Source organism: Mesoplodon mirus (genome assembly GCF_964341445.2).
Source record: "Mesoplodon mirus genome assembly, chromosome: 3".
NCBI classification, from domain to species: Eukaryota; Metazoa; Chordata; class Mammalia; order Artiodactyla; family Ziphiidae; genus Mesoplodon; species Mesoplodon mirus.
In genome coordinates this window covers 14,637,181-14,776,649 of record NC_138978.1, presented here as the reverse complement: position 1 = coordinate 14,776,649, position 139,469 = coordinate 14,637,181, and the positions used below count along the sequence as shown (strand labels likewise).

At 46.1% G+C, this 139,469-nt stretch overlaps 1 protein-coding gene across 1 annotated transcript; it reads right to left on the bottom strand.

Annotated features, from left to right (window-relative positions):
• Window positions 1-17,936: 17,936 nt before the first annotated feature.
• On the bottom strand, window positions 17,937-95,397 carry LOC309799072 (forkhead-associated domain-containing protein 1-like; the record flags this gene model as incomplete). Its single annotated transcript, XM_082612100.1, has 13 exons — window positions 17,937-18,135; window positions 18,673-18,893; window positions 19,317-19,412; window positions 22,322-22,446; window positions 23,130-23,253; window positions 30,110-30,190; window positions 32,432-32,562; window positions 36,226-36,349; window positions 48,477-48,713; window positions 51,815-51,924; window positions 60,785-61,055; window positions 75,855-76,061; window positions 95,305-95,397. 13 exons carry the CDS (start codon window positions 95,395-95,397, stop codon window positions 17,937-17,939), a joined length of 2,019 nt encoding a protein of 672 aa, XP_082468226.1.
• Between the last annotated feature and the right edge of the window lie 44,072 nt (window positions 95,398-139,469).

Below are 139,469 nucleotides of genomic sequence, written 5' to 3'. Positions count from 1 at the left end.
TAGTTGCTCTGCGGCACGTGGGATCTTCCCAGACAAGGGCTCGAACCCATGTCCCCTGTATTAGCAAGTAGATTCTCAACCACTGCGCCACCAGGGAAGCCCTATACATGTTTTTTATTCTTTTAATTTTTATTTATATTTATTTATTTATTTATTTATTTATTATTATTTTTTTTTTTTGCGGTACGCGGGCCTCTCACTGCTGTGGCCTCTCCCGTTGTGGAGCACAGGCTCCGGACGCACAGGCTCAGAGGCCATGGCTCACGGGCCCAGCCGCTCCGCGGCATGTGGGATCCTCCCAGACCGGGGCACGAACCCGTTTCCCCTGCATCGGCAGGCGGACTCTGAACCACTGTGCCACCAGGGAAGCCCATATATACATGTGTTTTCAAACATAAAAATTTCAGTGACTTCAGCTGGTTCCAAGATGTTGATGATAATTCACATGATATTTGAATTCTGATCCATCTCAGTGCCATGTCAAAGATAGTCTCTTTTCTTTTTCTTCCTTTTTTTTTTTTGGCTGTGTTGTGTCTTCGTTGCCGCATGTGGGCTTTCTCTAGTTGCGGCGAGCGGAGGCTACTCTTCCGCAGAGTGCGCAGGCTTCTCACTGCGGTGGCTTCTCCTGTTGCGGAGCATGGGTTCTAGATGTGCAGGCTTCAGTAGTTGGAGCACGTGGGCTCAGTAGTTGCGGCACACGGGCCCTAGTTGTGGCTCGCGGGCACTAGAGTGCAGGCTCAGTAGTTGTGGTGCACTGGCTTAGTTGCTCCGAGGCATGTGGGATCTTCCTGGACCAGGGCTCGAACCCGTGTCCCCTGCATTGGCAGGCAGATTCTTAACCGCTGAGCCACCAGGAAAGTCCCCAAAGTCTCCTTTCAACTGAAAGGTCACTGAAGTGTGAAGTTGTTAGACTGTGGATAAAAACAAAAATCATCTAGTTCTGACCGTAGAGGGTCTCCGGTCTGGCTCTGCTTTCCATCAACATCTCCATCATCATTCCATCACTGAATCCCTACTAAGTGCCAGGCACTGGGCTATCCTTTAACACACATGGCCTCTTTTCATCCTCAGAACCACCCTGCGAGGCAGGTGTCAGTATTGTCCCGCTTTACAAATGAGGAAACTGAGACTCAGAGAAGTTAAGGTCACACAATAGTAAGTGTGTGACAACTCTGGGCCTTTGCATGTAACCAGTGTACAAACCTCCATTGCTGCTGGTGGGGCAGAGTAGGGGTGGGGGAATTGCACTGTCTGCTGACACTTGGGACATGTAATAAAAGAAAGTCCTTGAAACCAGCATTCTATCCTCTGAAAGGAAGACTAGACCCTACCTGGGGGTAAGAGAAATAAAAATAAGCAGGATAATTTATATTTGTAAACTTTGAGGCCTGTGGATGTCCCACAAATATTGATGCTTTCAGATAATGAGAAATACATTTGATTAAGTTTGCTGTCATGTATACAGGGGAAAAGACATTTCCTCTTCCCAAAGAACCATGCTCTGCTGCCTTCAGTTATTAATCTTCAATTGCAGAGGACCATGTTAGCACGCAACACATTCAAGTCTAATTAAGCTAAAATGGAAACTTCCAAGAAATGTCTCTTCTGCAGGAAAACCACAGGAAACGCCACTAATCGAAAACTTAAACTTGGATCATGCGCATATTTGTTTTTTAGCTCTCACCCCAGATGTCCCCAAGGCTGGGGTCTTCTCTCTGCTCAGACGTCCCCCCTCGGGGAAACCACCTGACCCCTCTGGCTAAAGGCACCCTCAGTCATGTTATTCCCCTGCTAGTTTTCCCCTGCTGTGTTTCCTTCCTTGTACTTATCATTCTCTGACATGTTCTTGTGCCTTTCTTTAGTTATGCTTGCTGTTGGTTTCTCTTTCACTAACATATATGTTCCTGGAAAACCAGAACTGTGTTCATTTTGTTCAGAAGCGATTCTTCATGGGTATGTTGTGTTTGTACCCATCTTCAGAGCAAAGGCATTGAAAGATTTTGTCCTGCACTCACTTTCCGAGGATGCTTGTATTGCAAACAGCTTGGGAGGATAGAGGTAATGTTTCTAATAAAGATAACTGCTCCTTCTGGGGCAAAAGTTGGGCAGGTTTGCTAGCAGCCCCTTTCAAAGATTGCAGTTTCCTGAGTTTGGAGTTCCTTACCTGGGACACAGACCCACTGTGCGCACAGCATCCACACTGGCTGCTCTGCACCACCCCGAGGGACTTTCAGGGCAACAGGAACCAATGTGCATATGCAGCTCTGGCTGCCTGTTATGTCAGCTGTGCTGTGAGTAATCAAGTTCTTTGTTTCTGGCCCAGGAGTCTCTTGTCTTCTGCCAGGAACTATAAGCTGGGCAGGCTAACTTACTAACTTTCAAACAGGGTCAAATGTCAGACCCTTTGCAGTTCCTGCCAGTTCTGTGCATTACCCCTTCTCCAGGGTAGGGGGCGGCGGGGGGGCAGAACCTGACACATAGTAGGTGCTTGGGAAACACTTGCTGAGTGAATGAAAATACAAAGGACACCTCAAAGCAAGTCAGTAAAGCCAGCTGGCTAGGAAGCTTTGATACTAACTGCCTTTCATTTTTCCCGTCAGTATCTAGCTTAGATGACTCCTTGGAAAACCTAAATTCTATCTCTTTAGCTTTTGGATTGGACAATATTTCTCCACCTTCATTTTGCCCTGTGCATCCCTTCCTTGCGTGAAAACACTGTCAAAGTAATTTGAATGTGTGGAGCTCTGTGAATTCGTTCTTACTCAGTGCCATGGAGCACCAGCCACAGGAAAGAGCAAAAGGGCTTCAGTCATCTGCGTTCCCCCGACCACTTTGGATGGCTCAGAATTGGGCTATAGGAGCAAACGTTCTTTTGAGGTTTACAGTGGCCTCAAAGTTCCTTAAAGAAGGGGAGTTCAGGTAAGGGGCGGGTGTGTGTGTGGGTGTCTCTGACCATTGGGTGGGTGTTGTCCATAAATCAGGGGAAACAGGGGTTCCTCTCTTAATCCCAGCTATACCCACAGGACATCCAAGAGCTGGTGCCCAGGAGAGGCTTAAAGCTCCCGTGCCGCCTCCCTTGGGGGGCGAGGTAGGGGCTGCACTTAGGAAGGAACGGCTGCTGTTGGGGCACCTTTTCTGGGGTGCTCCTGGCGACCCGAGCCTGGATCAGAGAGTTCGGACTCGGGTGCCGCCGGTTCCCCTGCCTACCCCAACGCCCTTGACCTCGCAGGGCTGGCCTCCTCCGGCCCAGGTTTCCGCCCGCCGCCTCCTCGCGCGCCGCTCTCACCTGGCCAGAGGAAGAAGCCCACGCCTCGTCCTCCGCCGAGAGCCCTGACCTCCGCCCTGCCGCCCTCCCGCGGAGTCTCCAGGCCACAGCCCGCAGGCCGCGCGCCCGCCCGGCCTTTGTGCAAACGTCGCCACGGCAACGCCATTCTGACGGCCGAGCTGGGGAGGGGCGTGGCGTGCGCGGCGCCCGAGGGTGAGAGGGAGGTGGCTGGGAGCACCCGGCCAATTACAGCCCGCTGCAGCGCTGCGAGCCCTCCCCGACCTGCCCGCTAGAGGTCCCCAGCCCCGTTTCCAGGATGGGGAAAGAGGCTCCGTGTTCACAGAAGTAGCTCCAAGTCTTACAGCGGGGAAGGAGCAGCCTCAAGGATCCTTCCTACTGACCTTAGCTCTAGGCTCGGTGCGTTGAGGAGGGGGTGGTCAGGCGTGGGAGGGTAATGGAGCTGAACCACGAGAAGCCTGGAGGTTAGTACCCCCCGTCCCACCCGAATCTCTAGTTCTCTCTGTTGTGGAGGAGAAAACAGAGTAAGCTGGGGGGACCATCACTTCTGGGGGTGGGGGTGGAGAAGGGAGATGGGTGGGGTGGAAGGAACACTTCTGAAAGAATGGAAGGTTCTCCCACGTGCTAGGAAAAGGGTATTTACAAGCCCCCAACCTTCCTGTTCCTGTCCTTCCCTGTCAAAACTCGCATTTATTCATTCATGTGTTCTTTACTTCTACAAACATCACCTGAGTCCCTATAAGGTCAGACGGTGGCCCCAGTGTTGACCTGGATCAGATCCTTAAGAAACGCCCCCGCACTCCCCATGGGCACGGGGCTGGGGGGATGGAGCGTGTGGAGAAGACATGCAAATGCCAACTATCTCCCCTCACCCCATGTCACCTTTTTCAGATCAGCCCCTTCTGTCTGGGAGCAGAACAGCCCTGCTGACTACCTACAGAATGCCTCATTTCCCTGGCAGGATATGACGGACAAGGTGCCCCAAGACAAACTCAAAATATTCATCTGAGAAAGATGAAAGATGGCAGACTCCACTCTAGTCAATTAGAAGAAGATATAAGAGAGAAAAATCATGGAAATCGATATGGGATGGAATATATGGTAAAGATGCTCCCACATGCCTAGAGGCTCTTAGAAATGCACATTCCCCGGCACAGACCTCAGAGATTCTGATTAGGCAGCTCTGGAGCATGGTCCAGGAATGAATGTGTTGCATTCTTGCAAATTCCTTGTGCATTTGTTAAAAGCTTGGCAAAACCTCAGGACTTATTCAACCCTGCAGTTGAATCACAGAGCCCTCCCAGAACTTGTGCCTAGAAATCTCTTCCAGGCCCTCAGTCAGCCTTGAAGGTTCTGCCTGGGTTAGTTCCCTTCGACCAGAAAGACCTTAGGAATGTATGAGGAGTGACCACAGAGGCCGGGGCCCTGAGTGGTAACTTCAGAGGAACAGAGAGGGTCAGGCTCAACTCTCCAGGCACATTTCTGCCTCAGGGCCTTTGCAGTTACTGTTTCTTCTCCCTACCAGGCACTTCCACCAGGGATCTCCTTCAGCTCTTTTAGATTTTTACTCAAATATCACCCTATTTAAAATGGTCTTGGAATTCCCTGGTGGTCCAGTGTTTAGGACTCGGTGCTTTCACTGCCCGGTTCGATCCCTGGTCGATCCTGCAATCCCCATGATGCCACCAAACCAAACCAAACAAAACAAAAAACACCCCCCAAAAAACATGAATAACAAAACAAACACCTCACTCTATTACTCTTCCCTTCATCTTACCACTCCTCTAACATGCTATTTATTTAGTTTCCTTCTCTTATTTGTTGTCAGTCTCCCCACTCCCAACTCCCCCCTGCCCCCCAACTTAAGCTCCATGAGGGCAGGGATTTTTTTTCTCTGTTGTTCACTGCTGTATGACCAGTACCTAAAACAGTGCCTGAATGAACTAATGAGTGAGTGAACAGGGGCAGCCCTTGCCACCTGCCCACAGCCTTGCCTCCTACTCTTGAGCTGCTGAGCTGAACTGTCCTTACCCCAGGACCTAGGCTTCTGTAGCCTTGGCCCTCCCCAGCCCCACGCCCATCTCCATGCTTGTCTTCAGTGTCATCAACATGAGCACAGAACGCAACCCTGCTCACTGCCACCCAGACCCTACGGAGCCCATCCAGGCCAGCCTGGAGACAGAGCAGCCCTTGGCCCCCTAATAGGCTTGGGAGAGCATATGTTACCACTAGTCCATCTCTCGATGAGGAAATACTAAACGGAGAACAAAGCTGACATTCAGGCTCACTGGAGCAGAAATTGCCAAATCTTGATTGGATCCTGCCGCTCCCCACAGGATGCCACAGTCATCTCAAAGGGTGTGTGAAAGTCTTAAAAGCCAGTTCCATGTCATCCACTTAAATTTCAAAAACAGAAACTAAAATACCCCAATAACTCATGGCTTTATCATAGCATGTCCTGGGCTGAGTGAGAGTTGTACTTTGCGATGATGGGGTGTTCAAAATACTGCACCTGGGGAATTCCCTGGCGGTCCACTGGTTAGGACTTGGTGCTTTCACTGCCGTGGCCCGGGTTCAATCCCTCGTGGGGAAATTAAGATCCCGCAAGCCACACGGCATGGCCAAAAAAAAAAAAAAAAGAGGTCTCTAGATTATATGGGCTCCTTGGTGATGCCTGTAATCAATCAATCTTATTGAGCTCTGGGTGGCTACCAAGGCTGTACTCTTATCTCCATCAACATCAGGATGCTGGTGTCTGAAATGCCTGGGTCCAGGTCCCAGCTTTGTCATTCCCAGCTGTCCTCATAATACTGGAGCATGTGATGTTAACTCCGGGCTTTCCACACACAGGGCACTGTCCCAGTCCTTCCTGTGGATCATCTCATTTAATCCTCACCATAACCTGGGGCAGTAGGTGTGTGTGAAACACCTGGAACAGGGAGCTCTGCAGAGAAACGCTCAAAAATGTCGTGATGGGTATGATTTCTATCACATCACTGCCACTTGAACAGGAAAATAGGGCTCAAGAGACATGGAGGTATGTGCCCATGGTGACACAGCCAGAAAAGGATTTGAATCTAGATGACTGTGATGGGAAGGTATTTTCCCCAGGGACCACAGGTGACAGGTGTCACAGCCACGAGACACCCATGCTCACCACCTGCTTTCCCTCAGCCCTGAACAATCTGGGCTTCCAGGTGTCCTGAAATTTTGGCAGTGCCTGCAGCAAGAGGGGGAGGGAGCTGAGGCCAGGAGGCGGTAGCTGGGGCTTGCCAGGGACCTCTCCTGCCACCCACTGGGCTTCTTTCCTGCAGGACCTCTGCCCCATAAAATCTCATTGGGCCACAGTTACCTTCCCTGGGCTGTCCTTGACTGGGAGAGCCCATCCACTGTGCCCCCTCTCCAGATCTGCTTGTTGTCACCTGCATTCCAGCAAGAAATGAATGCTGGCCTCCCGCCTGGAAGAGGTAGGGAGCTTGCCCAGCCTTTAAGGGGTAAGAGAGATCCAGGGAAAGAGCTGGAACAGGAGAAAGAGAGAGTAAAAGAGAGAGAGAGCGCTCGAGGATCAGGAAGTAGCTAAGCTCTTGAGTAGGTGACAGATGGGAGAGCAAAGGGCCACTGGAGGCTCCACAGTCCATTAATAACCTGGTGCGATGGGCAAGGACATGCAGGTATTTATACACACACACACACACACACACACACACACACACAGATTCACAAAAATAAATTCAAACCACAAAATCACAGCTGGTCACTGAGGCCTTCTGCGGCCGTGCTCACCCCCTGCCCTGTCAGAAAATGAGAAGTCACCCAGGTTTTTTCTCAGATAGAGACAAGGCTGGTTGGGACATTCATCTCTTGCAAATCAGAGCTTTGCCAGGGGGCTTCCCTGGTGGCGCAGTGGTTGAGAACCTGCCTGCCAATGCAGGGGATGTGGGTTCGAGCCTTTGTCTGGGAGGATCCCACATGCCGCGGAGCAACTAGGCCCGTGAGCCACAAGTACTGAGCCTGCGCGTCTGGAGCTTGTGCTCTGCAACAAGAGAGGCCACGATAGTGAGAGGCCTGTGCACCGCGATGAAGAGTGAACCCCACTTGCCGCAACTGGAGAAAGGCCTCGCACAGAAACGAAGACCAAACACAGCCAAAAATTAATTAATTAATTAAAAAAAATTAAAACAAAAACAAAAAACCACTGTCTCTAAAAAAAGAAAAAAAAAAAAAAACAGAAAAAAAGCTTTGCCAGGGAGGTCAGTCTGTATGTTCCGTTTGAAAACTGCAGATGAAGGGTGCTGATCCCACCTCTGATCGGCCTGGTTTCGTTTGTTTGTTTGTTTTATTCTGTCTGTACCTCACTTCTCTCACCTGTAAAATGGAGGTAATAACAGCATTGACTGTAAAGACCAAATGGGTTAATATGTGCGAAGTAGTAAACTGTGCCCGATACCACAGACTCCTTCTGTGAATGTCCGCGTTGCTGTCTGTCTGTTTGCTTGTTTTTGTTGCTTTCTTGATGATGTGGGAGGACAGCACCATCTCAACGCGATCACAGCCATCCTGGGGAGAGCTTTGATTTGCATCGTCTCAGTCCCAACCCAGAGCAAACTTGACCTCAGAACACTTGCATATCATCTTGCTTGTTGCCCAGGGACCTTTCTGGGTGTGGGGGTCAGAGGCAGGCTGAGCTCCCCTGATCGCTGCTAGAGGGATTCTGAGAATCCAGCTGGTCTCTGTTGGGTGGCACCTGCAGGACAACTCCATAAATTCGACTTGCAGGCATCCAGGCAAATCAACTTTCACTACTTCTTTTTTTTGAGATTAACAATGAACCATTATGAATGAGGTGAACCAAACTAGCTAATATTTACTGAGGCTTGTTAGGTACCAGCCACTATGCCATGCACTGTTTTATTTAATTCTTAGCCCAACCCATTTTACAGAAGCGGGCTCAGAAAAGTCAAGTAACTTGCCCAGTTACAAATCTTGTAAGTGATAGGTCCAAGATTCGAACCCTGGCTGTTTGACTCCAGCATATTGTCTTTTTTGTAAACTTTTGTTTTCAAAACATAATCTACATCTCGAAAAGAGCACAACTAATAAGTGTATGCTTGAAGAATTTACACAAAGTGTATGCACCCACCCTAACCAGAACCCAGAACAAGAAGCAGAACATCACCACCCGCCCCCGCCCCTCCGAGAAGACTCCCTGTGCTCACTTCTGGTTACCCCCTCCCGCTTGTCTGACTTCCAATCATAGATTAGTTCTGCTTGGTTTTGAACTTCATGGAAATGGAATCTTACAAATTCCATTTGCTGCCTGGTTTCTTTCACTCAAGTATGTGTGGTTCGACCACGTTGTCTGATGTAGCTGTGGTTCATTCATTCTCACTGCTGCATTGCATTACACTCTGTTATCTATTCCTGCAGAACAAATTATGGCAAACTTAACGGATCCAAAAAACACACACTTATGTCACAGTTTCTGTGGGTCAGGAATCCGGGCACTGCTTAGCTGGGTTCTCTGCTCAGGGTCTCTCCAAGGCTGCAATGAGGGAGGTGGCCAGGGCTGGGGTCTCATCTGAGGCTCAGCTGGGGAAGGATCCTCTTTCCAGTTCATGTGGTGGTTGGCAGGATACAGTTTCCTGAGGGTTGTTAGTTAGTCTGAGGGCATCACCTCCTTGCTGGCTATTAGCCAGAGATCCTGCACTGTTTCTTGCCATGTGGGCCTCTCCATAAGGTGGCTTGCTTCATCAAAGCCAGTGAGAGTCCATAGAGAGAGTCTCCAGGCAAGATGGAAGTTACGATCTTCTGTAACATAATCACAGAAATGACATGCCCATCACCTTTGCAGCATCTACTGATTAGAAATAAGGTACAGTCCTGCCTACTCTCAAGAGGAGGGGACACAGAGGTGTGAACACCAGGGATAATTGGGGGCCGTTGTGTATACCTTTTGGTATGCACATGTGCACATATCTCTTGGGTATATATCTAGGAGTAGAATTTCTGGGTCACACATACGTCCGGCTTTATGAGATTCTGCCCAACATTTTTCCAAAGTGCAGATACCGTCTACACTCCCTCAGCAGGCTATGAGCTTCCCAGTTAGAGCACATGCTTTCAATACACTCCTCCCCTCTCTCCTTACAGAAGGGGTGTTTGAGCTGGGGCTCTTTGGGAGGACAGGTCCTAATTCTGGCCCCATGTCAGAATCACTGAATTCCCGGGCCGCTTCGCCAGACATTCTGATCATTTGAGGGCTCAGATACAAACTGGAAGGTCCACTCCATGAGGCGAGGATCCCTGTATCCTTGGTGCCCGGAGCAGTACCTGTCACCAGTACCTGGCAGGTACCGGGTAGCTGGCACTCAATAAATGTTTTTTTGATTAAGTGAATGAGTTTAGGAAATATTGTTCAAGAGATGGGCCCCAGGGCGGGTATAAGCTGCTTAAACGGGAAGGAAACTTTGTTGTGTCTGAGGCTGTGTGCATTTTTCTGGGAAGAGGGCTCAGAGCCTCAACCAGGTATGTCCCCAAGAAAGGTTAAAGGCCGCTGTGATTGGCTACTGTCCGGCTTAGGTATTTTATCACATGAAGAAAGACCTGGTCCCAGGGTAGGAGGCATGGGAACTGTGGACATGGTCCCATGGTCCTTAGAAGTAAAAAGCGAGACAGTGTTTGCCTGAGGTGGCTCATAAACTGAGACCTTGCTTGTTTTGACCTTTGACCCATGGTAGTTCTTTTGGTACATCTAACAACTGTCTGGCCTCCTGGGACCCTCCCTGTGTCTGTCTGTTGAACAGAAAATTCCAGAAGGCCTCGGTGCCCTGAGTTTCCATCAGGGGCAAGCCAACATGAGCCCTAGCTTTTGAAAAACCCCTTTCAATCCATAGAAAGCCTCCCAGTTTATCTGGTTTGAGATGACCTCATCCTTTGTCACCTTCTCTCTTGTTTTCTGGAGGTTGCTCAGCGTCTTGCTGCTGTCTGCATTCTTTTCCCACGTGAACAGTGCACCTATTTTGGGCATTTTGTCATTGTTGTTTTGGGTCATTCCCGTCACACCTTTTTTATATTCCTTTCCAGTCAGATCAACCTCATGCCTCTCTAGACATTTCTTCTCAGGTTTCCTCTGAATCATTTCGTTTGGTCTAAATATGTCCACTGTTTCCTCCTTCCTCACTGCACTCCACATAGACCCTCTCTTTTCCCTGGAACAACTCTTCTTTTCTTTCGAATCCCTGACCCAAATCCTCATCTTTCACCATGTTTTCTGACTTCTCCTAATAACTGATTGTTTTTTGAAACTTAAGCCTCAAATATCATCCCTTCTAATCTGGGTCTGAATTTGGATCACGGTCAAGAAGCAGGCGAGACAGGAACGTGGCTGGGTAATTAGGCTCCTCAGCAGAAGGGCTGAGTGTTCATCGGGGCGGTCAGAGGGGCCTGGGGATGGAGGGAGAGGTATCTTCTTCTGCCTTGGGTAGGGCGTAGGGTGGGGTTGTCAGGAAAGCGCTAAGAAAAAAGGACCCATTTGACTTGAGTTTTGAAGGATGAGTAGGATTTCCGGAGGCAGAGCAGGGAGAGAAGAGGATGGTCCAGGGCAGGAGCAGTGGGAATGGAGGCTAGAAGATGAGTCATCAGAGAAGCTAGGGACGGGAGTACAGAAGCAGAGGGGTGGCCAGGTTCTGAGACCGCAGACTGAAGGTCCATGGTCAGCCCTCAGATATGTTTGTCTGGCTTTCCCAGTGTGTTAAGACTTTTAATTAGTTGATGAAGGAATAGGCCTCTTTCTGTGGAGTGACAGAGAAACCTATTCAAATTGTCTTTAGCATGAATGCAAATTCACTGGTTACCAAAAATGAAAAGTCTAGAGGGAAACTCTGGGTTCAGGCTCAGATGATTTCATGAGGCCTTGGCCTCTCTCCAGCTCTCAGGGATTCTTTGAACCATGTGGATCCAACCTTAGACAGAATCTCTGTATAATGGTCACAAAAAGGCGGCCGAAGCTCCAGCCCTTACATCTTCTCAGCTTTGAATTCCATAGAGAAGGATAGGAGTCTTTTTCCTAAGCTTCCCCCAATGGCCTCACTGCTTCTCATTTTCTCTGGGTGGGTCACAAGCCCATTGCTGAGCCAATTATTGTGGCCCAGGAGACTGCTCTGATTGGCTGAGCTTGACCCACATGCCCATCCCTGCAGCCAGAGGTGGAATCAACAGCGTCTCTGAGAAACTGGACTGAGACTAGGAGAAAGGTGTTGTTCCCAATGGGGGATCATAACGCCATAATAATTTAGAAGAGAGGTGAATTGTTATTAGGTGACAAAAACCAGATGTCTACCACAGTAGCCAACATGTATAGATCATTAACATCTGGATTTATGCCTTTTTTTGGGAAAATGGGAATATCTGGCAATACCTGGACTCTCTTCTTGTCTATAGATCAACAATCTGCTGGGGCTGAGTAGAGGCTCCCTCTTTAGATACAGCCTATGTTCTGCCTGCCCAATGCACTGCTCATATTTCCTCTCTGGCTCCTGGAAGCACTTGAATTTTTATTGCCAGCATAATTTGATTCTGTAAAGAAATCTGTTTTTCCCACCAGAATGGAAGAGCCAAATGTACAGGGGTCAAATAGCTCTCCTGGGCTCCCACAAACTCCTGAGGACAAATGCCTGGCCATTTTTGATAGTCTCATTCCTTGCTCATTTTAAAAGCCTTCTTTAAAAAAAATATTGAATACACAGTGATTTTAGAATCTGTTATCTGATAATTCCAACACCTGAAGTCTTTGGGTGGGAGTGGCAGAGGGGTGGTGTCTCAATGTCTTGTTTGTTGTGTGTGCTTACTCTGGCTCATACTGACTTATTGCTTGGATGTTTAGTAATTTGACTGTCATCTCATTCTTGATTGAACTTAATCTGTGGGAATCCTGAGGGGTCTGATTCCTACCTCCTTTTCTCTCGGAAGTCTTTTTTGTTTGTTTCAGCTGGATGCCGGGGATGCTAATAACCTCTGAACACTGACATTTATTTCCTCAACTTGGAGTTTTCCCACTGAATACATGGAGTGTAAACTTGAGCCCCAGACCCACATGGTTACAAACCTTCAGGGTGATCATCATCATCATCAGTATTGTGGCCATTATTAGTTTTCCCCTCCAGAGCCACATTGAAAACTACAGGTTTTCATAGGCTCCCCTTTATGAAAGTCCAGAAAAAAAATTTTTTTAAGCCCTCCTCTTGCCAGGGTGTGGAGCATCTTTGAGGGTGCCAGCTTAATACAGGCATCTTAGACTTGGTTAGCTCATTTTTCAAGGCCTAAGGCTTAATCTCCCGTTTCCTGCACTTACTAAAGGCAAATGGCTTCCTCATTTGCTTATGCTTTGGTTGTAGCTCACTCTGTTTGTCTGTGTGTCTGTATGTTCCTTTGAGATTGCCTACATAAAAATTGTTTTTTATTATGGGATTTTGGAAACACACACAAAACTAGAGAAGCCTGCGATTAACTCCATGTATTCATCATCCAGCTTCAACATTTTCCCAGTGTTCTCTCATTCTTTTTTCTTCCTTTTTGAGTGTTTTTCTAGGTTAATTTAAAGCAAGTTGTGTCATTTCACGCATAAAGACATCCTAACTGAAAGGACTTTTTTTTTTTTTTACATTATCCCCGCCTTGACATGATCACAGCTAAAAATACTTATAATCATTCCTGAATATCATCTAATATTCAGTCCATGCTCACATTTCCTTGATTCTCTCAGAGATATCTTTTTTACTGTTGGTTGTTTAGACTCAGGATCAAGACAAGGTCCACACATTACACTTGGTTGTTATGTCTCCGAAATGTCTTTAATTCTGTAACAGCAACTCCCGGCCCTGACCTTTTTTATCCCCCAGCCACTGATTTGTTGGAGAAACTGGGTCTTTTGTCCTGGAGAACATTCAGAATCCTGGATTTGGCTGATCACTTCTTCTTGGTTTCAGTTAACTTGTTCCTCTTTTCCCCATGTTTCCTGTAAACAAATAGTTAGATCTAGAGGTCTGAGGAGATCAAAGTCTTTTGTTGTCCAGATGCCTTCATAGGCGGTACTGTGTGATCCATCCTGCATCACACAGTGAGCACATAACGTCTGGTCATCCTGTTTTTAACGATATTGAGATTGAATGGTAGGTCCAGTGCTAACAGACTGAGCCATCCATTACAAAGTCCCCAACGGCTTTTTTTTCCCCCAATAATTAACATTTTTAATTTTTCATTATGGTAAAATATACATAACATAACATTTACCATCTTAACCATTTAAAAATATACAGTTCGGGCTTCCCTGGTGGCACAGTGGTTGAGAGTCCGCCTGCCGATGCAGGGGACACGGGTTCGTGCCTCGGTCCGGGAAGATGCCACATGCCACGGAGAGGCTGGGCCCGTGAGCCATGGCCGCTGAGCCTGTGCGTCCAGAGCCTGTGCTCCGCAACGGGAGAGGCCACAACAGTGAGACGCCAGTGTACCGCAAAAACAAACAAACAAACAAACAAACAAAACACACAAGTGGCACGGAGGAAGCCAGAATCTTGAGAATACCTGGGCCCAAGGAAATCTTGGAAGATAGTGAGTTAAAGAGAATAGTGAGGATAATGACGATGGTAGGAGAGGGTGAATGCTTTGTGGTCCTATGTGCTAAGGCTTTTGTATACAAGCTCCCATTGGGAAGGCTACGAGCTAGGTGCCATTTTTATTCTCATCTTAAAGAAGAGGGATCTGAGCTAATTAAGCAGAGGGAAGGTTAGGGGCTTTTCCTGGCTGAGACCACAGGGCAAAGCGGTGGTCACGCCCCCTAGCCAGGACTTGATTGGCTGGAGATTTGATTGGCAGGAGAGCTGAGCGGCTTCTCCTGCCAGAAGCAGCAGGTGCCCTTCAGCCTTTCTTCCACTTCAAGCCCTGAGAAAGGGCTTGCGTGCTTCCCAAGTGGCAACTTCTGTGCATTTAAAAATTTCCTCTTGAATATCCCAGCCTTAACCCATTCACAAAAGGTATCTGGGTCCTTTCTTGGCCGTGGCGCTAGTCGTATTCACCAAAGAGAAGAGCGCGTCCCATAAGAGCTGGCGGCTTTGGGAGGACCGGGGAAGGCGTCAGCTGGCAGGAAGCTCCCTGAAAGAAACAGAGGAATCCCCACCCATCCATGAGCTGCCTAGTCTTCCCCCTTAGAAACGGGGCTTGCGATGTGCCAGGCACTGCAGGCATTTTGCCATTTAACCGTCCCGCTGCCCCACGGAGTAGGCCTCTTGCTAACAGTTTTGGTTGCTTTTGTTGAGGAACCTGGTATACAGAGGTCAAGCCACTTACTCAGGGTCATTCGGGGCAGCGGTGGGGCTTGACTCCTATTTGCTTGACTCCAAATCTGGCCTCTGAACTCTGAGAGACACTGCCGGCTTCTCGAGGGATGTGGGATGTGGATTCGAGTGAGCACGGCCTGGGCCGCGGTTCCTGTCCCTCTGCCACATGGACAGAGCCACTGGCCCAGTTCGCTGTGAAGGCCCAGCATCTTATACCAAGTCTCATTTTCACAGCCAGAGATATTAGTGTGGAAATAGGACTTTTGATTCTTGAAAGGTCTGCTTGGTGAAGAGATAGATGGTCAAACATTAAAACTACAAACTCCGTTTTTTTTTCGGGGGGCAATTCTGAGGCTTAAGATGTGTCATTTCATCTCAGTGCTTCAACCTTGCCACCGCTGTGAATGGATGAAGAGTTTCAAAGTTTTATACAGGAGGCTAAAAAACTAAGGCTCCTTGTGAAAATACCAAGTGTAATACTTAGAAAAGAGAAATTCTACTTTCTGTTCATTTCTGCTTAAAGACAACGAAGATATACTCCCTGGAAGGAACGGATGCCAAGACAAATGTATACAAGTGCCCTTTAGGATCCAGCAAAACTTTCAAATGTATTATTGTTTTCTTCCCGACAAACAGGGATTTCTGATGACATATTAACAACAAGCCTGAAATGCAAACCTGAGTCCTGGAGTGAAACCCCCAGGAGCAATGGTGCGATGTATCCAAGGGGGCCACCCTGGTAAGGGAAACACAGAAGGAGGGGGTGTGGAAAAGTGAACATGGGTGGGGGAGGGCAGCAGGTGGGGAGGGAATCCTGTTTCTGCCACTTAGTAGCCAGGGAACGGTACCCTCTGTCAACTCAGCTTTCCCCTCTCTCTAAGGGGCTGACACTTGCCAGCATCCCTTGCAGGTTGATGGGAGAGATGAAGCATGTGCGGTGTGGAGCAGGTGCCTGTCCCTTGGTAAGTCTTTCCCCCAGTTGTGACTTCCACGAAATTGAAACCTACTAGCTGTAGCTCTTCTGGGGACCCTGACACAGGTTCAACTTGGCCATTTCAGACCCTTCTCGGCTGAGGGATGTCCAGCGCCAAACAGGCTGGCATGTCCCTTGCATTGTGTGTGAATGAGGCAGCCCAGGAATAATGCATGAGAAACCTCATTATGTAAATCCTCAGGTTTTCAGTACATGACAATGGCTTTTTTGGGGGCCCTTCTCTGTCCCATTCTGTGGTCTGGTGTCTCTGCTTTGGGACCTAGTCTGCCAAGCCCTGGGGGTGGGGGTGGGCACTTCGGGGAGGGGTGAGCTCTCCAGAGGGCACATCAAAGGGAAAGTCACAACTGTCACTGGCCCAGCTCTCCCTGGCATTGCTTGGTGTGAAAGGAAACTGTCCTCTGCCTGACGCAGCCCCATGTCACACACAGACTAAGGCCTGTGATGTTTAATTCACAGCAGTGAGCACTGGAAACACCGCATCCAGGCTCCCTCAGAGCAGGACAGCCACTTTTCATTTCTGGGGCTCTAAGCCAGAGAGCCTGCTGTCTGGAAACCTATTGCCTGGAAGGTTCGCAGGATGGAGGGCAGGCTTCTGCAAGGAACTATCTGACCATCACCTCCTGGTTGAGGAGAAGGGCACCCTTCTATGACCTTGGCCTCCTTAGAGCTCATGCAGGCAACAAACACACACATACAAATACACACACATGCCAACACACAGCACATACTCACATGTACACAGATACACGCAAGCATGCGTGTACAAATACACAGCCCCAAGTCAGAAAGACTGGAGTACTATTCTGGCTACTCAGAAGAGCAAACCCAAATCTTTATTCTCAGAGAGCTTATTCCTCGGTGTATCCCTGGCACCTGGTAGAGCAATGAAAATCAGAATCGCCGCCTTTAAAAACACTCGGGCTGTTCACTCAACTGATTGTGGTCATCATTGCAGGAGGCAGGGAAGTCAGGTCATGATGCTGGACACCCTTAAGCTCAGTACAGTGCTGTGGGTCACTTATGTCTCAATAAAACTGGTAGAAAAAATAGTTATCTGGATAGAAAGAACAAGATAAAATACACGAATTATCAAAAGTTAAAAAAATACAGACGAGCTAGACTATGAGTCTCAGAAAGCACTGTTCACAACAGCCAGGACATGGAAGCAGCCTAAATGTCGATGGAGGAGTGGATAAAGAAGATGTGGTACAAATATACAGTGGAATACTACTCAGCCGTAAAAAAGAATGAAGTAATGCCATTTGCAGCAACATGGATGGACCTAGAGACTATCATACTATGGGAAGTAAGTCAGACAAAGACAAGTATCATATGATATCACTTATATGTGGAATCTAAAAAAAATGATACAAATGTGCTTATTTACAAAACAGAAACAGACTCACAGACTTTGAAAACAAACTTATGGTTACCAAAGTGGAAATGTGGTGGGGAGGGATAAATTAGGAGTTTGGGATTAACATATACACACTATTATATATAAAATATGTAATCAACAAGGACCTACTGTAGAGCACAGGGAACTCTACTCAATATTCTGTAATAACTTATATGGGAAAAGAATCTGAAAGAGAATAGATATATGTATATGTATAACTGAATCACTTTGCTGTACACCTGAAACTAACACAACTCTGTAAATCAACTATACTCCAATATAAAATAAAAATTAAATTAAAAAAAAAGAAAGTTTAAAAAAATAGAGGCAAGCTAGACTATGAGTCTCAGAGAGGTTAAGCTGACACATATATATGGAATCTAAAAAAAAAAAAAAAAAAAAAAAAGGTTCTGATGAACCTAGGGGCAGGCCAGGAATAAAGACACAGACATAGAGAATGGACTTGAGGACATGGGGAGGGGGAAGGGTAAGCTGGGACGAAGTGAGAGAGTGGCATGGACATATATACACTACCAAATGTAAAACAGATAGCTAGTGGGAAGCAGCCGCATGGCACAGGGAGATCAGCTCAGTGCTTTGCGACCATCTAGAGGGGTGGGAATAGGAGGGTGGGAGGGAGACACAAGAGGGAGGGATGTGAGGATATACGTATGCATATAGCTGATTCACTTTGTTACACAGCAGAAACGAACACAACACTGTAAAGCAATTATACTCCAATAAAGATGTTAAAAAAAAAAAGCTGCCTGAAGTCACACAGTAAATGGCAGAACAAGAGTCTAAACCTAAGTCTGCCTAATGCTAAAGCTATTCTGCCACCTTCCTTTGCAATGAGCGAATGCATTCTGTGCTGCCTGGATCCCATTGGGACCTCAGTTGGCTGTTTCTAAAGGGAGCTGAGGGGCAGCCTCAGAGGCTCTGCTCCGAGCAGGGACCTCTCACCTTCTGCTGCCTGATCGCCCTGGTGACCCTCTTCTCCTGGTGCAGCCGCTCTTCCATGTGCGCCAGGGCCTCCTTCAGCAGCGCCTTTTCTTCGGCCTCTTTGGAGATGTCGTCCTTCAGCTTTGCCACCTGTGACTGGTACATCTGAACCGACACTTTGCTCTGCCTGAACACACAGGAGAGACAAAGTCTCTTTTCTCCACAGCTTTCTCACTCACCACCAATGCTCCCGACCTGGGAGATCCTCAGAACACTTCCATATATGCCTGGCTTCGCGGTTTCCTTACAAGTGGGGGGAAGGCTGAAGATGTGGGGACTAGAGGGCAGAATAAATAGCCCATTGGCTGTGGACGTGCAGCATGAAGGGGGCAACGGTTATGCTACCAGCCCCTCCCAATTTTCCAGAGAGGGTTGGGGAACGGATACCACTGAAAATAGGATGGAATTATGAAAAGCACACACATGGTGAAACATCAGACACATTTATAAAAGGTGCACCTTATTCCTTAACAGTAGGGTACTTTAACTGCTGCTTTCTTGCCCAGAGACTTGGGTCCATCAGGCCCTGAGTCACCACCCCGCCTGCCCCCCTCCACACCCAGGCCTCTGTCCTCTTGTCCTGGTCCCTACGGGTCTGCAGCTGCCCCGAGGTTTAGCCTGGAGAATGGAGGCCTGGGCCTTTTGCCGGGAACACGGGCCATACTTGAGCTGTTCAATGTCCTTCTCGTATCGTCTCAAAAGCTCTTCTTTTCTCTGCAGCTGGTTCTTGAGTAGGGTGATCTTATCAAACACCAGGTAGAGGTCTCTTTGTCGAAGCTGCTTGACTCTCTCCCTCTCTTTTGGGGAGAGGTGTTTCATGGACACGTGACCTGACATATCTTTGATGTTCATCATAGTCCCGAGGGTTTTGCTCATATCCAAGTACTACAAGAAAGCGTTTCACAGGTAAGAGGCCTGGCCCAAGACCACTGGTGGCCACTTTGAGGAGGCAAATGTCTAATTCTGTTTCACTCATTTTCTGCAGTTGCAGAGAAGAAACACATGCTTTGCAAATGAGTGCATTTGGGGCTTTTAGTATGACTTTCATTTTCCCCCGCATCCATTTACACTATGCCTTTTGGAGAATTGGGGGGAGGGGGGGAGGGGGAATGACAACAGACATAAACATTCATTCTTACTACCCAGTCTTGCAAGGAATTGGGCTCTGCAATTTCCAGCCCATGCTGGGATAGGAGATGGGTCTCGTGGAGCTACTGTAACAACTAAACATGTATGTGGCGTTGGTTTTAAACTATCTGCAGGGCACACAGGTTTGGACAGGAGGGGACTGATGCTGGGTATACCTACCAGCTTTTCACTAAGATCTAAAGCCTCAGCCACATCCGTTTTCCATAACTTCTCGGTGGCCATGATGGACCCTGGGCTGGAAAGGCCATTTTGAGGCTGAAATAAAACAAAAGAAAAAAACTCACTTGGCATTCCATTATGATTTTCTACATCCAGAAGAATAACCCAAAGAATAATGGAAGAATTGGAAAGAATAATTTGAGAGAGTTGATTTTTTTAACATCTTTATTGGAGTATAATTTCTATACAATGGTATGTTAGTTTCTGCTATATCAAAAAGTGAATCAGCTATACGTATCCATATATCCCCATGTCCCCTGCCTCTTGCGTCTCCCTCCCACCCTCCCTATCCCACCCCTCTAGGTAGACACACAGCACCGACCTGCTCTCCCTGTGCGATGCAGCTGCTTCCCACTAGCTATCTATTTTACCTTTGGTAGCGTGTGTGTGTATATATGTCCACGCCAAGAGAGTTGGTTTTAAATCCAGTCTGACTCTGTGAACTGCTTTCTTTATGACTGTGTTCCTACCCCTTCAGAGCACGACTGCCTTTGAAATGATGCATCACTTGTGCCGTTCTTTGGCCACCGTCTCGTCTGTCTTCCCTTTAGGCCAGTGGTTCTCAACCGGGGGTGACTCTGGCCACCCTACCCCCTCCAGGACATTTAGCAATGCCTGGACACATTTGTGGTTGTCATAATTGCTGCTGGCGTCTAGTGGGTAGAGGACAAGGATGCTGCTAAACACCCCACGATGCATAGGGCAGTCTCCCAAACAAAGAGTTACCTGGCTCAAAAAATCAGTACCGCTGATGTTGAGAAGACAAGCTCCAGAAAAATGGGGACCATGCGGCTTTTGCTCACTATCTCCCTCCTTGTGCCCAGCATGGCACCTGGCACCGAGTGGTGCATAGTGGGCATGTTTGTTGAATGAACGAATGAAGGTTAAGTGGAAAATAGCCTCCCTCCTTTTTATTAAAGGAATCTCATTTCTGTGCAGCAGAAACCATACCCTCACAAAATTTGGCCCAACCTTCTCCTGGCTCGGGAACCTGGTGGGTGGGCATCACTTCAGACCCTTTCCAGAGACAATGCAGATAGTGTTTGCAGCTGCATCTCCCTAAGACCCCAACCAGCCAGCTGGCTGCTGGAAGCCCAACTGACTGCATGGAAAGGCCACCAGACTGAATAGGGGACCTGATCTGAACGACTACAAATAACCATAATAAGCCTCCTTAAAAAATAAATTGGCTTTTAATGCTTGCCATGAGCATCTCTTAGCCCTAGCATTTGTTGGCACTACCCTGAAAACCTCTGAGATTTTAAAAAAAAACAACTACAAAAATATAAAGGCCCCCAAAGTGACTGTGATAGATAAGAGTGGACATATTTGTCTATGCATCTATGGAGATGAGAATAAAAGAGGGTATCTGAAGATGACAATAAACCGGGCAGATCTGCTGCAAAAAGAACCTGAGATACTGCTCAGTGTCTTCAGCTACCCTGAGCTGCATCGTCTGTACCTCTCCAGACGCCCCCTCTTTTCCTGAGGGGAGGGTCACTAAGGAAGAGCCTGGGCTACAGGATCCAAGCACACAGTCCCCACCCGGTCTCTGCAGGCTAGCAGACAGACCACCAGGGACACACCCCTGGTGTGTCTTCAATCATTATTCTGTGACCTTGGGTGAGGTACTTGACCTCCTGAAGCCTTAATTTTTCTTATCTGTTAAATGGGGACAATAATAGTAACTGACACAAGGCTGCTACGATGGTTAAATGACATAAGGCATGGAGCCGGCTGAGCTCAACGCCTGGCACACAGTAAGCAGTTCACAGATGTCAGCTATTCTTCCTCCTGCACTTTCGTTTAATTACTGCCAACCTTGGAGGATTGAGAGTTGGGAGGTTTCCTGCTCTGTGGTGTCAGTGGTGGGATGAGGGCTTGTTGCCAAGGGGAATGTCAATCTTGGAAGCAGGACCATCAGGATGTGAGATCCAGCTGAGCTCCCCACCTGGAGACGGTCCCTCTGCTCCCAACCTCAGAGAAGGAAGGTTCGATTTTATCAGGAAGACCAACACGTTTCTGAAGACTCACATCTCTAGACGTGTGAGCAAATGTCTAGAAAAATTGTAGGAGAAAATGCTGGTACGGATAGGATGGCTTTATTATGTTTTCCAAAAGCTGCTTTAGACCAGCTGCCGCAGCAAGCCACACTGGCCTGAGCTGTCCATTGTCATGTGTCAGTCAAACACCTTATCATACATCCATTTAGGATACAGGGCACCTTCAACCTAACAATCAAATTACTTCTGAAAATCCTGGCAAATACAAACTATGCTCCCTATGGAAGGAAGGTTTTCTTGGATAATACTCTTTAAATACTGTTTAATAATAATAACTATCATCTATTAAAGTGCTCGCTATGAGCTAGGCACTGGGATAAGCACTTTACATAATGATCTCCTTTAATTTTTCCATCATCATTTTACAGCTGGGAAATGAAGTCCCAGAAAGGTTAGGAGGCTGCCCAAGGTCACAGAGCTTGCAGAGCTGGGATTAGGACACAGGTCTCTGATTCTAGAACTTGTGTCTTCTTAATCATCATGGCTCCCTTCTGCTGCCCTTTATGTGTTCATGTTTTTCAGTTTATAGCAAAAAGCAAATGTTAGGCAAGCTCATGACATACTGTTGTACATTAGCTTGTTGGATATTTTCTGCAGAATATAACGTGTGATGTGAAAAGGAGGGCCCAGAGATTGACCTGGCCAGCATCAGTGCAATGCTATATCATGCTGTACATGATGGGAAGCCGCGTTCCTATTCAAACATTGGATCGCTGGTACAGCTAGGCACCGACCAGTCCATACAGGTGCCAGCCCATCAGGGAGGACCTGGCCTCGAACCAATGATGTATACAGTGGTGCCAGGGCACACGGCTAGTGTCTGTCCTCATGCCCACCCTCCCCACGTGTCAGTCAATGCAGAGACAAAGTTTCTTTGGTTACCGTTCGGATCTCTACTCTTGAAAAAGTTGGCAAGTCAGGTTTTGCATCCAATATTTTCCGAACATTTTTTTCTATCCCGAAGGTCTTTAAGTCTAGAAATGATCCATCCATGTGGTCCTTGTGATCTATAAAAGAAAAAGTTTACACTCAAAGGCTCAGGAAGAAGTTACTGCATGTAAAAGTCACAGCTGCTATTTACTGGACACTTAGCACAGGCTTGTACTAATGAGCTCACCATCCTCCCTTGGCAGGTGAGGCATCGAGGCCCAGAGAGGTGAAATGACTTGTCCAAGGCCACACAGCTCATATGACGCTGCAGCCTCCCAGGGCTGGGGCACTGAGGGGGAACCTTCGGCCACAGGTGTGAGGATGGACTTGCACCCAGGCTTCTGTGTCCTAGCCCAGGGCTCCACCCAGCAGCAAGCTTGGTTTCTTGAAAGCCCTATTCCCTCTAAACAGGGTATTTATCCTGGGAAGTTCCCCAAGGTTGGTCCTTGCACAGCATCCGTCTATGAAAAAGTTTCCACTGGGCCACAGTGAAATAAGAAAAAGAAGGACAAGGTTGTGAGTTTTTCATGAAATCCTGTTTATTTAATATCAAGGCCTGCTCTTGACTCTGAGCTCATGCCTACCCATCTATTTTTTTTTTCCTGCCCATCTTTTTTTATAACTCTGTTTTTTTGGTTATGAAATGATGGGGATAGAAGATGGTGGTCCTGGCAAATTGGTTAGTCCCTAAAGTGAACCCTCAAGTCTGGGGTCCACGGTTCTCAGCACAGAGGGGGTGACTAGGCAGGAGGAAACTTACTTGACAAGCTGGCCTTCTCAAGTTCTTTAATTCGTGCACGAAGCTCAGATAAAGCCTCTTTCTGACGCTGAATGACTTCCTCATGTCGGGACCCTTTGCACTTGGCTCCTAGATCACTGAAGGACTGCTCCTGTGACCAGAATGGTGAGGACAGCAGCTTTATCAGTGATCACAACCTCCCTCTCTTGTATTTGAAGAAACATGAACAAATCATGGATTAGCAGAAACCCTGTCACTTACTTAGTACCTTGGAAAATATCATTACAGGGCTTCAGCAGAGAAGGAATTTAAAAATTGCATTTCGAATACAGAGTCACATCTAGGAAGATTTCCAACTTTCCTACCTACTTAGCATCACTATAAATAAGAGATCCCCCCTATGTTCCCTCCCCATGTTTTATTTCTTTTTTATTTCTAATATTCTTCTAAGCTTGGGTTTCCACTTGTTGTCATTCTGGTCTCATCTCTGAACAATCACATCAAATTTGCTCCTGGAGGGGCTTTTTTTTTTTGCTGGCACCATGCGGCATGCGGGATATTAGTTCCCTGACCAGGGATCGAAACCGTGCCCCCTGCAGCGGAAGCACAGAGTCTTAACAACTGGACCGCCAGGGAAGTCCCTGGAGCGGCCTTTGTTTTTTTTTTTTTTTTTGCGTTACTCGGGCCTCTCACTCTTGTGTCCTCTCCCGTTGCGGAGCACAGGCTCCGGACACGCAGGCTCAGTGGCCATGGCTCACAGGCCCAGCCGCTCCGCGGCATGTGGGATCCTCCCGGACCGAGGCATGAACCGGTGTCCCCTGCATCGGCAGGCGGACTCTCAACCACTGCGCCACCAGGGAAGCCCCAGGTGGTTCTTATCGGCCAACTTGGGGAAAAGCTTCTTCTAAGACTTTGTGGCTGAAAATGTAGTCTGCAGAGCTGTGCTATCGGTACCAGCTGGGAGCTGTTCAGAAATGCAGAATCCCAGGCTCCCCCCACCCGAGACCTGCTGAGTCAGAATCTGCATTTCAACAACATCCCCATATGATCCGTGGACACCTTTGAGTTGAGAGGTGCCACTGTTAACTATCCTCTAATTGGCTGGTTTCTGGAAAAGTAAGTAGCCGTTTTGGCCATGTGTTTCCCCTGATATGCATGAAGAGAAAGCAAAAGACTGAAATACAATTGGTTGGTCTTGCACACACTTAGACACAAACCAGGACCCGCAGTAACGACTGGGATTTGTATCAATAAAATCAGCTGCGGTATATAAACAAAGTACCATTTCTAGACATTTCAATAACCTTGCCTCTTCAAGTTGATCTTCAAGTTGATCTCTGTGTTTTAGGATTCAAGCTTCATGTTAATTCCTCCTACATCATTCACCCTCTGTAATTAATGTAGCTCCCAACAAGGAGTTGCTGAGATTCCTCCATCTGAGTACGTGTCCCCTGTTTCTCATAGGAAAGCCCATTTCATCAGTTTCCAGTAGTAAAGAGAAGGACGGGGACCACCTTACCGATTTCTCTGCCATTAGCCGCTTGACTCTGGCTTTCAGCTTCTCCTCTTGCTGTAGCCTTTCCTCGGTCAGCTTCTCCTTCTCTGCCAGATGCTGCCGTAACTCTTCTTGCAGCAAATAGTGCTGAGTTTCCTGAGAACTGTTGATCTTCATCTGAAATGAGGGGAAGGGAAACTGCAGCTGATGGGGGACAGGACTAACGCAGGAGTCATTTCCACTACCTTTGGGGGCGGGACAAAGGTTCACGAAACTTTCTTCAAAACACAGAAAAACGATGCTTAGCTTAGTAACTAATAGCAAAGTAGTAGAGCATCGTGGTTAAGAGCTCAGACTGTAGATCTAGATAGAATCTCAGCTCTAGTTCTTTCTAGACACTTCTTCATATAGAAAATAAGCGGGTGAACTAAGGCAGGCCGTCTTCCTCCTCATTCATCCCTGCCGGCCGCTTGGGTGCGGGATTCCGTGGAGAGCACGGGCCCGTGAAGGGGCTCTGCAGCACGCCTACCTGACCTACTGCCCTTTTCAAATTGGCTTTAATGAGGTTTTCGCTGTTCCTCATTTCTTTCAGCTGAAGCAATTTCCTTCTGGAATCCTCCCGAAGCTTCTCTTCTACCTGAAAGGATGATGAAACCGAGGGCTTGCTGCTAATGTGATCATCATGCCCTCTGGGGAAACTCTTCTGGGGGGGCTAATGGCAGTGGGGGAGTCCCTGAGGGGTAGGGACAGCTGCAGACCAGCAGCAGGGGTCACAGGCATGCACAGGGTGGAGGCAAACTCACAGGGAGTTGTCCCCTATGGGAAAGGGATGAGCTCTGCACCCGGGGCTCAACTATGTTCCACCGCACACTCCCATCCCAGCTCGGTCCCTAACAAGCCGTACGACACTCGGAAAGTTATTTCACTGCTCCGGGACTCAGTGTCCTCATCTGTCCAATGGGGATGATTATACTAGTATCACTGCGTAGAGTTCTTGTGGGGATTCAATGTTCGGAATAGTGCTTAAGGGCTCTGTGAGTGTGTTAAGTACTGTTGTGACCTATGAAAGGGGGACGGGAATGTCCGCCGTACAGTCTCGTTCTACTAACTCGTGATGGGTACTTGGAAATGTTATGATTGGGTTCATTATCATAACTGTTTGTCATTACCACTTTGAGCACACTCACTGGTGGTAACCTCTATGGAGGCTTGCTAAAGCAATGTCTATTAAGAATTGCAGCCTGCAAAGGAAGGCATTTAAAGTGGAGAAGCTTGCTTACTTTTCCCCCCTTGCTTGGGTAACAGTCAACGCACGATAAGCTTGGGAGTGCCCCACGCTTCCCTTGGCTGGCCAGTGTAGGCCTCGCAGCTGCTCAATTCTTGGATGCACCTGCTGAGTCCTGGGCCCTGGCACTAACAGGAAATGAGGCAAACTCTCGTAAATAAATGGAAAGTTTTAGTGCTGAAACAAATTCACAGGCTGTTTTTTTAGGGATCTGAAGAGGGGGATCACAGGGATCTAATAAAAGACCCAGAAAAGCCATTAAGAGCTTTCTTCTGAGTAGTGTGGTCCAGTGGAAGAGCCTCTACCCAGCTCCGTTACCTTGGAAAAGTCATCTAAACTCTCTGGGCCTTAGTTTTCTCCCACGTCTAAACATGCTCGGACTTCTAGGTCAGCAGCCTGTTTCATGTGCTGCAAAAGCCAAGTCCAGCCTTGGACTCTGCCCCTGTCTGTGTTCTGCATGAACAGCCCCCGTTCCCAGCCCCAAGCCTCAGAGTCACCTTCAGCGGCCGCCCTGCTCCCTCTCTCACACTCGGTCGTCTCACGCCTGTCCTCCAGTCCCTCTCACATGCAAGCTGGACTGTGACAACTGGCCTCCTCGCCTCGAGTTTAGTTTCTTCCAGTGCAATCTTAACGGTACTGTGAGAGTTACCCAGCTGTAAGGCAGCTCTGTCCAACAGAACTTTCTGCAATGGTACAGGTACTCTGAGCGAGGCTGTGTTGTCTAATACGGCAGCCACCAGCCACATCTGGGGATCGAGCACTCGAAATGGGGCTGGTGTGACGGAGGAACTGAATAAATAATTTTATTTAATTTTCATTAATTTCAGTGTAAACAGTAGCATGTGGCTGTTTGCTACGCCAGGGTCACTGAAGTCAGACGAACCTGGAGTCAGACAAAACCAACTGTGCCATTGGGCTAGTTATTTTACTAGTAACTGGTAGCCTTGACTTTCTCATCTGTAAAATGGAGAGGATGATTTCTAGATCACAGCGCTGTTGTGAAGATGAAGAGATGAAATGTTCAAGGAAACTCCTAGTACGTGAGAAATTGTAACTATCATTTTCACCCTAATTACTGTCCACGAATGTCATTGCATCAGTCACTTGTTCAGAAGCCTTAGTAGCTCCCCACTGCCTGTGTGGTACAGAGCCCAAGCGCCTGAACTAAGGCAAAACACCAAGCCAGGGATTCAATAAGCCCCTATGAACTCTGAACGAGGTAAATAAAACTGAATCCACACCTAGATAAACCATAATAAAACTGCTGGAAATCAAGGCAAAAGACAATCTTAAAAGCAACCGGAGAAAAAGACAGATTATGCAAAGGTACAACAGTTAGGCTTACAGATGACTTCTAAATAGGAATAATAGGAGCCACAAGACAATAGTGAAATATCTAATGTGCTGAAAGAAAAGAATTGCCATTGTAGAATTCAATACGCAGTCAAATGCGTTTTAAGAGTGAAGGTTAAATATACATCTCCAGGCAGACACACAGGCACATGTGAGAATTTGTCATCAGCAGAGCCACAATGAGGGAAAACATTAAAGGGTATTCTTCAGACACAAGAAAAATGAACCCAGGTGGGTGATCAGAGATGCAGAAAAGACAAGCAACAGTAAGGGTAATGTGTGGATATGATACTGACTATAGAAAAACACTAATAATGTCTTGTGGGATTTTAAGTATCAAGAGGAGTTTAGAAAATGACAGCAATGGCTTATAAATCTGGAGGGGCTAAGTGAAGTTAAGGTGTTTGAAACTCATTGCACTGTCAAGGAGAAGGGCATAATTATCAACTACTATTGCCTCTTGGTAAGTTAAGAATGCAGGGCTTCCCTGGTGGCGCAGTGGTTGAGAGTCCACCTGCCGATGCAGGGGACATGGGTTCATGTTCCGGTCCGGGAGGATCCCACATGCCGCGGAGCGGCTTGGCCCGTGAGCCATGGCCGCTGAACCTGTGCGTCCGGAGCCTGTGCTCTGCAACGGGAGAGGCCACAACAGTGAGAGGCCCGCGTACCGCAAAAAAAAAAAAAAAAAAGAATGCATATTGTAGTCTTCAGGATGACTACTAAGAGAATAGTAGAAGAGTGAAAAACTTAATTAATGTGTGAGTTTGGTGAGTCAAGGATGAATGCTATTGTCTTACTATTACTAAAAGAATAGTAAAAAAGTGAAATATTTCCAAGCTAATTGAGGGGGAAAGTGGAATAAGAGAAAACCATCCACTCAGAAGGAGGCAAGAAAGGAGAGAAAGGAACATACCACAGATGGTACATCTGGTATTGAGCAAGAAGGTAGATTTAAACCCCAGTACATGAGTAATTACATAATATAAATGGACTAAAAGTCAAAGATTGTCAAACTGGATTTTGTAAAAATGATACGCTATTTGATGGCATATGTCTAAACCTTAAGACAAAAATTGACAGAGAACATATGAAAAAGATATGGTATGAAAACTGTAACCAACAGAAAGCCAGTGATGAAGCTAAATGACAAAGGAGACGTTAAGGGAGAAACACTAATAGAGATGAAAAGGGACATTTCATGATGATCTAAAGTTTTGCTCTACAGGAAGTATTAGGATTCTAAATTTATATGCACCTAGTAACACAGCCTCAAAATATATAAAGCAAACATCGTTCATATTAAAAGAAGAAACACACAAATTACAAACATGTTGAGATTTTTAAAAACATTCTCAATGATGGAACAAAAAGACAAAAAAAATTCAATATGAGAATTTAAGTTGGAACAACCTCATTGGCAAACTTGATTTAATGGATCAATTCTTTCTTAGATAATTTCACAATTAAGATCTGAAGGCAGTCTAGGGTAGTGGTTACACACATGAGCTTTGGAGTCAGGCAGACCTGGATTCAAGTTCTGCCACAACTACTTTATGCAAGTGAACTTGGATAACTTCCTTCACCTCTGTGAGCCTCAGTTTTCCCGACTGTAAAGTGGGGTTAATACCAGTATAGACCGCATGGGGTCATTGTGAGGATGAACAGAGATGATGCAGGTGGAGTACTTGCCCCAGAGTGGTTCCCAGGCCGACCTGTCCCTGCCATACCTTGCTCTTTTCCTGCAGCATCATAGAGATCAGGCTCTGCTCGGTACTGCTCCTTTTCAGCTCCACCCTGAGCTTCCTCATTTCTTTTTCCATGTCCTGGATTTGCTGAAAGAGTTCCAACAACAGGAAAGTCAACTTCAGAACTCATTTCATCCGGTTCATTAAGGCAGAAACCTAGTCTGGGATTCGCTTCATTCCTTCCCTTGGGGGACAATTCCACATCCTTGAGGCAAAGTAGACTTTCTTTCAACGGATGCAATGAAACGGCTGGGTGAGGGAAAATTTGAGTTTCTTTTGAAGATCAGCATGGATCCTGGATTAAACAGTACAAGATACCTATCCACTCATTAGAATCTCTTTCCTTGGGGTATATTTTTGAGTTCAATCTAAATAAGGGCTGTTTGGAAGACACAATGGGCACAGTTTGGAAGCAAAGAACAATGACATTTTTCTGTTTTCTCATTTGAGGCAGAGAAGTGTGCTCCTGACAGAGAGAAGAACACACATCTCCTCCCCCCGTCCCAGGCACCGTCCTTCCCAACGGATGGAAAACGTATGCCTAGTGATGTGCACGAGGGTTCGGGCCAGTACAGGGGGTGAACATTTACATTTAGTTGTCATCTTTTTATTTTATAAATTTTTATGTTCACCTTCCATACAAGGCCAGTGATACATTTGCTTTTTATTTTGTTTTTATGAATTGTTGTAAAATTGAATGTATTTAAGCAAAAACACTTCAAGAAGAGTTGTGTTAATAACAGTGCTCAGGGCTGTGCTAAAACTTGTGACAGTGGATCATGAAAGTCTGGGCATCACAAGTCCAGGGGTAGGGACCACGGTCAATTTCTAGCAGCATATGGTGGCCACCTCCCGTCCCTGTCCCCAGGGGAAACCTGATGAGGGGCCTTGAGCCAACTGCCCAGAAAATCTGGGGAGAGTGTGTTTTCCATGGTCTTTTCACCCATCTCTTTGAGGCTAGCAAATCAAAGAATTAGGAGACTACATTAACAGACAAACACCCAGAAAGCCCCAGAGCTTGTGCTAGCTAATGGGCCAAGGAACCCCTCCAAAACCCTCAAGGCCACAATCTAGGCTTTCAGTGGACACCTAGGGGTCAGGAGGTTCAACGCACGGTTTTGCAGAGTTTTAACTCTTTCTCTTGGGCTTCCCACTTCTCCTTCTGGGCATCTTCCTTCTGTAACTCTTCTTTCAGCACTGAGCACTGTGGAGAAAAAGGACAAGGCCACGGGGGCTTGGCTGGGGGTCCCAAGTACCTGTGTTCACGCCCAGGAGTGTTTCCTGCTGTATAACCCAATCACACCTCTGAATTCTGAGAGGCGAGACCATTTGTGTGATGGGAGCACGGGATCCTGCAGTCGTTCCCAGTTCACCCCTCTCATGAGTTCTGAGGAATAGAGCGTCTAAATTCCTCTTCAAAAGCCAGCAAACTTCACTGCAGGGGAAATCCAGCTTTGTAGAGTCTGGGTACTTAGGGTGCAGGGATTGGGATGTTTTCACGCTGTGACCAGTGAGGGTGCAGGGGGCCGAGCCAGAGAGCTGGGGTCCATCTTAGGGCTTTTGTGCAGGTTGCATCTCAAAGACACAACTGCCCTGACTGGTGTGGAGGGGTAAACGGAGCTGTCTTGCCCGAGGGCGTCTCGGCAACAGGCATTAAGTGCATAAGGATGGATGTGCCTTCTTTTGACCCAGCAATTCCCACTTTAGGAATGTACCTTAAGGACAGTGACTGGAGAAATAAGTAAATCTGTAGTTTCAAGGATGCTCTTCACAGAAATGTCAGTAACCGTGGAATAAAAAAAAAAAATGAGGAAACAACCCAAGTGTTGTTTAGAACAGCAGACCACTTTATAACACTGGGTACATCCAGGAGAAAGTATGTAGCTTTTAAGACGAATGATAAGAGCATTGATTTATTAGCACGGGAAAATAGTAAGTATTTAAAAATTTTAAAAATGTGCATAGAATAAATTCACTATAAAATGATTGATTGATTGATTTCTAGGCAATATATAGAAATAAGACTGGAAGAACATACATGAAAATATTAACACTGATTTCTCAAGGTAGCATTTCCTCTCCTCTCTTTTTATTTTTTCTTCTCAATGTCATCTACTTATTTTTCTAAAATTAACACACATGATGTATGTCATTAAAAAAAAAAGGCATCTCAAATGTTCACAAGAGCAGTACCCTTGGTGGTGACGAGTCCTTGTGCTACTGGCCAGCACAGTCTAGAGGAGAAGGGACCTCATTCCGAGGTCAACAAGGAAGGGGAAACGGGGACATAAATCATCCAAATGCACTTCAGGAGGTAGAAGAGCCAAGCAGGTGCTGTCTTTGCAGATTCCTTCTACTTAGCACCAGCTCTGCATCCCCTTTCCGTCCCCAACAGACACACACACACACACACACACCACATTAAACAGCTATAGCACATGCCTGGGAAGACACTCTGCTTGGGAGAAACGAATGCAGAGGGCTTGGCCAGGCAGCCGACCCGGGGCAGAGGCAGAAGAGCACAACTAAAACCAGCCTCCCACTTCTCGGAAAACGATTTTGTCATCCCCATTTCACAAATGGGGAAATGGAGGCCAAATAATTTACAATGAAAGAAAGCTCTGGGATTGGACCCTGGTCTGTCTGATCCCAAAGCTCGTGCAGTGCCTTTCACCAGCTCCAAACTGGGTATGGTACTATGTACTAGGTATTACTTATTGTGCCTTTTCCTTGGAACCTCAAGATCTGTTCTCACCCCACCCCCATGCAGACCTAGCTATCGGGTAGCCTCTGGGAATCTCTGAGGTGCCACCTGAGATGAAAGCTTTGAGGTTTTACCTTGACTCACAGAAACAGGCACATCATGCAAATACTGAGAAATCTTATCCTATAGAGGCAGGATTCTAAAGTTAGCATTGAAGGCAAGATTTGCAAATAGTCAGTTACATGGAAAAAGCTCTTTGCTTGCCTACCACGTTCATCTTCCATAGAGACATTCTGCACACTAAAGTCTAAGGAAGAAATGAGAGTCTGCGTGTTTGCATCTGGATCTTCAAACGTTCTGCTTTGAAGACAATTATGAGAACCAGAGGTGCTGGGACCACGATGCAGCCGTGTGGTCATCCGTGCTCACAGAGAGATCGTATTCTGTTTAATGTTAAACTTTGCAATGGCAGTATATGCTCATAGGGGTGTTTGTTGCTGGGATTAAACAAACTCATTTATAATAGGGGTTAGAAAATGTTTGCTGGATTTGAAAATCTATTATGCTTATTCTGAGCCACATACAAGCTGTCCTTTGAAAGGCTTCAGAGAAGTTGGCCACCTGCCCAGCAGCTACCCTCCCTGTGTCCTTGGGCACTGGCCTCATCTCACCACCGTGTGTCATGTGACTCCACTGTGTCTGCTTTTCGCAGCTACAATTTGCTGATGACCTGACACTCACTCTGGAGCTGAGGGCTTCCAGCTGGTGATCCTTTTCTTTGTTCTCACTTTTCAGTTGATTCACCTCCTGTTGTAGTTGTTGAACTTGACCATCCTTTACTAACACGTCTCTTTGCAAAGATGACACCATCTCTGTAAAAGAACCAAACCAAACCAAAACAAAAGACTCATGGAGGTCAACGAGGCAGGAAGGATTATTGGCAACACCGTGGCTGTCAGCCAAAGTTTGCAAAAGACCTTCCAAGTCCAGGCCACCACCGCTGCCTTCCTACAATTGGGGAGGCTTTTTCCAAGGGTCCCAGAGCAGGAATGGGAATGAGAGCGAAGTCCACAGAACAGGGTTTGAGGCTTCAGTGAGAATGAGGGGCAGTCAGCACCAGCGAGAGGAGAAGCCTTTGAGGGCCCCTTGTGGGCACAGGCCAGGCAAAGCTGGGAGGAGAGGCCACACCATTGGCCTGGGGAACAAAGGCCCAGCACAGGGAAGGTCCAGGAATTCTTCTCCAGAGGCCAGGAGACGGGCGTGTGGCAGAGGGCACTGCTGGACACTATTGATGGGGGGGTTGGTTTCACAGTCCTCTGAGTTTGGACCCCTCTCTACCACTTATTAGCTTGGTGGTCTTGGACAAGCTATTTCACCTCCCACTGTCTGTCCCACACAGAGTTATTGTAAGGGTCAAATGATGCAGTATGTCCCAAGAACACAAAGTGGCTAAATTATGTTTGTTCCATGGCGCCTATTATTTTTCTCGGCAGCCAGCTTCCAAAATGGCCCCAATGATCCCTACCACCTAGAATTCATGCCCTGTGTAGCCCCTCCCACCCTGAATAGGGCTGCCATGGGTAACCAATATGATACTGTGGAAATGACGGACTGTTTCCTCCCAGGCTGTGTCATAAAAGACACTGTGGGCTCCTCTTTGCTCTCTCTTGAATCACTCACTCCGGGGGAATCCAACTGCTGTGTCGTGAGGACACTCAAGCAGCCCTAGAGAGAAGCATGTGTGCTGAGGGACTAAGGCCTCCAGCCAATAGCCACATGAGCAGCCATTCTGAAGGGGGATCCTCCGGCTCCCCCCGAGGCTTTAGATGACATGACTGATGCCCCAGCCAACATCTTGACTGCAACTCGTGAGAACTAAGTCACCCCCCGCTCAAATTCCTGAACTACAGATACTAGGTGAGATAATAAATATTGGTTGGGGTTTTATCCATTACATTTTGGGGTAACTTGTTATGCAGCAATAGATAACTACTCCATTACTGTAGGATCATTTTTTTAAACATCTTTATTGGAGTATAATTGCTTTACAATGGTGTGTTAGTTTCTGCTTTATAACCAAGTGCATCAGTTATGCATATACATATCTCCCCATATCTCTTCCCTCTTGCATTGTAGTATCATTTTGAATAAAAGTGGGAAGAAGGGTGCATAAATGCAGTGGTATTGGGTTATCTCCTACGGTTCTTTTCTTGAAAGAACATCAGGCCCAGTTTTAGTGGTAGGTATCAATCAAGAATGTCTATGAAATAAAGCACAAAATGCTCCAGAATTTCATTTTAAAAATGAGCTTTGCCTCCAGGACACAGTTCAGTTACTTGGAAATCCCTCTGGGGCTTGCCACACTTTGAGTGGGTCCAGCCCATCTCAAGCGTTATCCCAACCCAGGTCTGTCCGACTCCCTGATCGGAGAAGGTGGGATCTGAGACAGGCTCGATGCTTGCATGAGGTTTCACTGGCCGACATACGGGAGGAAGGTGAGGACCAGCGAGTTCATCCTTCCATTCCTGGTGCCCAGAACAGCACCTAGCCTGGGGGAGGTGCTCAGAAAATATCTGAGGACATCCCAAGTGAGGGAGGAGCATAAGCAGAGACCTGGGGGCAGCAGGGGGTGGGTGTGGGTGTGATTAAGTTGCAGAGTGAGGCAGAAGGAAAGCACAGATTCATACAGAGATGGTGATTCACGTGCGACTCAATGCCTTGCCTGGCTTCTACAGCTGTGGGCATGTTTCCTGCTACGCGCTGGCTGCTTTCAGAGTGATGTGCCCCTCCGAGGCTCACTGCCTCCGCCCTGTCACCTGCTTCTCCCCCTCCCCTCGTCTGTGAGCGGTCCCATCCTCTTCAGGTCTCTAGACATGTCAGTTTCTGCTTAAAAAACTCCACTGGATTCCCAACACCCTTGGAATAAAAACCCAGGCCCCCCGACCCTGCCCAGCCCCACAATCCCCTGTTCACTCCATGCAGCCTCTCTTGCCCTTGGCTTGTCGTTGCGCACCTGAAACAGGTCCTCTCTAAAAGAAGGACATAGCGGTGGAGGATACAACATGAACTGATTAGAATCGGCTAGGTCCAAGGGGGCGTAAGATTCGACTTCCAGGGGAACTGGAGCCTCATTACAGGCTCATTGTAATACATGAGCGAAATGACACACGCACCAGCACCAGGACAGTTCCGAGGCTGAGCATAAAGGTCAAAAAGTGGGTGGTGGGGCTTCCCTGGTGGCGCGGTGGTTGAGAGTCCGCCTGCCGATGCTGGGGACACGGGTTCGTGCCCCGGTCTGGGAAGATCCCACATGCCGCGGAGCGGATGGGCCCGTGAGCCATGGCCACTGAGCCTGCACGTCCAGAGCCTGTGCTCCACAACGGGAGAGGCCACAACAGCGAGAGGCCCGCGTACAGAAAAAAAAAAAAAAAAAAATTGGGTGTTGGCCCAATTCGTGGAAATCCCCGCCCCTTCCCCAAAATATTAGAGTTGTCGCAATCCTCCCTCTCATTAGCCTATAAAATTACCCAGCCCATAAAAACTAACCGCCCCATATTTGGGGGTCTCTAGCCTTCTGAGATGGCCCACACTCTGTCTGTGGAGTGTGTTTCTCTCTAAAGAAATCCACTTCTTACTTTGTCTCTCACTGGATTCTATCTGCGATGAGACATAAAGAACCTGAGCTTTATTAAGTCCCGAGGCCAGATGAGTGATCTCGATTAAAAGATAGTGGGTCCTGACTGGGTTCGAGTCCCAGCCCACGGGTTCAAGTCACACCTGAGTTCCATGGTTGCACACCCACTAAACTGGTCCCCCTTGGCCTACCCCCTTGAAGCGCTGGCCACCACGACACACAGTTTATTTTCTCCACAGCAGCACTGCTCTCTGAAGTGGGCTTGTTTATTCATCCGTTTACTTTTATTGTCTGTCACCCCCTCCCAAATCTGTGAGTACAGGAATCTGACTGTCTTGCTTGGCTCTCCCTCCCCAGAGCCTGGAACGGGGCCTGACACCTAGTAGGAGCTCAAGAAACATGTGGAAGCAATGAAGGAATCCAGGGAATCAAAGCTCAGCCACAGCTGTGCGTTGGCTGCCCCTCTCCCAACCCAAGCCCTTTATCAGGGAACCACCTCGGATCAAATTAGAAAATGGTTTCCCTTGGGCCCAAGTGCACTCGGCTGAAATGGGTGAGACCATGGGTGCCTTAAAGGAGTGAGCCCATTTTGTCCACGCTCTAGTTTGCACTCACGCTGCTCTGTGGAACCACCCAAGCCACAAGGCGACCTGTGTTCTCCCTGGTGGGGCCAGTGCTCAGGAGACCTTGTAGCCAAGAGATAACATTCTCTCAAATATTTACCAGGCCCTGCCCTCGGAACTGGGCGGCAAGAAACCTCCACTGAGGGAGAACTCTAATGCATCGACACGGGTGATCCCTGAGGCTGCACCCAGGTCACGGGCACAGGTGTGCTGGTTGACTGGTGATGTCTGCAGGGGGAGGGCAGAAGCTCTGGGGCCTGAATGCAGAAGGGCCTCACCTGACGTGATGGCGGCGTCCCTCCTTAAGTTCTCGGCCTCGTGCTTCAGGGAGGTGATTTCTAATTTTCTCTCAGACAGGGTCTGGCACAGCACCTGGTTGTAGCCTTGCTGTAGGGCACTGATCTGTGGAAGGAGGCAACACACAGTCACAGGGGGCCAGCCAGGCCTGCAGGACATGCCGGTACTTCTCCAACGTTGGGCAAAGAGTCGGGTTGATCTTGGATCGGGGTGTTGGGGAAACCAAGGTTTTCAGTTGTAACTAGTGGAAGGGGCAGGAGGGGCCTGTTCCTTCAGTGACCACCATGTCATCAGTCCTCGAGACACGGACCTTATCTTTGTGGCCACCCAGGGGCTCCGGTGCTGCTGTCTTCCTATGACCTGTGGGTTTTCAGCCATAAATAGACCAGCTGTTGGTTCCAGATCATCCAGCACTGACTGGATGCACAGCAAAGTTCAAGAGCCAGGAGCAGGTTATGAAATGAATTCCCTCTAATGAGAATAGAGGGTAGTTTATACCTCACAGAACACTCCAGAGTTTACAAAGCCCGTTCACACATGCTACAATGATACTCGTCACAGCGTTGCTGAAGGCTGACGTTCCCATGAATGTGCCCATTTTGCAAGGGAGCCAGGTTGAGACTCAGAGAGGCGAGGCCCCCTGCTCGGGATCACGCGGCTGGTCAGACGTGGAGTCTGATTCAAACCCAGGCTTTAGTTGCCTGGTTGCTCCTTCCCAGGTGGCTCTAGGAATGAGCGTGAGAAGTTGGAGGCTGTAAAGCGTGGCATGGACTCGGGAGCCGGACTGTGGCCTTCAAGTCCTGTCTCTGCCAGTTAACGGGCTTTGTGAACACAAGGAGGACACCATATTCTGTTTCCTTTTGTTCAGTCTGTACGCAGGGTGATGGTAGTCCCAACCTGATAGGATTGTTAGAAGTATTTTAATAAGTTAGCATGTGTACAAGTGATCAGATCATGCCTGGCACACGGCACAGGGTGATGAGCTGTGACGGTCCTCTCCTCTGACTACCCACGCGGTGTTTTTTTTCTTTTGTTTTGGGTTTATTTTGGTTTTTTTTGCGGTACGCGGGCCTCTCACTGTTGTGGCCTCTCCCATTGCGGAGCACAGGCTCCTGTCGCGCAGGCTCAGCGGCCATGGCTCACGGGCAGAACCGCTCCGCGGCATGTGGGATCTACCCGGACCGGGGCACGAACCCGTGTCCCCTGCATCGGCAGGTGGACTCTCAACCACTGCGCCACCAGGGAAGCCCTCACAGGGTGTTTTAGCTTCAGCTTCCCTCGTCCGTCTCTGGGGAAGGTAGTTGGTAATCTTTATGTGTGCATTTGTAAGCCTTGCCAGGCTCACTTAAACGCCGGTGTGGTTGTTATTAAGCGCAAATACAGGGGCTTCCCTGGTGACGCAGTGGGTGAGAGTCCGCCTGCCGATGCAGGGGACGCGGGTTCGTTCCCCGGTCCAGGAAGATCCAACATGCCGCGGTGTGGCTGGGTCTGTGGGCCGTGGCCGCCGAGCCTGCGCGTCCGGAGCCTGTGCTCTGCAATGGGAGAGGCCACAACAGTGAGAGGCATGTGTTCCACAAAAAAAAAAAAAACAAAAAAAAACAAACAAACAGGAAATACAGGAATCGTGGGTGGGAGCACCACAGGCCGGCTCTATCTATGGCTGCTGTGAGCACCCTCTAAGTCCATGGCTCAGAGCCCCCTCAAGGGCGGTCCCCCCTCCAGGGGTCTAGGTCTACACGTGGGGTGCGGAAGGCTCTCCATCAAATGCAACGTTGGTAAGGGCCCGAAAGTAGCTGCCAGGCCTCGGCCTGCACAGAGCAGGTACCTGAGAGGCTGGGAAAGAGAGCTGGGCCGGGAACACCCTCCCTCTCGGTTTGATGTGGCCAGACTGCTTGTTCTGAGTGGCCCGGACTTTCCCACCTCAAGGTGCACTGTGGGCCTTTGCCCTGTGATTTTTCAGATGTCAGGCCTCAGTACTCCACAGGGACACGTTTATTGGGGCATAAATGCCACGCAATCCGTAGACAAGACAAGAGCTACCTTGTTTTTTTTTTTTTTTTTTTTTTTTTGCTGTACGCGGGCTTCTCACTGTTGTGGCCTCTACTGTTGCGGAGCACAGGCTCCGGACGTGCAGGCTCAGTGGCCATGGTCCACGGGCCCAGCCGCTCCGCAGCATGTGGGATCTTCCCGGACCGGGGCACGAACCTGCGTCCCCTGCATCGGCAGGCGGACTGTGAACCACTGCACCACCAGGGAAGCCCCACTAGCTTATTTTGATAGATCAAAACGGAAGTGACAAGGAGAAGGATGTAATTTCTTTTCTTTTTTTAAAAATAAATTTTATTTATTTATTTTTGGCTGCGTTGGGTCTTTGTTGCGGTGCATAGGCTTATTGCAGCGCCTTCTCTTGTTGCAGAGCATGGGCTCTAGGCACACGGGCTTCAGTAGTTGTGGCACGAGGACTCAGTAGTTGTGGCACACGGGCTTAGATGTTCCACGGCATGTGGGATCTTCCTGGACCAGGGCTCGGGCCCGTGTCCCCTGCACTGGCAGGCGGATTCCTAACCACTGTGCCACCAGGGAAGTTCTGGGTGCAATTTCTTTGTTCTCCTAAGGTAAGTTTGCCAGATTTAGGGGAGGAAAAAAGGATGTTCACTTAAAATAGGATTTCAGATAATGAATCATATTTCAGTGCAAATGTGTCCCATGCAATATTTGGGACACACACTAAAACGAAATTCTAAAATTCAAATTTAACTGGGTGTCCTTACTTTATCTGGCAACCCCACCCTAAGAGAGTTCCCAAACTTCAGTCATTCATATACCACTTTCACCGTTTTTCCCATGTCTCTTGGCTAGCCCCACTATAATTTCTTAGCATTTTTCGTAGAAGCAGCTCCCTTTTTAAACTTAAAAACGGGCATTAAATTAAAAATAAATAAATAAATAAATAAGTAAATAGAGACTCAGTATCTTAAATAAAAATGATCCCTCCAAAAGAAGAAATACAGGAATTTCCCTGTTTATCATCAGACCAGGTTGCAGGCAGCACACTAAAAAAAAAAAAAAAAAGATTGGGGGGAGGTGGTGGGCATGCCCAGGTAATGGAGTTCGGGTGTGCTGATATGGCCACCAGATGGCGCTCACAGCCTTTGGTCTTGGTTTGTGTCCTTGGAAATCTTGTCATTATTACTCTGGTAGAATTAACAGAAGCGTCAAGGTCTCACACGTTTTCTGACTCGTTTCATGCACCATCATGGTTCAGAGTCTAGGACTTTTGGGGCAGTTACACTTACTTTTTCCCTGGGGCACCTGAGACATTTTTGTGGGGGGTCGATGCTAGAAGTTGCGGGGACACAGGCCACTCTGACCCCCACTCTCCCCAAGGCTATACTTTTGCATGTTTGTGCTTTGGAAACTTTGAGTAAAAAAATTCTTTCACATTTTACTTTTCTCTGTTGGGGAGAAATACAACTTTTCCATAAAAGGTCCTTGGAACACTGAAAGTGTTTGTAAGCTCTTCTCAGCTTAATGCTTTTATTTGCAAGATACCAGAGATAGAACACACAGAGACAAACTTCCGGGAGGGAAAACATACGTTCCCCTCTAAGATTCCAGTGGTTTTGACAGATTGAAAATATTTCAATCTGAGTGTCAGAGTTTTAGGATTTCAGATTGCTGGAAAACTCCAAAGAGTCTTCAAACGTCTTTGATACTTTTACTATCAAAATAAATATCCATATTGTTTGTAATGGCATAAATTCCAAGATGTTTAATGTCTGTTAAGCTGTGTAATAAAATGGGCACTGAATCATAAGAAAGTTAAGAGTGCTAGGAGGAGTGATTGTTTCAGGATGATAATTTGGCTTCTAATTAGCACAGGCGTATAAGAGCACATGGAGGTAAGAATTTTCTAGTGATACTGTAGCAGGTCGAAGATCTCTGAGAGCAAATCATTATGCACACACCTTCGGGGACCAGGGAAAACACATAAAGTAATCAGAACCATAAATCAACCTGCCATGTGGCTTACACTTCTGGTGGAATGCCCTGCAGGCAGTAGAATAGTTAAGAAACTAAAATGTCAGTGGATGAAACTCGATTTGAGTTCAAACCGATGGAGCCTCTGGTTCATATATGCCTTGCTATAAAATATTCTTCTTCAGTTATAAGTGAATCTCCAGTGGTAGGGGAGGCATCAGTGTAATTATTTCTAGATAATTTCTTTGTACAAAAACATTTTTTCCCCCAGATATCGGCAGCCACTTTAAATAAAACTCAAATTGGGACCGGCTGATATTCAAAGATATGTGGAAATTATATAATATTCTATGTCAAATATATTTCAATTATTTAAAAAAAGGTATGTGGGGAATTCCCTGGCAGTCCAGTGGTTAGGACTCTGTGCTTCCACTGCTGGAGGCCTGGGTTTCATCCCTGGTCAGGGAACTAAGATCCTGCAAGCCGCATGGTATGGCCAAAAAAAAAAAAAGGTATGTGGGAATAATTCAGCCTCATCCATGTACCTGAAAAAGACACGTCATTTTCTCAGGAAAGCTCTGAAATGGGAGAATAACTGAAAGGAATATTTCAGCAAAATTGGGTTCAGTTCAAGAAAAAGATGCTCATTAATGTGTCAGCTACATGTCAAGGTAGCTGTTTGCACTAATAATTCCTATAGGACCTGTTACTTTCATTGTTTTTTCAAAACCAGGTTTGAAGGAGAGTCATTAGTTCATTTAAATATTAGAGCATGTATTTGTTGACTTGTTTATTCTGACTCCCTCACTAGAGCATAACAGGGGGAAGGATCATGTCTGTCTTGTTCTCTGCTGAATTCTCAGAGCCTGGAAGAGGGCATGGCACAGGATAGGCCCCCCAAAATATTTATTTGGATTAATGGACGGATGGATGGATGGATGAATAAAGAACAAACAAACAGACACGGTCCTAACAGAGTTCTGGAAGGTTACTGGGCCCAACCTTTGCCTTCATGGAGCTTACAGTTTCCTGCTAGAATCTCCTAGGTTCACCATACACAATTTGTGTCCTTTCTAGAGCACCATTTCTAGGATTGAAACTGTGTACCTAGAATTGATTACAGAAGGGAAAGACAGTAAACAGAGAACAAGAGAACAAAGGCCCCAAAGCACTGACTACGGTTTTTTTATTTCTATTTCTTTTTTTAAAATGTTTATTTATTTATTTGTATTTTTCTTATTAGTCACCCATTTTATACACATCAGTGTATACATGTAAATCCCAATCTCTCAATTCATCATACCACCCCCCCCACCCCCTGCCGCTTTCCCCCCTTGGTGTCCATACGTTTGTTCTCTACATGTGTGTCTCCATTTCTGCTCTGCAAACTGGTTCATCTTTACCATTTTTCTAGGTTCCACATATATGCGTTAATATATGATATTTGTTCTTCTCTTTCTGACTTACTTCACTCTGTATGGCAGTCTCTAGATGCATCCACGTCTCTACAAATGACCCAATTTTGTTCCTTTTCATGGCTGAGTAATATTCCATTGTATATATGTACCACTTCCTCTTTAACCATTCGTCTGTCGATGGGCATTTAGGTTGCTTCCATGATCTGGCTATTGTAAATAGTACTGCAATGAACATTGGGGTGCATGTGGCGTTTTGAATTATGGTTTTCTCTGGGTATATGCCCAGTAGTGGGATTGCTGGGTCCTATGGTAATTCTACTTTTAGTTTTGTAAGGAACCTCCATACTGTTCTCCATAGAGGCTGTTATCAAGTTACATTCCCACCAATAGTGCAAGAGGGTCCCCTTTTCTCCACACCGTCCCCAGCATTTGTTGTTTGTAGATTTTCTGATGATGCCCATTCTAACTGGTGTGAGGTGATACCTCATTGCAGTTTTGATTTGCATTTCTCTAATAATTAATGATGTTGAGCAGCTTTTCATGTGCTTCTTGGCCAGCGGTATATCTTCTTTGGAGAAACGTCTATTTAGGTATTCTGCACATTTTTGGATTGGGTTGTTTGTTTTTTAATATTGAGCTGCATGAGCTCTTTATATATTTTGGAAATTAATCATTTGTCAGTTGCTTCCTTTGCAAATATTTTCCCCCAGTCTGAGGGTTGTCTTTTCATCTTGTTTATGGTTTCCTTTGCTGTGCAAAAGCTTTGAAGTTTCATTAGGTCCCATTTGTTTATTTTTGTATTTATTTCCATTACTCTAGGAAGTGGATCAAAAAATATCTTGGTGTGATTTATGTCAAAGAGTGTTCTTCCTATGTTTTCCTCTAAGAATTTTAGAGTGTCTGGTCTTACATTTAGGTCTCTAATCCATTTTGAGTTTATTTTTGTGTATGGTGTTAGGGAGTGTTCTAATTTCATTCTTTTACATGTAGCTGTCCAGTTTTCCCAGCACCACTTATTGAAGAGACTGTCTTTTCTCCATGGTATATCCTTGCCTCCTTTGTCATAGATTAGTTGACCATAGGTGCATGGGTTTATCTCTGGGTTTTCTATCCTGTTCCATTGACCTATATTTCTGTTTTTGTGCCAGTACCATATTGTTTTTATTACTGTGGCTTTGAAGTATAGGCTGAAGATAGGGAGTCTGATTCCTCCAGCTCCGTTTTTTTGCCTCAAGACTGCTTTGGCTATTCGGGGTCTTTTGTGTCTCCACACAAATTTTAAGCTTTTTTGTTCTAGTTCTCTAAAAAATGCCATTGGTAATTTGATGGGGATTGCATTGAATCTGTAGATTGCTTTGTGTAGTAGAGTCATTTTCACAATATTGATTCTTCCAATCCAAGAACATGGTATATCTCTTCATCTGTTGCTATCATCTTTAATTTCTTTCATCAGTGTCTTACAGTGTTCTGCATACAGGTCTTTGTCTCCCTACGTAGGTTTATTCCTAGGTATTTTATTATTTTGTTGCAGTGGTACATGGGAGTGTTTCCTTAATGTTTCTTTCAGATTTTCCATCCTTAGTGTATAGGAATGCAAAAGATTTCTGTGCATTCATTTTGTGTCCTGCAACTTTACCAAGTTCATTGATTAGCTCTAGTAGTTTTCTGGTGGCATCTTTAGGATTCTCTCTGTAGAGTATTCTGTCATCTGCAAGCAGTGACAGTTTTACTTCTTCTTTTTCAATTTGTATTCCTTTTATTGCTTTGTCTTCACTGATTGCTGTGGCTAGGACTTCCAAAACTATGTTGAAGAATAGTACTGAGAGTGGACATCCTTGTCTTGTTCCTGATCTTAGAGGAAATGCTTTCAGTTTTTCACCATTGAGAATGATGTTTGCTGTGGCTTTGTCATATATGGCCTTTACTATGTTGAAGTAGGTTCCCTCTATGCCCACTTTCTGGAGAGTTTTTATCATAAATCAGAGTTGAATTTTGTCAAAAGCTTTTTCTGCATCCATTGAGATGATCATATGGTTTTTCTTTTTCAATTTGTTAATATGGTGTATCACATTGATTGATTTGCATATATTGAAGAATCCTTGCCTCTCTGGGATAAATCCCACTTGATCATGGTGTATGATCCTTTTCATGTGTTGCTGGATTCTGTTTGCTAGTATTTTGTTGAGGATTTTTGCATCTATATTCATCAGTGATATTGGTCTGTAATTTTCTTTTTTTGTAGTGTCTTTGTCTGGTTTTGGTATCAGGCTGATGGTGGCCTCAGAGAATGAGTTTGGGAGTGTTCCTTCCTCTGCAATTTTTTGGAAGAGTTTGAGAAGGATGGGTGTTAGCTCGTCTCTAAATGTTTGATAGAATTCACCTGTGAAGCCTTCTGGTCCTGGACTGCTGTTTGTTGGAAGATTTTTAATCACACTTTCAATTTCATTACTTGTGATTGATCTGTTCATATTTTCTATTTCTTCCTGGTTCAGTCTTGAAAGGTTATAACTTTCTAAGAATTTGTTCATGTCTTCCAGGTTGTCCATTTTATTGGCATAGAGTTGTTTGTAGTTGTCTCTTAGGATGCTTTGTATTTCTGCGGTGTCTGTTGTAACTTCTTTTTCCTTTCTAATTTTATTGAGTCCTCTCCCTCTTTTCTTGATGAGTCTGGCTAATGATTTATCAGTTTTGTTTAACTTCTCAAAGAACCAGCTTTTAGTTTTATTGATCTTTGCTATTGTTTTCTTTGTTTCTATTTCATTTATTTCTACTCTGGTCTTTATGATTTCTTTCCTTCTGCTAACTTTGGGTTTTGTTTGTTCTTCTTTCTCTAGTTCCTTTAGGTGTAACGTTAGATTGTTTATTTGAGATTTGTCTTGTTTCTTGAGGTGGGCTTGTATAGCTATAAACTTCCCTCTTAGAACTATGGGATGCTTTTGCTGCATCCCATAGGTTTTGGATCGTCGTGATTTCATTGTCATTTGTCTCTAGGTATTTTTTGATTTCCTCTTTGATTTCTTCAGTGATCTCTTGGTTATTTAGTAACATGCTGTTTAGCCTCCATGTTTTTGTGTTTTTTACAGGTTTTTCCCTGTAATTCATTTCTAATCTCATAGCATTGTGGTCAGAAAAGATGATTGATATGATTTTAATTTTCTTAAATTTACTGAGGCTTGATTTGTGACATAGATGTGATCTATCCTGGAAAATGTTCCATGCGCACTTGAGAAGAAAGTGTAATCTGCTGTTTTTGGACGGAATGTCCTACAAATATCAATTAAATCTATCTGGTCTATTGTGTCATTTAAAGCTTGTGTTTCCTTATTTATTTTCTGTTTGGATGATCTGTCCATTGGTGTAAATGAGGTGTTCAAGTCCCCCACTATTATTGTGTTACTGTTGATTTCCTCTTTTAGAGCTGTTAGCAGTTGCCTTATGCATTGACGTGTTCCTATGTTGGGTGCATATATATTTATAATTGTTATATCTTCTTCTTGGATTGATCCCTTGATCATTATGTAGTGTCCTTCCTTGTCTCTTGTAACATTCTTTATTTTAAAGTGTATTTTACCTGATATGAGTATTGCTACTCCAGCTTTCCTTTGATTTCCATTTGCATGGAATATCTTTTTCCATCCCCTCACTTTCAGTCTGTATGTTTCCCTAGGTCTGAAGTGGGTCTCCTGTAGACAGCATATAGATGGGTCTTGTTTTTGTATCCATTCAGCAACCCTGTCTCTTTTGGTTGGAGCATTTAATCCATTCATGTTTAAGGTAATTATCGATATGTGTGTTCCTACGACCATTTTCTTAATTGTTTTGGGTTTGTTTTTGTAGGTCCTTTTCTTCTCTTGTGTTTCCCACTTAGAGAAGTTCCTGTAACATTTGTTGTAGAGCTGGTTTGGTGGTGCTGAATTCTCTTAGCTTTTGCTTGTCTGTCAAGCTTTTGATTTCTCCATGGAATCTCAATGAGATCCTTGCTGGGTAGAGTAATCTTGGTTGTAGGTTCTTCCCTTTCATCACTTTAAGTATATCATGCCACTCCCTTCTGGCTTGTAGACTTTCTGCTGAGAAATCAGCTGTTAACCTTCTGGGAGTTCCCTTGTATGTTATTTGTCATTTTTCCCTTGCTGCTGTCAATAATTTTTCTTTAATTTTTGCCAAGTTGATTACTATGTGTCTCGGTGTGTTTCTCCTTGGGTTTCTCCTGTATGGGACTCTCTGTGCTTCGTGGACTTGGGTGGCTATTTCCTTTCCCATGTTAGAGAAGTTTTTGACTATAATCTCTTCAATATCTTCTCGGGTCCTTTCTCTCTCTCTTCTCCTTCTGGGACCCGTATAATGTGAACATTGTTGTGTTTAATGTTGTCCCAGAGGTCTCTTAAGCTGTCTTCATTTCTTTTCATTCTTTTTTCTTATCTGTTCCTCAGCAGTGAATTCCACCATTCTGTCTTCCAGGTCACTTATCCGTTCTTTTGCCTCAGTTATTCTATTGATTCCTTCTAGTGTATTTTTTTTTCAGTTATTGTATTGTTCATCTCTGTTTGTTTGTTCTTGAATTCTTCTAGATCTCTGTTAAACATTTCTTGCATCTTCTCGATCTTTGCCTCCATTCTTTTTCTGATGTCCAGGATCATCTTCACTATCATTATTCTGAATTCTTTTTCTGGAAGGTTGCCTATCTCCATTACATTTAGTTGTTTTTCTGGGGTTTTATCTTGTTCCTTCATCTGTTACATAGCCCTCTGCCTTTTCATCTTGTCTGTCTTTCTGTGAATACGGTTTTTGTTCCACAGGCTGCAGGATTGTAGTTCTTCTTGCTGCTGCTGTCTGCCCTCTGGTGGATGAGGCTACCTAAGAGGCTTGTGGAAGTTTCCTGATGGGAGGGACTGGTGGTGGGTAGAGCTGGCTATTGCACTGGTGGGCAGAGCTCAGTAAAACTTTAATCTGCTTGTCTGCTGATGGGTGGGTCTGGGTTCCCTCCCTGTTAGTTGTTTGGCCTGAGGTGACCCAACACTGGAGACTACCCAGGCTCTTTGGTGGAGCTAATGGCAGACTCTGGGAGGGCTCATGCCAAGGAATACTTCCCAGAACTTCTGCTGCCAGTGTCCTTGTCCCTTGCTGAGCCACAGCTGCCCCCTGCCTCTGCAGGAGAACCTCCAACACTAGCAGGTACGTCTGGTTCAGTCTCCTATGGGGGTCACTGCTCCTTCCCCTGGGTCCCAATGCACACACTACTTTGTGTGTGCCCTCCAAGAGTGGAATCTCTCTTTCCCCCAGTCCTGCCAAAGGCCTGCAATCAAATCCCACTAGCCTTCAAAGTCTGAGTCTCTAGGAATTCCTCCTCCCATTGCCGGACCCCCAGGTTGGGTAGCCCGACGTGGGGCTCAGAACCTTCACTCCAGTGGGTGGACTTCTGTGGTCTAAGTGTTCTCCAGTTTGTGAGTCACCCACCCAGCAGTGATGGGATTTGATTTTATGGGGATTGCGCCCCTCCTATTGTCTCAGTGCGCCTTCTCCTTTGTCTTTGCATGTGGGGTATCTTTTTTGGTGAGTTCCAGTGTCTTCCTGTCGATGACTGTTCAGCAGTTAGTTGTGATTCCAGTGTTCTCGAAAGAGGGAGTGACAGCATGTCCTTCTACTCCGCCATGTTGAACCAAATCTGACGATGGTTTTAAGCAGAATTATGCACTGAGGCCAAAATTCATCAATGACCAATTGCTTTTTTATCAACTTTGTTGCGATATAATTTAGGAACAATATCAGTTGCCAATTTTAAAGTAGTTCTTTAAGACTTAAAAAAAAAATTTTTTTTTTGGATTTATTTTCAGGAGGAAGGAAGTTGACTGGTAAATCCAGACATTCTGGGTGGAGAATTTTTGGTGAAATTCCCTATAAATGAACCAGCAGCTGCCTTCAGGGTTTGATAAAGGCCTCAGTGTTTGGAACACTGTGGGGTTCCTTCTCCCCATCTCCAGCTCTTTCTGGCTGGGTCCGGGTGGGTGTGAGAAGTGGTCACTGAAGCGACAGGAGTTGGGTGGAAATGCAAAGTGGGTGTGAAAGCATGAGGTGTACAAGGTGGCAGAACTGAGCCCAACTCACATCACTGCCTCTCACTTGCTGTGCAAGCTGTACCAAGCTCCTGGGCATCTCTGAGCGTGCCTCAGTCTCCTCATCTGTAGAATGGCATCTGTCAGAAGACTGAGGTTTAAATAGCTAATGAGGGGACTTCCCTCATGGTGCAGTGGTTAAGAATCCGCCTGCCAATGCAGGGGACACGAGTTCGAGCCCTTGTCCAGGAAGATCCCGCATGCTGTGGAGAAACTATGCCCGTGGGCCACAACTACTGGGCCTGCACTCTAGAGTCCGCGAGCCACAGCTACTGAAGCCCTCATGCTGCAACTACGGAAGCCCACGCGCCTAGAGCCCGTGCTCTGCAGCAAGAGAAGCCACTGCAATGAGAAGCCCACGCACCGCAGTGAAGAGTAGCCCCTGCTCACTGTAACTAGAGAAAGCCCGTGCACAGCAACGAAGACCCAATGCAGCCATAAAGAAATAAATAAAATAAATAAATAAATAAATAAATCAATAAGCTAATGCACTCAAAGCACCTGCACCGGGGCCTGAACATGGTAGGCACTTAATCAAATCTAATGTTGTTCTTACAAGGCTAGAAACTTGCCAACCCTGCACTCCCTGGATCTGCACTCTTCACCATGTTGTGCTCACTGCCCATTTCTAACTACCCGGGTGGCTCCCCCCAGGCTCTACCTGAGAGCTGTCACCCTGTGTTGTGACCCCAAGGCCCCGACCCACTTGTCTCTGAGCCCTACCTGGTTTTTCAAGCTCTGGATCTCTCTCTGTTGGGCATCGTCCTCTTCATGCAGAACCTGAAACTTGGGCGGGTTCACCCTCTCCTTCTGCCTGGAGGCGGCTGTTTCCAACAGCTTCTGCCTCAGGTTGGACACTTGGTTCTGCAGGCTTGCTATCACGGTGTCTTTGTATTTAGATTCAAGTTCAAAATCGGAGAGACGGCTGACTTCTTGTCCCAGCAGCCAAATTATTTCATCCTGGGTGGAGGCCAGATGGGAAATTTACTAGGTGTGGGTCTGGGTGTAAGGCTGAGCCCATTTAAAGAAACACAGGAAAAATATGGTATCATTCTTTGGGAAGGTGAGGGCAGGCAGGGAGGGAAAAAGCAGACTTTCAAGGCTATCTCTGTCACTTGGAAAATCTCACAGAGACAAGAATTGGGTTAAAATGATGTACTTGTATATAGACTCCTGTAATGGATGTCTGTACCTCACAGGTATGGAAACTTTCCTTTCCCCAAGAATTAGACTTTCATATTAAGAACAACCATCCCACTTGGGAACTTTTGTTGCTAGAAAGTTTACTTAGAATGTTTTCATTTATAATATTCAGCCTAGCACACTGGGGACCTAGGAAAGGTAGTTAGGAAAACAACATTCTGTTTGACCACATTCTCCCTATAATGAGGGTTATTTGTTTTAACTTAAAACATTCTGAAATATTTGTTTTCCCTTTCCTCTCTTCTAATATTTCCTGCCTCTTTTGGCTATTCATGTATGAATTTTTTCCAGGTAACTCAATCTGGAAAGTAAATGAGACAGGAATAGTGATTTATTTGCATGGGCTCATGTAAACTTTTGGCTGGAAAAACAAAATTGCTGGTAGACTGTACCCACAGGTATAATTAACCCTGTCCTCCATCTCTCCAGTGATAAAGCTCTGCAGCCAAAGAATTGGTTAGGTTTTCCAAAAAAGGAAAAAAAAATTCCCCCAAACTTCTCACCAGACGTTATCAATAAAATGTCAGAAAAACTGAAGAAGAAGAAGAAGAAGAAGAAATTCCCCAGAGGCCTTTTCCAAAGCAGTCACGGGAGGAGGTAAACGGGCAATTTCTGGGCCAGCTCATTCCCAGGAGAGCCGTCCAGTCAGCCTCACGACCTGCTATCTCCGTGACCTGGGGAAGGACAGGGTCTCGCTCATGAGAAAGCCTGTCTGACATTGCCAGCTGCTGCCAGGGGCCTTCCTTTGGGTCCTTGTGAAAGTTGGTGGCAAAACTTCAAGAGAGAGTGGCAGACGTATTCCCTACTCCTGGGCAGTTTCCCCTGTTTCACCCTGTTATGATCAGCCAGGTGCTTATTCATTTTTCATGCAACAAATGTTCATCGGGCAGCAACTAAGTGCCAGGCCCCATGCCAGTGCTGGAATATAAGAAGTTTTCAGAGGGCAGTGGACAGCTGTGGGTTCTGCTTTCCTGCTGAGGGTCCCCTTGCCCTTCTTGGAGGGAGCGTTCCTCCTTCCATGGGGTCTGGGTAGGACTGTCAGTCATGTGCCCTGCTCCTTCCTGTCCCACCTCCCCATGTGCATGTGGCCCAAGCTGGTCAATCAGAGATTTCACACATCGATTACAGAGGGAGAGGATCTTGCCTTCTTTTGGATCATAAACTTTAAATATATAGGCTTGTTTGCCTGAGTTTGTCTTTTCTGACACACAAAGCCAGCCTTATGTAGAAAGCCAGACTCTGAGGGAAACAGAGGGGAGAGTTTGGTAATGGGGAGGTGTTCTGATGACATTATTCAAGCTCCTGGATCTAGCCATACCTGAAGCTAGTGGCCCTTTAAATTTTCCAATAAGATGAGCTAATCAATGCTCCCCCTCAAGCTAATTTGTTTATTGTCACTTGAAGGAGTCCTGGCAAGTCAGGGTATAAACAGCATATAAATAGAAATAATTATTTCTGTTATAAATAGAAAAAATTATAAATGGCTTATAAAAATTTTCTATAAATAGAAAAAAATTATAGTGGTTGCACTATCTTTCCAAGTTAAAATTGAGGCAGGTTGAAAAATGGCTACCAATACTTTGCAGTTTTGCCATCCAGTCTATTTCCCCAACCTTTAGTCTGGGCTGGCCCCGTGACTTGCTTTAACCAATGGAATGGAGTGGAAGTGATGCTGCATGTTCTCCAGGCAAGTTCTTACAGGCTGTGCAGCTTCTGCTCTGGCCCCCTGGGAACCCTGAGACCACCGTGCTGTGATGAAAAACCACATGCACAAAGGGGCCCACCAGTCCAGGCGTCCTGGCTGAGGCCCTAGATGTGGGAAGGAGGCCAATGGAGACCGACCACCAGACAGGCCAAGCCAGCAGCTGACTGAGGCCGCATGAGTGAGGCCAGGGGACGCGAGCAAAGGAACCTTCCAGGTCAACCCATAGATTCTGGGGAATAATGAATTGCTGTTTGAAGCCGCTAAGTTTTGGGGTGGCTTGTTACACAGCGATAAATACAGAATCTGAGCGTGGCTTCTCGCCTTTCTGCAACATTTTGCAGAGTCTGGTCCCAGGATGCCTGGGTTGGAACCCCCTGCCTCCTGAACGTTTGGATTTCCGTGTCTGACAAGAACCCCAGGTAGGTCTGCTCCTCACAAACTCTGAGAATTGCTGCAGGAGCAGGCCCTGGCCCTGAAGGAAAGCGAGATATTATAGACTGCTTCTTTTACAGTAACTTTCAAGTCGTGTCTAAGTGGGGAGAAATTGACCTGGGCCCTTCCCAGGATGGCTTGAATCCACCTGTTCTGCTCGCATCCCTGCTTTAAACCTCTCTGGTTCTTTAACGAGTCTCTTGGCCCAGGCCTCCCTGACTTCAGGGCTCACTTCCTCCTGCTAGGAATGTGTTTTTGCATCACTGTTCCATCACTGAAGGTTGACCAAGTGATTACTGTGTGGGAGTTAGAAGTACCCGCTGAGAAGCTAACCAGACCTCGCTTTGAATCCTAACACTGCTCCTTGCATTGGGCAGCCTTGAACACATCACTGAACCTCTCTGAGCTTCAGTTTCCTCATCTGCAAAGTGAGGCTGATAAAATCTATTTTGAAGATGGTGAAGATTAACGAGCTAATAAATGTCAAGTGCACAGGACATGGCCCAGCACACAGTAGGTGCTCAGTACCTTGTAGTTGTAGATGTTATTTGGGATAAAATGAGCAGTGGCCAAACCTGGCTGAATGTCTTGGGAGGAAGAGGTGGTTTCTTGGAAGTAGGAAAAAGGGACAGTCCTTGAGACACAGAGAACAAGAGGCAGTGGCAATCTCTCCAAGGTCCCTCTTGCTGCTGTAGCTCTGTGCTTCCCCGAGACCCCTCACCTTATCGTGCTGGGACAGGTCCTGGTCCACAAAAATTTCTCTGTAAGACTCTGCCACAGGAATTTCCTCGGCCACTGATTGTTCCGACAGTTCCGCCGCGTTGGTCAACACTAACACACAAGATCAACAGAGAATGCAGAGGAGACTGTGAGTTTCCCCAAAGTCTTAAAGAATATTTTCAGATTAACCTTCACATTCATGAGACTTATGCACTGAAAGCATTGCAGGAGGACTGGAAAGGGTAAGAGCCGCCTCATTTCTCTTCCCCAGCATTAACTGCACTGATGCCCTGTGCTGTGTCTCTTTCCAGACATTTTTCTATGCCGCATAAGAGCTGATGACCTTGGGCAAGTCATTTGCTCTCTCTAAGCCTTCGTTTCCACATACATAATTTAGGATCACTGATAGTCTCTGCTATAAAGGGCTATCTGGAGATTAAATAGAATAATGATATAGAGCAGGGGTTGGCAAACTATGGCCCTGCGGCCAAATCTGGCCTTCTGCCTATTTTTGTAAATAAAGTTTTATTGCAACACAGCCACAGTGATTCATTTACATATTATTTATGGCTGCTTCCCAGCTACAAAGGCAGAGCTGAGTAGTTGCAGCAGAGACCATGTGACCCACAAATCCTAAAGTATTTACTATCTGGCTCTTTACAGGAAAAGTTTGCTGATCCCTCATGTAGAGCATTTAGCACTAAACCTTAGCTATATATTTTTTATTGCAGTCATATCTTTTCAAAAAACAAAAATGCATTTACATGACAGAGATTCTTATCCAGCTTACTTTTCAGCTAACAATATCAAAAACATCTTCCCATGTCAGTATTTGAGGCTGTACTGGGTTCTTTTCAAGGGTAGCATTGTGGTCCATTGTCCAAGTGTGCCAAACGTGTTTAACTAGGATCCACTTGAGAGACATTTAAGCTTTCCTAATTGTTTTCTTATTTACCCCAATATTACAAGGCCTGTTTATATGACTTTTGGGGAGTATGGCATTGTGTTTGGGGGCCCCACTCTGGATCACATCAGACATCTCGCAATTCACTCACATCAACACTGAATACATTTTTTTTTATTGGTGTAGAAAGGTTTGTAAAGATTTCTATAATTCTACTTGTGAGATCACTTGGGCCCAAGCAGCGTATTTTAAATTTCCAAGTGACTATGGTTTCTGGACAGCCACTGCACACTCTTATCTTCTTGTGAAGTGAGAAACTGAACAAATTGTTTTCAGTGGTGATGAAACTTTAATGAGTATTAACATTAATGATGAATGAAGCACGCACTGTCATGTTTGTGGACATTCATCATTTATTCATTTTGCTTCTGCATTTTTTATTTATGCATTTTAGAGTCAAAGATTCCTGCCCCCCAGCCAGGTCTCAAACCTGTTTGTGGACCCCAGAACCTCTAGTGGACATAGCTGATGGCCCGTGGTGCCCGGAGAATGCACAGCCTTGCGTGTTGAATGAGCAGCCCTGGCCACAGTGTTTCCTGGGGCGCGAGGAACACAAGGGCCTGGAACTTCAGCAGCTGCCCATTTTCTCTCCCTCCGCCTCCCCAACTAGGTCCATGATTAGAAAACTTCTATTTGAAGCTCACTGCCCCCATCTGACTCTCTTGGATCCTGAGCAGCTAAGTCCTAACTGGCTACAGCAGCAACGCCTGATAGAGAAATAACGGGAGCTACAGAATGCAATTTTCAATGTTCTCGTCGTCACGTTAAAAAGGTGAAAAGAAGAGAGGAATTTTTAATGATCAATTTGATTTAACCCAATACATTAAAAAAACATCATTTCAACACGTGATCGACAAAAAATATGGAGATATTTTATATTCTTTTTCTTCGAGGCATGAAGCCTTTGAAATCTGGGGTTTATTTGACACTGATTGCGCATCTGAATTTGGAAACTGAATTTTCAGGAGCAAGACTTGATCTGTTTTCAGATTCCTCAAGAAATCGGCTCCCACTGGAGGAAGGTACTGCCTGGCCCGTGTCCCCAGGGAGGGCCTCGGGGTCTGACCCTAACTGGGCCCCTGTCCAGTCTCAGCTTAGAGCTCTGGCGTCTGATGCCATCTCTAGCGGTGACTCTGGCTGCCTCTGCGACCCTGTCGTGGCTGTCTTGAGGGACACTTCCCTGCAAGATGATGGTCGGAGGGGGGACTTCATCAAACTTACAGAACAGGCTGATCGATGGGGTCCCTTTACTGGGGAAGGTGTGTTTATTCAAAGTCTTTGTGGAGCTAGAATTTGCTCTGAGACTCGCTTTCCTTACACCCAGGAAGGGAGGTGCTGGAGCAGTTACCCCTCACCCACCCCAAACTTCTTTACTGGCTACTCTTATTTATCAGAAAGAACCTAAGGGCCACGTATGAAGAAACTGGCTTAACTCTAGCTGCTGGATCCTTCGGAGGTCCCAGTGGGGAGAAGCCCCAGGGAGGGTCGGGAGGGCTGGGGAGGTGGGACGGCGGATATGGGGATGCAGGCACTTTAAGAATTTTCGTGCATGAGCTGTTGGCCCAATGGCAGGGGAGTTACTTTAATATTTTAACAACCCCCGGCTGTCCTGGTGCACTCCAGTAATCACCAGTCTGCAGCAGGGGCAGTATGTGTGCACCTTCACTGTGTCTTTCAGACACTGTAAGTTGTAAATAAAAGTTAAATAACAATCGTGGTTAGGTAATAACTTAATTTTTAAATTTTAATATTTAAAATTTTAATATTAAAATTTTAAATTATTAAAATTTAAATTTTAAATATTAAAATTTTAAATAATTTAATATTTACTGAATGTTCGCTATGCACCAGGCGCTGTGCTCAGCACTTACACGCAGGATACGATTTCGTCTTCATAACAACCCAGTGAGAAAGGCATTATAATTCCCATCTCCATTTTATACGTGACAGATATGAGGCACAGAGACGTCAAGTCACCTGCTCAAGGACACACAGCTGGTAAGTGGTAGAGTCAAGGGATGAACCTAAGTTTGTTGGATTCAGAGCCTATGCTTTTAACCACTATGCAGTCAATGTATTGAAGTGGGAAGATGTTTATGACATATTATTGAATTTTAACAATCAGGTAGGGAATTCCTTGGCAGTTCAGTGGTTAGGATTCTGTGCTTCCACTGCAGGGGGCACAGGTTCCATCCCTGGCTGGGGAACAAAGATCCTGCAAGCTGAGTGGCACAGCCAAAAAAGGAAAAAAAAAGAAGGTTACCTATGTTAGGTTCATATGATCCCATTATTGGGAAAATATATATATATATATATATATATATATATATATATATATATGAATCAAGATGCTATTTTAATAAATCACTCCACATATTTTCTTTTCTCAGTAATTCTTCCCCACCTCCCATGAGCTCTTGCCATTAAGATTTGGCCTTGGAGCTGACGTTTTATTGCCTTGTGGTAAAGGAAGGATGAGTATTAACTAGAACCGGGTGATTTTTCCCCCAGGCACAATGACGTTTCCATTTTTGACAATGTCTGGAGACAGTTTTTCAGCACCACAGTTAGGGCGGGGGGTGGTGGTGTTGCTACTGGTATCTCTGGGGGGTAGGAGTCAGGGATGATGCTAAACATTCTACAGTGGACAGGACAGATCCTACAACAAGGAGTTATGCGACCCACATGTCACTGTGCCAAGATTGAGAAACCCTGACCTGATCTGCAGTAAATAAATCCTTGGCTTTGGGTTTTCAAATAGAATTTTTCAAGTCTAAAGCAAGGTGACAGTCTAACAGTAAACCAATTTAATTGGAAGAGCCCAGCTTTGCTAAGAGAGGAAAGAGCTTTCTCGGAACCCTTAAAAAGAGGTGTTTTCTGTCAAGAGACAGCATGGAGGACTGGAGCACAGAGTTTTCTCTAAAGCGTGGAGTAGAGAGGCCCAGACACAAAGGAACTCCCCATGACACGGGAAGATGAAAGTCCTTTTCTGAGGATGGGGAGAGAGTCAGGGGAATGAGGGCAAACATTTGGAAACATGAGACCTGGCTGAGAAGCTGAGGAGATAGAGCCCAGGTAGATGTGAGGGACTATAAGCCATACGACTCATCCTTCATTTCTCCAGGGGGGATGCAAGTCCTTTAGAGAAGCCCCAAGTTCAACATGGCACTGGAGAAACCGGTGATTACAGTGGAAAAATTTAAATGGCGGAGTGAAAAAAAGAAAAGAAACAGCCCATGTGCCATGTGTCCAAAGGACGCATTAAAAAAAACCCCCAAAAACCCTGTATATATGTTCATAAGACAGAACATGATGCATACAACAAAATGAATGAATCTCAGAAATACTATGCTGAGTGAAAAAAGCCTTCCACAAAGGAACATGTACTACATGGTTCTGTGTACTTGAGATTCTAGAACAGGAATATCTAATCCATGGCGGGAAAAGAATTCAGAAGAGTGGGTGCCTCTGGGGCCTGGGGCTGGGAATTGACTGGGGAGGGACATGAGGGAACTTTCTGGGGTGATGGTAATGTTCTATATCTTGATAGGAATTCGGGTTACATAGGTGCGCACGACTGGCAAAACTCAGTGAGCACATTCAAGATCTACACCTTTCAGGGTGTGGTAGCCAGTCTCCAAGATGGCCCCACTGATTCTTGTCTCCTGGTATTCAGACCCTTGCATCATCCTCTCCAATACTGGATGGACTTTATATTAGTTAGCTGGGGCTGCCATAACAAAACACCACAGGAGGTCTTAACAAAAGAAATTCATTTTCTCACAGTTCTGGAGGCTGGAAGTCCAAGATCAAGGTGTGGGCAGGGTTAGGCCTCTCTCCTTGGCTTGCAGACGGCCACCTTCCTGCTGTGTCCTCACATGCCCTTTTCTCTGTGCACGTGCATCCCTGGCGTCTCTCTCTCTCTTCTTACAAGGACACCAGCCCTTGGATTAGGGCCCACCCAATCATCTCATTTTAACTTACTCATCTATTTCAATACACTATCTCCAAATATGGTCACATTCTGCGATATTGGGATTGAGGCCTCAGCATATGCATTTTGGGGGAATGCAATTCAGTCCGTAACAAAGCTTCTCTATGTAACCAAGGATATTGCAGAAATGACACAGTTTGATTCCTGAGGTTAGATCATAAAAGACATTGCAGCTTCTGCCTCACTCTCTAGGACCACTTGTCTGGAGGAGCTGGCAGCTTGAGGATACTCAAGCAATGTATGGAGAGGTGCACTTAATGAAGAACTGAGGCCTCTTACCAAAAGCCATGGGAGTGACCCATCCTAGAGGTGGGTCCTCCAGCCCCAGACAAGCCTCCAGAGGACCACGTCCCAGCCACCACCATTACTGCAACCTGATGAACAATCCTGAGCAAGAATCCCCCAGCGAAGCCATTCCCAACTTCCTGACTCAGAGAAACTAGTAGAGAATAAATGTTTACTGTTGTTTTAGGCCATTACATCCTGCAGTAATTTGTTATGCAACAATAAGTAGCAAATACAGGTTTGGGCACCAGGAGTGGTGCAAAATTGAACAAAAACCCTACAATGTGGAGTGGTTTGGGATGGAACAGTGGCCAGAAGCTGGAGGACTTTGGCCAAGAGTCTTTGAGAAAGCCTGAATAGTCTTAGTAGAAGCCCGATGGCCTTTGAGGAGGCAGTGAGGGAAGGGTTCCAGGAAAGTGAGGAAAATGTTACTGGGGTTAAGGGATCCTTGTCAGGTGGTGGCAGAAGGTTTCTTAACACGTTGCCTGTGGTCATGAGGAAGGTAGAAAATGTTTGTGATGAGGCTGAATGGTCTAGCTAGAGAGAGTCCCAGACAGAGTCTTGGAAGGTGCTGCTGCCTGGTTACTTCTTGCTACTTATAGTGAAATGTGAGCGGGAGAGACAGTTAAAGGAAGGGCTGTTAAATCAGGGCAATGTTCTGGGATTGAAAATTCCCTGCCTCTCCAGGTGGCAAATGAAATGTAAGAAACAGGTTCTGGGCAAAGATCAAATCAAAGGCACTCTCAAGAAAACACAGTCCAGAGAAGAAGCTGAGGGTGTGGTTGTAAAATGCTTTGTTAAGAGTACAGATCCAGGGCAGTGTCCAAGAGAGCCCTTCGGTCAAAGAACTGGGCTTCTAAGAAGCTTCTGTCCTTCGTCAGTCTTTGCAGAAGCCCATGGTGGAAGGGCTTGTGTCCAAAAATATCTGTGGGCGTGGGTTTTGCCTAATAGGATGAACCCCAATAAGAAGCACTGCCAACTCAGACTGTCAGAGACCCACAAAAGTAAAAGAAGCGTCTGGACCCACAAGCTTCTACAGGCAGGAAGCAGGCTATAAAACTATGCAGCCACATCCATGGGACACCTTTCATAGGAAAGGGAGGACGACTCCGAAGGCGGAACTCAGGGACAGGCGGGCAGAGCCAAGAGCCCTGGAAAGTCATTTCTGGGCAAGAGTTGGACTGAAGCCCAGTCAAGGAACTGCCGATATTTTCCCAGCTGGACTTCAGAACTGCTTTGGGCCAGGGACTCCTGTGTGTTTCCTGTTTTTCTTCTTTTGGAACAAGAGGAGTGTATGTAGCAGTCATGCTATGTCTGTCCCACCAATATGTGCTGGGTGTGTGAGGGACAGACCCTTTGTTCAGAGGTCTTCAGATTTCTGGAAGTAGTACTTGATGAGCTGAACGTAAGGTACTACACCCATGAGCCCCATCTGTACCTGGACTTGATTTAGACGAGATTCTGGAATTTGAGCCGATGCTGTTACTGGGGTGAGATTCTGGGGGGCCTTGGGAGAGAGGAGGAGGAGTGTGAATCATTGAGGACCCGAGGGCAGGCTGTGGTAGCCGGCCTCCAAGATGACTGCTGATAATCCCCGCCTCCTGGTCTTCAGGCCCGGGTGTAGTCTTCTCCCACACTGGAGGGTGACGCCCTGGGTAACCATCAGGATATTGCAACAATGACAGAGCATGACTTCTGAGGCTTAGTCAAAAGAGATGTTGCCACTTCCATCTTGTCCTCCAGGATCACTTGCTCAGGAGGAGCAGCTGCCGTGTCCTGAGAACGCTCGAGCCACTCTCTGGGGAGGCCCATGTGGTGAGGAGCCGGGGCCTCCTGCTGACAGCCAGGTGAGCAGCCGTCTTGGAAGTGCATCCTGTGACCCAGGTCAAGCCTTCAGATGACTGCAGCCTTACGAGGGACCCTGAGCCACAGCCGTCCTGCTAAGCTGCTGCCAAATTCCTGACCCACAGAAACCGTATAGATGATAACACATGTTTGATTTTTGCTTTAGGCTGCTACGTTTGGGGAGAATTCGTTATGCAATCATGATAACTAATACACATTGTGTGTTCATTTTACATGAAGGAGACAAAACATGTTGAATTCTAGTTAATGGTATATGTGCTAAAACATTTAGGGGGAGGACTACAGATGTGTGCTATTTATTTTGAAATGCATCCAAAAAATAAGATGGATTAATGCAGGCCAAGAAGGATGGGTAGACAGAAATGTAATAAAGAGTACAGCAAAGTGTTAGCGGTAGAATTAGGAGGAGAGGTGTCTCTGTAAAATTCTTTGTGCTTTGCTGTATGTTTGAAAGTTTTCACGTTAAAATGCTGGGGGGAAATGGCTGGGTAACTTCTTAACTTGGGTGGTAGGTACATGAGCGTTCCTTAGATGATGATGATGATGATGTAAACTGCAGAGATACCTTTCATTTGCTCCTTAGTCTGTATATTTCAGAATAATAACTATTATTTGAATGGCTGAGGGAAGTGACTAGGTGAGTGGTCCTGAGTGAGACCAGGGAAGGGTGTGGAGGCATCAAGAGACCTGGGGACTCACAGAGGTCTGGGGCTGGGACGCAGAAAACAGAGAATGGGACCTTCACACCAGTGGCCACAGAAGAAACCTGGGAATCATGCCAGGGACTAAGTCGGGCCAGCTACTCTGCCAGTAAGGCTGGCAAGGCTGAGAGGATGGTGACAGACAGGAAGTCTCCTCCCCAAATGCCATGAGGCCTTCTCGGGGGGAGGGTGGGAGAAGGAAACCCTGATGGCTGTGTGTCCCCAAAGTGACCAGTCTGTGAGTGACAGTCACTGAGATAACCAGCCTTAAATTTGACTGAAAAGCGTTAGATTAGATTAGATTGAATATATCACCTCCGGAGAAGTAATTTTCTCCTTAAGCCTCAGTCTCCTCTTACCTGTAAATGGTAATAAAATATTTAAAAACCTCTTAAGGCAAGAGGGATTTCAGTTACCAATATGTCTGTACATCTGAGTCGAAGTATATAAGTTTAGATTCTGATACACATTCATATATATTCATATATACGTACAAACACACACACACACACACACTCACCACAGAGGTACTGATGTGTGCAGATGGGCAGAGCACAGTCTTGGAGGAGTTTGTACCAAAAAGTCAACAGGGAGAATTCTGGTGATAAGGGTGACAGCTTATCTTTTACTGTTTTCTAACTTTCTGCTTATCCCATTTTTTTCACATTTGATTATGTTCTACTTCAGAACTAGAGAACATAAGCAAAAGCCAGAGAAAGACAAATATCATACCATATTGCTTATATGTGGAATCTAAAAAAAGGTACAAATGAACTTATCTACGAAACAGAGATAGAGTTACAGATGTAGAAAATAAACTTATGGTTACCGGGAATAAGAAGGGGGAGGGATAAATTGGAAGAGAGGGATTGACATACACAATACTATACATAAAAGACATAACTAAGAAGGACCTACTGGATAGCACAGGGAACTCTCCTCAATACTCTGTAATGGTCTATATGGGAAAAGAATCTAAAAAAGAGTGGATACATGTATATGTTGAACAGATTCAGTGTGCTGCATACCTGAAACTAACACAACACTGTAAATCAACTGCACCTCAATAAAAATTTAAAAAAAAAGGGAAAGCAGAAACTGAGACCCATCCTCCTAGCAAAAGCCCCTCCCCTAAGCCGCCATGGAAGTGCCCATGAGTACCTTGCCTGATGATGGGAACGCTGTGGGCGGCTCTGTCCACCTCGAAGGAGAACATCTTCTTGCTGGCACTCACGGGCTGCCTGTGGGAGGCTGGTGGGACCATGGGGGGCTCGGGGGACCCCTGCGACCAGCTCCTCTGCACTGGCGCTGTCCAGATGCCCGGGTAGAAGGGGGTCTGTGGTGGTGAGGGTGACTGGTTCAGTTGCTGGGTGGCCCAAGGTGGCTGTGGCCTTGGCCAAGGTGCTGGGCCCCTCACCCATGGGAAGGAGACCTGCAGGGGCAGACAAGAGGGTCAGGGGAGGTTACGAGCAGCTGGGGTGGTCTTCACCTTTCTGTCCCAGCGACATAATTGCTGCCCTAGATTTCGGCGTATAAGTCACTTCTCCCAGGAAGCCCTCCCAGACTCTCCCCAAAGTTGGGATGGCGGTCCACACCATGGGTCACCTTGCACACTATCGCACCACCATTTATTGGGTGCAGCCTTCGTGCCAGGCACCCAGTCAAGAGATTCACATGCATTACCTCATTTAATACCCCTGATGCTCTCTGACGAGCCCAAGGCTGAGCAAGACCTAGTGACTTTCCCAGGATCACAGATTTGGCAGTGAGCGTCTGAGCTGGTAGAACGCCACCTCTGAGCTCTGAGAGGCTGACAGCTTTCTGTCTACCTTGCTCAGCACCGTATCCTCAGCTCCTAGAATAAACCCTTGGCACATACACAGTAGGTCCTTAAATACTGGTTGAAAGAATGAATGAACACATCTCCGAGATTCAAGCCCAGCTCTCCAGGACACACACATCCACACTGTGTGTCTCCCTGGCACTCCCATTCCACCTGTTTCCTGAAGCCGAGAGCTCTGGGGTGGCAGGCACCCCAACTGGCTCACACCCCAACTGGCTCATTAACCTGTGATCCTCAACATCTGCCACATCTGATTCTTGGCAGATGTTCCGTAAATATCTATCGAGGGAACCTTTTATCATCTGACCCAGCAGATGATGTCTGTAGCTACTTTCATTAGAGAGCACATCAAAATCCATATACACCGGGAGAAGCAAATGCTGAGAGGTGCTGACACCTGGCTTTGTCTTGGTTAATGCTGTTGTGGCCGTCCCTCCCCCAGCGTAGTGGTTAAACCGTGACATCGTGAATGCTACCATTTACTGTAATTACTCACCGATTTCTCGCGATAGCCCTGAAGGGGAGGCGCTCTCCTTATTCCTAGCTTACAAATGAGGCTTGGAGAGGTTAAGGACTTCACCAAGCTCAGGTGGTGGTGGAGAGGGTGGTGGGACTGGGGTTCTGGAAAGCTCTTTCCCTCTCTGTCTCTCTCTCCCTTCTCTGCCCCACCCCCACCCCCAGTCGCTTGGCAGAAAAAAAACACACTTTTCAAGTAAGAAGCTAAGTTCAAAGGTTGCCGCCTGTGGCGGGTCACGTTTCTCTTTCTGCAGACTGCAGACACATAATGAGAAACAGGACAGAATGCTTCCGAAATAGGACCACTGGCAGACAGAACTTCCTATAGCTCCAGCTGGATTGTATTCAAGAGGAAGGTTCTCCACTCACTCAGGTTCCCAAACCAGTCCTTTAGCTAGTCTTTCCCAGCCAAGTCAAGAATCCGGTGAATTCCCCTGAAGATTTTTTGGAGTCAGGGAGAACACTGTTCGGGAAAATCAAACTCCAACTGCCTGGCGACACCTGGCCCAGCATTTATGATGACACTGGCCCCGTTGAAACCTGTTTCCGGAACGGACTTGGCAGTGTTCCAGAACTCTGTTACCTTATGTGAAGATTCGAATTTCTCTCCACTGTGGGCACCTCGGTCTCCACCTAAGCTTTCTTCCTTTCTCTCCTTTCAGAAGCTGAGGTGTCCTGCTCCTGCCTTGCACTCACTTCTCCATCCATCCTATCCCTTCCCGTCCTCTCCTCTGGGGCTGTCTTGCCTCAATCATTCCTACAACGTTTCCTCATCGATTTAATAAAGATTTATCGAATGAAAGGGCTGAACGTGGGAAGGGGGAAATTTGAATATGTTTTACCCCCGCCTGATAGAAAACAAATCTAGAGACCACGGGTAGTGTGGAGGAATTCCCTTTTGTGCTGGGATACTCAGCTAGATGTGCCTCACTGCCCACTAATTGCCAGGGTGCTAAAGGGAGTGCTCATATCTCATGCCTCAAGTGGTTCACTGCCGTAGTGGACAGGCGGCAACCCACCCGGCTCTTCTGGAAATTCCAGGAATCTCCCTCCCTATCTGTCGGCCCATTGCTGTGGGTGGGGCTAAGCAATCAACCAATCACACTCCCTGGACATACTGATTGGTTCAGTGGTGGGGCAAGTGATCCAATCAGAGCCAAGGAGACCCAAGAAGACTTGGCTGGACACCAGGATCTGGAGTGACCTGGTGGGACTTCAGAATGCAGCCAGCATGAGGGAGTGGAGCCCAGACATGGAGAGAGGGAAGCTGTTTCTTTATTTTTCAAATTGTGGTAAATAACCTGCAACATAAAATTTATCATCTTAGCCATTTTAAAGTATACAGTTCAGTGGTGTTAAGTATAGTCACATTTCTTTGACATGGATCTCCAGAACTTTTTCGTCTTGCAAAACGTAAACTCTATTAACCATTAGACAACAACTCCCCATTCCCTCCGCCACCCAGCCCGTGGTGACCAACATTCTGTCTCTATGAATTGGACTACTCTAAGTACCAAGTACCTCAAATAAGTGAAATCACATGGTACTTGTCTTTTTGTGACTGGCGTATTTCACTTAGCACAATGCCCTCAAGGTTCATCCATGTTGTAACATGTCAGAATTTCCTTCTTTTTTTTTTGTGGGAGGAGGGCCTCTCACTGCCGTGGCCTCTCCCATTGTGGAGCACAGGCTCCGGACGCGCAGGCTCAGCGGCCATGGCTCACGGGCCCAGCCGCTCTGCGGCATGGGGGATCCTCCCAGACCAGGGCACGAACCCGTGTTCCCTGCATCGGCAGGCGGACTCTCAACCACTGCGCCACCAGGGAAGCCCTTCTTTCATTTTTAAGGCTAAATAATATTCCATCATACAGTTTAGAGTGTATTTTGTTTATCCATTAAGCGTCATGGGCACTTGGGTAGTTTCTACCTCTTGGCTATTATAACTATGCTGCTGTGAACATGGTGGGGAAAATAAGGAAGCTGGTTTTGAGCCTTGGCTGGGGTGCTACCCTGAAGTGCTCCATCCCTGAGGCCGGCTAGAGCTGGTTTCTGTTGCTTGCAGCACACAGAGCTCGAACAATAGGGCCTCTAGGGGGAAGGATCCAAAGATGTATAAATGCAGCAGAGACTCCAAGCTCTACGGGTATAAAAATTAAAAAATAAAGTTTTTTTTTTTTTTTTTTTTTTCTCTGAAGCGTGTTGGTTGAGGGTAGCTTTAGTTGGATGGTTAAAGTTGGTTTTCTCTAGTTTGCCGGCTTGCTTTATCAGAGGGAAGGTCAAGGTTTTCTCAGAAATTGCTGATGGTAACTACAATGAAACAGGCAGGGAGAAAAGCAAACATAAGAAGAAGACTCCCATTCAAAGCCAGCTCTGGGCTGTACAGGAAGCATGGGGTCAAGGTCAGTTATCAACAAGTCTGTTTTTATTATTTATTTATTTTAGATTTAATTCTATTTATTTTGGGCTGTGTTGGGTTTTCGTTGCTACCTGCAGGCTTTCTTTAGTTGTGGTGAGCGGGGGGCTACTCTTGGTTGTGGTGCACGGGCTTCTCCGTGTGGTGGCTTCTCTTGTTTCGGAGTGTGGGCTCTAGGCGCATGGGCTGCAGTAGCTGGGGCACATGGGCTCAGCAGTTGTGGCACATGGCCTCTAGAGCACAGGCTCAGTAGTTGTGGTGCCTGGGCTTAGTTGCTGCGCGACATGTGGGATCTCACCAGACCAGGGCTCCAACCTGTGTCCCCTGCACTGGCAGGTGGATTCTTATCCACTGTGTCACCAGGGAAGTCTTCAAGTCTGTTTTTAGAAACTTTAGTTTAAAAATACACACTAATGCCTTTTCTCTTTCTTTGTGTCTGTTCTCTGACCATATGGTATGTTGCCATGGTTGGGTTTTTTGTTTTGTTTTTGAGGTAGCATATGTTATACTCCTGATTTCTTTTCTATACTACCTTTAAAATAGCAGGTTGGGGCTTCCCTGGTGGTGCAGTGGTTGAGAGTCCGCCTACCGATGCAGGGGAAACAGGTTCATGTCCCAGTCTGGGAAGATCCCACATGCCGCAGAGCGGCTAGTCCCGTGAGACCTGGCCGATGAGCCTGAGCGTCCAGAGCCTGTGCTCCGCAATGGGAGAGGCCACAACAGTGAGAGGCCCGCGTACCAAAAAAAAAAAAAAAAATAGCACGTTGTCAACCACCTGGATTAACCATGACCACATCCACGGCTAAATTTATATTAGCTTTAATAAACAAAGGTCAATGATTTACTCAAGAAATCACTATCCATTTTTTTTCAAATTATCTACTTGTTCTTTGTGTTATTTCTCCAATATCTGCTTCTAACCCTGTAAAGAGTGTAAGTTGAATGGGACACCCTAAAAAAAATTCAAGGTAGTTTGCACATCGATTGCCTACAATACACATGAATTCTGCCAGGAAGCCCTGGAGCCTGCAGAGAAGGTGGAAACTTAGACCTTGCCCTTGGAGAGCTTGTTATGCGCTCTGCCATTTGTAAGTAATTGTGGACAATACAACGACTATGAGCCACTGTGTAGAGAAGCCACAGAGGTGCCACAGACTGTGCTGGGCACTTAATGCGTGTCATCTCATCTGATCTCCAGAATAATCTTGGAGGAGGCATTTTACCCCTCATTGTGTGGATTAAGAAACTGAAGCTCAGAGAGGTTAAATGACTTGCCCAACGTCTCACAGCCAGGAAGTGGTGACACTATTTGACTCCAATACCTGTATTCTTAGGACTTCTAGGTTATTCGAAGTCATGATTTATTACCTGTTTTCCATAATCACAAACAGATCTTAGATGATTGGTTAGTGAATGATAGGATATTTTCCAAGTTAAAACAAGGAAATGAACATCAGATGGTGTGAAAAACCACAAGACATCGCATGGGCTACTTAGAAATGGGATTTTCTAGGAACACTGACAACTGTCTTATGGAAGTGTTATTCATCTGGTACATGTCACGCCCTGGAAGCAGCTCAGAGGACCCCAGCCTCCATCCGGGAAGACCTGTGGTATGTTTACTGCTGTACCACAGGAGTGCTGTGGCTACCTGGTACCCGCCCAGAGAACCGATTGTTAAATGTACAGGAATTTTGCCAACTGGTTGATAAACACAGCCATTGATAAGAATTAACTTACATAAATTTACCATTAAATTATATCAGAAACAAAAGTTATACAAACTTAAAACTCACCCTTTCCTAATTATTTTACTCTATTTTATTATTACCTATGCTCTTGAGGTTATTTCACTCTACTATATGTTTCTGTTGGAAATGCTACATAGTAATGTATTACCACACCCCTCTTTCCTTCTCTGTATTCCGGGATGTGTCATTGGGAGCTTGAAATTGACCGTGGAGGGCGTATTACACCATAGAAATCAGGAAATGTTATAAATGAGGGCTTGATTTTTAAAAACTTTTATAAAGAGGTTTAATAATGATGGTTCATGTAGAGCTTGATTTTGTTTGTTTGTTTGTTTTGTTGATTGCCTAGACTTAAGACGGTAATGGAGAAAATGTTAACAATGCAGATTATACAAAAGCATGTTGTGTCTTAGCCATTATGTTATGAATAGAAAAAAAAATTGGGGAAACGTTCTTCCAGTATTTGAAAATTATTATCTGATGCAGCAACAAAGTCACTCATGTCACTGATGAACATGTGAAGTTCTAACGTCTTTCTTTTTTCACTTCTATTGTTCATAAATCCAAAGTACCCAAAAATACCCACCAGTGCTCAGCTTGGGAACTCTCTCATTCATCAACTGCAATGAGAAATTGGCTATGGATACAAGAGTTCAGCTAAAGTCAATGAAAGCATTCTGTGAGGGTCAGCTGGCTATATAGAATTTACAAGAAAGAGTACTGTATTTCTTGTTATATGGAAAGACTGTGCTACACATTCTTTATATCAGTAAACCTTATGCTATGCATGCATGAACTTTACTTTTTCCAGAGAGTTGGTCATTAAATATTTACCATCCAATCGCTGGCTGTGCTGGCACCCAGCAGAGTGCATGCTACTAATGGTAGGTGTTCGCTGACTCAGCTGAACGGTTGGCAAACGGAGTGTAAATAAAAAGGACTTTGATTCTGGGCTGGAATGGGGAAAATACATGCTAAGCCTGGCGCATCTTGTATCAGCAGAGAGTAAGGAAGTGCCCAAAACAAAAAGGTGGGGAGATGCTCAAGAACACAGCAAGCAATCTGAAAGAGCTTCCAGTGGCCAAGGCTGGAAGAATTTGAGTGATGAACCAGTTAATGAGTATTGGATTATAACTCAAAGTGTAAAATCAGTATACATGGGTCCATACTGACATAGATACATTAGTGAGTAAATACATAAAGGAGGGAGAAGAGACCGGCTTCCTTACAGAAGAATTTAACATACATAGATGTGGAGCTTAATTCCCACGGTCTAGAAGGGGTGGGGGGTAGGGGTGATGGTGGCAAGCAGGCACACTGACCGCAGCATGGAGGAGCCATGGACCTGGAAAGACAGAATGGAGACTAGAAAACATGGCCAGTAGAACTCAGAAGCCAGGAGAGGGGGCTACATGGTGCCAGGACAAATGGCCTTTATCTCAACAAGTCCCGGGATGTCACTGTAACTCAGAGACGGGTAATAATTCTATGTCCCCAAGAAAAGGGTAAATCATGTACGGGGTTTCAGTGTGAGAAATCAGGGTTATACATTTAGAACACAGAACCGCCAAGTTATACATTATTTTTGGGTTTTGGAACTTAAAAGAATTAAGTCCATTTGAGCTGTTCAGAAAAGCCATTCGTTTGGGTTTTTCCCAGCGGTGTTAAAGGAGATCTGGCCCATCTAATTTTCCCATTTTCTTGTAAATCTTCAATCTTACGGATTTTCCTTTCCTTTCAAGTTCTAATCAGCTTCCTGGTCAGTCCATAAAATGGGAAATAGAATCTAATGAGAAAACAGCCGGATTTTTGCAAATAGCTTTTGCTACCCCTAGACTTGGCCTGCTTCAATTCGGTCTTGACAGATAGAGAGACGGAATGAATGAATGAAAGAATGAATGAATGATCATCAACTAAGTCAAGAGAAGGAGCAACATGGTTCTGGTTTGGTAACAAAGGGTGTGGTCTGCCAGAGGAAGCAGGACGCGGCCCGGTTCCTGGCCGGGTCCGGGTTCTGTCTTAGCAGGATGCTAAGGGTTCAGCCCGCGCTCCCGTCTCCACCTCCCCCGATGTCATCTGCATCGCCTGTAGACATCTGGTGACAACACAGCCTCAGGGATCCTTGTGAGTGAGTTTTTGCTGCAGAGGCCGAGCCTGAGGCTGCCTGCTGCCCCGTGCCCTCCACTTCACTGGTCTCGGGAAATCGCCTTTAATATAAAACACCCAGCCTCAGGATTTCTCATCACATCAGTAAGTCCCCACAGGACCTGTAAGAGCACAGGGTAGAGGATATCCTACAAGGTCAGGTAGGAGATGACAAAGCTTGACCAGAAAGAGGCTTTGTTCTGAAGGGCACCATGCTCTCTGGTCATTCACTCAGTTGCCGGCTCCTCAACCCCCGGTACAGTAAAGCCACATCCTCCTCAAGAATGGGCCCTATTCAGAGGTCCCAGGAATGTGGAAATGCCACCCTTCTTGGGGATGGACAACTAAGGCCCAGACTCTGAGCTTCTCATCACACCTGTTCACCACAGGAGAGAAATGAGCAACTCTGCTTCCTTGGAGACTGGCCTGGGACTTTTCCAATGGAAAAGTGGATTATTCATCATTTTCCTCCCCCCAGATCCCTAGTGGCAAATCCCGTTCGGAAGGCTCCACTTAGGCAATAAGAATGCTTCCTAATGTCATGGACATCTTTGTTTTTGCCTCCCCCGCATCCATTTCTTCCATCTTCTGGATGGGCACCTTAATTTTTTTGCAGGGAAGACACCCTTTCCCTGACAATCCTGAGTCCATAGAACTCTGACCCTTCCACCCCAGGGGTGAGACCATAACCCAGGCCTGGACAATCAGAGCATTCCTTGCCCCTGGCCTCAGTGATTGGTTCAGGGGAAGCCACGTGATCCAAGCCAGTGTCAATGAAGATGCTGGCTCTTTCCCTGGAACTGCTACTTTGTAGGGTGCTGGGGCTGCTGCTGGCTACTTTCCTACAGGTGAGGCAAGAATATGTCTGAGATTGTGAAGCTAACAGGGAAGAAAGAGTCAGATTCCTGATCATGATTTGGGCGCCTGGATCCAGCTGGGCCTAAGCTGCAGCTTTTGGCCTTTTCAGTTCCAAGAGTTTTTTTTTTTTTTTTTTTTTTGCATAGGCTAGTTTTAGTTGGTTTTCTGACACTTGCAAACAATCAAATTTCCTGGACAGTATGCTTATTGAGACTTTAGCATAAGCATCACTATGTACTCAGAATGAAAGTTGTTTTAAAGGTTATGACATGCTCAAATAAAACCCACCAGACTGTCATCATGCACCAAATTTACCTTTCAACTTATAAAAGTAAAGCAGGGGACAGGGATTCGAGCCCTGGTCCAGGAAGATCCCACATGCCGCGGAGCAACTAAGCCCATGGGCCACAACTACTGAGCCTGTGCTCTAGAGCCCGCGAGCCACAACTACTGAGCCCACGTGCCACAACTACTGAAGCGCACACACCTAGAGCCCATGCTCCGCAACAAGAGAAGCCACCACAATGAGGAACCTGCGCACTGCAACGAAGGGTAGCCCCCGCTCGCCGCAACTAGAGAAAGCCCGCGTGCATCAACGAAGACCCAACGCTGCCAAAAATAAATAAATAAAATAAATAAAATAATTAAAGAAAAAAAGTTAGTGGAGCCAGGGACTTCCCTGGCCGTCCAGTGGTTAAGACTCCACGCTTCCAATGCAGGGGGTGCAGGTTTGATCCCCGGTTGAGGAACTAAGATCCTGCATTGGTGCAGCCATAAAAAAAGTTAGTGGAGCCAAACAAGCAAGGAAGCCAGACAACTGAAAATGCATTTTCTTCTATTATCAGTGGCTTTCGTTTTTACCCACATAATGAATCATCCCCTGTCAGCGTGTGAAATTGCAGGTTGGACTGGGAATTGCAAGACCTTCCTTAACCGCTGGGCAGTGAAGGACCTGCCTGGGCTCTCACGGCCCCACGATGCTTCGTGCTATTAGGAAAAGCCTCCAAGGGACTCAGGAGAGCTGGCTTTAAATCCTGTCTCTGGATCTATAGGACTGATGCCTAACCTTGGGGAAGTCACTGAAACTCTCTGAGCCTCAGTTTATGCCATGATAGGGGTGGTCCGAGGGACCTCTATAAAAAACAACTGAAGGGGGAAAGGGGACCTGGGATTAATGAGTAGCTCCTTGGCAGAAATTGGAAATTGAAGCTCAGAAAGGTAAAGTCAGTTGCAGCTGGCATTTCAACTTGGGTCCATCTAACTCCAAAGCCCTTGCTTTCTCAATTGTGTTCTGCATGCAGAGCTTCCCCATTAAAGCAGCAAGGAATATTGGCCGACAGAGGGCGCTCTTCTCGCAAGACAGGACGTCATGACATTGCAGGGTCAGAAGACAGTATCCAGGAGCCACGTGGGAGAGTCTGGCTGGACTGGGAACAGGGCAGAGCAGGCTACAGGGAAGGCCAGACACAGGCAGTCATGGGGATGGGGGCTGCCGCCAAGGAGCTGTCAACCCCCTCATGGAACAACTCGGCACGTCATTTGTGGCGCCTGGCTTCCTTTTTCATTCTGGCCATTTCCATCTGTTTTGCCGTATTTCAGAACAGAGAAAGACATGATGGATACATATGGGTGACGTGGGTTTCCTTACTCAGCTGCCTTGTAAGAATGGCGCCACTGTGACTAGCACAGCTTGTTTCCACACCTCCTTTCCCAGAGCTCAGAAAGCACGAGTAAAGGCAACAACCAACAAAACCCACAACACGGCGGCACACCTGACTCTGGGACTTCAATTTCCCACGCCTGGTGCCAAGACTCTATGGGATTAATCAACGGTTGCTTCAGGGCATTGCAGATGGCCCTGTGGATTATGTCCTGCACAGCTTCAGTGGGCGCCATCCACATGGACTACGTTGTGAAGGGTGACCCTGGAGTTGTGCAATATGGCAGCCCTAGGTAATACTTTGATGAGAGAGGTATAATTTACAAAGTATGGTCCTGGGGGCTTCCCTGGTGGTGCAGTGGTTGACAGTCCACCTGCCGAGGCAGGGGACATGGGTTTGGGCCCCGGTCCGGGAAGATCCCACATGCCGCGGAGCGGCTGGGCCTGTGAGCCTGCACATCCAGAGCCTGTGTTCTGCAACGGGAGAGGCCACAAAAGTGAGAGGCCCGCGACCGCAAAAAAAAAAAAAAAAAAAAAGGATGGTCCTGGGCACAACCGGCCTGCCAATGCACTTTGTCAAACAAGAGTTTTTCTTTATATTTTTCCATCTTGTATGTTATTCTATGGGTAATTTATCTGCAAATGTATTTATCTGCTAGCGGGGACAGGTCTTTGGAGGTTTCCCTGTCCAAAAGGACACTTACAAAGGAGGCATCTTGGCTGCTCCATGCTGGTTTGCTTGACTTTAAAGCTGAGGGTTATCATGTGCTTATTAGGTGCCAGACACTGGACTAAGCAATTTACGCACTTTGCCCACTTAATACCACAGTCACTCAAGGTGGTAGGAACTATTGTTACAGGAGTGAGGACCGAGGCTCTGAGAGGTAGAAGATTTGTGCACGTCCAGTATAAAAGCCGGTCAAGAGCAGGGCTGGGACGGCGCTGGAGTCAGCCTGACCTCAGGGCACGTGCTCTAACCACTGTGACATCTGCAAACACATCTGGATTCCTAACCGCCCCGCACCTCACCCCCCTCCCCCAATAAAATGCTGTCATACCCTCCTCTATTGGTTAGGGTCACCACAAAACCGGAACTAAATGCTTTCATTTGGGAACTCTTTGTCGGGAGAAGAACAGTTCTCATCATACTTAATCTGTATGATATCAGGGCAGTCCTCCGTGGAAACTCCATCCAAGGAGGAAACACAGCGCCCTCACCAGGGACCCCAAAATCAATTGGAAACAAGAATATGCCGGAAGCAAGATGGCCACGAATTTTTTAGAAAAACTGGGCTTCAAAATATTTGATGAGAGATGCTCTTCAATACCTCTCCCTTTTCCCCCTCTTCCTTTCTCTTCTTTTAAACTGCCAGCAGGTTGGAGTCATCAGGAAGTGGAATTTGTAGGAAGGTGTCAGTCAGTCCACAGGCTGCCCTCACACGGACGCTGCAAAGGACCCCTCCATGAATATGAGCATCATGGATGGAAGCTTCTCAAGCTGGGGATGCCCCGGCAGAGAGCGCTTTTGAGAAGATGGGGTTGGGGAGAGTCCTGCAAAGTGCCCTGGGCACAGGCCAGGGGAACACTTGTGCAGCTGCCTGCAGTCAACCGAGGAATGAAGCAAGGTGCAAGTGCGTGTAGGAATAAGAATTGAAAAAATCCGTGTATATTCGAGTGACCGAGAGAGTATGCTTTCCTCGGTGTGAAAACCAGTCAAGGCTACTGCTCCAGCTAGCATCAGACTAAATGGTTTTCTCCCCTCCTTTTTCCACAAGTGGGGATAGTGTTTAATTTGCACTGACTAGCTGTGTGGCCCTGGGGAAATTACTTAACCTCTCTGAGTTTCGGATTCCTTGTCTGTAAAATGGGGATCATGGGAGAAACCATCTCATAGGTTGCTGTGAGCGTGAAATAAGGGAGAGCAGGTGAATTGCTTAGCACAGTGCTGTTCATGTCAGCGATTCCTCCTGCTGCTCTCCTGGTTTCTCTTCTTACAAAACATCTTCTTCCGTCTTATCTACTAAAGGTTAGAGGTCGTCATCACTGTTTCCCACAATTATATAAGAAGCACCTTGTAAAATAAAATCCCCATTCCATAGTTGTACACCCGTGTTCATAACAAACTTACTCAAAATGGCCAAAAGGTGGAAGCAACCCAAGTGGCCATGGATGGATGAGCAGATAAACAAAATGTGGTGAATCCATACAATGAAATATTCAACTGGAATGAACCATGAGGATATCATACTAAGTGAAATAAGATGATCGCAAAAGGACAAACAATGTAAGATTCCATTTACATGAGGAACCTAGAATAGTCAAATTCACAGACACAGCATGGTGGGAGGGGAGGAAGGAAGCAGGGGGTTTGATTTGATGGGCTTAGAGTTTCAGTTTGGGAAGATGAACAAAGTTCTGAAGATGGATGGGGGTGATGGCTGCACAACAGTGTGAATAGATTTAATGCCACTGTGAACTGTACACTGAAACATGGTTAAGATGGTAAATGTTATGCGTATTTTACCATAATTTTGAAAATTAAAAGTTAAAAACAAACCCCAAAATGAAATACCTCCAAGGTTTCTCCGAGGTTTGGGGTGATAGAAATGGAGGAAAATGTTCTGAAAGCAGGTTGTGGTGATGGCTGCACAACTCCATCAATATTCAAATTGATTGAATTGGACACTTCAAATGGGTGAAGTTTCTGTTATGTAAATTGTACTTCAGTGAAGCTCTTAAGAGCAAGCAAGCAAACAAACACATGCTGTGATCCAAAGGAAACTTTGGAGGATGAAGGAGCTGTTCACTGTCTTGATTGTGGCTATGGTTTCACAGGTGTACCCATATGTCAAAGCCCATCCACTTACAGACTTTAAACATGTGCCGTTTATGACATGTCAATTATATCTCAAGAAAGCTGTGTTTTAAAAAGGCAGAACAGTATTCCATATATAAACGAACTCCTTATAATATATTAAACTCCTTATAATATATTAAACAATATAATTAATTAAACAATGCCTCCTTTGGATGGAAATTTAGGTTTCAAATTTTATGCCCCTATCAATAATATTTCAATAAATATCTTTGTAGGAAAAAAATAGAAAAAAATGCAGATATTATTTGCTGCTCCCCTATTCTTCTCCCCACAGGCAAGCCACAGAGTCAGAATTTCCCAGGGAGGGGGCCTGGGAACCTGTAATTTTACTGAACATTCCTGAAAAATTCTTGGAATCAGACATGTTGGGGCACATTGAATCAAAGTTCATGAACTTGGATTTTCAGGCTTGGGAGTGTGAAATCCCCTTTTCTTTGATCCCTAAAAAATTCTGTAAGTGTTCCATACAAATGATTCTAAATTTCGGTTTCCCTCCTATTGGCGGTGCATCAGAATCATCAGGGAGCTTGTGAGAATGCATATTCCCAGGCCCTACTCCCAGGGAGGATGTGTATGGTTGCCAGATTTCGCATAAGTAAAGAAATGAATAAATCAATATATAATAAACTATAGGGTGTCCGTTAAATCTGAATTTCAGATAAACACCAAATAATTTTTTTAGCATAAGTGGTTCCTTGCAATAGTTGGGCCACACCTGTACATAACAATTATTTGTTGCTTCTCTGAAATTCAGATTTAACTGCGTGTCCTGTATTTCTTCTGGGAATCCTAAGTATGAGTCCTCAGGCCTGGGGTGAAGCCCAGATCTGCACTGTGGGTCTGCTCCCCACGTGCTTCTGACGAGGGGGATCCTTAGAACCCATGTTGAGAACCCCTGATCAGGTCAACACCTTCTGGGTCAGGAGCCCCTCCTCAGGGCGGCCAGTGGATCCCAGTGCATCCCACAGGTGAGCACACACTAATGTTGGTCCAAGGAGGAAAAGGGGGCTGAGAAGCAGCAGGAGAAAACTGCCCCAGATTTTCAAAGCCAAACGTGGTGGATGCAGAGTCACGAGCCCTGCAGACTGAGGGATGGTGCTGATCTTCTCTGAGTGAGTATTTAGGGCTGCCTAGGGGACCCACACCCAGGATTCTGTCTAAATTCTCTAAACTTTATTTATTTATACCCAGCCTCGTCCCAGAAAGGACTTTAAGCCTCAGAAGTCTCAGTCCATGCAGGGTTCTTGGTGCTGGGGAGTGAGGTTAACACACTGTCTCTCTGGGACACACACGACAGGTATTCATTTTGTGCTCACCACGAATGGGCATTATTCTGGGAGTTTTACAATGATAACCATCTCATTTAGCCCTCGAGATAAGCCTGCAAGGTCATTGCTGTCGTTGGCCCCATTTTGTAGATGAGGAAACCGAGGTTCCGAGGGGTCCAATGGCTTGTGCAAGAGCGCACCGAGTAGGCCAGTGGCAGAGCTGGGGTTCTGACCCAGGTCTGTGTTGCTAACCAGTCCCCATCCTGCCTCCCTACTGAACCAGATACTTCTTGTGACTGAGCTTTGCTGGGCGAATTTTGGGTTACGTTCCGCTTAACCTGGGGCCATACTTTAGGTCCTGATCCCGGGAACATTTCTGATCCGGTGTGATAACAGCTGGCAGGCCTTGAGCGTCTACTCCGGCCAGAAACTTTGACTTTTTATACATAGATACTGTCTCAACGCCCTGCACCGCTGAGAAGACCCAGACCCAGGCACGCAGAGAAGCCTGGCCGAGGTCGCAAAGCTAGGAAGTTGCAGAGCACTGATCTGCCTAAAAAGGAAGCATTCATCTCTGCATCTTCAAAAGCACACACCTGCTTTCCACCTCCCCTTGCCAAGCTTCACTTTTCAGGAAAACGGTGTCGCTCCGGGCTGGTCGCTAGGCAACCCTTGCATGTAATTCCATGAAATGCCCAGAAGAGGGCGCGAGGACTCGCTCTCCCCGGGCACCCACGCGATGGGGCTGAACTTCGCGCAGAATCGCGAAAGCAAGAGTGACGCGCTCCAGACGAACTCCACCTGTGGCCGTACCCGAGCCCTAGGCTGCACGGAAGGTGACACCACACGGCACTTCTGCACCCCGACCTCCCCCCCCCCCCGCAGGGGCCTGGACTCACCGAGGCTGGGTTTTCGATGACCAGTTCGTAGGTCAGCCCTCCGGACCCAAACCTCAGGATGTCTCCGGGTAGGAGCTTCACAGCCACGTTTTGAATGTGGCACTCATTGACGAACGTGCCGTTGCAGGAATTGAAGTCGTGGAGAACAAAGCTGCTTTCGGCCTCATTATATTCAATGAGTGCGTGATGGTTGTCGACGTCTGCAGACTGAAATGCAGAAGGGGGACAGTCAGAGCCAGGAATAACAGGAATAACAAGGAATAATTAGTGCCACTGACACTGGGGGCCCCAATGTGCTCACCACTTCATCTGGCTGGACAGTCACTGCAATCCTCATTTTAAGAGGAGGATGCTGAGGGTCAGAGAGGTTAAGTGACTTGTCTAAGGCCACAGAGCTAGTGAGTGGAGGGTCACCAGAGCCTGACAGCAGACCCAGAATAGATGCCCAGTTTTGGGGTAGGGCGTCAGGCAACACAGAGGCAAGAGGGAACCCGGGGGGAATTGGCCAGGAATTGGCCACTTGATAGTTCTCTGATCCCATGCAATTATCCTTTTGGTTGTCCCGCGTGGCAGGACAGCAGAAATGGCCCAACACAAACCAGAAAGGTCAGTTGGCAAGTGAAAACTGTCCATTTACTGCAAGTGTTAAAGTTAAGGGGAGGTTTTGTAATAATTGTTGTTTTCATTTGTTTGTTCTATTCATTTTAAAAATAACATGCTTTTTGTAATAATGCAGAAAATGAGAAGTAGAGAAAAACACAAAGAAGACATTAAAATCACTTAGACTCCCATCCCCCAGAGGCAGGCACTGAGAACACGATGGTTCACATCCTTCCAGTCTTTTCTCTATGCTTACAATCTTTTTAAAAAGTTTAAACACAATTGAGCTCACACCACAAAACATAGTTTTATAACTACCTTTTAAAAGCCTTGGTGTACAATGAAGGTTTTTCCCATGTGGTTAATTATTACTGTTGCTTCTTAAAGCTAAACAGAATTTATCTAACCAAAGATGATCTATTTTTCAATAGGGGCCCTGGTGTGACCACATTTCCCCCAAAAGAGAGAGACCCCAGACAGTGAATTGTCAGTGGGGTCAGAAACCTCCTGTGTAACCACTTTAATAAGAAGAATGAGCAAACCTCGGCACCAAGGAGGAAATATCACATCCCCCCTGGCCCCGGCGCCCTGGACTATGGGCTGCAGGGCACGTGCGAAGTCTTCTGTCTCCTCAGGACACTGCCTACGAGCCATCCGCTCCAGCCTGAGACTTTGCAACTATTTTCTAAGTCACTCTTCTCAGAGTGCCTTATCCAACTTTCATAGAGAGTACTTGGACTTAGAAATCTATACTAATGTCCCACAATATAATTTTAACCAATAGCTTATATTAATAATAGCTTATAGTATATGAATACATAATAATATAACTGCATATATTAGTAGAATATATTAATGACACATTATGTGTAATTACACAAATGCCAGGAAATTGGCTAAGTGCTTTACTGCATTATCCCGTTTCATCTTCACAATAATTCAAAGGGATACTTCCTCATTAAAAAAAATTTAATTTTTGATTGAAGTCTAGTTGATTAACAATGTTGTGTTAGTTTCAGGTGTACAGCAAAGTAATTCAGTTATAGATATATATAATATCTATTCTTTTTCAGATTCTTTTCTATCACAGGTTACTGCAAGATATTGAATATAGTTCCCTGTGCTGTACAGTAGGTCCAATAGTTACTCATTTTTTAGATGAGGAAACTGAGGCTTAGAACGATTAAGTGTGCCCACAGTCAGCCACTTTGACTCGCTTGCCTTGTTCCCAGGTTTGCCTGATTCAAATGACTGTGCCTTTACCCACTTTTCAAATTCCTACCAAACACTTTGGCACTTAAAATACTGAAACACAAGAAGAAAGCAGGAATAGCTCTATTAATTTCAGGCAGAGCCAACTTCAGAGGAAGGAAAGTTATCAGGGATAAAGAGAGGCGATACAGAGTGATAAAGGGGTCGATTCTCCAAGCAGACATAACAGTCCTTCATTGTATGTACCCAACAATAGAGCATCAAAGTATGGAAGGCAAAAACTGATAGAACTGCAAGGAGAAGCAGATGAATCCATCATGGTAGCTGGAGACCTCAACAGCCCTCTGTCAGTGACGGGCAGACCCACCAGGCAGAAAATTAGTAAGAATGAAGTTGAACTGAATAGCACTACCATCATCTGGATCTAACTGGCAACCACACAGCTTCATCCCACAGCAACAAAACACACATCCTGCTCAAGCTCCCATGGAACATTCACCAAGCAGACCACATTCCAGGCCACGAAATATACCTCAACAAATGTAAAAGAATAGAAATTATGCCAAGTACGTTTTCAGAACACAATGGAATTAGGCTAGAAACCAATACCAGAAAGACAGATGGAAAATCCCCAAATATTTGGAGATTAAACAACAGACCTATAAACAACAGATGGGTCAAGGAGGAAGTCTCATGGGAAATAAAAATTTATCTTGAGCTGAATGAAAATGAAAATACAACCTATGAAAATTTGCAAGATGCAGTGAAAGCAGTGCTTGGAGGGAAGTTTATGGCATTGAAGGCATACATTTGAAAAGATCTAAGCTTCCACCTTATGAAACTAGAGAAAGAAGAGCAATATAAGCCTACCACAAGCACAAGAAAAGAAGCAATGAATGAAATAAAAAGCAGGAAAACAAGAGAGAAAAGTCAGCAAAATAAAGAGCTGTTTGGTCTTTTTTTTGTAAAGATCAATAAAATTGACAAACGTCTAGCAGGATAACCAAGAAAAACAGAGAGAAGATACAAATTACTCAAATCAGAAATCAAAGCGATGGCATCACTACTGATCTCATGGACACTGAAGGGATAATAAAGGAATATTATGAATAATTCTATGCCCACAGATTTTATAACTTAATGAAGTGGACCATTTCCTTGAAAGACACAATCTACTGAAACTCACACAAGGACAAATAAATACTCTGAATAGACTCATATCTAGTAAAGAATTTGAATCAATAATGAATAACCTTCCAAAATGGAAAGCACCAGGCCTGGATGGGTTCACTGGTCAATTCTATCAAACATTAAGGAAAGAATGATACCAGTTCTCAATAATCTCTTCCAGAAAATAGAAGAAGAGAGAACACTTCCTAGCTCATTCTGTGAGGCCAAACTTATTCTAATAGCAAAACCAGATAAAGATATTACAAAACAGGAAAATTTCAGACCAATACTGCTCATGAACATAGATGCAAAATCCTCAACAAAATATTAGCAAATTGAATCCAGTGATGTATAAAAAGAGTTCTACACCACAGTCAAGTGGGATTTATTCCAGGTATGCAAGGCTGGTTCAACATTTGGAAATCAGTTAATGCAATCCATCACATCAACAGCGCAGAGAAGAGAAATCGCATTATCATAACAGCAGATGCAAAAAGAACATTTGACAAAATTACACACCCATCCATGATAAACTAACAAACCACCAAACCACCACAACTACTCTTGGCAAATTAGGGATGGAGGGGAACTTCCTCAACCTGATAAAGCACATCTATAAAAACCCTAAAGCTAACGTCATATTTAATGGTGAGAAACTAGAAACTTTCCAATTAAGATCAGGAATAAGGTGAAGATGTCCCCTTTCACCACTCATTTTCAACATTGTACTGTATCTCCTAGCTAATGCAACAAGGCAAGAAAAGAGAATAAAAGACAGATTGGGAAGGAAAAAAAATCTTCTTTGGTGAGGTGTTTGTTCAGATCTTTTGCCCATTTTGCAGATGGCATGATTGTCGATGCAGAAAATCCCAAAGAACTGACAAAAAGCCCTCCTGGAACTAATGAGCAATTATACCCAGGTTGCAGGATACATGATTAATATACAAAAGTCAATTGCTTTCCTATATATCAACAATGAACAAGTGGAATTTGAAATTAAAAACACAACACCATTTACATTAGCACCGAAAAAAAAATGAAGTACTTAGGAATAAATCTAACAAAATACTTAGCTATATGAAAAGGTATATGAAGAAAACTACAAAATGTTGATGAAAGAAATCAAAGTAGTCTAAATAAATGAAGAGATATTTCATGTTTATTTGATATTTCTTAACAATGTATGATGTTTAACATCTTTTCATATGCTTATTTGACATCTGTAGATTTTCTTTGGTGAGGTGTCTGTTGAGCTCTTTTGCCCATTTTTAAGTTGGGTTGTTTGGTTTCTTATTGTTGACTTTTAAGATTCATTAATTTTATTTATTTATTTTATTGAAGTGTAGTTGATTTACAATGTTGTATTAATTTCTGCTGTACAGCAAAGTGATTCAGTTATACATATATATACATTCTTTTAAAAATATTCTTTTCCATTATGCTTTATCACAGGATATTGAATATAGTTCCCTGTGCTATACAGTAGGACCTTGTTGTTTCTCCATCCTGGATGTAACGGCTCACATCTGCTAACCTCAACCCCCCACTCCATCTCTCCCTCAACCCCCTCCCCCTTGGCAACCACAGTCTGTTCTCTATATCCATGAAGGCTCATGTATTTTGGATACATGCTTACAGCACTTTTCTTCATAACTGCCAAAAGCTGGAAGCAAACAAGATGTCCTTTAAAAGGTAAATGGATAAACAAATTGTGGTACATCCATACAATGAAATATTAGTGATAAAAATAAATGAGTTATCAAATAACAAAAAAGACATGGAGGAATCTTAAATGCATATTGCTTAGTGAAAGAACCTAGTCTGAAAAGGTTACATACAGTATGATTCCAACTGTATGAAATTCTGGAAAAGGTAAAACTATAAGGAGAGTAAAAGATCAGTGCTTGCCAGGGGCACAGGGGCTCTGGGGCTCAGGATGAAGAGGAGGGGCACAGGGGATTTCAGGGCAGTGAAAATATTTTTTATGATACTGTAATGGTGGATACTTGTCACTATACATTTGTCAAAACAAAAGAACGTACAATGCAAAGAGTGAACCCTAATGTAAACTATGGACTTAGTTAATAATAGCATATCAATATTGGTTCATCAGTTGTAACAAATGTACCACACTAATGCATGATGTTAATAATAGGGGAAACAGTGTGTATTGGAGGGGTGGATATATGGGAACTCTCTGTATTCTCTGCTAAAATTCCTGTAAACCTAAAACTGTTCAAAAATTAAAGTATTATAAAAAATGAAAACACATTAGTTCTTTGGAAAATGTCACCCACATCATCTTCATCACCATTGCCATTGAGCTCTGTGTCCTTTGAACCTTTGATAACCCATGAATGAGAGAAATTCTGTGTGTTACATTTTGTTTGTCCCTTCCCAGGCTTCACTACTTTCAGTTCCTCAAAATCTGTCAAGCCATTATTAAGAAATCAAAGCAAGCAGGAAGTTTTAAATGACTCCACAAAATTGGTTGAGCCTCTACCACATGTTAGGCCAGGAGACAGCTTCCTAGTTCGGCCCTATAATATCACTCGCTCCCTTTACTTGGAAAATTGCTAAATGCTACTACTGGACAGACGCCCTGCTGCTAATACAGACTGACTCTATAAGCCCCAGCCTACTGAGCTGTCCAACTATGCGATGAACTGTTATTTATTTATTATTATTATTATTATAATCCTTATCATCCTCTAACATATTTTGAGGGCTTCCTGTGAACTGGGCCCTGCTGAAGCATTTTGTGTGCATTTTTATCATTTAATCTGCATGACAGCCCTAAACAGGGACTCTATTATTATCTCCATCTTAGAGATGAAGAAGCTGAGACTCAAAAGGTGAAGTGAGAGGACAGCATTACCTTGATACCAAACCCAGACAAAGACACTACAAGAAAACTACAGACCAATATCTCTTATGAACACTGATACCACAATCCTCAACAAAATAGGAGGAAACCGAATTCAACAGCACATTAAAAGGAGCATACACTATGACCAAGTGGCATTTATTCTTGGAATGCACACTTGATGGTTCAACATATGAAAATTAATCCACGTAATACATCACATTAACAGAAAGAAGGAAAAAAATGATCATCTCGATGGATGTACAAAAAGCATTTGACAAAATGCAACACTCTTTCATGATAAAAGCACTCAACAAACAGGGAATAGAGGGAGATTACCTCAACATAATAAAGGTCAAACATGAAAAGCCCACAGGTAGCATCATACTCAAAGGTGAAAGACTGAAAGCCTTTCCTCTAAGATCAAGAAGAAGATAAGGATACCTGCTTTTGTCACTTCTATTCAACAAAGTATTGGAAGTCCTAGCCAGAGCAATTAGGCAAGAAAAAGAAATAAAGGCATCCAAATTCGAAAGGAAGAAGTAAAATTATCTCTGTTCACAGGCAACATGAGCTTACATGTACAAAATCCTAAAGAGTCCATGAAAAACCACAACCCTCTTAGAACCAATAAATAACATTCGCTAGCAAAATCGTAGGATACAAAATCAACAACAAACATCAGTTGTGTTTCTATATGCTCTCAATGAACAATCTGAAAAGGAAGTTAAGAAAATAATTTCATTTATGATAGCATCAAAAAGAATAACATACTTTGGGATAAATTTAACCAAGGTGGTAAAAGATGTGTACACTGAAAACTACAAAGTGCTGCTGAAAGAAATTAAAAACACAAAGAAATGGAAAGACACCCTGTATTCATGGGTTGGAAGACTTAATATTGTGAAGATGTCATTACTACACAGCAGGATCTACAGATTCAAAATCCCAACAGCAGTTTTGGCAGAAATAGAAAAATCCATCCTAAAATTCATATGGAATCTCAGTGGACCCCAAATAGCCAAAAGAATCTTGAAAAAGAAAAGCAAAGCTGGAGGTCTCACACTTCCTGATTTCAAAACTTACTGCATACAAAGTTACAGCAATCAAAACTGTGTGATACTGACATAAGGTCAGGCACATAGGCCAATAGAATAGAATAGAGAGCACAGAAATAAAACTTTGCATATATGGTCCAATGACTTTTGACAAGGGTGCCAAGATTATTCAATGGGGAAAGAACAGTATTTTCAACAAATGATGCCGGGAAAGACTGCAAAAGAATTAAGTTGAACTCTTACCTTACACCATGTATAAAAATTAACTCAAAGTGGATCAAAGACTTAAACGTAGTCTAAAACTATAAAACTTTTAGAGGAAAACACAGGAGGAAAGCTTTATGACACTGGATTTGGCAATGCTTTTTTGGATATGATACCAAAAGCATAGGCAGCAAAAGTAAAAATAGATAAATTCAACTATGTCAAAATTTAAAACTTCTGTGAATCAAAGGACACAATAAACAGGGTGAAAGGCCATCTAGAGAATGGGAGAAAATAGTTGCAAATCACAAATCTGAAAAAGGGTTAATATGAAGAATATATAGAGAACTATAACTCAACAACAACAACAAGAAAAAAACCCCCAAATAACCTGATCAAATATGGGCAAAGAACTGGAATAGACATTTCTCCAAAGAAGATATACAAATGTCCAACAAGCATATAAAAAGATGCTCAACATTACTAGTCATTAGGGAAATGCAAATCAAAACCACAGTGAGATACCACCTCATACCCATTAGGATGGCTACTATCAAACACAAACAAACAGCAACAGAAAATAACAAGTGTTGGCAAGGATGTACAGTAGGGGAACACTTATGCACCGCTGAGAATGTAAAATGATGCAGCTGATAGGAAAAACAGTAGAGCGGCTTCTCAAACAATTTAGAATAAAATTATCATATGATCCAGCAAGTCCACTTCTGGGTATATACCCCAAAGAATTGAAAGCAGGAACTTAAAGAGTTATTTGTACACTCGTGTTTATAGTAGCATTATTCACAATTGCCAAAAGGTGGAAGCCACCCAAGTGCCCACTGACCGATGATTGGATAAGCAAAATGTGGTCCATCCATACAGTGGAATATTATTCAGTGTAGGAGGAAGGAAATTCTGACACATGCTACAACATGGATGAACCGTGAGGACATGATGTGAAATAAGTGTCACAAAAAGGCAAATTTTGTATGATTCCACTTATGTGAGGTACATAGAGTAGTCAAGCTCATAGAAACAAAATAGAATAGGGGTTGCCAGGGGCTGGGGAAGGGGGAAACGGGGAGTTGTTGTTTAATGGGTACAGTTTCAGTTTTGCAAGATGAAAAATTCTGAGGCTGGTTGCACAACAATGTGAATAACTTACAACTACTGATCTGTACACTTAAATGTGGTTAAGACGGTAAACTTTATATGTATTTTACCACAATTTAAAAAATGGCTAAGATGAAGGGACTCACTCAACATCAGGATGCTGGCACAGGGCAATGTCAGGGTTTGAACCCAAGTCTAATTCCAAAACTTGTACCTTTGATTTGTACCCTGTGATTTTCAGAGTAGAGAGTGATTTAATAATGAGAGAGGAGACAGGCAGGACCTAATATAGAAAACAAGTGCATTTTTTAAAGGCTCCTGCATTTTAAATGTTTAAAAAGTATATAGTGAGTCCATAAAATATTGAGACGTTTAAACATCTATTAACAATGACCATCTGCTCTGATGACTCCTGTGCTTTGAGGAAGCCTCCTCGGGAAGCTGACTTAGTTAAGACGTTGCCCTGACGTTCGCTGACGTTGTCGCTGAGGTTCGACGTGTACCTGGAACCGTCCTTTGGAGCTAGGTTTCAACCTTGCATCACCTGGAACTGGGAAGCCCCATCTCAGACCATAACTTCCCGCTCCCAGCCTTCCTTATCCTCTGTCTCGTCCTCTCCTTGAGTCACGTAGCCTTTGCTCCCCGTCCCCTCCCTATGCGTAATGCCCTACGCTCACCCAGCCTGGGCCCTGCTCGAGCTCACCACCTCCTTCAAGTCCATCCTGGCCCCCAAACCCTCCTGCCACCCTCACACTTCTGTCCTGAGACTGTCCCAGTGCCCTCTGGGCGCCCCAGCCAGCAGGTCCCTGGTCTTAGGCTTTTCATTCTACTTTGACAACAGCCTCCTAGGTCTTCACCTCCTGCACCTGCCTGCATTCTCCGTCTGCTTCTCCAGACCCTCCTCCATCCCTTTCTACGGCGCCCTCTGCCCAGCAGACCCACCTGTGCAGCTATATCCATGGGCTGATGGGCTCCTTGCCTCTGGTTTCTGGTTGGGTTTGGCCAATGGGGGGGTTAGAGATCACAGCAGGGAGGAGAGAGCTTGGGGTACTTACTCCCCTGGCTTCCTTTCTGTGGGGCCACACAGCTTCCCTCAGAGGACTCTACCCAGCCCACGGGGTCTCCGGGTCCCAGGAAATGCCCCTGCCCCTCACCCCTCAGCTCTGGGGGTGGGAACAGTCCTCACCCATACTAGCTCTGGGCCCTGCACTATCCTTTGTGGTTTCTCTGAGCCCTGCCCACTCCCTATGGAGTCCCTTCAGGAATCTCCCCTCCATCACTCCACACCCCTGTGAATGTGCCTTCAGCTCCCTGCCAGGACCTGGACTTCCCAGGCATGGAGAAGCTCGTAGATGGGACCTTTAAGACTTCTCTTAGCTGCCAAGGGCCTCCGGGTGGTCCTGCCTTCATCCCACCCTGCTCTGGTCCCTCTCCTCAACCATCTCCTCTTCTGCATCCTCACCTTGACAGTGTAACTTCCGTCTAAGCTGTGAACGTGCTCACCACACCCTCGGCCTGGAAACACCGCCCCTTCCCCCTTCCTTTCCTTTAATATCAAATGGCTTCAAGAGGTTCCTCTCCCGCTGCGTCCTCAACCCACTGCCATTGCCCTCGGGGGCCTCCTCGGGCTCTCGGCCTCCCTGTGACATGTGACACAGTTGTCAGAGAGAGGCACGTGGCCTGTTGGTTCAGGGGTTGGGGGAGCAGGGCTGTGCGGTGGTTATTAGACTGGGCTCGAGCCCAGCTCTCCTACTTCCTAGCAGGGTGACCTTGGGCAAGTGATACCTCAGCTTCCTCATCTGTAAGGTAACAAAAGGACAGTCTTATAAGTTACTGGTGACGTATAAATGATATAATACATACAAAAGCACTTAGAAGAGAACATAGGGCAAATGGGAAATGTTCTCTATTATGAGCAAGAGGATGGGCTCTGGAGTTAGAAAGCCTTGAGTTCAAGTCCCACCTCTGCTACCTTCCAGCTGTGCAGCCTGGGGCATGGTTCTTTGCTTCTCTTTGGTTGCTCCCTGAGCAGCAAAAATGAGTTTGGTAAGCTGGGCTTTGTACGATTGACAAAAGGTACTGCTTGGTGACATGTTCAAAGGAGTGGGATAACATTTTCGAAATTAACTTGTGTGTGTGTGTGTGTGTGTTTTATCTATTTCTTTTAACTTTTTGGTTCTAGGCTATCCCATCCCCCAGCCCCATCCCCCCACTGCCTCAGGAAAGGGATGTAGAGAAGAAATAGTAAAAAAAAGAAATGGGGTTTTCAAAAGAATATGGATATGAGGAAACGGCCAGGCACTGGTGAGACGAGTCTGGGAGTGGAAGGAAAGAAGAAGCTTCTCTGCTTCCCCGTCAGCTGGATCCTTCCACCCCGGTCTCCCCGGGAGAGCCCTGTGGACCGGCAAGGCCTCAGGAGAGGCTGGTCCTGAAATCAGACTGCCCGAGTGTGGTGCCCAGTGCCCCAGCCTCCCTCTGTGACCTCAGGCAGGATACTCAGCCTATCTGTGCCTCAACGCCCTCATCTGTAAAGTGGGGCAAACAACACTAACCTCCTAAGGATGAAATGAGTTAATACACTCGAAGGTGCCCAGAACAGTACCTGGCACAAAGCAAGCTGTCTCTGTGATGAATACCCTCAGCCTGGCAGCCGCTCTCTGGCTCCCTCACCTTTCTCACTGCTTCCAGTTCTCCACACCGGGCTCCTCTCCCCTCCGATGTCCGTTCCCTCCACACTCTGTCCATGGGCTGGGGCCACTGTGCCACCCCCTCGATTCGCAGGTGTGTATTTCCAACCCCTCGTTCATCTCCAGGCCCCAAACTGCCTGGCTGCTTCCGGGATGTTGAGGTGCTCACTCAACCAGTCCTGCTTCCTGCCCTCTTGGTAACGGCATTGTCACCTGCCAGCTCATCCAGCCATCTTTCTCCGTGGCCTGTGGCATTGATCCTACTGATTCTTCCAGAAAGCTCTCAGACCAGTCCCAAAGCAACGGTCCAGTCAGGTGGTAGTATTAATGTGGTGGGCAGAATGGTCTCCCAAAGATGCCCATGCCATGATCCCCAGAACCTGGGAATATGCTCCATGAGGTGGCCAAAGGGACTGTGCCGATGTCAAGGTTACTAATCAGTGCTCTTAAAAGAGGGAGACTAAAGACTTCCCTGGTGTTGCAGTGGTTAAGAATCCGCCTGCCAATGCAGGGGACACGGGTTCGAGCCCTGGTCCGGGAAGATCCCACATGCCATAGAGCTACGAAGCCCGTGTGCCACAACTACCGAGCCTGCGCTCCAGAGCCCACGAGCCACAACTACTGAGCCCACGTGCCACAACTACTGAATCTGCGTGCCTAGAACCCATGCTCCACAACAAGAGAAGCCACTGCAATGAGAAGCCCGTGCACCGCAACAAAGAGTAACCCTCGCTCGCTGCAACTAGAGAAAGCCTGTGCTCAGCAACGAAGACCAAACCCAGCCAAAAACTTTTTAAAAATTTTTTAAAAAGTGGGAGACTATCCTGGGTTATCCAGGTGGGACTAATTGAACTCCACCAGTCCTTATAAGCAGAGAACTTACTCTGGCTGGATTGGAGAGATAAGTGGTGTTTCTTGCTGGGCCCCCACTTAACAGCCCCAATGCTCCTCTTCCTGGGAAAGCACCAGGTCAACGTTTCCTCTTTACCCAAATCTCCCCCTAGATGGCACCACCTCAGTCTGTTGCATGAATGAGGATCACAAGAACATTCATCTCACATTTCACTGACAACCCCCATTCTCGATTCCACAGGGTGGAATTTCCCTAGATTAGTCAATTATCTTGTTATCTCAGTTATCTGAGAATTTCCAATTTAGATATTAGATGTTCCCAAAGCTAAATTTACACTCAAAAAGTGAAGCTTCTGTTTTTAGAAGCTTGAGTCAGCTCAGTCTGAAACTCAGCCCCACCTCCCCCGTCTAGCTGTGTGATTTGGGCCAGTTCCTTAACCTTTCTGAGTCCCATTTCCATGTCATCAAATGTGGATAATAATGATAATAGTAGTTCTCACCCGCACAGGATTTGTTTTGTGAATATAATTCTATAAATATATATACAGAACATACATAGATGATGTATAAAGCCATGTGAGATACAGTAAGTAGTCCAGAAATCTATGCTGTAGCTATTTGTATTATGTATGCTATTCAAAAGATTATGATCTTTCTTTCATCTCACATCCATCAGAATGGCTACTATAAAAAAAAAAGGGAAATCACAAGTGTTGGTGAGGACGCAGGGAAAGTGGAACCCTTGTGCCCTGTTGTGAGAATGTAACTTGGTGCAGCCACTATGGAAAACAGCATGGCAGTTCCTCAAACAATTAAAAATAAAATTATCATATGATCCAGCAAGTCTACTTTTGGGTATATATCCCAAAGAACTGAAAGCAGGGCCTTGAAGAGATATTTATACACCCATGTTCATAGCATTGTTTGCAACAGCCAAAAGGTGGAAACAACCCAAGTGTCCATCACTAGATGAATGAATAAACAAAATGTGGTGAATCCACACAATGGAATATTATTCAGCCTCAAAAAAGGAAGGAAATTCGGACACATGCTACAGCATGGATGAACATGGACATTATACTCAGTGAAAGGTTATTATACTCAGTGAAAGAAGCCAGTCATGAAAAGACAAATACTGTTATGATTCTACTTATATGAGATACCCAGAGTAGCCAAGGTCATAGAGACAGAAAGCAGAACGGTGGTTGCTGGGGGCTGGGATGGGGGGACAAGGGGAGTTGTTGTTTCATGGGTGCAGTTTCAGTTCCGCAAGATTCAAAGAGCTCTGGAGATGGATGGGGGTGATGGCTGCACAACAGTGTGAATATATTTAATGCCACTGAACTGCACACTTAATAAAAGTGGTTAAGATGGTAAATTTTATGTTATGCATATCTTACCACAATAAAAAAAAATGAGAAAAATGAGATCACGATCTAGCCCTTTCCTCTGAACTTTTTCCTCTTGGAAGCCCTCCATCTGCTGGTGAGAAACTAGTCCCATCAATTGCTGTGGTGGGTACTGACCAATGAAATCAGCCGCCAGTTCCCAAACAGGGGACAAAACATTCCCTGAGGACTGATGAGACCAAACAGGTGAACCCCCAGAGCAAGGAGCACTTGGGGAGAAGCCAGGGGTGAGGTGGGGGGGAGGGGGGAGGATGGGAGCATGACCCAGGCAGGAGGACAAGCGCGATGCAGATGGGGAGCCAGCAAGTGCACCCTCCCAGGCCTGTTTCATTCCGTGGATTTCCCCACAGAGAGTCCACCTGTTACCTTATGTCTCAAAATGCAGGTGTTCGCTTAGAATAAGAGAAATGTGAAGTAAAATGACACAGGTACCATACTTCACCCCGTAGATCAGTGAAGATCCAATGGGGGGTCAGCACCCTAGGCTGGGGAGGGAGTGGGAGACGGGCGTCCACTGTTGGCAGGATACCACATCCGGAAACCTCTGGTGGACAATTTGGCCATGCCCATCAGAGTTACAGCTGTATGTGTCCTTTGACAGAGCAGACATACCTGCACGTCCGTGAAATGATGCAAATAATAGGAGAATCCCAGCAGCCTTGTTTAATAATAATAAACAAGACTATGGTGTAGGCTCTGGTTCTTTCCTGAGAGGCAGCCCAGAACTGGCAGGGGCCAGGAAAAGGGACGAGAGTCATCCGGCTGGATGGGATCTGGGGTGTGTGTATGAGATCAGTCTGGCTTCACGACCCTCAGATCCCACGCGAGAAGGGCTGACACAGGCTGGAGAGATGGCTCCACCCATGAGAAAGGAGATGACTGGCAGGACACTGACCACCGAGGGTGAGGGGTGGACACCAGCATTTCATCCCCCTGTCATGTCGGTTCTTTCTTTTTCTCTTCCATCTCCACCCTCGTAGCTGCAGCCCTGCGCTGACTTGGGCTGTCCTAGAGCTCAGTCTTCTAGGGATCCTGGGACTTCCCCAGGGTGGGACTGGGGGAGTCCCTGGGGAGGGGGTAGGGTCAGTCAGCCCTTCATTGTTTACCCTTCGCTTCTCTTTTCCTCAAAACAAAGTTTATTGAAAGAATACACACACACACACACACACACACACACAAGCAGGAGCTCTGCTGATCAAGAAGGGAGAGGGAGGGAGCACTGATGGTGGGGTTCTCAAAGTGTGGTCCTGGAGCCAACTCCAGGGGACTCCATTCCCCCCACCTGAACCTGGGGAGCATATAAATGTGAAGATTCCTGGGCCTTACCCCAAACCCACTGGGTCAGAATGCCTAGGAGTTCATGTTGAACAACCACTCTTAAACATGCGGAAAATCCAAAAACCACTGGCTTTGGTGTTTCTTCATTCTGGAAGAACTGAGTCCCTTTCTCAGCAGAGTTTAAATAACAGCCATATTCAACTCTAAAAAGTACAGTTTACAAGGCACATCAAATCATATAAATTATAACTTGCAAGGTTTAGCTGTGAAATGAGCAAGGCTGAGGCTTTTGAGCCGTGTAAAATGGGAGAGGGGAGATTGTGAATAGAGCTCCTGATGGCTCATCTGCACACAGCAGCTGGGATGTTCACTGGCAGGTCTCCCCCTTGTTTACAATCCTTCAAGCCTTCTTCCCACTGCTTTTCAGATAAAGATCAAAACCCTTATGGTGACATGAAGGAGGCTGACTTGTCCCTTAGCCCTCCTCCTTCCCACTCTGACTTCTGGATGCCCTGGTTTTCTCTCAGTCCCTTGGATTCACAATATGCTCTTCCACCCCAGGGCCCTTGCACATGCCATTCCTTTCTCCTTTTGTCTAGTTGAGTCCTCCTTGTCTTCCATATTCCTTTCCTTTACAGCCTCAATGTTGGAATGGAATTAGTCACACCTTTGTGGGATCATTTGACTTATTTCTCTCTCTCCTGGCAGCTTCCTGATGGCAGGGACCATGTCCAGTTCTGCCATCACTGTACCCCTAGACTTGGCTTGGTGCTGAGGCTCTGGGTAAATACTGTGCAATGAATGAGTGATAACAACAGTTATCACTGTTGACTATAAACAGTTCTTACTAGCCTGGCTATAAACAGGCTTCCTATTGCCTTAGGGAACCAAACTCCTTACAGGATATAGAAAAAAGTCTGGAGGGTAAAACCCTGCAAATATCAATATTGATTTTTCCCTGAGCCAAATGATTACAAGTGACTTTTATTTTCTTCCTCATATTTTCCTTTCTCCCAATTTTTAAAAACAAGAAGCATGTAACTACCTTCCATTATCGGAAAGAGTAAATGATGTCGAAATACTACGATACCAATAGTCAAAACAACATGTCAGCCTTGCTGATGAGTAGAAATCTTTAGAAGCATGACTGCCTATTCTTTAGGATTGATCCAGGCAAATAGAACAATCTTTTTTATTTGCTAGATGTAACCTCTGGGTAATTGCAAGGATGACTTTTTAGTAATATAAATCCCTGAATTTTTTTTTTTTTTTTTTCGCGGTACACGGGCCTCTCACTGTTGTGGACTCTCCCGTTGCAGAGCTCAGGCTCCGGACACGCTGGCTCAGCGGCCATGGCTCACAGGCCCAGCCGCTCCGCAGCATGTGGGATATTCCCGGACCGGGCACGAACCCGTGTCCCTTGCATCGGCAGGCGGACTCTCAACCACTTCGCCACCAGGGAAGCCTAGTGACGTATTTCTTAAGCTAAGTCCGAGGAGCAGTAAGCAGTCAATTATTTCTATACAATGAAAGCAACTCAATTTCTGTCTCGTTAATAACTGTCCTCATTAGTTCCCTTTTCCAAATGGCTTATTAATGTCAGTGGATCCTCATCTCAACCCTGTGCACCTCTGAGGATTCTTCTCAGTCTCTGTTTTATGAGACCATAATAATGATCATTGGGTCATTCACTGAGCACCACATGCCAGGCTCTTTATATGCATTTCTCACTTAATCCTCAGAATAACCCTGTGAGGTAAGAGGTTTACAGACAGGGAAAAGGAGCTCAGAGTGATTAAGTAATTTGGTTGAAGTCACTCAGCCACAAAGTAGCCTAATGAGATTCAAACCCAGCTCTGTCTATCTCCAAAGCCTGTGCTTTTAAAAATTACTACAGTTTTCTAATATCATAGTCAGGTTCAAAACAGAGATCTCTGTCTCTACTTTAGTCAGACAGGAAATAAAACGACCCCAAATCTATGCCTTCTTAGGATAAAGAAGAAACTGCAGTTCTTCTTCTTCTTCTTTTTCCTCCCACTTTGCACACTGCACAGATGTTCTGTGTCCTTGAAGGGAGACCATATCATGGAGGAGAATCTCATGGGGAGGTTTATGGAGTTATCTTTAAATCTGTTGCGTTTACAATAAACATTCTCAGAAAACTAGGAATAAAGGGGGAAATTTCTCACTTCGTAAGAACATGTATAAATACCCTACAGCTAACCTCATACTTAACCTGAAAGACTGACTGCTTTCCCGTAAGGTCAGGAACAAGCGAATATAAGGATTTATACACTGCTCTTGTTTATCAGAGTCCTGGAAGTCTTAACCAGGGAAATAAAGCAAGGAAAAGAAGATTCAAGGCATTCAGATCTCCTTTTCTGAAAGGAGAAATAAAATTGTTCTTATTTGCAGATGACATGATTGTTTATGTATAAAATCCCAAGAAATCTACAAAAGCCCTTATATAAGAAAGTGCACTTAAGGTTGCAAGATACCAAGAAGCATACAAAAATCAACTGTATTTCTATATACTGTCAATGAACATGTGGACACCAAAATTAAAAATATAATACCATTTACAATCACTCAAAAAAAAAAAGAGATATACTTAAGTGTAAATCTAACAAAACATGTTCAGGACTCGTATGCTGAAAACTACAAAACACTCATGAGAGACACTGAATAAATGGAGAAATATACCATGTTCATGAATTGGAAGACAATGTAGGAGTATATCAATTATTCTCACATTGATATATAGGATTAAACACAATTCCAATCAAAATTACAGCATGATATTTTGTATATACAGACAGGCTTACACTAAAGTGTAAATGGAAAGGCAAAGGAACTAGAATAGGTTAAAAATTTTTTTTAAAGAAAAGTGGGAGGAATCACTCTACCTGATTTAAGACTTACATAGCGACAGTAATCAAGGCTATGTCATAATGGTAGATCCATTATGACAAATAGATCCATGAAACATAATAGGGAACTAAGAAGTAGCCCCCATAGAAAGTATGGCCAGATTATTTTTGACAAACTTGCAAAAGCAATTCAATGGAGAAAAGATAGTCTTTTCAACAAATGGTTCTGGAACAAGTAAATATCCACATGGAAGAAAAATGAACTTTGACCTAAATCTCACATCATAAACGACAGTGAACCCAAAATGGTTCATAGATTTAAACATAAAACTATAAAACACTTAGAAGAAAACATAAGAGAAAATCCTCAGGGTCAGGGACCTTGTGGCATGTTCTTAGACATGACACTAAAAGCATGATCTATAAAAGAAAAAATAACACCTGGACTTCATCAAAAGTTGAAGCTTTTGCTCTGTGAAATACTCTGCTAAGAGAATGAAAAGACAAGCTACGGATGGGAGAAAATATTTGCAAACCATCTATCTGACAAGGGACTCATATGTAAAATACATAAAGAATTCTCAAAACTCAATGGTAAAAAAATTAACAATTCGATTAGAGACACTTAAAAGATATGAAGAGATATTTCACTGAAGAGGATATGCAGAAGGCAAACACGTACATGAAAAGATATTTAACATCACTATCGATTTGGGAAATGCAAGTTAAGACTATGATGAGATACCACTACACACTTACTAAAACAGATAAAATGAAAAACAGTGTTTATGCTAATTGCTGGTGAGGATGCGTCTCATACATTGCTGGTGGAAACGAAAAATGGTACAGCCATGCTGGATAAGTCTGGCAGTTTCTTTACAAAGCGAATATATATAAACACATATGTTAATCCATGCAATCATACTCCTGAGCATTTATCACAGAGAAATAAAAACTTATGTTCACACAAAAACCTGTACACAAATGTTTATAGTACATTTATTTGTAATAGCCCCAAATGGAAACAAAATGTCCTTCAAAAAGTGAATGGTTAAACATAGGTGATACGTCCATACCGTGGACTATTACTCAGCAATAAAAGAACAAGCTAATAACCTAAATGGATGTCAAGGGCATTACACTGACTAAAAAAAAAAAAAAAATCAATCGCAAAGGTCATACATAAATGATGAAAATTATAGAGACGGAGAATAGATTAGTGGTTTTCGGAGCGTGGGGACGATGGTGGGAGGAGGAATTGTGACTATAAAAGGAGCATCACAAGGGACATCCCTGATGATGGAATACTCCTATATCCTGATGGCCACACCCAAATCCACACGTGGTAAAATGGCACAGGACTCCACACATGCTTCGTGCCATTCTCTCTACTATTTGTGCATCTATAATTATTTCAAAATAAAGTTTAAAAAACTCTGTTGAGTGAAGTCTGAGAGTGGTCTGCCTTTCACAGTCCTAAAGGGATTCCATTGCATTTCTCTTTCTGCTTCAATATTTTAATCCCTTTCAAAATTGTAAAAGGCTCAAAGCCACTGTTTGTATAATTCCTTACTTACAATTTCTTCCAACTTCCTTGGCTGTCAATGATCTGGGACTGTGGACCAAGCCACAGCTAATTCAGAGAATGGAATGAAATGAAGTGAGAGAGCGCTGAGGCCACGCCCAGGGCTTACCCTGATTTACTACTTGGAGGTACGGGGGCGGGGGACGGCTCTGACGGGCCCAGAGTCTCCAGAAGCTCTGGAAAGGGCGAGAGGCCATTGCTCAAGCTGGGCCCTTCAGGTGGCCGTGGCTGCCAGACGCGGAGCAGGTGAAGGTCAAGCATCAGCTCTACGCCCACCTTCCAAACCGCGCCATCAGGGTGGGACACTGCACACACAGTCAGCAAAGGACACAGGGCCCATCGCACTTTGCACTGTGCTCATTCTTACCACATGTGCCAGGGAGACCCAGCACATGCGGGGAATGGTTATTGGTGGCACACCGAGGAAGGCTGGGACTGTTAGCCAGAGGCTGTGCTTTACAAGAGACTGGAGTCCACAGAACAGTAAGGACTTTTGGTGGTGTGAGGGGTAGGGAGGGTCGGGGACTGGCTAGGAAGAGGTCTTACCTGTAAAACAAGGTCTGAATTTTCATGCCTTCCAATCGTAGTGCTTTTATTCAGGACAAAATAGCCTTCTGCACTCTTTAGATAGGCTTTCATATTCTCTGCTTTCCCTATAAAAGGTTTTCAGAAAACAATTTTGTTAGAAAAATACAGTCCTCTAATTATTCAATGTCATATTTAGAATGAATGGAATACACCATAATGTCCACAGGAGAAGTCAGCAGAGGTAGGAGTGGATAGCTGGATTTAACAATGATCACAATGATAATTCCGCACATTTTTAAGACTGTCCTTTTAACAGTGATATCCAGCATAGATGAGCTTGCTTCTGATCACAAGAGGACATCCTTTATGTAATTCAGAGCACAAACAAGCAATAGCAAAAAAAAAAAAAAAAAAAAAACAAATCTGAATTCCACTGATAACCGCTCTCCACCTCCCTTTAAGCTTAGTTTGGGGTTAGTTATCTGACAGAATCAAGTACTCAGTGTTACTAACCCACCACTTACTAGCTCTGTGACTCTGAGTGAGTTACTTATTCTCTCTCTATGCATCTGTTTCCTCATCTGTAAAATGGGGCTAATAATACTCTGTATCCCAAAGAGTTTTGTGAGGATTAAATGTGAAGCATCTAGAATGGTGATTGCTACACTAAACACACATTTGTCCTACTGTGATTGCGACTGTTATTAATCTTGGGCTTCTGAACTTTGACTCAAGAAACCCCAACTTCTACAGAGCTTCTTAAAGTGTGGAAGAGTCAGTCATCAAGGAAATGGGCATTAGAAGATACTTTCTTTTTAAGTCACCGCATTCCTTCATATATTTAGGTTGAGAAAAAAATGATTTCCAAAGACAAAATATCAAGATTATAGCTTGGCTGTACGGTCAAGACTCTGTACGTATCTTTTGCTGGCATTTTATTAGGAAAATGTCAAACACACAGAAAAGTTGAAAGAAGTGGATGGTGAACTTCTATAGAACCACCACCCAGATTCTACAATCAACATTTTGCTCTATTTGCTTTATCACATATCTACCCATCTATACATTTTATATTTTAATGCATTTCAAAGTAAATCCTAAACATGTTTTTAAAATTTATTTATTTATTTTTGGCTGTGTTGGGTCTTCGTTTCTGTGCGAGGGCTTTCTCTAGTTGTGGAAAACGGGGGCCACTCTTCATCGCGGTGCGTGGGCCTCTCACTATCGCGGCCTCTCATGTTGTGGAGCACAGGCTCCAGATGCGCAGGCTCAGTAGTTGTGGCTCGCGGGCCTAGTTGCTCCGCGGCACGTGGGATCTTCCCAGACCAGGGTTCGAACCCATGTCCCCTGTATTAGAAGGCAGATTCTCAACCACTGCGCCACCAGGGAAGCCCTATACATGTTTTTTATTTTTTTAATTTTTATTTATTTATTATTATTATTATTTTTTTTTTTGCGTTACGCGGGCCTCTCACTGTTTTGGCCTCTCCCGTTGCGGAGCACAGGCTCCGGATGCACAGGCTCAGAGGCCATGGCTCACGGGCCCAGCCGCTCCGCGGCATGTGGGATCCTCCCAGACCGGGGCACGGACCCGTGTCTCCTGCATTGGCAGGCGGACTCTCAACCACTGTGCCACCAGGGAAGCCCATATATACATGTGTTTTCAAACATAAAAATTTCAGTGACTTCAGCTGGTTCCAAAATGTTGATGATAATTCACATGATATTTCAATTCTGATCCATCTCAGTGCCATGTCAAAGTCTCTTTTCTTCTTTTTTCCTTTTTTTTTTTTTTGGGCTGTGTTGGGTCTTCGTTGCCGCATGTGGGCTTTCTCTAGTTGCAGCGAGCGGAGGCTACTCTTCCTCACAGTGCGCAGGCTTCTCATTGCGGTGGCTTCTCCTGTTGTGGAGATGTGCAGGCTTCAGTAGTTGGAGCACGTGGGCTCAGTAGTTGCGGCACACGGGCCCTAGTTGTGGCTCGCGGGCTCTAGAGTGCAGGCTCAGTAGTTGTGGTGCACTGGCTTAGTTGCTCCGAGGCATGTGGGATCTTCCTGGACCAGGGCTCGAACCCGTGTTCCCTGCATTGGCAGGCGGATTTTTTTTTTTTTTTTTTTTTTTTTGCGGTATGCGGGCCTCTCCCTGTTGTGGCCTCTCCCGTTGCGGAGCACAGGCCCCGGACGCGCAGGCTCGGCGGCCATGGCCCACGGGCCCATCCGCTCCGCGGCATGCGGGATCCCCCCGGACCGGGGCACGAACCCGCGTTCCCTGCGTCGGCAGGCGGACTCTCAACCACCGCGCCACCAGGGAAGCCCGGCAGGCGGATTCTTAACTGCTGAGCTACCAGGAAAGTCCCCAAAGTCTCTTTTCAACTGAAAGGTCACTGAAGTGTGAAGTTGTTAGACTGTGGATAAAAACAAAAATCATCTAGGTCTGACCGTAGAGGGTCTCCGGTCTGGCTCTGCTTTCCATCAACATCTCCATCATCATTCCATCACTGAATCCCTACTAAGTGCCAGGCACCGGGCTATCCTTTTACACACATGGCCTCTTTTCATCCTCAGAACCACCCTGCGAGGCAGGTGTCAGTATTGTCCCGCTTTACAAATGAGGAAACTGAGACTCAGAGAAGTTAAGGTCACACAATAGTAAGTGTGTGACAACTCTGGGCCTTTGCATGTAACCAGTGTACAAACCTCCATTGCTGCTGGTGGGGCAGAGTAGGGGTGGGGGAATTGCACTGTCTGCTGACACTTGGGACATGTAATAAAAGAAAGTCCTTGAAACCAGCATTCTATCCTCTGAAAGGAAGATGAGACCCTACCTGGGGGTAAGAGAAATAAAAATAAGCAGGCTAGTTTATATTTGTAAACTTTGAGGCCTGTGGATGTCCCACAAATATTGATGCTTTCAGATAATGAGAAATACATTTGATTAAGTTCGCTGTCATGTATACAGGGGAATAGACATATCCTCTTCCCAAAGAACCATGCTCTGCTGCCTTCAGTTATTAATCTTCAATTGCAGAGGACCATGTTAGCACGCAACACATTCAAGTCTAATTAAGCTAAAATGGAAACTTCCAAGAAATGTCTCTTCTGCAGGAAAACCACAGGAAACGCCACTAATTGAAAACTTAAACTTGGATCATGTGCATATTTGTTTTTTAGCTCTCACCCCAGACGTCCCCAAGGCTGGGGTCTTCTCTCTGCTCAGACGTCCCCCCTCGGGGAAACCACCTGACTGACCACTCTGGCTAAAGGCACCCTCAGTCATGTTATTCCCCTGCTAGTTTTCCCCTGCTGTGTTTCCTTCCTTGTACTTATCATTCTCTGACATGTTCTTGTTCCTTTCTTTAGTTATGCTTGCTGTTAGTTTCTCTTTCACTAAGATATATGTTCCTGGAAAACCAGGACTGTGTTCATTTTGTTAAGAAGCGATTCTTCATGGGTATTTTGTGTTTGTACACATCTTCAGAGCAAAGGCATTGAAAGATTTTGTCCTGCACTCACTTTCCGAGGATGCTTGTATGGCAAACAGCCTGGGAGGATAGAGGTAATGTTTCTAATAAAGATAACGGCTCCTTCTGGGGCAAAAGTTGGGCAGGTTTGCTAGCAGCCCCTTTCAAAGATTGCAGTTTCCTGAGTTTGGAGTTCCTTACCTGGGACACAGACCCACTGGGCGCACAGCATCCACACTGGCTGCTCTGCACCACCCCGAGGGACTTTCAGGGCAACAGGAACCAATGTGCATATGCAGCTCTGGCTGCCTGTTATGTCAGCTGTGCTGTGAGTAATCAAGTTCTTTGTTTCTGGCCCAGGAGTCTCTTGTCTTCTGCCAGGAACTATAAGCTGGGCAGGCTAACTTACTAACTTTCAAACAGGGTCAAATGTCAGACCCTTTGCAGTTCCTGCCAGTTCTGTGCATTACCCCTTTTCCAGGGCAGGGGGCGGCGGGGGGGCAGAACCTGACACATAGTAGGTGCTTGGGAAACACTTGCTGAGTGAATGAAAATACAAAGGACACCTCAAAGCAAGTCAGTACAGCCAGCTGGCTAGGAAGCTTTGATAGTAACTACCTTTCATTTTTCCTGTCAGTATCTAGCTTAGATGACTCCTTGGAAAACCTAAATTCTATCTCTTTAGCTTTTGGATTGGACAATATTTCTCCACCTTCATTTTGCCCTGTGCATCACTTCCTTGCGTGAAAACACTGTCAAAGTAATTTGAATGTGTGGAGCTCTGTGAATTCCTTCTTACTCAGCGCCATGGAGCACCAGCCACAGGAAAGAGCAAAAGGGCTTCAGTCATCTGCGTTCCCCCGACCACTTTGGATGGCTCAGAATTGGGCTATAGGAGCAAACTTACTTTTGAGGTATACAGTGGCCTCAAAGTTCCTTAAAGAAGGGGAGTTCAGGTAAGGGGCGGGTGTGTGTGTGTGTGTGTCTCTGACCATTGGGTGGGTGTTGTCCATAAATCAGGGGAAACAGGGGTTCCTCTCTTAATCCCAGCTATACCCACAGGACATCCAAGAGCTGGTGCCCAGGAGAGGCTTAAGCTCCCGTGCCGCCTCCCTTGGGGGGCGAGGTAGGGGCTGCACTAAGAAGGAATGGCTGGTGTTGGGGCACCTTTTCTGGGGTGCTCCTGGCGACCCGAGCCTGGATCAGAGAGTTCGGACTCGGCTGGCGCCGGGTCCCCTGCCTACCCCAACGCCCTTGACCTCGCAGGGCTGGCCTCCTCTGGCCCAGGTTTCCGCCCGCCGCCTCCTCGCGCGCCGCTCTCACCTGTCCAGAGGAAGAAGCCCACGCCTCGTCCTCCGCCGAGAGCCCTGACCTCCGCTCTGCCGCCCTCCCGCGGACTTTCCAGGCGAAGGCCCGCAGCCCGCGCGCCCGCCTGGCCTTTGTGCAAACATCGCCACGGCAACGCCATTCTGACGGCCGAGCTGGGGAGGGGCGTGGCGTGCGCGGCTCCCGAGGATGAGGGGGAGGTGCGCTGGGAGCACCCGGCCAATTACAGCCCGCTGCAGCGCTGCGAGCCCTCCCCGACCTGCCCGCTAGAGGTCCCCAGCCCCGTTTCCAGGATGGGGAAACAGGCTCCGTGTTCACAGAAGTAGCTCCAAGTCTTACAGCGGGGAAGGAGCAGACTCAAGAATCCTTCCTACTGACCTTAGCTCTAGGTTCGGTGCGTTGAGGAGGGGGTGGTCAGGCGTGGGAGGGTAATGGAGCTGAGCCACGAGAAGCTTGGAGGTTAGTACCCCTCGTCCCACCCGAAACTCTAGTTCTCTCTGTTGTGGAGGAGAAAACAGAGTAAGCTGGGGGGACCATCACTTCTGGGGGTGGGGGTGGAGATGGGAGATGGGTGGGGTGGAAGGAACACTTCTGAAAGAATGGAAGATTCTCCCACGTGCTAGGGAAAGGGTATTTACAAGCCCACAGCCTTCCTGTTCCTGTCCTTCCCTGTCAAAACTCGCGTTTATTCTTTCATTCATGTGTTCTTTACTTCTACAAACATCACCTGAGTCCCTATAAGGTCAGACGGTGGCCCCAGTGTTGACCTGGATGAGATCCTTAAGAAACGCCCCCGCACTCCCCATGGGCACGGGGCTGGGGGGATGGAGCGTGTGGAGAAGACATGCAAATGCCAACTATCACCCCTCACCCCATGTCACCTTTTTCAGATCAGCCCCTTCTGTCTGGGAGCAGAACAGCCCTGCTGACTACCTACAGAATGCCTCATTTCCCTGGCAGGAAATGACGGACAAGGTGCCCCAAGACAAACTCAAAATATTCATCTGAGAAAGATGAAAGATGGCAGACTCCACTCTAGTCAATTAGAAGAAGATATAAGAGAGAAAAATCATGGAAATCGATATGGGATGGAATATATGGTAAAGATGCTCCCACATGCCTAGAGGCTCTTAGAAATGCACATTCCCTGGCACAGACCTCAGAGATTCTGATTAGGCAGCTCTGGAGCATGGTCCAGGAATGAATTTGTTGCATTCTTGCAAATTCCTTGTGCATTTGTTAAAAGCTTGGCAAAACCTCAGGACTTTTTCAACCCTGCAGTTGAATCGCAGAACCCTCCCAGCACTTGTCCCTAGAAATCTCTTCCAGGCCCTCAGTCAGCCTGGAAGGTTCTGCCTGGGTTAGTTCCCTTCGACCAGAAAGACCTTAGGAATGTATGAGGAGTGACCACAGAGGCCGGGGCCCTGAGTGGTAACTTCAGAGGAACAGAGAGGGTCAGGCTCAACTCTCCAGGCACATTTCTGCCTCAGGGCCTTTGCAGTTACTGTTTCTTCTCCCTACCAGGCACTTCCCCCAGGGATCTCCTTCAGCTCCTTCAGATTTTTACTCAAATATCACCCTATTTAAAAGGGTCTTGGAATTCCCTGGCGGTCCAGTGTTTAGGACTCGGTGCTTTCACTGCCCGTTTGATCCCTAGTTGATCCTGCAAGCCCCATGATGCCACCCAAAAAAAACAAAGCAAAACAAAAAACACCCCCCCAAAAACATGAATAACAAAACAAACACCTCACTCTATTGCTCTTCCCTTCATCTTACCACTCCTCTAACATGCTATTTATTCAGTTTCCTTCTCTTATTTGTTGTCAGTCTCCCCACTCCCAACTCCTCCCTGCCCCCCAACTTAAGCTCCATGAGGGCAGGGATTTTTTTTTCTCTTTTGTTCACTGCTGTATCACCAGTACCTAGAACAGTGCCTGAATGAACGAATGAGTGAATGAACAGGGGCAGCCCTTGCCACCCGCCCACAGCCTTGCCTCCTACTCTTGAGCTGCTGAGCTGAACTGTCCTTACCCCAGGACCTAGGCTTCTGTAGCCTTGGCCCTCCCCAGCCCCACGCCCATCTCCATGCTTGTCTTCAATGTCATCAACATGAGCACAGAACCCAACCCTGCTCATTGCCAGCCAGACCCTACAGAGCCCATCCAGGCCAGGCTGGTGCCAGTGCCGCCCTTGGCCCCCTGATAGGCTTGGGAGAGCATATGTTGCCATTAGTCCATCTCTCGATGAGGAAATACTAAACGGAGAACAAAGCTGACATTCAGGCTCACTGGAGCAGAAATTGCCAAATCTTGATTGGATCCTGCCGCTCCCCACAGGATGCCACAGTCATCTCAAAGGGTGTGTGAAAGTCTTAAAACCCAGTTCCATGTCATCCACTTAAATTTCAAAAACAGAAACTAAAATACCCCAATAACTCATGGCTTTATCATAGCATGCCTTGGGCTGAGTGAGAGTTGTACTTTGCGATGATGGGGTGTTCAAAATACTGCACCTGGGGAATTCCCTGGCGGTCCACTGGTTAGGACTTGGTGCTTTCACTGCCGTGACCCGGGTTCAATCCCTGGTGGGGAAATTAAGATCCCACAAGCCACAGGGCATGGCCAAAAAAAAAAGAGATTTCTAGCTTATATGGGCTCCTTGGTGATGCCTGTAATCAATCAATCTTATTGAGCTCTGGGTGGCTACCAAGGTTGTACTGTATCTCCATCAACATCAGGATGCTGGTGTCTGAAAGGCCTGGGTCCAGGTCCCAGCTTTGTCATTCCCAGCTGTCCTCATAATACTGGAGCGAGTAATGGTAACTCTGGGCTTTCCACCCTCAGGGCACTGTCACAGTCTTTCCTGTGGATCATCTCATTTAATCCTCACCATAACCTGGGGCAGTAGGTGTGTGTGGAACACCTGGAACAGGGAGCTCTGCAGAGAAGTGCTCAAAAATGTCGTGATGGGTATTATTTCTATCACATCACTCCCACTTGAACAGGAAAATAGGGCTCAAGAGACATGGAGGTATGTGACCAAGGTGACACAGCCTGAAAAGGATTTCAATCTAGATGACTGTGATGGGACGGTATTTTCCCCGGGGACCACAGGTGACAGGTGTCACAGCCACGAGACACCCATGCTCACCAGCTGCTTTCCCTCATCCCTGAACAATCTGGGCTTCTGGCTGTCCTGAAGTTTGGGCAGTGCCTGCAGCAAGAGAGGGAGGGAGCTGAGGCCAGGAGGGGGTAGCTGGGGCTTGCCAGGGACCTCTCCTGCCACCCACTGGGCTTCTTCCCTGCAGGACCTCTGCCCCATAAAATCTCATTGGGCCACAGTTACCTTCCCTGGGCTGTCCTTGACTGGGAGAGCCCATCCACTGTGCCCCCTCCCCAGATCTGCTTGTTGTCCCCTGCATTCCAACAAGAAATGAATGCTGGCCTCCCGCCTGGAAGAGGTAGGGAGCTTGCCCAGCCTTTAAGGGGTAAGAGAGAGCCAGGGAAAGAGCTGGAAAAGGAGAAAGGGAGAGTAAAAGAGAGAGAGAGAGCGCTCGAGGATCAGGAAGTAGCTAAGCTGTTGAGTAGGTGACAGATGGGAGAGCAAAGGGCCACTGGAGGCTCCACAGTCCATTCATAACCTGACGCTATGGGCTAAGGAAATGCAGGTTTTTATACACACACACACACACACACACACACACACACACAGGTTCACAAAAATAAATTCAAACCACAAAATCACAGCTGGTCACTGAGGCCTTCTGCGGCCGTGCTCACCCCCTTCCCCTGTCAGAAAATGAGAAGTCACCCAGGTGTTTTCTCAGATAGAGACAAGGCTGGTTGGGATGTTCATCTCTTGCAAATCAGAGCTCTGCCAGGGGGCTTCCCTGGTGGCACAGTGGTTGAGAACCTGCCTGCCTATGCAGGGGACGTGGGTTCGAGCCCTTGTTTGGGAGGATCCCACATGCCGCGGAGCAACTAGGCCCGTGAGCCACAGCTACTGAGCCTGCGTGTCTGGACCTTGTGCTCTGCAACAAGAGAGGCCGCGATAGTGAGAGGCCTGTGCACTGTGATGAAGAGTGACCCCCACTTGCCACACCTGGATAAAGCCCTCGCACAGAAACGAAGACTCAACACAGCCAAAAATAAATTAATTAATTAATTAAAAAAATTAAAACAAAACCAAAAAACCACTCTCTCTAAAAAAAACAAACAAAAAAACAGAAAAAAAGCTTTGCCAGGGAGGTCAGTCTGTATGTTCTGTTTGAAAGCTGCAGATGAAGGGTGCTGATCCCACCTCTGATCGGCCTGGTTTCGTTTGTTTGTTTGTTTTATTCTGTCTGTACCTCACTTCTCTCACCTGTAAAATGGAGGTAATAACAGCATTGACTGTAAAGACCAAATGGGTTAATATGTGTGAAGTAGTAAACTGTGCCCGATACCACAGACTCCTTCTGTGAATGTCCGCGTTGCTCTCTGTCTGTTTGCTTGTTTTCGTTGTTTTCTTCATGATGTGGGAGGACAGCACCATCTCAACCTGATCACAGACATCCTGGGGAGAGCTTTGATTTGCATCGTCTCAGTCCGAACCCAGAGCAAAGTTGACCTCTGAACACTCGCATATCATCTTGCTTGTTGCCCAGGGACCTTTCTGGGTGTGGGTGTTAGAGGCAGGCTGAGCTCCCCTGATCGCTGCTAGAGGGATTCTGAGAATCCAGCTGGTCTCTGTGGCGTGGCACGTGCAAGACAACTCCATATATTCGACTTCCAGGCATCCAGGCAAATCAACCTTCACTACTTTTTTGGGGGGGATTAACAATGAACCACTATGAATGAGGTGAACCAAACTAGCTAATATTTATTGAGGCTTGTTAGGTACCAGCCGCTATGCCATGCACTGTTTTATTTAATTCTTGGCCCAACCCATTTCACAGAAGCGGGCTCAGAAAAGTCAAGTAACTTGCCCAGTTACAAATCTTGTAAGCGATAGGTCCAAGATTCGAACCGTAGCTGTTGGACTCCAGCATATTTTCTTTTTTGTAAAGTTTTCTTTTCAAAACATAATATACATCTCGAAAAGAGCACAACTGATAAGTGTACACTTGAAGAATTTTCACAAAGTGTATGCACCCACCCTAACCAGAACCCAGAACTAGAAGCAGAACATCACCACCCACCCCCGCCCCTCTGAGAAGACTCCCTGTGCTCATTCTGGTTACCCCCTCCCGCTTGTCTGACTTCCAATCATAGATTAGTTCTGCTTGGTTTTGAACTTCATGGAAATTGAATCTTACAGATTCCATTTGCTGCCTGGTTTCTTTCACTCAACTATGTGAGGTTCGACCACGTTGTCTGATGTAGCTGTGGTTCATTCATTCTCACTGCTGCATTGCATTATACTCTGTTATCTATTCCTGCAGAACAAATGATGGCAAACTTAATGGATCCAAAAAACACACACTTATGTCACAGTTTCTGTGGGTCAGGAATCCGGGCACTGCTTAGCTGGGTTCTCCTCTCAGGGTCTCTCCCAGGCTGCAATGAGGGAGGTGGCCAGGGCTGGGGTCTCATCTGAGGCTCAGCTGGGAAAGGATCCTCTTTCCAGTTCATGGGGTGGTTGGCAGGATACAGTTGTTCCCTGCGGGTTTTTAGTTAGTCTGAGGGCCTCACCTCCTTGCTGGCTGTTAGCCAGAGATCCTGCAATGTTTCTTGCCATGTGGGCCTCTCCAGAAGGTGGCTTGCTTCATCAAAGCCAGTGAGAGTCCATAGAGAGAGTCTCCAGGCAGGATGGAAGTTACAATCTTCTGTAACATAATCACAGAAATGACATGCCCATCACCTTTGCAGCATCTACTGATTAGAAATAAGGTACAGTCCTGCCTACTCTCAAGGGGAGGGGACACAGAGGTGTGAACACCAGGGATAATTGGGGGCCATTGTGTATGCCTTTTGGTCTGCACATGTGCACATATCTCTTGGGTATATATCTAGGAGTAGAATTTCTGGGTCACACATACGTCCGGCTTTATGAGATTCTGCCCAACATTTTTCCAAAGTGCAGGTACCCTCTACACTCCCTCAGCAGGCTATGAGCTTCCCAGTTAGAGCACATGCTTTCAATACACTCCTCCCCTCTCTCCTTACAGAAGGGGTGTCTGAGCTGGGGCTCTTTGGGACGACAGGTCCTAATTCTGGCCCCATGTCAGAATCACTGAATTCCCGGGCCGCTTCGCCAGACATTCTGATCATTTGAGGGCTCAAATACAAACTGGAAGGTCCACTCCATGAGGCGAGGATCCCTGTATCCTTGGTGCCCGGAGCAGTACCTGGCAGCAGTGCCTGGCAGGTACCGGGTAGCTGGCATTCAATAAATGTTTTTTTGATTAAGTGAATGAGTTTAGGAAATATTGTTCAAGAGATGGGCCCCAGGGCGGGTATAAGCTGCTTAAACGGGAAGGAAACTTTGTTGTGTCTGAGGCTGTGTGCATTTTTCTGGGAAGAGGGCTCAGAGCCTCAACCAGGTATGTCCCCAACAAAGGTTAAAGGCCGCTGTGATTGGCTACTGTCCGGCTTAGGTATTTTATCACATGAAGAAAGAACAGGTCCCAGGGTAGGTGGCATGGGAACTGTGGACAAGGTCCCATGGTCCTTAGAAGTAAAAAGCAAGACAGTGCTTGCCTGGGGTGGCTCATAAACGGACACCTTGCTTGTTTTGTCCTTTGACCCATGGTAATTCTTTTGGTACATCTAGCCACTGCCTGGCCTCCTGGGACCCTCCCTGTGTCTGTCTGTTAAACAGAAAATTCCACAAGGCCTCGGTGCCCTGAGTTTCCATCAGGGGCAAGCCAACATGAGCCCTAGCTTTTGAAAAACCCCTTTCAATCCATAGAAAGCCTCCCAGTTTATCTGGTTTGAGATGACCTCATCCTTTGTTACCTTCTCTCTTGTTTTCTGGAGGTTGCTCAGCGTCTTGCTGCTGTCTGCATTCTTTTCTCACGTGAACAGTGCACCTATTTTGGGCATTTTGTCGTTGTTGTTTTGGGTCATTCCCATCACACATTTTTTGTATTCCTTTCCAGTCAGATCAACCTCATGCCTCTCTAGACATTTCTTCTCAGGTTTCCTCTGAATCATTTCGTTTGGTCTAAATATGTCCAGTGTTTCCTCCTTCCTCACTGCACTCCACATAGACCCTCTCTTTTCCCTGGAACAACTGTTCTTTTCTTTCGAATCCCTGACCCAAATCCTCATTTTTCACCATGTTTTCTGACTTCTCCTAAGAACTGATTGTTTTTTGAAACTTAAGCCTCAAATATCATCCCTTCTAATCTGCGTCTGAATTTGGATCACGGTCAAGAAGCAGGCGAGACAGGAACGTGGCTGGGTAATTAGGATCCTCAGCAGAAGGGCTGAGTGTTCATCGGGGCGGTCAGAGGGGCCTGGGGATGGAGGGAGAGGTATCTTCTTCTGCCTCGGGTAGGGCTTAGGGTGGGGTTCTCAGGAAAAGCTCTAAAAAAAAGGACCCATTTGACTTGAGTTCTGAAGGAAGAGTAGGATTTCCGGAGGCAGAGCAGGGAGAGAAGAGGATGGTCCAAGGAAGGAGCAGTGGGAATGGAGGCTAGAAGATGAGTCATCAGAGAAGCTAGGGACAGGAGTTCAGAAGGAGAGGGGTGGTCAGGTGCTGAGACCGCAGACTGAAGGTCCATGGTCAGCCCTCAGATATGTTTGTCTGGCTTTCTCAGCGTGTTAAAAGACTTTTAATTAGTTGCTGAAGGGAGAGGCCTCTTTCTGTGGAGTGACAGAGAAACCTATTCAAATTGTCTTCAGCATGAATGCAAATTCACTGGTTACCAAAAATGAAAAGTCTAGAGGGAAACTCTGGGTTCAGGCTCAGATGATTTCATGAGGCCTTGGCCTCTCTCCAGCTCTCAGGGATTCTTTGAACCATGTGGATCCAACCTTAGACAGAATCTCTCTATAATGGTCACAAAAAGGCGGCCGAAGCTCCAGCCCTTACATCTTCTCAGCTTTGAATTCCATAGGGAAGGATAGGAATCTTTTTCCTAAGCTTCCCCCAATGGCCTCACTGCTTCTCATTTTCTCTGGGTGGGTCACAAGCCCATTGCTGAGCCAATTATTGTGGCCCAGGAGACTGCTCTGATTGGCTGAACTTGACCCACATGACCATCCCTGCAGCCAGAGGTGGAATCAACAGCATCTCTGAGAAACTGGACTGAGACTAGGAGAAAGGTGTTGTCCCCAAAGGGGCATCATAACGCCATAATATTTTAGAAGAGAGGTGAATTGTTATTAGGTGACAAAAACCAGATGTCTACCACAGTAGCCAACATGTACAGATCATTGACATCTGGATTTATGCCTTTTTTTGGGAAAATGGGAATATCTGGCAATACCTGGACTCTCTTCTTGTCTATAGATCAACAATCTGCTGGGGCTGAGTAGAGGCTCCCTCTTTAGATACAGACTATGTTCTGCCTGCCCAATGCACTGCTCATATTTCCTCTCTGGCTCCTGGAAGCACGTGAATTTTTATTGCCAGCATAATTTGATTCTATAACGAAATCTGTTTTTCCCACCAGAATGGAAGAGCCAAATGTACAGGGGTCAAATAGCTCTCCTGGGCTCCCACAAACTCCTGAGGACAAATGCCTGGCCATTTTTGATAGTCTCATTCCTTGCTCATTTTAAAAGCCTTCTTTAAAAAAAATATTGAATACATAGTGATTTTAGAATCTGATATGTGATAATTCCAACATCTGAAGTCTTTGGGTGGGAGTGGCGGGGGTGGTGTCTCAATGTCTTGTTTGTTGTGTCTGCTTACTCTGGCTCATACTGACTTATTGCTTGGATGTTTAGTAATTTGACTGTCATCTCATTCTTGATTGAACTTAATCTGTGGGAATCCTGAGGGGTCTGATTCCTGGCTGCTTTTCTCTCGGAAGTCTTTTTTGTTTGTTTCAGCTGGATGCCGGGGATGCTAATAACCTCTGAACACTGACATTTATTTCCTCAACTTGGAGTTTTCCCACTGAATACATGGAGTGTAAACTTGAGCCCCAGACCCACGTGGTTACAAACCTTCAGGGTGATCATCATCATCATCAGTATTGTGGCCATTATTAGTTTTCCCCTCCAGAGCCACATTGAAAACTACAGGTTTTCATAGACTCTGCTTTCTGAAAGACCAGAAAAAAAAAATTTTTAAGCCCTCCCCTTGCCAGGGTGTGGAGCATCTTTGAGCGTGCCAGCTTAATACAGGCATCTTAGACTTGGTTAGCTCACTTTGCAAGGCCCAAGGCTTAATCTCCCGTTTCCTGCACTTACTAAAGGCAAATGGCTTCCTCATTTGCTTACGCTTTGGTTGTAGCTCACTCTGTTTGTGTTGTGTGTCTGTATGTTCCTTTGAGATTGCCTACATAAAAATTGTTTTTTATTATGGGATTTTGGAAACACACACAAAACTAGAGAAGCCTGCGATTAACTCCATGTATTCATCATCCAGCTTCAACATTTTCCCAGTGTTCTTTCATTCTTTTTTCTTCCTTTTTGAGTTATTTTCTAGGTTAATTTAAAGCAAGTTGTGTCATTTCACCCATAAAGACATCCTAACTGAAAGGACTTTTTTTTCCTTTACATTATCCCCGCCTGGATATTATCACAGCTAAAAATACTTATAATCATTCCTGAATATCATCTAATATTCAGTCCATGCTCACATTTCCTTGATTCTCTCAGAAATATCTTTTTTCCTGTTGGTTTGTTAGAATCAGGATCCAGACAATGTCCACACATTACACTTGGTTGTTATGTCTCTGACAGGTCTTTAATTCTGTAACAGCAACTCCCCGCCCCTGACCTTTTTTATCCCCCAGCCACTGATTTGTTGGAGAAACTGGGTCTTGTGTCCTGTAGAATATTCACATCCTGGATTTGGCTGATCACTTCCTCTTGGTTTCAGTTAACTTGTTCCTCTTTTCCCCATGTTTCCTGTAAACTAATAGTTAGATCTAGAGGACTGAGGAGATCAAAGTCTTTTTGTTGTCCAGACACCTTCCTAGGCGGTACTGTGTGATCCATCCTGCATCACACAGTGAGCACATAATGTCTGGTCATCCTGTTTTTAACGATATTGAGATTGAATGGTAGGTCCAATGCTAACAGACTGAGCCATCCATTACAAAGTCCCCAACGGCTTTTTTTCCCCCAATAATTCACATTTTTAATTTTTCATTATGCTAAAATATACATAACATAACATTTACCATCTGAACCATTTAAAAATATACAGTTCACTAACGTTAAGGATATTCACATTGTTGCTTAACCAACCTCCCAAAACTTTTCATCATGTAAAACTGAAACTGTGTACCCCTTAAACAACTACTCTCCATTTTCCCCTTACCCCAGCCCCTGGCAACCACCCATCTATTTTCTACTTCTATGAATCTGGCTATGCTAGGGACCTCATATAAGTGGAATCATACGGTATTTGTCTTTTTAGTGACTGGCTTCTTTCACTTAGCATAATATCCTCAAGGTTCATCCATGTTGTAGCATGTGTCAGAATTTCCTTCCTTTTTAAGGCTGAATAATATTTCCTTGTGTGTATATACCTTGTTTTATCCATTCATTTGTAAATGGGCACTGGAGCTCCTCCAGCAACTTTTTACCTAATAGTTTTAGCATCCTTTGAGGATCATTCCCTGGATCCGTATTCCTTGTGCGGTCACAGAGTTGTGATTTTTTTCTGATTGTTATTCCTTTGGTAATTATTAGCTAGAATCCTTCATCAACCATTTGTTTATTTGTTTATCATAAAATACAGTTGGTTCAGGAAGGCAGAATAAGAGATTGGTTCTTTCCTCCTATGTGTCATTATTCAAAGAAGCAACTGCCAAAGTGACCAGTGAGTTTTAAAAAATATCATTAGGAGTCTTTGATTTAAACAGTGTAGATGTGTTTTAATCCACTGAACTCATTATGTGGTTTGAGGCTCGTACTATGCCACCTCAGGGGTTCATGCAGGTTGGCTCCCGTGTTTTTGTTTTTCCAGGTGGAAACTACGTAGTATTTACTGGTAACCACCTATGTTTGTATTGCATTGGTGTGGTCTTTAGACAAACAACTCTGCCTCTCCGTTTTCCTTCGCTGTACAAGGAAGTTGGACAAAATGAGCTCTAGCACCATTCCTGTCCAAAACTCTCCCTTTTGTAGCATTTTCATTACATAGAACATTATGGTTTAGTCATTGGATTCTTCCAGTCCTGTGACTGAATGCAGTTACCAACACCTTTCTTTCAGAAACATGAAAATTGCCACCCTGCTGATACTGTTTTTAGTCTACTTCTCCATACTGCATTTTCCCCCAGTAGACTTAAAGCTGTACCTCTCAGTTAGGGATATTTTGCCTCCCAGGGGACTTTTGACAATGTCTAGACACATGTTTGATTGTCACACCAGGGAGGAGCTACTGGTATCCAGTAGGTAGAGGCCAGGGATGCTGCTAAACAGCCTACAGTGCACAGGACGGCCCCCCTCACATAAATGCTCTCCGGCACCAAATATCATTAGTGCCAAAGCTGAGAAACCCTGACTTGAAGAAATCCATAGAGATAAAATCATATTCCTCTTACTTATATGTTTCAGTGAAAGGAAGTACATATAAAAATGTACACATCTGAGAATTCAGCTATACATGACGTAGGACAATGAGATCGTCTGTTTTTAACCTACCCATAGAATTTAGTCATTTGATGTGCATCTCCTTACTGTTTCCCCTTCAATCTTATTTCTGGCTCCTATTCAACCCCTTGAGACCTTTCTATTATTGGCCTGAGGGGAGGTTAATGGACAATTTTTACTGCTTTCAGGTCAATGGAAAAATTTTAGGTCTTAAATTTTTTTTTTTAGACTCGGGAAATAAACATCAAAATCAAATTTATCGTAAATAGCAGTTAGATATTTTTGGTCCCAATTCCTCTTTGCCATTTTAATTCATTGAGTGGATATTTTCAATAAACTTAGCATTACCTTTCAAATTAGTGCTCTCTTCTGCTCACAGCATCTCCTGTGAGATGTGTATTCCTGAATCTTTCTCTCTCATGCTTTTGTGCTGATTTAAAAGAACCCACTTGGTGCTAAAATGAATTTATCATTGGCAACTGCTAGAATGGTGTGTCCTTTCCTAATCAAAAAGTCAATTTGTGGGCTCATACTTTGAATCTGATTTTTAAAACAGACAACTAATTTGTCAGAAACAAAAAAAAATGCAGCTTTTATCTTTTTTGTGGTTGTTGTTCAGCTTTGAAAGAGGCAGCATTTAGATAAGGCAGGTACATTTATTTTTATTTTTGGCTGCGTTGGGTCTTTTTTGCTGCGCACTGGCTTTCTCTAGTTGTGGCGAGCGGGGGCTATGCTTCGTTGCGGTGCGCAGGCTTCTCATTGCAGTGGCTTCTCTTGTTGCGAAGCACGGGCTCTAGGCACATGGGCTTCAGTAGTTGTGGCACGCGGGCTCAGTAGTTGTGGCTCACGCACTCTAGAGCACAGGCTCCGTAGTTGTCGCACATGGGCTTAGTTGCTCCGTGGCATGTGAGATCTTCCCAGACCAGGGCTCGAACCCATGCCCCCTGCATTGGCAGGCGGATTCTTAACCACTGTGCCACCAGGGAAGCCCAGGCAGGTACATTTATTCACTTGTTTATATCAAGTATTCACACAATTTCTCTTACCAACACATATATTCACAGCTTGTCAAGTTTTACCCAAAAAGTGAAGGAAAAAGCTTGCTATCCCATTATTATATGATTTTTCTCTCTTTTGTGTTTTGTTCAAGTAGATGCTGATGATTTTCCTTGACTGGACATATCATCAAGGATGCTTTCTGAAATAAGTCATCTTGATGATAAACACTAAGGACATTTTCTTGCATTTAAAGTTCCCATGCACCTCTCCAATTTTATACAGTATTGAGCCTAGGTGATCTCTGAGATGCATGCTGTATTGTTTGACATTGGTTCTTTTTTCTGATAAGGAAGACCTATAGCCCAGAAGGCTTTTTGCCATAACTTTTGCTTCCCAAATTGTATTCTAGTTGGTTTTGTTGTGGTTATTCACCCTCCATTAGTTCCAAGTATGCTTTTAAATAATCTAAAATTTCTCCAAATCAATTTGAGTTTCTAACTACTACTGACTCTTTTCTTTCCCACAGTTTTTATATTACAATTAAATGCCAGGTTTTAACGCACAGAGTTGGGACTGGAGATAGAGAAAAGGAGAAAGGGAAGAGAAGTCTGTTTATATCATGCCATGGAGAATTTGATTTATAGTTCTGGACTGGGGAGGGATAGGAAAACAGTCTTTGTAAAAGACTGTTTCTTTAAAGGAAAATGGTAAGTACCACACTCAGACTGGTCTCCAAGGATGATTGTTTCCTGCTTCTTTCTTATGGAACTGACACCGGGTGGCCAGGCTCTCTGCTGGGAATCCTCACTGCCCAAGAGAATGGATTTTCCTTTGTTCAGTGCAGCGGTTTTCAAACTCGGCCCCATTGACTGTGGGGTAGAACAGTTCTTTGTTGTGGGGACTGTCCTATGCATTGGTGGGTGCTTAGCAGAATCCCTGCTCTCCTAGATGCCAGCAGCAGCTCCCCCTCCGGCCACTGTGACTTTGCCCAATGTCCACTGGGGGGCAAACCCAATCCTGGTTGAGAACCACTGATCTGAGGTGAGAACATTCAGTTCTGGTGTTGGCTTGAATCCTTAACAGTGTCACAGCAAGCTGAGAACGTTTGGTCACATGTTGCATCTGGGAGCTGGTCGGCTTGTATCAGCATGTCATCCACCTAACTGCCTTCCTGGAAAGTGCAGAGTTCCAGGGGTCTGATGCGACACATGGCAGTCAGGTGGGTTGGTCCCAAGGAAACTCCTGTTGCCAGGGCTACGTTTTAAAGGTGTCTGGTGCACGTGCATACATGTTCTCTCTAGTGGCTTTTCTGGAGAAATTTGCATCTGTGTATTGTGTGCTCGTATTTCCCTATCTTTCCCTCCCTCTCTGGGTCAGCTTGCTTCGCAATGTCCAAGGAGAGCAGGTTTCCTGACCACTACTCTCCTTCAGTTATTGGAGGATCTGAGCCTGATGTGCTGTGGCTCGCTGTCACGTACCATCCCATCTTCAGGCACTCTGGGACATCGCTTCCTAGGCCAGCTGCATTGCTACAAAGACACCGGGGAATGGCTTTCTCCTGTCGGCTCAGCATGAAAGGTGCTTCTGAATGGTCTGACGGTGCCTTGCGAACCACCACCCACACAGGTGGCAAGAACTTTGGAAAGCATCCACCCCTCTGCCATGAGGCTGTCATGAGGGGGTACAGGCTTCCCATCAGAGGCACACGCTTCCCTGTCGGGGAGTGGACACAGGGGGGTCTGAGCTGGAGGTTCCAGGCGCCTGTGCCTGGCTCATCCTGCACCCATGAACTTGGTTCTACCCCGCTGCCCACCACCACCACTGCCAGGCGCTGCTGGGCCATCTTAGTGGCTTGCCCTTACTGGTGATCTGCGATCTGAATGCCACCTAGCGAGAAAGCTGATGGACGACTTCATCAATGAGCTGTAGGACTATGGGCAACCCTTGTCTGCTCTGGGCCCGTTTCTCCCCCTGCAGAATATCACATTTGGCTCCATCACCATTCCCTGCAGGGTGTTCTGTGAAAGCTGACCCTGGAAGATGCTCTGTGGGGAAAAAGAGTTTTGTGGCCAAATGGGTTTGGGAAATGTGACATCATACAGCATCTGTTTGGAGATTCATAATGTGCACAAACATTTGAGAGATTTTCTGGAATTCTCTGCACCCAGGTATCCATGTGGCTCACTCATCACTTTTCTGCAATGTGATTGCCCTCAAGACTTTTCCTGATCACCCAGATCTGTGATCCCTTCTCATCTGTCCTTTACCCTGCCTCATTTGTCTTCACAGCACTTCTCATTTTCTGACATTGCATCATATTCTTATTTATTGGTTTATTTTATGTCCCCCCTCCACCCAAGATGTGCCCTCTGTGTCAGCAGGGACTTGATCCATTTGTTTGCAGATTATCCCTATCATGTGACCCATAGTATGTGCTCAATAAAAATGTGTTGAATGAATAGACTGTTTAACTTGGAGATTCCCAAATGGAGCTCATCAGGGACGTTTTCCCATTAAAATCCTGGGAAATGTGCTTGGGGACTCACCAGGAAGAGGGTGGCTAAAATCCTGAGGGCCGTGGTTCCTAGTACCAGCCACTTAGTTCTGAGTACACAGACAACTCGGCGTTAGCCTGAAAACAAACAAAACGGACGTCGTGAGAGTTGCCATCACGTGCCTTGAGGAACCAAGCCTTGTGCAAGGCTGAGCCCAGGGATGCCTCAACTGGTCTTACCTACGTGGCCCTGCTGCCGTTTTCCTGAGATGGCTTTATATGAAGATTCCTCGCAAACTATTGGTGACGCCTGTTGAATCTTCCCAAAACACGTTTTCAGAAATGAGTGTGAGGCTCACACTTGGAGAAGTGCTTGAATCTTCAAGTTCTCCATCAGGAGACTGTGGTCTAGTCACAGCCACCACGTGGCAACTCCCCCCCGCACCCCCGCCTCCACTCTGTGTCAGGTGTAGCTTTGGCACTTTGCCTGTGGTTTCCTCAGGTGCTCAAAATTAGGAAACTCCAGGGCTTCCCTGGTGGCGCAGTGGTTGGGAGTCCGCCTGCCAATGCAGGGGACGCGGGTTCGTGCCCCAGTCCGGGAGGATCCCACGTGCCATGGAGTGGCTGGGCCCATGAGCCATGGCTGCTGGACCTGCGCATCTGGAGCCTGTGCTCCACAACGGGAGAGACCACAACAGTGAGAGGCCCGCGTACCACAAAAAAAAAAAAAAAAAAAAAAATTAGGAAACTCCATTTTGCTGTGTAGAGAGGAAGGCTCAGAGGGATCCAATTATTTGCTCACGATCATCCTTCTAGGAAGCAGCAGTGCTTGGATTAAAACAAAGTCCTGCCCAGTTGAAAGCCCATCTCTCGCCCTCTGTGCTTGCGTACAGAACAGGGGCTGTCCTTTGTACCTCCACACTTAAATACTCAGCACAATTTGTCCTAGGAGCTAAATGGGCCTGGCCAGGGCCCTTAAGGCAACAAATGAGACCAGTAATCCTCAGAAGGGCTCTTCGTGTACTGCCCATTTATGGCCTGTGGTTTGATTGATCCATCCATTTCCAGGGATAAAGCTGTGTCCCATTTTCAGTTTTGCTCCACAGTTGTGGGTTTAGTTTAGAGTTCCCATCTCACACGTGTTCATCCAGAGCCAAGGCGTCTCAGAATATTTGGCATCAAGCAACAGAAACCCACTGCACCTCGTTTAAGCATAAGATAGGACTTTATTGAAAGTAGCCTGGGGCATCCTATAGGACAGTGAGTGAGGCCAGGCTAAGGAGAGCCCAGAACTCTCTCTTTCTCTGAAGGACTGTTTTCTCCGTGAACCTCTGCTTCATGAGTCTCCTCTTGCAGACCAGCTTTCTCTGGGCACGTGGCTCCCTGGTGGCTTTCAAGTTGATTAGATCCAGTGCAAGTAGCCAGTCCAAAATGACCATGGTCATGGTCACCCAAGGCCGCGGGACCCACTTTGGGAAACACTGTTCAAGCATGGAGAGCGGGGCTTCATGCTTTGTCCCCAGAACCCAGAACAGTACCCTGGCACATATCTGTGGAGCTCCATACTTATCTGTGGGTGGATGCAGCTGACTTAGCTGCACACACACACCAGGCAGCGCTCTGCACTGCGGTCACAGTTGTGCTCCAACACGATCTTTTATCTCAATCATCTGCTTGTGGCTCCCCTTTTCAGAACTGTAACTGGTCTGAGAAAAGTGAAAATCAAAATTGAGACCCGGTGGAGTATCCACTGTGGGCCCAGCACTGCCTGATATGATGCAAAGGCAGGGCGTGCCTTCAAGGACATGGACTAAATTTAGGATCCGACCTTAAAAGGGGAATTTATTGGGAGGACACAGCATTTCTTGTGGAACCCAGGGGCAGAAGTACAGCTGGGCTTTCCAAAGCATCAGGACCAAAGACCAGAAAGTCATCAGGACACAGCTATGTCTGAGGTCTCATCCTCATGTTGGCCTCTTTCAGCAATCAGCTTCTCTCTGTGCTGAGGCACGTCCCCTGCTTCACTCACCTGTGGCCCCTTAATCCCTGATACCACATTGCCCAACCAGGACCTGGGAGAGATGAGCCTAGCCCAGCCCAGCTTCTGATTGGTTCTCCTGGGTCAGGTGAACACATACCTATCAGCTGTGACTTGAGAGGGTGGAGGTCACATGGCACCGATATGGCTGCTGAGATTCCTCCTTTTGGGTGGGGTGGGAGTGCTGGGGGGAATTTTCTTTGCTCTTTCATAGCCCTGGGGCCAGTTAGGGCCCAAGAACATGTGAGGTGGGTGGCTTTTGATTTTTCTCCCCTGTCTCTGCCTTTCTTATATTTAGTCTAAGAACAAAAACACGGCATAGAGGAAAGGAAGGGCCAGGGTCTTTCTTCTGGTTTTTACCTTTTTAGCTTTTTCTGTAGTGAAAAGATAGAGAGCTCTGAGAAGTCTGAACCAGTGGACAAGCAGGACGGGTGTGCCTTCGGGAATTTTGACGTGAAAGTGACCTCCTGCTTCGGTTTTAATTTACTCTTGCAGATAACTTCCTTGTCTTCCTAGGCACTATTCAGGGCTCCAGCCTATTGCTACCATTCCCAGCTAACATTCTCCCTGCCTTCCTTTTAGATGGAGGTGCATCCATGCTCCATATTTTATGTACTAAACATCCATGAGCTATTCTCTGAACAACGTGAATAATTTTCTACTTGATTGTTTCCACACATACAAAACAACTAAGGTCCTTTGTGCAATTCCCACAGCACTCCTGCCGTATAGGAAGAGTCCAGAAGTGTTCAGATCAAAGTGGGGGGCTGGTCTCTAATGAGTTGAAGATTGAGCCCCGTGTTGGTTTGCTAAACACAGTGATGAATTCCCACAAGCTTAGTGGCCTAAAACAACAAACGTATTCTCTCATGGGTCTGGGGGCTGGAAGCCCCAAATCAGCATCAGCTGGGCTGCAATCAAGGTTTTTCAGAAGGACCAAACTCCCTTGGATGCTCTAGGGAGGAGTCCATCCCTTGCCTCTTCCAGCTCTGGTGGCTGCTGGCATCCCTTTTTTCTTTCTTTTTTTTTTTTTTTTTTTCTCGCTATGTAGGATTCCCATCTAGGGAAATACAATAATTTATATGTGCATTTTCCTGTTGATGGACATTTAAATTGTTTCCAATTTTCACTATGATTTCTTTAAAAAATTTTTTATATACTTTTTCAAGGTTACTTTACATTTACAGTTATTACAAAATATTGGCTATATTCCCTGTGTTGTACAATACATCCTTGAGCCTATCGTATGCCCAGAAGTTTACATCTCTCACATCCCCACCCTGTATTGCCCCCTCCTCCCCCTCTGCGCTGGCAACCATTAGTTTGTTCTCTATGTCTGTGACTCTCCTTCTTTTTTGGTATATTCGGTAGTTTGTTGTATTTTTTACATTCCATATATAGGTGATATCCTACAGTATTTGTTTTTGTTTGACTTATTTCACTTACCACAATGCCCTCCAAGTCCACCCATGTTGCTGCAAATGGCAAAATTTCGTTCTTTTTTAAGGCTGAGTAGTATTCCATTGGTTATATGTACCACATCTTCTTTATCTATTCATCTCTTATAAATTTTTTTTTTTTTTTTTTGCGGTACACGGGCCTCTCACTGTTGTGGCCTCCCCCGTTGCAGAGCACAGGCTCCAGATGCACAGGCTCAACGGCCATGGCTCACGGGCCCAGCCGCACCGCGGCACGTGGGATCTTCCTGGACCGGGGCACAAACCCGTGTCCCCTGCATCGGCAGGCGGACTCTCAACCACTGCGCCACCAGGGAAGCCCCTATTCATTCATCTCTTGATGACACTTAGGTTGCTTCCATATCTGGGTAATTGTAAATAATGACGCCCTGAACATTGGGGTGCATGTATCTTTTCAAATACATGTTTTTTTTTTTTTTTGGCGGTACGCGGGCCTCTCACCGCTGTGGCCTCTCCCGTTGCGGAGCACAGGCTCCGGACGCGCAGGCCCAGCGGCCATGGCTCACGGGCCCAGCCGCTCCGCGGCACATGGGATCCTCCCAGACCGGGGCACGAACCCGTATCCCCTGCATCGGCAGGCGGACTCTCAACCACTGCGCCACCAGGGAGGCCCCAAATACATGTTTTTGATAACACGTGTTTTTGTTTTTTTCGGATTTATACCCAGGAGTGGAGTTGCGAGGTCATATGGTAGTTCTATTTTTAGTTTTCTGAGAACCCTCCATACTGTTTTCCACAGTGGCTGTGCCAGTTTACATTCCTACCAACACTGTACCAGGGTTCCCTTTTCTCTAAAAATTGTAAATTTTCTTCCTAGGGGTAATTGAGATGGTAGTTCAATAATAACATAAGATCAGGTGAAGTCTAAATAAATTTTAGAAAACCTGGATAAAGTAAGAAAACATCTGTTCGCTGGCATCTGAATGTTAGAGAGACACCAAGACATGTGGGCCAAGTTCTGGAGAGAAGGGAAACACAGACGCAAGCTTGACATTTGGTGCAGCTTTTCTCCTTGGGGCATTTGCTGATTCAAATCTTACAGCCCAGGAGCTGAAAAGCCAAGGAGTTCAAAAGACTCTAACCACAGAAGCTGCTGGCATCCATTGACTTGTAGGTGCAGCACTCTAGTCCTGCCTCTGTGGTCACTCACTGCCTCCGCCTCTTCTTTGTATATAATCTCCTCCTGTCTCTCACTTATAAGTACACTTACAGATGGCACTTAGGGCGAGGATAGTCTCAACTCAAAATCCTTATATCTGCAAAACTTTACCTTGTAAGGTAACATTCTGAGGTCCCAGGGATTAGAGCCTGAGATCTTTGGGGCCACCAGTCAGCCCACTGTAAGCCCTAAACGTCTTCTCTCCTGAGGGAGGTCTAGGCTGGGCAGAAACCCCGACAGACATCTACCAGAGGCCAGATTGAGAGCCCTTTTAGAAGGTCATTTCTCAGCTCATTTGGAACCTTGCTATTGCCCTTTTTTTTTTTTTCTTTTCTTTACGGTACGTGGGTCTCTCACTGTTGCGGCCTCTACCGCTGCGGAGCACAGGCTCTGGACGCACAGGCTCAGCAGCCATGGCTCACGGGCCCAGCCGCTCGGTGGCATGTGGGATCCTCCCGGACTGGAACACGAACCCGTGTCCCCTGCAATGGCAGGCGGACTCTCAACCACTGCACCACCAAGGAAGCCCTGCCCTTTCTTTTTTCCTCCTGTTTGTCCTCAACAGGGGGAAGCATTAAGAGTAAATGAGGGGCTTCTCTGGTGGTGCAGTGGTTAAGAATCCGCCTGCCAATGCAGAGGACACGGGGTCGAGCCCTGGTCCAGGAAGATCCCACATGCCGCGGAGCAACTAAGCCCGTGCAACACAACTACTGAGCCTGCGTTCTTGAGCCTGCGAGCCACAACAACTGAAGCCTCCATGCCTAAAGCCCATGCTCCGCAACAAAAGAAGGCCATGGAATCAGAAGCCCGCACAACGCAACAAAGAGTAGCCCCTGCTTGCCACAACTAGAGAAAGCCCGGGTGCAGCAACGAAGACCCAATGCAGCCATAAATTGAAAAAATAATAATAATAAAAAAAAATAAATGCATTAGCAGATTTTGGGTTTCCTCTCATCGTTAGTGTATTGCTTTCATTCCTAAGACCCTAAAAAATTGGAAACCACTCCACTTACCAGGAACACACTTTGCAACACGGATCCAGGGGAAGCTGTTTTCTTCCGTAGACACTTCATGACCCCGGTTTCCACAACAGCAGGCACTGTTGGCTCTGCCAAGTTGCTGGAGAAGGGCACCTTATCTGCAATGTCACGAATCCAAATGGGCCCCCATTGGCAAGGGTGGAAGGAAGTTGTTTGGCTTACCTTCTTGGGGGATCAGAAGATTGGGAGTTCTGGTGGGGGGACTGCAGGTACCTTGCTGTCCCTTGGTACAATGTCAGGGGAAAGAAAGGTCGCTGGTAGCTTCTCAGAGCTACCAGTTGGGGCTGTGCAGAGCGTCTTAGTAAATGCCATTTTGGTTGCAAATAACAGAAACTCAAACCGGCTGAAGAAAAAAGGCGACATCTATGGAAAAGAAAAGATGGCTCCTGCCTGTCCAGACTCCTCAGCTTTGCTTGCCCTTTGATTCTCTAACCTTCCGCATTTCCTTTCAGTAAACTCCTTTCTGTTTAAGTTAGCCACAGGAGATTTCTGTTGGTTGCAACCAGAGAATCTTGAGTGATACAAAACGTCCTAGTGGAACCCAAGGGCAGGCACTGGAATGGGCCTTTCCAAGGAAAGAAACCAGGAACCAGAAAGTCATCAGGAATCAGGGCAACTTTCTGCATCAGTTGGAATGCCTTCAGCTTTTTTTTTTTTCCTTCATGGAGCTCATAATGCATTCATTTTTTCAATAAACAATTATTGAGTATCTATCCGGTGCCAGGCACCCTGGTAGGTCTTAGAGTTCCATACAGGTATAAAATATGCCAAGACCCCTGCCCTCAAGTAGCTCACTTCCTAGTGAAGATAAGACATGGAGCACATAGAGTATATTCACAACACAGAATAAGAAGAGCTATGCCATGGACACATATACACCAGCAAACATCAAATAGATAGCTAGTGGGAAGCAGCCGCACAGCACAGGAAGATCAGCTCGGCGCCCCGCGACCACCTAGAGGGGTGGGACAGGGAGGGCAGGAGGGAGGGAGACGCAAGAGGGAAGAGACATGGGAACACATGCACATGCATAACTGATTCACCCTGCCACAAAGCAGAAACCAACACACCATTGTAAAGCAACTACACTCCAACAAAGATGCAAAAAAAAAAACAAGAGCTATGCCAGAGGGATGAAGCATGACTGTCTTCATAGACCTAGAAAGTACAGATGCAAGTATCCTGGTAGAGAGGGCCTGGGCAGAGAATCGCAGGTAGGTGAACCTGTGTGCACAGAGAACATGTTATGTATGAGAAGCTGCAAGTTTTCAACATCCGTGGAGCAAAAGAGTTCTTGCAAAAGTAGTGGGAGACGTGGCTGAAGAAATTGGTTGAGGATGAAGCATAAAACACCCACTGAAGTGTGATCTTTTTTTCCTGAGGAGGCATGGGGGAGCCCTGGAAGATTTTTAAGCTGTTTGAGGACATGGTCAATTCTCTGGGTTTCAGAAAAGTCCCTCTGGAGTCTGGGATGTGGTGAAAGTTGGGCTGGACCTTTCACCAGCGGGCATGCTCAGTCGCTCAGGAAAGGTTTTCGCTCTGCCTTGGGAAATTTTTCACACCGCTCTGGCAGCGGAGCTCGCCCCGCCCACGGCTTCTCCTCACTGGATTGGTTGAACTCAGGGAGGCTACCAGGAGGCCCAGTGGACCTCCCAACGCCACACCCCCGCCCCCGCCCATTAACGCTCTGGGCGCGCGCTGCCTTCAGCTTTAAATAACAGAAACCTGGATGTGGGTAGATGGTAAAAATTTGGAGCCCCTCCCAAATGAACTCTAGCCATGTGGCTTGCTTTGTCTGATGAGTTGTTGGCAAACACATGGCAGGTGGAGACTTGAAAAGTGTGCTTTGGGGCTTTCTCTCTCCTCTTGCTCTTGGAAACCTGTACCCACCACATGTGGCCTGGTCTGGCCTGCTGGGTGATGAGGGACCACACCAGGCAGAATCAGACGTCCCAGCTGAGGCCTTTCTAGACCAGGGTTTCTCATTCTCGGTACTATTGACATATTGGATCAAATAAGTCTTGGTTGTGGGCAGCTGTTCTGTGCACTGCAGGATGTTTAGGAGCATCCCTGGCCTCTACCCCGAGATGATAGGATCACCCCCACCCCAGTTTAACAACCAAAGTGTGTCCAGACGTTGCCAAATGCCCCCTGGGTGGCAAAATCGCCCCCAGTTGAGAACCACTGTCCTAACCCAGCTTGCCGGGCAATGACCAGGCTGCCCTGTACACAAAGCCACCCTAAACTAGCCCCAGCCAAACCAACCAGACCAGTACAAGTGGCCAGCTTGACGCATGGAATCATGAGAAATAATAGTTGCCATTTTAAGTCACTAACTTTTGAGTGATTTGCTCCACAGCACAAACAGGTACATCTGACTACAGTGGCTGAAACTGATAGGATTTATGTATTTATACAACAGGATGTACAGAGGTAGGCAGTTCACTTACAGTGCAGAGCACAGTGATGCCACTAGGCTCCCACCCAGGCTTTTCATGTCTTTCCACTCCACTGTCCTTTGAGGTGGGCTTTGGTCTCTTGCTTGTTACCTGGTGATCCCCAACATGGCTGCTCCAGCTCCAAGTCTGAGCTCCAGGAGAGGAAAAGGAGACAAGGCAAAGGGACAAAGAGAAAAACTTTCTCCTAGCAAAGCCGTGCCTTTAATTCCAGAAGGGAAGCCCTGCCCAGGTCCTTCACCTGCATGTCACTGGCCAGAACTGAACAACACAGCCAGGTCTAGCTGCAAGGGAGGCTGGGAAATGAAGGCATTTCACGTGCTACTTATACAGTAGAGGGAGGCAATGACTAAGGGGCTTGTAGTGTCTGCTGCACTGTCTCTCTGGGGGTCGTCTTGGTTTCTTCTTTTTTTTTTTTTTTGCCACACGGTGTGGCTTATGGGATCCTAGCTCCCTGATCAGGGATTGAGTCCGGGCCCTTGGCAGTGAAAGCGCAGGGTGGACCGCCAGGGAATTCCCTGGGTCTTGGTTTCTTGTCTCTACCTGTTGCTTATCTATCCTGGCCATCTCTTTCTAAGACTGGCTTTGTTTCTCCAAACACAGTGGGAGAAATGGCCACCCCAGCTGGGAACTGCATCAAGTCTTTCAGCTCTGGGCCATTAATGACCTGTGTGGTAACTCCGTGTCCCACTTCCAAATATCAAGGGCACAGGTGCTGATTGGCCCAGCTTGAGTTAGAAGAGAAACCTGATTGGTCTGGCTTGGGTAGACTATCTACTGATCAGGTGTGGCCAAGAGAGCAGCAGTGGGTAGGGTTAACCTGGTTGGGGAATGTGCATTCTCAGAGAAAGGGGTGTGTGGCTGAGGAGACACCTAAAGAACCATCTAGTTCAAGGAGTAAAGAAAGGACATTGCCATTGTGGGTTGCAATGTTGATATGATAAAGATTAACACGTCCTTTGAAAGACCTCAAATACAGTAGAGTCACATAGGCATTACATTTAACTTATACAAATTCAAATATTTGTATTCAACCAAAGTATTTTTTTCCCACACAATTTGGCTTCCAAACATGAGCCAGCTACTTAACTACTGCCTGACCAAGTGATCTTTTCTGGTGCTGGAGATTGCTGTTTTGGATTTGGGGGATATGGTACAGTATAAGTAATATGTTCTTTATGGAAAACTGCTGGGATTTTCAAGATTATTTTTAAGGTCAGGTGATGCTCACCCTTCTCACTGTGTAAGAAGTACCTTTAGTGGAAGATCATGCAAATCATTTTTCCCGTTTCCTTCTAGTTTTAATCAGTATAAAGAATGCATTTGGTTTTAAAATATCAAAATACTTTTATTGTGGCTTTTTAAAAATAAAAGTAAATGATATTCATGGCTTCTGGCTCTTCCTCCTGTTTTGTTTGGTGGTCTCTGGCCGTACAAGAAAGGCAGGGAGAGAACAGATGGCTGGAGAGAAGGCAAAAATGAGGGTCTCTTCAAACACCACGGGAAAGGGGTGTGTCCACCTGGGCAGTGTGTGTTCTTTGATGACTGGGTACTTGGTCTGTCCTGATGGCCTGGGACTTGACCTACTGGGCTGTCTTGGTGCGGCAGAATGGGCAGCGTGAGATGGAGTTAGAAACCTGGGTTCCAGACCCAATTCTTGAATTTACTAGCTGTGTGACTTTAGACGGGCCATTTAACCTCTCTGGGCCTCAGCTTCCTCCTTTGTAAAATGGGGAACATAATGCTATTTACCTCCCAGGGCTTGAGAGAGGATTAGACGAGAAGTGTTTTGAACACCGCAGAGCGCCATATATACATGACTCACTGTTATGGAAGCGATAAAACTGGTTGCTGTTCACATTTATTATAATCAATTCAGATACAAATGCACTATACCATGGCCCCAACAGCCCTGAGGTTACCATTCTGTCCTGTGGCCCCAGTACACGCCCTGGGTTTTCTCAACTGCGGGCTTCTCAGAGCTCCTTGGAGGTGTGACATTTGGGTTTGTCACTACTCAAACACATAATTGCATCTACCAGGCCTAGGAGTCTGAATTTCAAACTTATTCTTCATATGCCTGTGTATGTTTACATTCATAATATCTGTGAAAAGAACCCCTCTCCTCACACACTCCAAAATACAGTATTGTGCAAAATACCAGTCTAGGAAGCAACACACTAGGGTAGCAACCTTTAATGTCCTAAAAAAGCATCTTAGTAGTTTGACGCAGAAGAGTTACACTGACTCACGGAGGATCACGCGAGGTCCAGCGGGACGACGTTTCTAGTTCCTTCCACCAGGTTTAGAAAACAGAAGGCTCTGGCTGGATTTGCTGGACATTTCTCTCTTCAGCATCTCCCTTCCTTGGTCCATCTTTGGGGTGCCTTTTCTGGCTCCAACCTACAACAAGCAAGAGCAACAAATGCCCAAACTCTATAATTGTAGGGAGATCCCCAAATACTTCTCAAATGGCATTTTTTTTTTTTACTGAAAATAAAATCTTTGTTGTAAAAAATATTTATATACACACATAGACGTGAGCAAAACGAAGGTAAAATGATCCACCATTATCACACTACCCACAGGTAACCTTATTCACATTTTGGTGTACACTCTTCCAGATACACAGTTAACATTTTCTTCTTACATTTGCATCATTTTGCCCATCTTTACATTTGCCTCCTAACTCATGGTTAGGATTTGGGTTTCAAAATTCCTTTGGGGTGACCTTGGGCAGCCTGTTTTACCTTTCGAGAGTCCTTTCGAATGGCCCTCTCCTCCTGGACTACTTGAGAGGATTAAATGAGAAAATGTATGTAAAGTGTTTCGTTTAGTGTGTGACACGTGGCACGTAGTAAAAGCTCACAACTCTCTCACAACAAGTGATGGAGATGATGATCAGCTGGCTTCCTGGTAGTCATGTGGCAGACAATAGCCATGCAGATATTAACAATCTAGTCTGGGTGAGAGTTTAACACGGGTTGGCATATCTGGCCCTCTGCCTATCTTTATAAATAAAGTTTTATTGGGACACAGCCAAGCTCATTTGTTTAGGCATAATGCTGCAATGGCAGAGTTGAGTAGTGATGACAGTGACCCCATGGTTCACAAAGGGAAATGACCCTTTATAGAAAACGTTTGCTGACCTGACCCTCATCATCCAGTAGATAACAAGCTGGTTCCTGGACTTCACCGAGGAAAATGCTGTATTGGAGCAGCTGAGTACGAAGTGTGGGCTCTGATGCTTCTGCTCTTGGGCAAGTAACTTACTTCTCATCATTTTCACACGTGAAACCGGAGCGATCCAGACAGTGAGGACTGAGCACGTCTGGACCGTGCTTAGTGCAGGGTCTGATGGCTGGCAAGGATGCTATAAAAAGCTGGCTATTATTAGCTATGAAACTTCAACTGTTGAAAGGCACAAAGAAACTCCCAGAAGAGGGTCACTGCTGCATGCAGCTCTCTCTAGAGAAGGCCCAGCAATAATCTCATAGAAAGCCAAAAGAGGCTGGGAATGTCCCAGATGAGCTCTCCCAGGCAACACACCCCCTAAATTAACTATTCCAACTCCTTTGCAGGAGGGCAGCAGATTAGACCGTGAAAAGAAAGGGGAGCAAAGGTTAAGGCCCCAAGGTCTAGCACAGTATCATTAGTCCCTGGCACATAGTAGGTACCTGGTGTTTGTTGGAATGAATGAAGGCTGGTTGTTTAACCGTAAAAGAGATTTATCCGTCAAAGGGCAACTCTAACCTGTGCCGATAAGACCACGTCGAGCCAGAGGTAAAATTGCTGCCTCCGATATCTTAGGGTCTTACGAATGAAAGCAATGTGATGAGAGGAAACTCAAACAAGGAGCCTGCTAATGTTTCCCACCGCAGGACGGAGGCATTGCAGTGGATTCCCGGGGAACAGATGGACAAAGAAAAATGTTTAAAAACAAAAGCAGGCACAGAAGATCATGAATGGGCCCAGAATAACTCGGGACACTGAGCAGACAGAGGCAAGCGGCGCATCTTGATGGAAATGAGGCCAAGCTAATAAGCCGAAAGAGTTTACCCTCCCTCACCTGGCTCCCTAACTCCTGCCTTAGGAAACTCAGTATGAAAAAGAGGAGCACATGGACTTCCCTAGTGGCTAAGAATCCACCTGCCAATGCAGGGGACACGGGCTCGAGCCCTGGTCCAGGATGATCCCACATGCCGCAGAGCAACTAAGCCCGTGCGCCACAACTACTGAGCCTGCGTTCTAGAGCCCGCGAGCCACAACTACTGAAGCCTCCATGCCTAGAGCCTGTGCTCTGCAACAAGAAAAGGCCATGGAATGAGAAGCCCATGCAATGCAACAAAGAGTAGCCCCTGCTCGCCACAACTAGAGAAAGCCTGGGCGCAGCAATGAAGACCCAATGCAGCCATAAATTTTAAAAAATAATAATAATAAAAAATAAATTTATATTAAAAAAAAGAGGAGAACATTAGCATTAGCAGGTTTTGGGTTTCCTCTCATCGTTAGTGTATTGCTTTCATTCCTAAGACCCTAAAAAATTAGAAACCACTCCACTTACCAGGAACACACTTTGCAACACGGATCCGGGGGAAGCTGTTTTCTTCCGTAGACACTTCATGACCCCGGTTTCCACAACAGCAGGCACTGCTGGCTCTGCCAAGTTGCTGGAGAAGGGCACCTTATCTGCAAAGTCACGAATCCAAATGGGCCCCCATTGGCAAGGGTGGAAGGAAGTTGTTTGGCTTACCTTCTTGGGGGATCAGAAGATTGGGAGTTCTGGTGGGGGGACTGCAGGTACCTTGCTGTCCCTTGGTACAACGTCAGGGGAAAGAAAGGTCGCTGGTAGCTTCTCAGAGCTACCAGTTGGGGCTGTGCAGAGCGTCTTAGTAAATGCCATTTTGGTTGCAAATAACAGAAACTCAAACCGGCTGAAGCAAAAAAGGGGACATCTATGGGGAAGAAAAGATGGCTCCTGCCTGTCCAGACTCCTCAGCTTTGCTTGCCCTTTGATTCTCTAACCTTCCGCATTTCCTTTCAGTAAACTCCTTTTCTGTTTAAGTTAGCCACAGGAGATTTCTGTTGGTTGCAACCAGAGAATCTTGAGTGATACAAAACGTCCTAGTGGAACCCAAGGGCAGGCACTGGAATGGGCCTTTCCAAGGAAAGAAACCAGGAACCAGAAAGTCATCAGGAATCAGGGCAACTTTCTGCATCAGTTGGAATGCCTTCAGCTTTTCTTTTTTTTTCCTTCATGGAGCTCATAATGCATTCATTTTTTCAATAAGCAATTATTGAGGCTCTATCCTGTGCCAGGCACCCTGCTAGGTCTTAGAGTTCCATACAGGTATAAAATATGCCAAGACCCCTGCCCTCAAGTAGCTCACATTCTAGTGAAGATAAGACATGGAGCACATAGAGTATATTCACAACACAGAATAAGAAGAGCTATGCCATGGACACATATACACCAGCAAACATCAAATAGATAGCTAGTGGGAAGCAGCCGCACAGCACAGGGAGATCAGCTCGGCGCCCCGCGACCACCTAGAGGGGTGGGACAGGGAGGGCAGGAGGGAGGGAGACGCAAGAGGGAAGAGACATGGGAACACATGCACATGCATAACTCATTCACCTTGCCACAAAGCAGAAACCAACACACCATTGTAAAGCAACTACACTCCAACAAAGATGCAAAAAAAAAAACAAGAGCTATGCCAGAGGGATGAAGCATGACTGTCTTCATAGACCTAGAAAGCACAGATGCAAGTATCCTGGTAGAGAGGGCCTGGGCAGAGAATCGCAGGTAGGTGAACCTGTGTGCCCAGAGAACATGGTATGTATGAGAAGCTGCAAGTTTTCAACATCCGTGGAGCAAAAGAGTTCTTGCAAAAGTAGTGGGAGACGTGGCTGAAGAAATTGGTTGAGGATGAAGCATAAAACACCCACTGAAGTGTGATCTTTTTTTCCTGAGGAGGCACGGGGGAGCCATGGAAGATTTTTAAGCTGTTTGAGGACATGGTCAATTCTCTGGGTTTCAGAAAAGTCCCTCTGGAGTCTGGGATGTGGTGAAAGTTGGGCTGGACCTTTCACCAGCGGGCATGCTCAGTCGCTCAGGAAAGGTTTTCGCTCTGCCTTGGGAAATTTTTCATGCCGCTCTGGCAGCGGAGCTCGCCCCGCCCACGGCTTCTCCTCACTGGATTGGTTGAACTCAGGGAGGCTACCAGGAGGCCCAGTGGACCTCCCAACGCCACACCCCCGCCCCCGCCCATTAACGCTCTGGGCGCGCGCTGCCTTCAGCTTTAAATAACAGAAACCTGGATGTGGGTAGATGCTAAAAATTTGGAGCCCCTCCCAAATGAACTCGATCACATCTGTTTTTTGTGGGGGGCCACACCATGCAGCTTGTGGGATCTTAGTTCCCCAACCAGGGACTGAACCTGGGCCGTAGCAGTGAAAGCGTCAACTCCTATCCACTGGACCGCCAGGGAATTCCCTACTGAATCTTCTTTATCCACTCATCTGTTGATGGGCACGTAGGTTGCTTTCAGGTCTTGGCTATCGTAAATAATGCTGCTATGAACATTGGGGTGCATGTATCTTTTGGAATTAGTGTTTTTCATTTTGGGGGAATAAATACCCAGGAGTGGAATTGCTGGATCATATGGTAGTTCTATTTTTAGTGTTTTGAGAAACCTTCAAACTCTTTTCCGTAGTGGCCACACCAATTTACATTTCCACCAACATTGTACAAGGGTTCCCTTTTCTCCATATCTTCGCCAACACTTGTTATTTGTGTTCTTTTTGGTGACGGCCATTCTGACAGGTGTTAGGTGATATCTTAACCAATCAGATCTTTAGTAGTGACCCCAATCTCCTGGGCTGCTCATGACATGATTCAACAATAGTTACTCAACCTGGATTTCCCTGAGGGATTTATTCCACGATTTTACAGACCTAGGTGGTTACGTGCGTTTTATCCCTTAGGACAATATTTAAAAAGGCAGGTACTATGGTGGTTCAGAGCAGGGGCTTTGAGGTCGGAGGGAACTGGATGGAGTCCCAGCTTTACCACTCGGCAGCTAGGAAATGCAGCCCATTGTCAAGAGCCGAGGAAGAAGGCCTGGGAAGAGAACTGAGTGCTCACGGCTAAGAAAATCTGACTAGCTGTCAAATAGAGATGCGGCAGGGGTCACAGGTAAAGGCACCTCGGCGTGAGTAAATCACGCTGCCCTACCTGTGTGCATACCCATCTGCTTGCCATCCACATTTAGTTCACATTCAATCAACAAGTATTCAAGGCTGATGTGGATGGCAGCTACCGTTTCCTAAGGCTTATGTGTGACCCCATGATTTGGGTACCACGTCGTTTAATCCTCACAACTACCTGGTGAGATCTTAACCCCATTTTATAACCAAGTAAACAGAGGCACACAGAAGTCGAGACTTGCTCACACAATGAGTAAGCGCACACTGGAGAGTCACACCTTAGCAGCTGGTCTCCAAAGCCTGAACTCAGAATTATTCGCTCTAATGCAAATGGGGCTTTGCTGGGGCGAGGCCCGCGGTGCGCATCAGACACCCTTCACTCCAGGGAATGAAACTCTCAGGTTTGTCTCTGTTCAAGTTAACGACAGAACCTGTCCTCTAGGAACTGGGCATGTACCTGGTACCCCTCTGGATCTTCAGAGCGCATGTGGGGTCACAGAAGAAACACAAGTGCCAGGATCACAATGACCTCAGTTTGAGTCCTGACCCTACCATGTACCAGCTGTGTGACTCTGAGAAGTTTCTTAATGTTATTGATACTCAGTTTCCTTACTTGCAAAATAAAGACGACAATAGTACCTGGCTCATTGGGCTGTTGGAAGATGAAAGTACACAGTACATGTAAAACAACTAACACAGTGACAAGTACCCAGGAGGAGTTAAACAAACCATGGCTCCTACCCTCCTCTTAGGAACTGTGAACACAGAAGGCTCTTAGGACTGTTTGTGTATGGTGATGAGTGACTGGGGGATCCCCTGCTGGCCTCAGTAATGGGAAGTACCTTGAATCACTTATCATGATGGACTAACACATAAAAAGTTTTTGAGCCAGCATCTTTTTTTTTTTTTTTTTTTTTTTTTTACGGTACGTGGGCCTCTCACTGTTGTGGCCTCTCCCGTTGCGGGGCACAGGCTCAGGACGCGCAGGCTCAGCGGCCATGGCTCATGGGTCCAACCGCTCCGTGGCATGTGGGATCTTCCCAGACCGGGGCACGAACCCGTGTCCCCTGCATCGGCAGGTGGACTCTCAACCACTGTGCCACCAGGGAAGCCTTGCCTTTCTTTTTAAACACGTTTAAAAGAAATTCACACCACCTTCTGGATTACCTTAGACATATCCTGGCTTGGGTTGTTTAATCACCGGAGTTGAAAATCACTCCTCTATTCTCATTCATTATTGTAAGAATGTCAAATTTTTGCAGCCTCTCTGGAGAGCGCTTCGGCCAGAAGGATTAACGATAAATGTTGGAGTTTCCCAGGTGTGGCCCTGGGCTCTCCCTTCTCATGCAATACTTTCTTCCTAGTGATACCATTCACACGTATGGCTTTAATCACCATCCATCCATCCACCCGTCCATCCATCCCATCTGACTAAGCACCCAATATGTGGCACATGTTCTTCTGGGTTCTGGGGCCACATCACTGATACGGTTGGATATGCAGGGTGACAGCTGCGTCCTTGGCACCTCACTTTGGATGTCTACAGGCACCTCACACTCATCTTCCCTCTCAAACCTGGTCCTCCTGTGGCATTCCTTACTCTGGATTTTAGTGAAGGAACCACATCTGTACTTTTAACACAAGCCAGAAACCTGGAGATCTGTAGCCCCCTGTCTCTCCATCACTTCCCTTCTAGCCATATCTAACTCCATCACTGAGGCCTGTTGATTCATCTCTTAAATGCCCCTGGAATCTTCTCTCTTGCTCCGTCCCCTCCATTGCCACAGTGAGGGCCACCATCGTGTCTTGTGACAGCCTCCTAACTGCTCTCCCGGGGTTCTGTGCTGGCCATCTTCCTGTACATTTTCCACTCGTGGCCAAGATGACTATCTCCAAATGCAAGCCTGTTCCATCAGTTCCTTACTTAAAACCTTTCGTGGGCTTCTCTCTGCTCTCACGTTAAAGCAGAGCTTCTTACCAGGGCTCTGCAAGCCCCCGGCCACACCATGATACAGCCCCTGTGGACCTCCTTCACCAGTCCCTGCCCTCCGCCTCCATTTCCTTTAGCCCCGTGAGTTCTCCATGCTTCCTGCGATCCCACCACGCTGCTCCCTCCACCCAGAATGCCCTCCCGTCCCCTCTTTGGCAAATAACTCCTATGCACCCTGCAGGTGCCCTGCCGTCCCTGACCAGGTCAGAGCCCTGCACTTCTCCTTCAAAGCAACTGTCATGATTAAAGTTTTACATGTGAGTGATTTTTCAGTTAATGCCCCACCCTATTCCTCCCTGAGACCCTAAGATCTACAAGCGCAGGGAGAGTGCCTGTTAGTTCCCCAATATTTTATTATGAAAGATTTCAAATGTACAGCGAAGAGGGAGGAATTTTACAGCCAACATCCATATACCCCATAACCTGAATTCTACCTGTTTCTGACCCCATTATATTTCCAACCTGCACTGTGCCTGGTATCTAGGAGGTCTGCGATAAATCTTTGTTGAATGAAAGTGGTTCATATCGTTCCACATCTAGGATGATAAAGATAAGATGAACAGGTATGTGTGAATAATATTTATGTCAGCCTCATCTATTAAGTGTGAAAAACTGAAAGCAACTTAAATGCCCATGATATAGGACTGGCTAAATAAATTACAGTACATCCTACAGAATGGGGTTCCTTGTCATCAGTGACAGCGATGATGTAGACCTGTGTGTATTGACATGGGAGGGTGTTCCTGATGTACTGTTAGGAACGAAACTAAAGGAAATTGGATATAATATGACATTATTCTTTTGTAAAGTTAAAAAATCAATACATGTATATAGGTAGGGCCTATTTTATGCCAGGTACTATTCTAAGTACTTTACATATATCAATGCATTTTAATCCTCACAACAATCCTAAGGGGTGAGTATTCCCTATTATCCCCATTTTACAGGTAAAGAAACAGGCACAGAGAGGGGAAGTAACTTGCCTAGAATCACACAGCTCTTTCCATGGGAAAATGCCCTGGAAGTTCCACACAAAATATGATAGTAGTGACGATACCAAATGCTAGCGAGGATGTGAAGCAACAGGAACTGTCATTCATTGTTGGCGGGAACGCAAAACAGCCACTTTGGAAAAGAGTTTTGTGGTTTTCTTAAAAACTAAACGTACTCTAGGGACTTCTCTGGTGGCGTAGTGGTTAAGAATCCGCCTGCCAATGCAAGGGACACAGGTTCAAGCCCTGGTCTGGGAAGATCCCACATGCCGCGGAGCAACTAATCCCGTGTGCCACAACTACTGAGCCTGTGCTCTAGAGCCCGTGAGCCACAACTACTGAGCCCGCGTGCCACAACTACTGAAGCCTGCGCACCTAGAACCCATGCAACGCAACAAGAGAAGCCACTGCAATGATAAGTCCGTGCACCACAAGGAAGAGTAGCCCCCGCTTGCGGCAACTAGAGAAAGGCCGTGCGCAGCAATGAAGACCCAACGCAGCCCAAAATAAATAAAATAAAATAAATTAATTAAAAAAAAACCTAACCTTAATTAATCTAACCTAACCTAGATTAATCTAACCGCACGATTCAGCAACCGCACCCTTGGTATTTACTCAAAGGAGTTGAAAACATGTCCACACAAAACCCTGCACGTGGACGTTTATGGCAGCTTTATTCATAACTGCCAAAACTTGGAAGCCACCAGGATGTCCTTCAGTAGGTGAATGGATAATGGAATATTATTGGGCACTTAAAAAGAAAAAAAGAGCTATCAAGCCATGAAAAGACTTGGAGGAAACGAAAATGCATATTACTAAATAAAAGAAACTAATCTGAAAAGTTGTATGATTCCAACTAAATGATAGCCTGGAAAAGGCAAAAACTATGGCGACGGTAAAAAGATCTGTGGTTGCCAGGGGCTGCGGGGGGGCTGGGAGGGAGCACAGAGGATTTTCAGAGCAGTGAAACTATTCTTTTTTTTGGGGGGGATAGGTTCTTTTATTTGGAATAAAAATGTCCAGTTTTGAAAAGAAAAGACGTTATCTTAAAAACGTAAGTCCTCAAACCAGAGGTTTCCCCATGACGAGTTGAATTCCTGAACACTGCAGAGGGATTACTGGAGATGTTGATTACTTAAGGCACTAATAGGAAGGCACTGAAGAACAGCAGGGCCAGGCTTCAATCAGACAAACGTGCGCTGCCCTGGAGGAATTGCACAGGCTGGCTTTGAAGTTGGCTTCTCCTTTGCTTCTTTTTATTTTGTTAAACTTGTAGCTTTACTTTCCTCAATTTCTAGAATATCAGTTTCTAGATATTCAGGTTTATGGGTTATCATCATTTTGCTTTATTACCACGTCCCTAATCTGTAACTTCACCCACCCCACTTCCCCTCTATGGACTCCATAGGTGGCTTTTAATGAATTCTCTGTACTTTCTGTTACTGTGTAGTTACAGAGTGACCTGAGAAGTGAAACTCATAAATCGAGTTGACCTAATACCAGGGCTTTGTGCACAGAATCCACCAATCTGCTCAGAGATGGCCTGATCTGAACCACATCCCCCGCCGTGCTCCCTGGCTTCTGCTTAGGGCAGTAGATTTGGGATCAAAGGCACCTTCAGGACTGGACCATCTTCCCGGTGGAGCATCGTGATTTACAGGGCCTCTGGGTCCTCCCCGGGGTGGGCCTCATTATTGGTGGACCTGCTGGTCTCAGGACTTAATGAAGCTCAGGTTGTTGATGTCTCATCGCAGAAAGAATTCAGTGAGAGACACAGTGATAGGTAAGACGTGGACTTATTTAGAGAGAAACACACTCCACAGACAGAGCGTGGGCCATCTCAGAAGGCGAGAAAGGCCAGGGCAGTGAAACGATTCTGTATGATATTATAATGGTGGATACATGTCATCACACATTTGTCCAAGCCCAAACCCATAGGATGTACAACACCAAGAGTGACCCCTACACAGCACTGTAAATCAACTACACTCCAATAAAATTAAAATTAAAAAGAGTGAACCCTAATATAAACCATGGACTTTGGGTGATTAGGATGCGTCAATGTAGGTTCATCAGTTCTAACAACTGTACCTCTTTGGTGCTGATGCTGATAAATGGGGGAGGCTGTGTATGAGTGGGGACAGGGGGTACCTGGGAAATCTCTGTATCATCCTCTCAATTTTGCCATGAACATAAAACTGCTCTAAAAAACGTCTCTACTCTATATATGTATATATATGGTTACTTCTGAGAGAGAAGATTTAGCATAATTTCGATTTTTCCTTTTGCCTCTGTCACGTCTCATTTTTCTCCAGTAATCACGTCTCACTTGTGTACTTTTTTCCAGGAACACTGCTTCTCAAGTGGTGAAGCAAAGTGAAGTCTGGAGAAGGGAACACTTGGCCACATACCTAAGAAGCCTCCCTCAACAGATGTCCCATCGTGATCAGATTCAACGCAATATTTCAGTCATGTAACTATGTGAGAAAAGAGTTTCAATCACCTTTGTCGGAGCTGGAGAACTGGATCCCCACCTCGTGGAGGAGATGCTCCGTTTCCTCCAGCCAGGACAGTGACAGGCGCAAGACGTCCAGTGCCACCTTCTGGAGCCCTGAGACAGGTGGGCTGACCTGCAGGTGCTGCAGGAGGTCGACCTCCTTCTTCAGGTCATTGCTAGAGCAAGACATTGTCATGCATGCCTGGAAAGAGATGAGGTCGTGAGGATCCCGGGCACCATCGCCAGAAATACCACCTGACGGTTGTGACCCGCACAGAGCAGTGTTCTTGACGGGCCCGTGAAGCAGGCAGAGCCGTATGTTGGCCGCCCTGTGACGGCCCAGTTCTACTTTCCTTTTTTGGGGGGCGGAAGAAAGGAGGCAGCTTTTATTTCACGTGCACTCTAATTGGGACTCTGGATGGTCAAAGAGACCCTTTGTTTAGGTATAGGCAATTCCAAAGTCAAATTGCCAAGGACGATTTGGCTGAAAGGGGAAGCAAATTTGGCTACGGAATTCCTGCTGAGATCAACACACAAGGTGGTCATGAAGTGCGGTTTCCTGATTTGAAAGAGTGCTGACAAGCCAACATTTGCCCAGACTCCCCAAATAGTAGCTGCATATTTCCAGAGAAAGCAGAAGCAGCTGCCTGATGTGATAAGCTGGATCCCTGCATGGGGGCCATGAAGTGGGGGGCTCTGCCAGACCCTCTGGTCCCGTAAGGGTAAGAGCAGCCTTCCACTGCTGGGACAGAAAAGAAAACTGCAAATAAAGAGCAGAAGGTTTCTTTGGTTTCTCTGGAAATAACACGGGGCTGGTTTTTTTTCCCCGGGGTCTGGGGCCTCCCAAAGGCAGTACTTGGAGTGTGTCGGGCAGCTTCTCCTTGGCCACACCAAGTTCACCTGGGAGGCATTTCTGGAGGTCCTTTGTTTTCTGATCTCAAACAGATTTCTCCAACAAGAGAAAAGGTGGACTAAAAGCAGAGCTGGATAATTTCCTGAACAAGGAGCACAAAAATGAGACACAGGGGACATTTGAGGAATGGAGAAGGGGGCACCTGGCAAATGTCTAAGGATGTCTTCCGCTTCTTGATGTTCTGGGTGATTTCCTCCTGTTTGCAGCTGCTGAGCTGGGTCTCCTTCTGCAGGGTCCGCTTTTTCTGCCAAACGTTGATATTGTCCTCTGTGACCCTGGTGATCTTCTCTAGTAACTGGTGAGAAAAAGAAAACAAAGAAATTAAAAATGCAGCGTGGGGCTTCCCTGGTGGCACAGTGGTTGGGAGTCTGCCTGCCGATGCAGGGGACGCGGGTTCAAGCCCTGGCCTGGGAAGATCCCACATGCAGCGGAGCAACTGGGCCTGTGAGCCACAACTACTGAGCCTGCGCGTTGGAGCCTGTGCTCCGCAACAAGAGAGGCCGCCATAGTGAGAGGCCCGCGCACCGTGATGAAGGGTGGCCCCTGCTCGCCGCAAGTGGAGAAAGCCCTCGGACAGAAACGAAGACCCAACCAGCAAAAATAAATAAATCAATAAATTAAAATGCAGCGTGGCTCTTGGGGGAGGGGACCTGGAGGGCTTCAGCTTAAGCTCGGAGGAGGGAGGTCCTGGCGTGTTTTGGGGACGGCTCTGGAGGGTGGATATTGGCTCTGTCACCGGGGCATGTTTCCCAGGATCAGAGATGGTTTTTTAAGAGCCAAAGGCCTGTCATGTGGCCACGAGTGTGTTCTAGATTCTTCTGCATTCTGGGAGGGATTCATCACGCTGAGCCTGATGCTGTGGGCCCCTAAAAAGGAGGTCGTCCGAGAGAAGCCCGTGGTGTGATCTTGTGACCCGCGCGCTGACACCCAGGTTTGGAGAGGATAAACGGAAGGATAATAAGGCATCGTTACAGCCAGAGGCCCACCCTCACTGCCATCTGCCACTTCAGGAGGAACGAGCGAGCGAGGACGCACCGTCCATGCTGAGGCCGCCCCTTTCCTTGCGGGGCTAACGGAGGTTCACCGTGCGGGTCTGCTGACCAGACACAGTCCTGGGTGGTTTAATTTGATTTTCACAGAAACACTGCAAGGGAGTTTAACTGGCTTTTACTTTAAAAGCCAGGAAATCCCAGAAAATCAAAACAAATCTTTATGGTGTAGCAACAGTGTGAAAAATATGTGCCACCAACAAAAAACAGGAACATATGCTCCCAGTGTCTGGAGCCCCGGGTCCCTGAAGGAGAAAGTGGGGAAGAGAGACGAGCCTGCTGATTGGAGACGGGTTTGTCCTGGAACGGTTTCACGCGTCCGTAGGTGGCCTTGAGGACCTGACCTCTGAAAGGCTCCAGCTGCAGCACAAAGAAAGGGAAGGGGATGAGGTGAGGGGCGCAGCTGCAGCTGCAAGGCTGGGGGAGGCGCCCCCATCGCTGGGTCTGGGAGAAATTGGTGAGAAGGCTCTGCACGCCTTTAGTGCTCATTATGGGTAATTAACACCTTCACCTCTCACCGGAAGGGGCAGTGCCCACACAAGAGAGGGGGACAGCAGGTTTTAATGACTTTTCAGGTGTGCCCGCCTAACCTAGCCGACGCACACGGTCAGCACACATGCATATCGGGCTCTCGGAAGGGCCCCTTGCTGCCAATTATCCAGTGGGAAGTCCAGGGCCAGGAGCGCTCTTCTGTAATTGCTACGTTGGCACCAGGCTGTGAGATAAACACTGAGGCTGCCAGCCCGGGTAACTCGTGTCATCAGCAAGGGCGCCTGGGGAGAGAAGGAGGAGATGCCTGCTGCCGTTTTGTGCCTTAGACCTTGTGTCCTGAAGATGACGTCTCCTGTATTCCTCTCCAGGTCCCCGGAGCCTGGTGCAGTGCCTGGCACACAGCAGGCACTCAATAAACGTTCATCGAATGTTTATAACAGAAACACCTGTCAAGTCAGATGTTCAAAGTCCTCTCCTTCAGTTCAGCCAGTTTTTACTGAGTGCCTCCCTGATGCTGGTGTCTTCATATTACGGAGGATGAAACAATGCAGTTAAATTAAATCAGGGCTTCTAGAATGACGAGTTCAAGATGCCCCAGGCTTATGAGACTTGAACAGCAAAGAAGCCCAAGTTTCTCTGGAAATTTCCCAACGTGATGGCCCTTGGCCTGGGTTTTTGGCTCACTGGCAAAATGTGGTCATGAAAGGCTCTAAAACAGAGCCCTGAAGGACCACAAGGGCCACGGAATCAATGAGAACGTCAACAGGTCCTAAGACACAGGAGTCTGCTGCACACCAGGGAGCTCTGGGAAGCCAAGTAGAGGAATTATGACTCTCCTAAGGACACCTCTGCAGTCATCCTGCCGGAAGCCAGCCGGGTGATTGGA